The 144,179-nt window shown below is 42.7% G+C and overlaps 3 protein-coding genes and 2 non-coding genes across 5 annotated transcripts in view; 3 read left to right on the top strand and 2 right to left on the bottom strand.

The window, feature by feature from the left end:
• Positions 1–41,990: 41,990 nt before the first annotated feature.
• On the top strand, positions 41,991–42,063 carry TRNAR-CCU (transfer RNA arginine (anticodon CCU)). Its single transcript has one exon. It is a non-coding gene; the product is annotated as a tRNA-Arg (tRNA).
• A 3,100-nt stretch (positions 42,064–45,163) lies between these two features.
• Positions 45,164–53,845, top strand: PIN4 (peptidylprolyl cis/trans isomerase, NIMA-interacting 4). Its single transcript, XM_059050496.2, has 4 exons — positions 45,164–45,260; positions 47,826–47,899; positions 53,164–53,283; positions 53,670–53,845. The coding sequence occupies exons 1-4, from the start codon at positions 45,218–45,220 to the stop codon at positions 53,826–53,828; spliced, it is 396 nt and encodes a 131-aa protein (XP_058906479.1). The 5' UTR covers positions 45,164–45,217; the 3' UTR covers positions 53,829–53,845.
• Positions 53,846–56,160: 2,315 nt separating this feature from the next.
• ERCC6L (ERCC excision repair 6 like, spindle assembly checkpoint helicase) lies at positions 56,161–107,955 on the bottom strand. The gene is made up of 2 exons (XM_059050371.2): positions 107,872–107,955; positions 56,161–60,228 (listed from the first exon to the last, which is right to left on the bottom strand). Exons 1-2 carry the CDS (start codon positions 107,937–107,939, stop codon positions 56,550–56,552), a joined length of 3,747 nt encoding a protein of 1,248 aa, XP_058906354.1. The 5' UTR covers positions 107,940–107,955; the 3' UTR covers positions 56,161–56,549.
• LOC131749042 (U6 spliceosomal RNA) lies at positions 105,778–105,887 on the top strand. The gene has a single exon (XR_009333162.1). It is a non-coding gene; the product is annotated as a U6 spliceosomal RNA (small nuclear RNA).
• A 33,147-nt stretch (positions 107,956–141,102) lies between the features above and the next one.
• Positions 141,103–144,179, bottom strand: part of RPS4X (ribosomal protein S4 X-linked) — a 5,157-nt gene continuing 2,080 nt past the window's right edge. Inside the window, exons 5-7 of the mRNA XM_059050477.2 lie at positions 142,884–143,055; positions 141,809–141,966; positions 141,103–141,281 (exon numbers count right to left, since the gene is read on the bottom strand). Coding sequence (XP_058906460.1) covers positions 141,180–141,281; positions 141,809–141,966; positions 142,884–143,055 — 432 coding nt within the window. The 3' untranslated portion in view covers positions 141,103–141,179. The remainder of the gene's footprint in view (positions 141,282–141,808; positions 141,967–142,883; positions 143,056–144,179) is intronic.

The raw sequence follows: 144,179 nt of genomic DNA, 5'->3' as shown, positions 1-144,179 counted from the left end.
TGAGGCCCTTGCAGCCAGTATCCTTGTCTCCCCAGACCCCATGCTAGCTCACGTCCCCTGACACCACTGGGCTGATCTTTCAAAAAGATACCACAGAGCTTGAAACAACCTAGAAAGCTTACAAGGGAAGGGAGAGGGGCCAGGGCTACTCTCAGACAATACCAGGTGTCAAGACTTAAGACCAAGATCAGAGAAGGAGACTGGCTCGAGGTGGGCCTCACAGCAACCAGTACCTTGGTGAGACCCTGTGGTTCAGGGGCTGGTGTTGACCCCGGCAGGGTCTGGGGCTGCTTGTACTCCCCCACCATGAGCTGGGGGAGCTTCGAGGGATTGACCCACACTGACCAAACTCACAAAAGACATGTCAAAGCCAGGGGCCAGTATATTAACCAAAGAGAGAGTACACCTTTAAAGCACAGGTCCTAAACAGGAGGCCTGCAAACTGAATTGAGTTCTCATACATTGCCAGGAGTACACAATGTTGGTTTTTAATTTTTCAAAATGTAGATGGGGCACAAACTCTCCACTTTACCTAGTTCCCCACCACTCCCTCTTATATGAAGCCCAACCAGCTTCATTCATTTATATCAAGTGCCAGGCTCCTGAAGGCATTTGAGCCTTGTTGCGGGTTGGGTTCCCTGGGAAGCAGACTCAGGGATGGAGTTTGGTGCACGGGATGTTTATTAGGAAATGTCCAAGGGATTGACATCTGTGGCAGAGAAGGAAAGGAAATAAGCTTAGGCTGAAGAAGGAAAAGGCAGCAACACAGGTGCCACAAAGCCTCAGCTGACTCAACAGAGACCTCACGCACAAACGTGACTCATCAGTGTTGTCCCGCATGGGCCAAAGGCAGGCTTTCACACCCCTGCTTCAGTCAGTCCCTGGGTGAGGTGGCTCTCTGCAGCAGAGGCAATCTCCGAAGGAGTTGACAGCTAAAGACGGTTCTCGGCTGACAGCACTCCCAGCAGCTGGGGCAATATCTGCCCTTGAAGGGCGCTCTGGGCAACAGTTTTGTGTCCATTACAGGTGTCTTTCTCCCAAGCACAGCGCAGGTGAGACACTTACAAATTCTTATTTTCTGGTTCCTACTCCTTACCTCAGAAAGATTACAGTTTGTTTGATGACGTTCATACCTTCCTCAAATTGTAGTCACCATGTCGGGATATATACCAGTAGCCTTTATTGGCCTTTGGTGTTTCACAAGCCTCATTCATGCGCATTAACAGACCTTCTCCAAGGGCATGTCACAGATGCAAATGGATAAGTAGAGCCATCATAAGATACCAGGAATAAAATGGCGCCAGCATCTATCAAGCACCTGCAGTGGGCCAGGCATTTCGTGCTCCTCCAGCCCCTTCTTTTATTCATCCAGTGAGCAAAAATGTAACAAGTTCCTTCTACCTGCCTGGCAGGGTGCTAGATGCTGAGGGGAGAGTAGTGACGGACACAGACACCATGCCCATCCCTCATGGAGCTTACAGGTGAGTGGGGTCACTGCTGAGACTAGTTCAGTCTGCAGCCCTGGGGACCAGGACCAATGGGGCACATGTTCCTGTTATCTGGGAGTCAACAACCTGGATATGAACTCCCCTGATCATCCCTTTTCTTCCAATATTGATTTCACTGTGCTCTAAGCTTCCACTCTCCTACCCAACCTTCCACTGCCCCCCTCTCTCCCATCATTTTCAACTGTGCCCACTGGAACCTCAATTCTAGGGATTGATAATTACCCCTACAGCCCCAACATAAAGCATCCCTATGCATTCCTTAACTGAGCTCTCACTCTCCCCTGAGAACTCCACTTCTCCTATAGGCCTCTCCCCAGAGATTCTTTCCCTCCCCAAATACTTCTGCATATGGAGGTGGAGTGGGTCCCTTACTTACTCCCCACTGTACCTTCTAGACCATGACTGCTGAACCTCTCAGTCACTCCCCTTCATTCAGTCTTCCTCTCCACCCCTAGACTTGCCAAAATCTGGGGTCACTTCAACCTTCCCATGGAAGACCCATTGCAAATCCCTGGCTTCTTCTTCCTTTCCTGCTCTCCTCTTATGGCCTCCTCTCCTGCTCCAGTCACCCACTCTCAAGGTCACAAATGAACCTTGTCTTCCTCCAGAATTGCTATATCACTGAAATCTTAACTTTAGTCTTCCACAACCTCCTAGCTTTCCAACTCTCTCATTCAATTACTCCATGACACTGTTCAAGTTCATTGAGACCTCCAATAACTTAACACATTCATTCACCCAATATTTAGTAGGCATTTAACACACCAGACACTGTATTAAGTACTGCAGATACAGCTTTGAATATGACAATCATCATCCCTGCTCTCATGGAGCTCAGTGTACTTTTCCTTTATATTACAGCCTTTCCCTCTCTTTTAACTTCTTCTCCAGTTAGTTCAGGTCTATCATTTTGACCACCCTCTTGCAAACATCCTCGACTACCTTAGTTCCATTGTCCTTCCTCCCACCCACCAGGTACAACCCCCCCGGATCAATCCAACTGTCCACATTCTCTGTTCTCACACCCAGGCTGCTGGAGAAGACCACGCACAGTCATGCACACTGGTGTTCTCTTACTGAAAAGGGGCCTTTGGCTCTACTAAAAAAAAAAAATCTATCTCTCTCATTCCATAATCAGCTCTCGTATTCATCACAACTTCAAACATCCACTTTCCTTAGAGTCAAAACCCTCCACTAGTCTCCCCTCCTTGCTACCTCTCCAGGAGATGATGTTGCCACCTGCTTCTCAGAGGAATTAGAAGCCATCAGAGAGGAAGTCCTCTACCTTCCTAACATCAAGTCCACAATCCCACCTGTGTGCACTTACTTCCTTATCCCCACTCTATCCTGTATCTCCAACATCTCCTTTTCAATGAACATTTAGTCAACAAATATTAACTGAGCACCTACTATATGAGAGGCACTCGTCTAGGAGCTGGGACTATAATGGTAAGCAAAGCAGTCAAGGTTCCTGTCTTTAAGGAGCTTACATCCTAGTGTGAGGGAACAGACAACACATTGGTAAACAAACAAGAAAGATGATTTTAGATTAGTAAGGAAATACAATAGGATGTTATGATAGAAAATAATAGGGGAGAACTATTTTGGATAAGGTGGTCAGGGAAGGCATTTGTTAGGAGGTGATGTTTGAGCTGAAAGGAACAATTTGTGTTTTAAACACATGAAGTTTGAGATCCTTATTAGTTATACAAGTGGAAATACGAAGTAGAGAGTAGGTTATGTGAAGCTGGAGCTTCGGAGAGAAGTCATGGCAAGAGATATAAATTTGGAGCCATGAACATATAGGTGTATTTGGTGCCATGGTACTGAATGAGCTGACATAGGGAGAGAATGTAGATAGAGGAGAGAATCAAGACAGAGCTGTGGGAAGCCTCAAATACTTAGAAACTGAGTGGAAGAAGAAGATCAGCAAAGAAAATTGAGACAGAAAAGTAGAAGGAGAAAACCCAGAGAATGTGGTGTCATGAAAGCCAAAAAGGAAGGTTTTAAAAGAAGTAAGTAACGACCAACTGCGTCGAGTACTGCTGAGATATCAAGTAATATGATACAAAACAGAAATAGACTCATAGACATAGAAAACAAACTTATGGTTACCAAAGGGGAAAGGGGGGGATAAATTAAGAGTTTGGGATTAACAGATACATACTACTATATATAAAATAAATGTCAACAAGGACCTACTGTAGAGCACAGGGAACTATATTCAATATCTTGTAATAGGGAAAAACCAAGATGGCAGAGGAGTAGGAGGACGTGGAGTTCATCTCTCTCTACAAATGCATCAAGAATACATCTACAGGGACTTCCTTGGTGGTGCAGTGGTTGAGAGTCTGCCTGCCAATGCAGGGGACACGGGTTCAAGCCCTGGTACGGGAAGATCCCACATGCCACGGAGAAACTGAACCCACATGCCTAGAGCCCATGCTCCCCAATGAAAAGGCACCACAATGAGAAGCCTGTGCATTGCAAAGAGTAGCCCCTGCTTGCCGCAACTAGAGAAAGCCAACATGCAGTGACAAAAATCTAATGCAGCCAAAAATAAATAAATAAAATTAAATATATATATGTATATATATATGTATGTATATATGTATACATACATATATACATACATATATATACATCTACAGGAGGAACTTCAAGATGGTGGAAGAGTAACACGTGGAGATAACCTTCCTCCCCACAAATACATCAGAAATACATCTACATGTGGAACAACCCCTACAGAACACCTACTGAACGCTGACAGAAGACCTCAGACCTCCCAAAAGGCAAGAAACTCCTCACGTACCTGGGTAGGGCAAAAGAAAAAAGAAAACACAGAGACAAAAGAATAGGGACAGAACCCGCACCAGTGGGAGGGAGCTGTGAAGGAGGAAAAGTTTCCACACACTAGGAAGCCCCTTCGTGGGTGGAGACTGTGGGTGGCGGAGTGGGGAGCTTCGGAGCCACGGAGGAGAGCGCAGCAACAGGGTGCGGAGGGCAAAGCGGAGACATTCCCGCACAAGGGATCGGTGCTGACCAGCACTCACCAGCCTGAGAGGCTTGTCTACTCACACACCAGGACGGGCGGGCTCTGGGAGCTGAGGCTCGGGCTTCGGAGGTCAGATCCCAGGGAGAGGACTGGGGTTGGCTGTGTGAACACAGACTGAAAGGGGGTAGTGAAACACAGCTAGCAGGGAGGAAGTCTGGGAAAAAGTCTGGAGCTGCCGAAGAGGCAAGAGACTTTTTCTTCCCTCTTTGTTTCCTGGTGTGCAGGGAGAGGGGATTAAGAGCACCGCTTAAAGGAGCTCCAGAGACGGGCACAAACCGCAGCTATCAGCACAGACCCCAGAGACTGGCATGAGATGCTAAGGCTGCTGCTGCAGCCACCAAGAAGCCAGTGTGCAAGCACAGGTCACTCTCCACACCTCCCCTCCCAGGAGTCTGTGCAGCCTGCCACTGCCAGGGTCCCGTGATCCAGGGACAACTTCCCCAGGAGAACACACGGTGCACCTCAGGCTGGTGCAATTCACCCCAGCCTCTGCTGCCACTGGGTCACCCCACATCCGTACCCATCCCTCTCCCAGGCCTGAGTGAGCCAGAGCCCCCGAATCAGCTGCTCCTTTAACCACATCCTGTCAGAGCAACGAACAGATGCCCTCAGGCGACCTACACAAAGAGGCAGGGCCAAATCCAAAGGTGAACCCAAGGAGCTGGCGTACAAAGAAGAGAAAAGGAAATCTCTCCCAGCAGCCTCAGGAGCAGCGGATTAAATCTCCACAATCAACTTCATGTGCCCTGCATCTGTGGAATACCTGAATAGACAACGAATCATCCCAAATTGAGGAGGTGGACTTTGGGAGCAACAATATATATATATTTTTTCCCTTTTTCTTTTTTTGTGAGTGTGTATGTGTATGCTTCTGTGTGTGATTATGTCTGTATAGCTTTGTTTTACCATTTGTCCTAGGGTTCTGTCTGTCCGTTTTTGTTTGTTTGCTTGTTTTAGTATATGTTTTAGGTCTTCTTATCATTGGTGGATTTGTTTTTTGGTTTGGTTGCACTCTTCTTTCTTTCTTTCTTCTTTTATTACATAATTTTTTAATAATTATTTTTTATTTTGCATTTTAATAACTTTTAAATTTAATTTTATCTTCTTCTTTCTTTCTTTCTTTCTCTTTCTCCCTTTTTTCCTGAGCCGTGTGGATGACAGGCTCTTGGTGCTCCAGCCAGGCGTCAGGGCTGTGCCTCTTAGGTGAGAGAGCCAAGTTCAGGACATTGGTCCACAAGAGACTTACCAGCTCCACATAATATCAAATGGTGAATATCTCCCAGAGATCTCTATCTCAACGCCAAGACCAGCTCCACTCAACGACCAGCAAGATCCAGTGCTGGATACCTTATGCCAAACAACTAGCAAGACAGGATCACAACCCTATCCAAGAGCAGAGAAGCAGCCTAAAATCATAATAAGGCCACAGACACCCCAAAACACACCACCAGACGTGGACCTGCCCACCAGAAAGACAAGATCCAGCCTCATCCACCAGAACACAGGCACTAGTCCCCTCCATCAGGAAGCCTACACAACCCACTGAAGGAACCTTAGCCACTGGGGGCAGACACCAAAAACAACAGGAACTACAAACCTGCAGCGTGAGAAAAGGAGACCCCAAATACAGTAAGTTAAGCAAAATGAGAAGACAGAGAAACACACAGCAGATGAAGGAGCAAGGTAAAAACCCACCAGACCTAACAAATGAAGAGGAAATAGGCAGTCCACCTGAAAAAGAATTCAGAATAATGATAGTAAACATAATCCAAAATCTTGGAAATAGAATGGAGAAAATACAAGAAATGTTTAACAAGGACCTAGAAGAACTAAAGAGCAAACAAACAGGGATGAACAACACAATAAATGAAATTAAAAATTCTCTAGAAGGGATCAATAGCAGAATAACTGAGGCAGAAGAATGCATAAGTGACCTGGAAGATAAAATAGTGGAAATAACTACTGCAGAGCTGAATAAGAAAAAAAAAATGAAAAGAATTGAGGACAGTCTCAAAGACCTCTGGAACAACATTAAACACACCAATATTCAAAGTATAGGGGTCCCCGAAGAAGAAGAGAAAAAGAAAGGGACTGAGAAAATATTTGAAGAGATTATCGTTGAAAACTTCCCTAATATGGGAAAGGAAATAGTCAAACAAGTCCAGGAAGCACAGAGAGTCCCATACAGGATAAATGCAAGGAGAAACATGCGAAGACACATATTAATCAAACTATCAAAAATTAAATACAAAGAAAAAATATTAAAAGCAGCAAGTGAAAAACAACAAATAACATACAGGGGAATCCCCATAAGGTTAACAGCTGATCTTTCAGCAGAAACTCTCCAAGCCAGAAGGGAGTGGCAGGACATATTTAAAGTGATGAAGGAGAAAAAACTACAACCAAGATTACTCTACCCAGCAAGGATCTAATTCAGATTTGATGGAGAAATTAAAACCTTTACAGACAAGCAAAAGCTAAGAGAATTCAGCACCACCAAACCAGTTTTACAACGAATGCCAAAGGAACTTCTGTAGGCAGGAAACACAAAAGATGGAAAAGACCTACAATAACAAATCCAAAACAATTAAGAAAATGGTAATAGGAACATACATAACGATAATCACCTTAAATGTAACTGGATTAAATGCTCCAACCAAAAGACATAGACTGGCTGAATGGATACAAAACCAAGACTCGTATATATGCTGTCTACAAGAAACCCACTTCAGACCCAGGGACACATACAGACTAAAAGTGAGGGGATGGAAAAAGTTATTCCATGCAAATGGAAATCAAAAGAAAGCTGGAGTAGCAATTCTCCTATCAGACAAAATAGACTTTAAAATAAAGACTATTACAAGAGACAAAGAAGGACACTACATAATGATCAAGGGATCAATCCAAGAAGAAGATATAATAATTATAAATATTTATGCACCCAACATAGGAGCACCTCAACACATAAGGCAAATACTAACAGCCATAAAAGGGGAAATTCACAGTAACACAATCATAGTAGGGGACTTTAACACCCCACTTTAACCAATGGACAGATCATCCAAAATGAAAATAAATAAGGAAACAAAAGCTTTAAATGATACATTAAATAAGAAGGACTTAATTTATATTTATAGGACATTCCATCCAAAAACAACAGAATACACTTTCTTCTCAAGTGCTCATGGAACATTTTCCAGGATGGATCATATCTTGGGTCACAAATCAAGTCTTGGTAAATTTAAGAAAATGGAAATCATATCAAGAATCTTTTCTGACCACAACGCTATGAGACTACATATCAATTACAGGAAAAACTCTGTAAAAAATACAAACACATGGAGGCTAAACAATACACTACTTAATAACCAAGAGATCACTGAAGAAATCAAAGAGAAAATTTTAAAATACCTGGAAACAAATGACAATGAAAACACAATGACCCAAAACCTATGAGATGCAGCAAAAGCAGTTCTAAGAGGGAAGTTTATAGCAATACAATCCTACCTTAAGAAACAAGAAACAACTCAAATGAACAACCGAACCTTACACATAAAGCGATTAGATAAAGAAGAACAAAAAATCCCCCAAGTTAGCAGAAGGAAAGAAATCATAAAGATCAGGTCAGAAATAAAGGACAAAGAAATAAAGGAAACTATAGCAAAGATCAATAAAACTAAAAGCTGGTTCTTTGAGAAGATAAACACAATTGATAAACCATTAGCCAGACTCATCAAGAAAAAAAGGGATAAGACCCAAATCAATAGAATTAGAAATGAAAAAGGAGAAGTAACAACTGACACTTCAGAAATACAAAGGATCATGAGAGATTACTACAATCAACTCTATGTCAATAAAATGGACAACCTGGAAGAAATGGACAAATTCTTAGAAATGCACATTCCAAGACTGAACCAGGAAGGAATAGAAAATATGAACAGTCCAATCACAAGCACTGAAACTGAAACTGTGATTAAAAATCTTCCAACAGGGCTTCCTTGGTGGCATAATAGTTAAAAATCCGCCTGCCAATGCAGGGGTCACGGATTCAAGCCCTGGTCGGGGAGGATCCCACATGCTGCAAAACAACTAAGCCTGAGCACCACAACTACTGAGCCTGCGCTCTAGAGTCTGCAGCACAACTACTGAGCCCACGTGTCTAGAGCCGGTGCTCTGCAACAAGAGAAGCCACCACAATAAGTCTGCGCGCCACAATGAAGAGTAGCCCCCTGCTCACTGAAACTAGAGGCAAGCCCGTGCACAGCAACGAAGACCCAACGCAGCCAAAAATAAATAAATAATATATTTTTTTAAAAAAACAAACTTCCAACAAACAAAACCCCAGGACCAGATGGCTTCACAGGCTAATTCTAGCAAACATTTAGAGAACAGCTAACACCTATCCTTCTCAAACTCTTCCAAAAGATAGCAGAGGGAGGAACACTCCCAAACTCATTCTATGAGACCACCATCACCCTGATACCAAAACCAGACAAAGACGTCACAAAGAAAGAAAACTACAGGCCAATATCACTGATGAACATAGATGCAAAAATCCTCAACAAAATACTAGCAAACAGAATCCAACAGCACATTAAAAGGATCATACACCATGATCAAATGGTGTTTATCCCAGGGATGCAAGGATTCTTCAATATATGCAAATCAATCAATGTGATACACCATATTAACAAGTTGAAGGAGAAAAACCATATGATCTTCTCAATTGATGCAGAGAAAGCTTTTGAAAAAATTCAACACCCATTTATGATAAAAACCCTCCAGAACGTAGGAATAGAGGGAACTTACCTTAACATAATAAAGGCCATGTATGACAAACCCACAGCCAACATCGTCCTCAATGGTGAAAAACTGAAACCATGTCCACTAAGATCAGGAACAAGACAAAGTTACCCACTCTCACCACTATTATTCAACGTAGGTTTGGAAGTTTTAGCCATAGCAATCAGAGAAGAAAATGAAATAAAAGGAATCCAAATCGGAAAAGAAGAAGCAAAGCTGTCACTGTTTGCAGACAACATGATACTATACATAGAGAATCCTAAAGATGCTACCAGAAAACTATTAGAGCTAAACAATGAATTTGGTACAGTAGCAGGATACAAAATTAATGCACAGAAATCTCATGCATTCCTATACACTAATGATGAAAAATCTGAAAGTGAAATTAAGAAAACACTCCCATTTACCATTGCAACAAAAAGAATAAAATATCTAGGAATAAACCTACCTAAGGAGACAAAAGACCTGTATGCAGAAAAGTATAAGACACTGAGGAAATAAATTAAAGATGATACAAATAGATGGAGAGATATACCATCTTCTTGGATTGGAAGAATCAACATTGTGAAAATGACTCTACTACCCAAAGCAATCCACGGATTCAGTGCAATCCCTATCAGACTACCACTGGCATTTTTCACATAACTGGAACAAAAAAATCTCACAATTTGTATGGAAACACAAAAGACCACAAATAGCCAAAGCAATCTTGAGAAAGACAAATGGAGCTGGAGGAATCAGGCTCCCCGACTTCAGACTATACTACAAATCTACAGTAATCAAGACAGTATGGTACTGGCACAGAAACAGAAATATAGATCAATGGAACAGGATAGAAAGCCCAGAGATAAACCCACGCACATATGGTCACCTTATTTTGATAAAGGAGACAAGAATATACAGCAGAGAAAAGGTAGCCTCTTCAATAAGTGGTGCTGGGAAAACTGGACAGCTACATGGAAAAGAATGAAATTAGAACACTCCCTAACACCGTACACAAAAATAAACTCAAAATGGATTAAAAACCTAAATGTAAGGTCAGACACTATAAAACTCTTCGAGGAAAACATAGGCAGAACACTCCATGACATAAATCACAGAAAAAGCCTTTTTGACCCACATCCTAGAGAAATGGAAATAAAAACAAAATTAAACAAATGGAACCTAATGAAGCTTAAAAGCTTTTGTACAGCAAAGGAAACCATAAACAAGACGAAAAGACAACCCTCAGAATGGGAAAAAAAATATTTGAAAATGAAGCAACTGACAAAGGATTAATCTCCAAAATGTACAAGCAGCTCATGCAGCTCAATATCAAAAAAACAAATAACCTAATCCAAAAATGGGCAGAAAACCTAAATAGATATTTCTCCAAAGAAGATATACAGATTGCCAACAAACACATGAAAGGATGCTCAACATCACTAATCATTAGAGAAATGCAAATCAAAACTACAATGAGATATCATCTCACACCGGTCAGAATGGCCATCATCAAAAAATCTACAAACAACAAATGCTGGAGAGGGTGTGGAGAAAAGGGAACCCTCTTGCACTGTTGGTGGGAATATAAATTGATACAGCTACTATGGAGAACAGTATGGAGGTTCCTTAAAAAACTAAAAATAGAACTACCATATGACCCAGCAATCCCACTACTGGGCATATACCCTGAAAAAACCATAATTCAGAAAGGGTCATGTACCACAATGTTCATTGCCATTCTATTTACAATAGCCAGGACATGGAAGCAACCTAAGTGTCCATCAACAGATGAATGGATAAAGAAGATGTGGCACATATATACAATGGAATATTACTCAGCCATAAAAAGAAACGAAATTGAGTTATTTGTAGTGAGGTGGATGGACCTAGAGTCTGTCATGCAGAGTGAAGTAAGTCAGAAAGAGAAAAATAAATACCGTATGCTAACACATATATATGGAATCTAAGAAAAAAATGGTCATGAAGAACCTAGGGGCAAGACAGGAATAAAGATGCAGACCTACTAGAGAATGGACTCGAGGATATAGGGTGGGGAAAGGTAAGCTGGGACAAAGTGAGAGAGTGGCATGGACATATATACACTACCAAATGTAATATAGATAGCTAGTGGGAAGCAGCCACATAGCACAGGGAGATCAGCTCGGTGCCTTGTGACCACCTATTGGGGTGGGATAGGGAGGGTGGGAGGGAGGGAGACGCAAGAGGGAAGAGATATGGGGATATATGTATATGTATAACTGATTCACGTTGTTATAAAGCAGAAACGAACAGACCATTGTAAAGCAATTATACTCCAATAAAGATGTTTAAAAAAAGCATACATCTACAGATGGAACAATTCTCACAGAACACTGCCTGAACACTAGCAGAAGACCTTGGACACTGGAAAGGACAAGAATGATCCCTGCATAACCGGGTAGGCTGAAGGAAAGAAGGGAAAAAGGGGGGAGAAAAAGTGGGATGGGATCTGCACCCCTGGGGGAGAGCTGAAGCAAAGGAGAGGCTCCCACATCTGGGGTAGCCCCCTCACTGACAGGGAAATTCATTGGGACAGAAGGGGAGCATCTGAGGCTGTCAGAGGAGGGTGAAACGGCTAGTCTGTAGCAGACATGAGAGAGTGAGACCTACACAGACGGTCTGTGCCACAGCCCTGCGCACCCCAGACTGGGACATGTGTCCCCTGGTGCACATGGAGGCTGAGAGCTGGAACGTGGGGATTGGAGAGCAAACCCAGTGGAAGGACTGCTGTTGGCTGTGAGGAGACAGCCTGAGGGGATGGGAGGGAGGAAATCCGCATACAGGAATGCTGTGGAGGAACCCCAGACTGCCATAGAAGCAAGGCTCCACTGCTGAGTGACGTATGGGGGGAGAGGCAACATTGCAGCCTCTCTCTCCCCACACGCTGGCCCCCTCCCCTGCCAGGTGCTAGAAAAAGCCCTCACCAGGGCTGGCCTTTTCGCAACTGCCACCAGGTACTAGGAAAAGCTGCCACCAGGGCTGACCTTTGCACCTCAGTCGCCAAGTGCTAAGAAAGGCACCTACTAGGGCTGGACCTCTTGCACCAGTGGCCACCAGCTTTCCCGCACACCTGTCATCGCTGGGGCCCCCATGACCCAGGCAACTAAGGAAGAGGTAAAAAATCTTTCCATGCAGCTGCACAAACCACAGATTAAATCCCTGCGATCTGTTTGGTAAACCCTGCATCTATGGAGTATTTGAATGGATGAGTGTTCCCAAAACTGAAACCGGTCTAGCTCTAGGAGCTGTGGACTTTGGGGACTACTACACGTAGGAGTTGGGCCAGGTCAGAGTCTAAGCTTCTTGCACAGTGCCCACAGAGGGACCAGAGACCTACCTAGAGGTTTCAGAGGGCCTCCTGGGGAGGCGGAGGTTGGCTGTGATTCACAGTAGGGGCAAGGACACTGACAGCTGAGACCCCAGAAAATATAATTATTACTATTTTCTTAATGTTTTGTTTTGTTCTGTGATTTTTATTATGTTTTTATTTAGTTTTTTAATTTTTTAATGTATTTTTAATTTTTTTATATTTCTATTTCTGTTACTTTTTTCTTTTGTGTTTTTCCTTTTTTCTTTCCTTTGTTCTATTTTGTTTTTATCTTTTTTCCTCTATTTGTTCTTATCTTTTTTATCGTTTTTGTGTGTTTGTTTTGTTTGCTTTTTCCTTCAGTTTGAATTCTGCTTTTGTTTTGTTTTTTATTTTTGTTAGTTTTGTTTTTAATTCTTTGATTTCATTTTGGGATTCTTTTCTTTGTTTGGTTTTTCTCTTGTTTTTTTGTTTTCTCTGTTTTATGTTTTTGTTTCTTATTTTGTATGTGTGTGTTTCTTTGGGTTTTGTTTTGTTTTATTTTTGTTTGGTTGGTTTTACTTTTACCATTTGTCTGGGGTTTTGTTTGTCCATTTGTTTGCTTGTTTGTTTTTAATTGTTGCTGTTGCTGTTTGCTTGTTTTTACGTTTGCTATTTGTCTTGGATTTTGTATGTCTGTTTGTTTTCTTCGTGCCCTTTTTTCTTCTTTCTTTTCTTTTTTCCCCCTTTTTTACCAAGCAATGTGGCGTGTGGGGTCTTGGTTTCCAGGCTGGGAGTTGGGCCTGAGCCTCTGGGGTGGGAGCTCTGAGTCCAGGACGCTGGAAGGCCAGAGAATTCCTGAGCTCTCCTGGAGGTCTCCATCTCAACTCCAAGACCCGGCTACACCCAACTGCGTGCAGGCTCCAGTGCTGAACGTCCCATGCCAAATAACAAGCAAGACAGGAACACAAACCCACCCACAAACCCACCCATCAGTAGACAGGATGCCTAAAGTCATACTAAGCCCACAAACACTCCAAAACACACGACCTGATGCAGCCCTGCCCATCAGAGGGAAAAGATCCAGCTCAACCCACCAGAATGCAGGCACCAGTCCCTCCCACCAGGAAGCCTACACAAGCCACTGAACCACCCTCACCCACTAGAGGCAGACACCAGAAGAAAGAGGAACTATGACCCTGCAGCCTGCAGAAAGGAGACCTCAAACACAGTAAGTCAGACAAAATGAAAATACAGAGAAACATGCTGCAGACCAAGGAGCAAGGTAAAAACCCACAAGACCAAATAAATAAAGAGGAAATAGGCAATCTATGTGAAAAAGAATTCAGAGTAAAGATGATCCCAAATATGAGAAATAGAATGGAGAAAATATAAGAAATGTTTAACAAGGACCTAGAAGAACAAAAGAACAAACAAACAATGATGAATACACAATAACTGAAATTAAAAATACACTAGAAGGGGGAATTCTCTGGTGGTCCAGTGGGTAACACTCTGAACTCCCAATGCAGGGGACCTGGGCTCAACCCCTGGTCAGGGAACTAGATCCCGCATGCATGCCACAACTAAGAGCCCACATGCCACAACCAAAAGATCCCACATGCTGCAATGAAGATCTTGTATGCAGCAACTAAGAATGAGCAGAGCCAAAATAAATAAATAAATAAATTTTAAAATTACACTAGAAGGAATCAATAGCAGAATAACTGAGGAAGAAGAACAAATAAATGAGCTGGAAGATAGAATGGTGGAAATAACTGCCAAGGAGGAGAATAAAGAAAATAGAATGAAAAGAAATGAGGATAGTCTCAGAGACCCTGGGACAACATTAAATGCCCCAGCATTTAAATTATAGGGGTCCCAGAAGAAGAAGAGAAAGAGAAAGGGCCTGAGAAAATATTTGAAGAGATTATAGTCAAAAACTTCCAAACATGGGAAAGGAAACAGTCAATCAAGTCCAGGAAGCACAGACTCCCATACAGGATAAACCCAAGGAGAAACATGCTGAGACACATATTAATCAAACCATAAAAAATTAAATACAAAGAAAAAATATTAAAAGTAGCAAGAGAAAACAACAAATAACATAAAAGGGAATCCCCATAAGGTTATCAGCTGATCTTTCAGCAAAAATTCTATAGGCCAGAAGGGAGTGGCAGGATATATTTAAAGTGAGAAAAGGGAAGAACCTACAACCAAGATTACTCTACCCAGCAAGGCTCTCATTCAGATTTGATGGAGAAATCAAAGGTCTTACAGACAAGCAAAAGCTAAGAGAATTCAGCACCACCAGACCAGCTTTGCAACAAATGCTAAAAGAACTTCTCTAGGCAGTAAACACAAGAGAAGAAAAAGACCCACAGGGGCTTCCCTGGTGGCGCAGTTGTTGACAAGCTGTCTGCTAATGCAGGGGACATGGGTTTGAGCCCTGGTCTGGGAGGATCCCACATGCCGCAGAGCAACTAGGCCTGTAAGCCACAACTACTGAGCCTGCGTGTCTGGATCCTGTGCTCCACAACAAGAGAGGCTGCAATAGTGAGAGGTCCGCGCACTGCGATGAAGAGTGGCCCCCGCTTGCCACAACTAGAGAAAGCCCTCACACAGAAACAAAGACACAACACAGCAAAAATAAATTAATTAATAAAACAAAGGACTAGTCTTTAAAAAAAGTGGTGATATCAATTTTTTAAAAAAGAAAAAGACCTACAAAAACAAACCCAAAACAATTAAGAAAATGGTAAAAGGAACATACATATCAATAATTACCTTAAATGTAAAAAGATTAAGTGCTCCAACCAAAAGACACAGACTGGCTGAATGGATACAAAAACAAGACCCATATATATGTTGTCTACAAGACACCCACTTCAGACCTAGGGGCACATACAGACTGAAAGTGAGGGGATGGAAAAAGATATTCCATGCAAATGGAAATCAAGAGAGTTGGAGTAGCAATACCCATATCAGACAAAACAGACTTTAAAATAAAGACTGTCATAAGAGACAAGGAAGGACACTACAAAATGATCAAGAGATCAAGCCAAGGGACTTCCCTGGTGGCACAGTGGTTAAGAATCTGCCTGCCAATGCAGGGAACACAGGTTTGAGCCCTGGTCCGGAAAGATCCCACATGCCATGGAGCAACTAAGCCCATGCGCCACAACTACTGAACCTGTACTCTAGAGCCTGTGCTCCGCAACAAGAGAAGCCACCTCAATGAGAAGCCCACACACTGTAACAAAGAGTAGCCCCCATTTGCCGGAACTAGAGAAAGTGCGCGCATAGCAACATAGCCATAAATAAATAAATAAATAAATTTATATATATATAAAAAGCCATCAAATGAAGATGATATAACAATTGTAAATATTTATGCACCCAACAAAGGAGCACCTCAATACATAAGGCAAATTCAAACAGCTATGAAAGGGGAAGATGACAGTAACACTATAACAGTGGGGGACTTTAAACACTCCACTTACACCAATGGACAGATCATCCAGAAAGAAAATTAATAAGGAAACAGAAGCCTTAAATGACACATCAGACCAGACAGACTTAATATTTATAGGACATTCCATTTGAAAGCAGCAGAATGTACTTTCTTCTCAAATGCACATGGAACATTCTCCAGGATAGATCACATCTTGGGTCACAATTCAAGCCTCAGTAAATTTAAGAAAATTAAAATCATATCAAGCATCTTTTCTGACCACAATGCTATGAGAATAGAAATCAATTACAGGAAAAAAAAAACTGTAAAAAACACAAACACATGGAGGTTAAACAATATGCTACCAAGAGATCACTGAAGAAATCAAAGAGGAAATCAAACAATACCTAGAAACAAATGACAATGAAAACACGACGACCCAAAACCTATGGGTTGCAGCAAAGGCAGTTCTGAGAGGGAATTTTATAGCAATACAATCCTACCTCAAGAAACAAGAAAAATCTCAGATAAACAACCTAACCTTACACCTAAAGCAACTAGAGAAAGAAGAACAAAGAAAACCCAAAATCAGTAGAAGGAAAGAAATCATAAAGATCAGAGCAGAAATAATGAAGTAGAAATTTAAAAACCAATAGCAAAGATCAATAAAACTAAAAGCTGCTTCTTTGAGAAGATAAACAAAATTGATAAACTTTTAGCCAGATTCATCAAGAAAAAAAGGGAGAGGAGTCAAATCAATAAAATTAGAAATGAAAAAGGAGAAGTTACAACTGATACTGCAGAAATACAAAGGATCATAAGAGATTACTACAAGCAACTATATGCCAATAAAATGGACAACCTGGAAGAAATGGACAAATTCTTAGAAAGGTACAACCTTCTCAGACTGAAACAGGAAGAAACAGGAAATATGAACAGACTAGTCACAAGTAATGAAATTTGAACTGTGATTAAAAACCTTCCAGCAAACAAAATTCCAGGACCAAATGGCTTCACAGCGAATTCTATCAAACATTTAGAGAAGAACTAACACCTATCCTTCTCAAACTCTTCAAAAAAATTGCAGGGGGAGGAATACCCCCAAACTCATTCTATGAGGCCACCATTACCCTGATACCAAAACCAGACCAAGATATCACAAGAAAAGAAAATTATAGGTCAATATCACTGATGAATATAGATGCAAAAATCCTCAACAAAATACTAGCAAACTGAATCCAACAACACATTAAAAGGATCATACACCATAATCAAGTGGGATTTATCCCAGGGATGCAAGGATACTTCAGTATATGCAAATCAGTCAATGTGATACACCACATTAACAAGCTGAAGAATAAAAACCATATGATCATCTCAATAGATGCAGAGAAAGCTTTTGACAAAATTCAACACCGATTCATGATAAAAACTCTCCAAAAAGTGGGCATAGAGGGAACCTACCTCAACATAATAAAGGCCATATGTGACAAACCCATAGCAAACATTATTCGCAATGGTGAAAAACGGAAAGTATTTCCTCTAAAATCAGGAATAAGACAAGGTTGCCTACTCTCACCACTATTATTCAACATAGTTTTGGAAGTCCTAGCCATGGCCATCAGAGAAGAAAAATAAATAAAAGAATCCAAATTGGCAAAGAAGAAGTAAAACTGTCACTGTTTGCAGATGACATACTATACATAGAAAATCCTAACGATGCCACCAGAAAGCTAATAGAGCTAATCAATGAATTTAGTAAAGTCGCAGGATGCAAAATTAATACACAGAAATATCTTGCATTCCTATACACTAACAACAAAAGACCAGAAAGAGATTTCTGATCTTTCAGTGGTAAATGGGAAACAATCTCATTTACCACTGCAACAAAAAGAATGAAATACCTAGGAATAAACCTACCTAAGAAGACAAAAGACCTGTACACAGAAAACTATAAGACACTGATGAAAGAAATAAAAGATGACACAAACAGATGGAGAGATGTACCATGTTCTTGGACTGGAAGAATCAACACTGTGAAAATGACTATACAACCCAAAGCAATATACAGATTCAATGCAATCCCTGTCAACTTACCAATGGCCTTTTTCACAAACTAGTACAAAAAATTTTACAATTTGTATGGAAACACAAAAGACCTCGAATAGTAAAAGCCATCTTGTGGGATAAAAAGGAGCTGGAGGAATCAGGCTCCCTGAATTCAGACTATACTACAGGAATACAGTAATCAAGACAGTATGTAAAAAGATAACCAACAAGAACCTACTGTATAGCACACGGAACACTGCTCAATGTTATATGGCAGCCTGGATGGGAGGGGAGTCTGGGGGAGAATGGATACATGTATATGTATGGCTGAATCACTTCGCTGTGCATCTGAAACTATTACAACATTGTTAATTGGCTATTCTCCAATATAAAATATAGATCAGTGAAACAGGATAGAAATCCCAGAGATAAACCCACACAGCTATGGTCACCTAATCTATGACAAAGGAGGCCAGAATATACAATGGTGCAAAGACAGCCTCTTCAATAAGTGGTGCTGGGAAAACTGGACAGCTACATATAAAAGAATGAAATTAGAACACTCCCTAACACCATACACAAAGATAAACTCAGAATGGATTAAAGACCTAAATGTAAGGCCAGACACTATAAAACTCTTAGAGGAAAACATAGGCTGAACACTCTGACATAAATCACAGCAAGATCTCTTTTGACCCACCTTCTAGTGTAATGAGAATAAAAACAAAAATAAACAAATGGGACCTAATTAAATTTAAAAGCTTTTGCATAGCAAAGGAAACCATAAACAAGACGAAAAGACAACACACAATGGGAGAAAATATTTGCAAACGAAGCAACAGACAAAGGATTAATCTCCAAAATACACAAATGGCTCATGCAGCTCAATATCAAAACAAACAGACAACTGAATGAAAAAATGGGCAGAAGACCTAAACAGACATTTCTCCAAAGAAGACATACAGATGGCCAACAAACACAGGAAAGAATGCTCAACATCACTAAGTATTAGAGAAATGCAGATGAAAACTACAATGAGATATCACCTCACACCTGTCAGAATAGCCATCATCAGAAAATCTGTAAACAATAAATGCTGGAGAAGGTGTGGAGAAAAGGGAACCTCTTACACTGTTGGCTGGAATGTAAATTGATACAGCCACTATGGAGAACTGTATGGAGCTTCCTTAAAAAACTAAAAATAGGGCTTCCCTGGTGGCGCAGTGGTTGAGAGTCCGCCTGCCGACGCAGGGGACGCGGGTTCGTGCCCCGGTCCGGGAGGATCCCACATGCTGCGGAGTGGCTGGGCCTGTGAGCCACGGCCACTGAGCCTGCGCGTCCAGAGCCTGTGCTCCACAACGGGAGAGGCTGCAGTGGTGAGAGGCCCGTGTACCGCAAAAACAAAAACAAAAAAAACTAAAAATAGAACTACCATGTGACCCAGCAATCCCACTACTGGGCATACACCCAGAGAAAACCATAATTCAAAAAGATACAACCATAATTCAAAAAGACAAATGTACACTGCAACACTATTTACAATAGAACATGGAAACAATCTATTCTTTTTTTTTTTTTTTTTTTTGTGGTACGCGGGCCTCTCACTGTTGTGGCCTCTCCTGTCGTGGAGCACAGGTTCCAGACGCGCAGGCTCAGCAGCCATGGCTCACGGGCCCAGCCGCTCCGCGGCATGTGGGATCTTCCCGGACAGGGGCACGAACCTGCGTCCACTGCATCGGCAGGCGGATTCTCAACCACTGCGCCACCAGAGAAGCCCCGGAAACAATCTAAATGTCCATCAACAGAGAAATGGATAACGAAGATGTGGGACATATATACAATGGAATATTACTCAGGCTTCATTTATTTATTTTTGGCTGCATTGGGTCCTCATTGCTGCACATGGGCTTTCTTTAGCTGTGGTGAGTAGGGGCTACTCTTCATTGCAGTGTGCAGGCTTCTCATTGCGGTGGCTTCTGTTGTTGCGGACTACAGGCTCTAGGTGCATAGGCTTGAGTAGTTGCGGCGCACGGGCTCAGTAGTTGTGGCGCACGGGCTTAGTTGCTCTGAGGCATGTGGGATCTTACTGGACCAAGGTTCAAACCCGTGTCCCCTACATTAGCAGGCGGATTTTTTTTTTAACATCTTTTTTGGAGTATAATTGCTTTACAATGGTGTGTTAGTTTCTGCTTTGTAACAAAGTGAATCAGTTATACATATACATATGTTCCCATATCTCTTCCCTCTTGCGTCTCCCTCCCTCTCACCCTCCCTATCCCACCCGTCTAGGTGGTCACAAACCACCGAGCTGATTTCCCTGTGCTATGCGGCTGCTTCCCACTAGCTATCTATTTTACGTTTGGTATATATGTCCATGCCACTCTCTCACTTTGTCACAGCTTACCCTTTCCCCTCCCCATATCCTCAAGTTCATTCTCTAGTAGGTCTGTGTCTTTATTCCCATCTTACCCCTAGGTTCTTCATGGATGGACCTAGAGTCTGTCATACAGAGTGAAGTAAGTCAGAAAGAGAAAAACAAATACCATATGCTAACACATATATATGGAATCTAAGAGAAAAAAAAGGTCATGAAGAACCTAGGGGCAGGCGGATTCTTAAGCACTGCGCCACCAGGGAAGCCCTACTCAGCCTTAAAACGGAACGAAATTGGGTCATTTGTAAAGACGTGGATGGACCTAGAGACTGTCATACAGAGTTGAAGTAAGTCAGAAAGAGAAAAACCAATATCGTATATTAATGCATATATGTGGAATGACTGGTATAGACGATCTTATTTACAAAGCAGAAATAGAGACACAGACGTAGAGAACAAACGTATGGATACCAAGGGAGAAAAGGTGGGGAGTGGGATGAATTGGGAGATTGGGATTGACATATATACACTATTGATACTATGTATAAAATAGATAACTAATGAGAACCTACTGTATAGCACAGGGGACTCTACTCAATGCTCTGTGGTGACCTAAAAGTGAAGGAAATCCAAAAAAGAGGGGATATATGTATACATATAGCTGATTCACTTTGCTGTGCTGTATAAACTAACACAATATTGAAAAGCAACCATACTCCAATAAATTTTTTTAATCTTGTAATAATCTATAATGGAAAAAAATCTAAAAAAGAACATATATATATATAAGTATAACTGAATCACTTTGCTGCACAGCTGAAACTAACACTACATTGTAAATCAACAATATGTCAATTAAATTTTAAAAAACGAAAGAAAAGTTGAGAGTGAATAATACCCTGAACACAGGAGGAAGGGTTGGTTGACTTTTTATAGGCGTAAGGACAGTTCTTCCATAGTAACAGGACAGAAGGTAGAGTATTTGGGCACAGCCACGGGTTGCAATGGACTGGTGTGGATATAGGATCCTGAGAAAGTTCATTTCTGCCTGCTTCAAATTTCTCAGTGAAATAGGAAGCAGAACCATCAGCTGAGATGGTGTGGCCTTTTGAGGGGAGGGGTCACTCTCTCTGGAAATAACAAGGCAATGTGGAGGTCATACAGTGACCTGGGATTCCTTTCTCTGAACTCCTGTTTGGAACAGAAACAGCCACATCTCTCTATCCTAAAAATAACTCTTCCTGGACATCACATCACTTTCCAGCTACCATCCTGTGCCTCATCTCTTTTCATTAAAATTAACATCATGATACAAATGAACTTATTTACAAAACAGAAACAGACTCAGACATACAAACTTATGGCTACCAAAGGGGAAAGGAGGAGAGGGGATAAATTAGGAGTTTGGGATTAGCAGATACACACTACTATATGTAAAATAGATAAAACAACAAGGTCCTACTGTATAGCACAGGGAACTGCATTCAATACCTTGTAATAACCTATAATGGAAACAAATCTGAAAAAGAATCTATATATGTATATATGCATAACTGAATCACTGTGCTGTACATCTGAAACTAACACAATACTGTAAATCAACTATACTTTGATTTTTTAAAAAATCAGTTAGGATACAAAAATCTTTAATATTAACTCCATTTATGACTAATTTATTTCTTTCAAGGGTTGATAATGAAAACAAATTTGGAGTTTTGATCTCTCATGAGCAAAAGTCTCAACTGTGCACTGCTGTGTAAAATAATATTTTGTGAATATTTGCAACTTATGAGAAGTCACTTTTTTTACATATTTTAAAATTATAATACCTCAGTCAAATTCTCCTAAGGAAAGTTATCTATTCTCTGGTTGTGCTCAATATCAAAATAACAAATATAAAACCAGTAGGTATTGAACAAGAAAAAAAAAATAACATCATGAAAGAATTGTCAGCACTGTCCAGCTCTGTCCTTCATGTACCACCCGCTCACAACTCTCTCTGATCTGAGTTCCCTCCACCATGTACACACGCCATCCTGAGGACCACTAAGGACCTCCATGTCAAAAAAAAAAATTGGGACTTCCCTGGTGGCACAGTGGTTGAGCGTCCACCTGCCAGTGCAGAAGACACAGGTTCAAGCCCTGGTCCGGGAAGATCCCACATGCTGCGGAGCAACTAAGCCCGTGCACCACAACTACTGAGGCTGTGCTCTAGAGCCTGCAAGCCACAACTGCTGAGCCCACGTGCCACAACTACTGAAGCCGGCGCACCTAGAGGCCATGCTCCGCAACAAGAGAAGTCACCGCGATGAGAAGCCCGTGCACCGCAACGAAGAGTAGCCCCCGCTTGCCGCGACTAGAGAAAAGCCCACATGCAGCAACGAAGACCCAATGTAGCCAAAAAAATTTTTTAAATCCAGCAATGCTTTCAGTCCTGTCTTATACCTCTGAAGCACTTGGTACTGTTGAGCTTTTTTTGTTCTCAAAAAGCTTCTTCTTTTGGCCCCCTTGACATTGCACTCTCCTGGTTTCCCCACTCACTTATCTGACTGCTCCTTAGCAATTTCCTTTGCTTCTCCCTCTGCTCTTTAAAAAAAAAAAATGTATTTATTTATTTGGCTGTGCCGGGTCTTCCTGTGGCACGTGGGATCTTTGTTGTGGCATGCAGGATCGTCTTTTTTTTTTTAGTTGCAATATGTGGGATCTAGTTCCCTGACCAGGGATCAAACCCAGGCCTCCTGCATTGGGAGCATGGAGTCTTAGCCACTGGACCACCAGGGAAGTCCCTCTCCCTCCACTCTTGTTTTAAGTTGGAGTCCTCAGGCCTGTATCCCAGGTTTTCTCCTCCTTCTCCTTTACAAGCTTTCCCTGGGCTGTCTCAGTCACACCTACTGCCCCTCTCCTTGTGGTTCTTCCCTCAGTGAATTGTGTCACCATCCACTCATTTGCATGAGCCAGGGGCCTGGGCACCTTCCTAGATGTCTCTTCTTATCTCCTACATCCAATAAGCTTTGCAGATTCTACCACCTAAATATCTCTCATATGTCTATATTCTTCATTTTATTTGTTGCCATAGGGGCTCAATAAATATTGAGAAGTCTATCATTCTATTTTATTTATTTCACATGGTAAAAAATAAGCCTCATACCATACTAAGAAATCGGTTCCAAGTAGACAAAAACCTAAATATGAACAGCAAGAATATAAAGCTTTTGGAAGATAATGAATGAAAATATCTTCATGACCTCAGAATCAAGAAAGATTTCTTAAATAAGATATAAAACCACTAACCATAAAGGAAAAATGATAAAATTCAACTACTTTAAAACTAGGAAACTATTTAAAGAGTGAAAAGGTGAGCCACAGTAGAAAAGATATATTTGCAACACATATAACCAACAAAAGGCTAGTATTCAGAATACACAAAGAACTACAAATTAGTAATAAAAACAAAACTCAGTAGAAAAATGGGCAAGGGACTTGTATGGGCTCATGATAAAATAAGAACTCCAAATATCCAATAAGCATGAAAAGGTGCTTAACCTCATCTATCAGAGAAATGAAGAACAAGGGAAGAGGGAGGATGAATTACCAAGGGGCAGGGGAACTTTTGGAGGTAATGGGTATGATTATTATATTGATTGTGGTTCTGTTCACAGATGTTTACTCATCAAATTGTCACTTTAAATACGTGCAGTTTGGTGTACATCAATTATACCTCAATATAGCTGTAAAATACACACACACACACACACACACACACACACATACACACACAATGACATACCATTTCATATCCACCAGACTGGAAAAATATTTTTTAAAATTTTATTGAAGTATAGTTGATTTACAATGTTGTGTTCATTTCTCCTGTACAGCAAAGTGACTCAGTTATACATATATATTCTTTTTCATTATGGTTTATCACAGGATATTGAATATAGTTTCCTGTGCTATACAGTAGGACCTTGTTGTTTACCCATTCTATATACAATAGTTTTTTTTTAATTTTATGGCAAAATATTTTTAAGTCTGACAATAACTAGTGTTGAGGAAGATGTGTAGGAATAGAAACTCTGATATACTGCTGGTGGGGATCTGAATTGGTTCAATCACTTCGGTTAAAACAGTTTATCTATTCAAGTTGAAGGTACACATCCCCCAAGACCCAGAAATTCCACTCCTAGCTACATATCCTAGAGAAATGTGTACCTATCTTTCCCAAAAGATATACAGAAGATACATAGCAGCATTGCACATAACAGACCAAACTGGAAACCACCCAACAGTCCATCAAGAGGAGCACGAAGGCTTCCCTGGTGGCGCAGTGGTTGAGAGTCCGCCTGCCGATGCAGGGGACGTGGGTTCGTGCCCCAGTCCGGGAAGATCCCACATGCCGCAAAGCGGCTGGGCCCGTGAGCCATGGCCGCTGAGCTTGTGCGTCCGGAGCCTGTGCTCCGCAACGGGAGAGGCCACAACAGTGACAGGCCCGCGTACTGCAAAAAAAAAGAGGAGAACGAATAAACTGTGGAATATTATACAGCAATGACAAACTACAGCCACATGCAACAACATGTATGGAGCATACAGATATAAAGTTGAGCAAAAGAAGCAAGGCACAAATGAACACATACAGTATGATTCCATTTATATAAAGTGCAAAAATAAACAAAACTACACTCTTGTTTAGGGATGCACAGATAGATGATAAAACTATTTGTGAAAAAGCAAGGAAATTGCTATCATAAAAGTTAAGAGAGTGGCTCCTTATAAGACGAAGAGTAAATTGTAATTGGTGAGGACACAGGGGAGGCTTCTAGGGTGCTGACAAAGTTCTAGTTTTGGACCTGGGTAGTGGTCATACTGGTGTTCACTTGTAACCATTTTTACAAGTGTACAAACTGTACATTTGTTTTACTTTTCTGCATGCATACTTTTCTGTATGCATGTCTGTGTATTATATTTTACAACAAGAACATTTTTTAAAGACCTGGGATACAATTCTGAGTTGCACAATATTTAAGGGAAGGGCTGCAGGAAAAGGAGTCTAGGAAAGAGATGGGGCAGGTGGCAACCCAGGAGAGAAGAAGCTGCCAAATTTCCAAAGGAAGTGGACCACAGCACCAACCCTTATTCACCCCTGCTCCACAGGATGCATCAGAGCAGGTCTGAGAGCCACCAGCCTGGGTCTTTGCAACCATGATAGGAATACGCTTGCATGAGAGGAAAATGAGTGAAGGCACAAACAGACGGGAATACTATTAGGAGGCAAACATATGGGGAAATGTCTACTCTTCCTTAATGAGAGAAGACATACAAAATTTTGAAAACTGAATGGCAATTTTTTTGCCTATTATAGTAGCAGAAATTGAGGGGAGGCGGAAGAAATCACAATATGTCAGGCTGGAAAGAGTACCAAATTGATGCCTGGAGTCACTGGCTGCTGACGCTATGAATAAACATGATCCCTTTAAAATAAAATCTGGCAATTGCATCAGGAAATTGTAAATGTTCATACCTTCTTATTCAGTAATCCTACTTCTGGGAATCTATGCTAGGAAAATTATGCAAAGGAAGGAAAATGTTATATGAATGAGTCTGGAAGTGACTCAAGTATCCCTCAACAGGGAAACTATTGAATAAACTTTGTTAAGCACCACTAAGTAAAAATCATAATTATGATAATGGGAAGGAAGGAAACTAACATTTATTTAGTGATACTTCTTAACATGTATACTATACTAAGTGCATTACTTTACCTAGTTTAATGCGGCCACCTCCAGAGTCTTTTATTGTTACTTTCATTTAAATATAGAGAAACTGGGACTTCCCTGGTGGTCCAGCGGTTAGGACTCCACGCTCCCAACGCAGGGGGCCCGGGTTTGATCCCTGTTCAGGGAACTAGATCCCGCATGCCACAACTAAATATCCTGCTGCCACAACTAAGACCCAGCACAGGCAAATAAATAAATAAATATATTTTTAAAAAATAAATAAATATGGAGAAACTGAAGCTCAGAGAAGCAAATTAACTTGCCAAAGATTACACAGCTAGTGAGGGGTAGAACCAAGATCTGAGTACTACGTCTGAATATGAAACCTCTGTTATTTTCACTCCATTACACTGCAACATGAAAACAAATACTTCTGCTAGCATTTCTTGAAGTATTCTTTTCCCAAAACACATAAGACATTACTAATAGATCTTTTTAATACAGATTTTAAAGGTTTCTTTAGTAGTAACTGGACTTCTCAGAGCCTTTATTATACATTTATTCATTTGACAAATATTTATTGGGTACAACAGACACTTAGGTGTTGGGGATACAGCAGTGAACAGAGACACAAGATCCCTGACCTCATGAAGCTTATATTCCAATCAGAAGAGGCAAAATACAAATCAATATGCCAACTTACTTCAGACTGCAGCAAGTGCTGTGCAGGGAATTGATAGGGTGATACGGGAGATGGGAATTGAGAGGGAAGGGCTATTCTAGATGGGTTGATCACAGAAGGTTCCTCTGGGATGACATCAAGGAGCCTGAAGGGAGAGTCTTCTGGGCAGGGGAACAGCAAACGCAAAGACCCGGATGAGGGAGAGAGTTTGTTGTTTAACAGGAATAGAAAGAAGCTGACATGACTGGGAGAGAGTGAGTGAAGCAGAGTGACCAAGCTAAGGAGTTGGGATTCTATTCCAAGAACAAAGGAAAGTCCTTGGAGGGTTTTAGGAGGGTTGCTGACATGATTTTTTTTTTTCAAACTATTCTGGCTTCTCTGTGGAGAACAGAGTGGAGTGAAGCAAAAATGAAGGCAGAAGACCAGTAAGGAGACTGCTGCTTTAAGCCAGGCAGAGAGGACAGCGGCTTGGGCCAGGGCGGCAACCACGGAGATGGGGAGAAGTGGAAGGATTTGGGTTATGTTTTGAATATTGGACCAACCAGACTGTCTGGTGACTTGGACGTGGATGACAAGTGAAAGGGAGAAATCAAGAATGACTCCTAGTTTGGAATTAACATATACACACTACTATGTATAAAATAAACAACAAGGTCCTACTGTAGCTCAGGGAACTATATTCAATGTGTTGTAACAACCTATAATGGAAAAGAATCTGGAAGAGAATATATATATACAGTATATTATATAAATTATATATATATAAAATATATAATTCATATATATATATATAACTGAATCACTTTACTGTACACCCGAAGCTAATACAACATTATAAATTAACTATACTTCAATTTTTAAAAAAATGATTATTAGAAAAAAGAATGACTCCTAGGTTTGGGGTTTCAGCAGCTGCATGGATGGTGGTGCCATTTATTAGGATGGTGAAGATTTGAGAAAGAGCAGATTTGGGAAGGTCAAAGGAATGAATGGTTATGTTTTATATATACTGAATCTGAGTTGCCTATTAGACATTCAAAGGGTGATGCCAGTGGACAGCTGGATAGACAGATGAGCAGTTCAGGGCAGTGGTCAGGGCTGGAGAGAAATTTGGGAGTCCTTAGAACATAGATGGTTTAAAGCCTTGAGACTGGATGAGTTCACCTAGGGAGCAAAAGTAAATAAAGAAGAGGACCCAGGATGAGCCCTGGGGCTGTCCAGTGTTTAGGTACCTGGTAGAGCAGCAACAATCAAGAAAGGAAACTGAGCTGTGAACTGTCAAGAGAAGAGCTCTAGATTGTAGTGTGCCCAAGCCTTCTTGATCATGGAAGCTTTTTGTCATGGGGCGGCTTGTGCTCAGCAAAACACATGAGGGAAATGCTGGCTTATGCTACTGTAAGTGGAGAGGCGGGCTACAAAATGATGTGCAAATTGTGATCACACCCATGTACAACCATGTACAGAACACGCCTGCACGTTGTGCTCAGTAAACATTTGTTGACTGAATTAAGAATGAAAAGTAATATACATATGGTATCACAACCACTACAAGGGTATAAACAAAAATGACAGTAGTTGTTAGTAGTGAGATATGATTAGAAATAGTTTTTTCAAATTTTCTGCAATGTTTTATTGTCTATTTTTTTCTAACGGTGTTTTGCCAATTCCATGCATCCATCTGTCTCTGCTGCATTCAGGGCCACTGTTCCCAGACACTCTAGGAATCTGCCTGTTCTCTCCTGCTCACTTTGGAATCCTTGACACCTGTTTAATTTTAATTCCATTCAGTGCCATCAATAAATATTTACTGAATCATCTTCAGCCTAGAGAGATGATTAATACATGGGGCCCCTGCCCTCACCTTGCTCACAGTCTAAAGGGAGATAGATGTGTAAACCTTACTCAAAATCTACTTCCCCTCTAGCCCCTCTTGTTCAGTCTATCCCTGAATTTTGACCCCTGTTTATTTACACTTTCCTGCTTCAAGTCAATTCCCTCCAGCTTCCAGCTGTGGCCCTAGCCCTGCCCCTTCAAATAGCCTATTCATGTATCTAATGAGGGTAAATAAACTCCACTGGCAAATATCTCAAATAAAAGGTTACAGTGGAGTTTCTACCACAGAGGTGACTTTCTGAGTCCCTGCATGAAATGTCTTTTACGGACAATTGTTCATTGCTGTTAAACGTGTCTCTGTATGTGTGACTTGCTTCTCTTTGTTTTTGGAATAGCTCCTAAGGGTATTGATTGGTTTTGCTAGGAGAAGGCACCTTACACTGTAAAACACCCTACCATCTACCAGGACATCATCTCACAGAGCTTTGATTATGTTAATTAATACATTTTGCCAAAAAAGAAAAAATGCTGGCTCATGCAAACATAGTAATTGTTTATGTTTGTTGAGAGTGTACCATGTATTAAGCATCATTCTAAATGCTTTATTCAAATTAATTCTTATAATCCTCCTAATGTCCTATGAGGAAGATACTAGTATTACTCTGCTTTGCAGACGAGGTCAGAAATATTAAGTAACTTACCTGTGATGTTATAGCTGGTAGGTGACGAAATTAGGATTCATACCCAGACAGGTGCCACCCTCACTATACTCACTGTAAACCTACTCCCATATACAGATACGTCCTACAACACTTTTTGTATTGTTTTAAGTCAATTAACATTGACTACCATCTGATTCATACTAAGCTCTTACAGCAGACCTAGCATACTTTCATATCATGGAGTTAAAAGTGGCAAAACTTTGAGACACCAAAATATCCCATTAGAACATGTGAACTTCATATTCTTTTTAGACAAAAGCATTTTGTTGAGGTTACAAAAGAGTAACATGCCTAACTTTGCTAAAAAACAATAACTATCTTGAAATGTTTTAGATGTAATCCTAGTCCCAAAGGAGCTAAACCCCTCAAAGGCCTGTAATTAATTTACTTTGCTTAAGAAATGTTTCAGCAGAGCAAAGACTAGCACGTTGGAACCTTGCCATGGCACTGTTCCCTATAAAACCAATTTAGTATTAGGCCAGAGGCCTTGGATGAGATCCAAAGGGGGTTTATTTCTGAAGTAATCGGAGACCCTTGCTAGATGGTGACTTCCCTTCCTGAGGCAGTACTATGGCCTGAATACAGAGGAAAACGTTTTCTAGGATGATCTTGTTAAACTATTAGCTAATTAAGTAATCAAGGGAGCTCTTTTAAGAATAAAAGGTTAGTAGAGAAATAGGCGCCCTTACACATGGTCAGTGGGAATGTTGGCTGGTCTTCTCTCTTTGGAGGGAAATTTGACAATTACTACCTAAGTTCAAAACGCACACATCCTTTACCCCGTGTGCGGGAATCTATCCTAAAGACATCTCACATCTGTGCAAAATCTACATTCAAGATGTTCACTGCAAATAATGCCATTTGCAGCAACATGGATGGACCTAGAGATTATCATACGAAGCGAAGTAAGTCAGAAAGAGAAAGACAAATACCATATGATATCACTTATATGTGGAATCTAAAATATGACACAAATGAACATATCTACAAAACAGAAACAGACTCACAGATACAGACAACAGTCTTGTGGTTGCCAAGCGGGGGGGGGGGGGGGGTGGAGGAGGGAAGGATTGGGAGTTTGGGATTAGCAGATGCAAACTATTATATATAGGATGGATACAACAAGGTCCTAATGCATAGCACAGGGAACTAAATTCAATATCCTATGATAAACCATAATGGAAAAGAATATGAAAAGGAATGTATATACATATATATATGTATAAATGAATCACTTTGATACAACACTGTAAATTAACTATACTTCAATAAAGTGTTTTTAAAAAGATGTTCATTGCAGCACTGTTTCTCATAGCAAGAGACCAGAAATAATCTCTAAATGCAAATCAATAGGAAACCAGTTAGATAAATTATGATACATCCATACAATGGAACTCTATGCAGCCATTAAAAAAAGAGAAAATATCCATACAATGGAATATTACCAGTAATTTTAAAAAGAACACAATCAGGGCTTCCCTGGTGGCGCAGTGGTTGAGAATCCACCTGCTGATGCAGGGGACACGGGTTCGTGCCCCAGTCTGGGAAGATCCCACATGCCGCGGAGCGGCTGGGCCCATGAGCCATGGCCGCTGAGCCTGCACGTCCGGAGCCTGTGCTCCGCAATGGGAGAGGCCCGCGTAACACAAAAAAAAAACAAAAAAAAAGAACACAATCCAAAAAATGGGCAGAAGATCTAAATAGACATTTCTCCAAAGAAGACATACAGTTGGCCAAAAGCACACGAAAAGATGCTCAACATCACTAATTATTAGACAAATGCAAATCAAAACTACAATGAGGTATCATTTCACACCAATCAGAATGTCCATCATTGAAAAAAATCTACAAACAGTAAATGCTGGAGAGGGTGTGGAGAAAAGGGAACCCTCGTACACTGTTGGTGGGAATGTAAATTGGTACAGCCACTAGGGAGAACAGTATTGAGGTTCCTTAAAAAACTAAAAATAGAGCTACTATATGATCCAGCAATCCCACTACTGGGCATATATCTGGAGAAAACCATAATTCGAAAAGATACATGCAGCCTAATGTTCATTTCAGCACTATTTACAAGAGCCAAGACACAGAAGCAACCTAAATATCCATTGACAGAGGAATGGATAAAGAAGACATGGTACATATATACAATGGAATATTACTCAGCCATAAAAAAGAATGAAATAATGCCACTTGCAGCACCATGGATAGACTGATTATCATACTAAGTGAAGTAAGTCAGACAGAGAAAGACAAATATGATATATCACTTCTATGTGGAATCTAAAAAATGATACAAATGAACTTCTTTACAAAACAGAAACAGACTCAACAAACTTAGAAAACAAACTTATGGTTACCAAAGGGGAAAGGTTGGGTGGGGACAAATTATGAGGTTGGTATTAACATAAACACACTACATATAAAATAGATAATAAAAACGGACCTACTGTATAGCACAGGGAATTCTACTCAGTACTCTTTATTTTATTTTATTTTTTTACTCAGTACTCTTTAATAACCTATATGGGAAAAGAATCTGAAAAAGAATAGATATATGTATAACTAAATCACTTTGCTGTACATCTGAAACTAACACAACATTGTAAATCAACTAGACTCCAATATAAAATAAATTTTAAAATAAATAAATAAAAAGAATGAACTGCTGCTACTCACCAAAAGAAGCCAGATACAGAGGAATACCTACTATACGGTTCCATTTACGTGAAGTTCAGAACTTCCCTTTCTGGACAAGATGGAGTAACAGGGACCAGATTTATCCTCCTGTCCAAAATTAAAATAATAGACAGAATATATGAAACTATTGATTGTGGTTTTTAAGACACTGAACATCAGAAAATGAAGGACAGTGATCCCTGAGAGACAGAGAACAAAGTAGGTAAGCCCTACAGTTGCCCCAGCTACTACTTTGTGAGAGTTTCCAGGCTCTGGTGCAGGGAGAGGGAACCCAGTTAGAATCCAGTGGACTTTCTGAGTTGGGTAAATGGAGCTGAGAGTCCAAGAAGGCCAAGGCAGCTGGAGTTCACAGGACAGTAGTCCAAAGAGGAGGACACCACATAGAAAGAAAGAATCTCAGAGATCTGCAGAGGGTATTCCTCAAGTATTCAGATGAGTACTGATCAGTTTGGAGGAAACTGCCTGAAAGGAGTAGGAGCAGAAATTGCTGGAGCTCACATAGGACTATAAATAGTTCATGTTCCCACCAAGAAGAGCTGCAAAACTCCTGACTCATGGGGAATTGATTAGAGGCCTCAGTAGTGGGGTCAAATTAGATCTAGACTGAAGCCTATTCTGGGCCCCGTTTAACAAAACTTAAAAATAAGCCTCAAAGGAATCAAACTGTTTCCAAGTAACTTAACTGCATCCCAGAACCTAGCTCAAGAATCTTTAAAGCAATACAGAAATCTAGCATACACAACATAAAATTCAATGTCTGGCATCCAATCAAATATTAACATCGTGTAAAGCAGAATTCCAAAATGGCTCCCCAAGACTTCCTTCCCTAATCCCAAGAACTATAAATATGATAATACACCCATGATTATGCTAAGCTTCATGGAAAAAGTGATTTGGGGGATGTAATTAAGGTCCCTAATCAGCTGACATTGAGTTAATCAAAAGGGAGATTATACTGGTTGGCCCAGTCTAATCACATTGAGATCTTAAAAGCAGAGTGTTTTCTCTGGCTGGTAGTAGAGGAGGACCTGAGAGAGATTCTACATGTGAGAAGGATTCAACACACCATCATTAACTTGAAGATGGAGAGGGCCAAGTGTCAGGGAATACAAGTAGCTCAAGAAACAGAGAGTGGCCCAAGGCTGTCAGCCAGCAAGAAAACAGGGACCATAGCCCTACAGGTGCAAGGAAATGACCTTCAGTCACCTGAATAAGTTTGCAAGCAGATTCTTAGCCAGAGGCTCCAGATAAGAGCCCAGATCAGCTGACATCTTGATTTTCAGTTTGTGAAACCCTAACTAGAGAATCCAGCCAAGCCCACCCAACTTCTGACCTACATAACTGTCAGATAATAAATAGGCATTGTTGTTTTAAAGCACTAAGTTTGGGATTCCCCTGGTGGTCCAGTGGGTAAGACTCTGTGCTTCACTGCAGGGGGCACAAGTTCGATCCCTGGTCAGGGAACTAAGATTCTGCATGCTGCGTGGCACAGTCAAAGAATAAAAATTAAAAAAAAAAAATTAAAGCACTAGGTTTGTAGTAACTTGTGATTTTTTTAAAAAGACTAATATACGGACTTTCCTGGTGGTGCGGTAGTTAAGAATCCGCCTGCCAATGCAGGGGACACGGGTTCAATCCCCGGTGTGGGAAGATCCCACGTGCCACGGAGCAACCAAGCCTGTGCACTATAACTACTGAGCCCACATGCCACAACTACTGAAGCCTGTGCACCCTAGAGTCCGTGTGCCACACCTACTGAGCCCATGTGCTGCAACTACTGAAGCCCATGTGCTCTAGGGTCCATGTGCCGCAACTACTGAGGGCTGTGTGCCTAGAGCCCGTGCTCTGCAACAAGAGAAGCCCACTGCAATGAGAAGACCACGCACCGCAACAAAGAGTACCCCCCACTCACCACAACTAGAGAAAGCCCACATGCAGCAACGAAGACACAACACAGCCAAAAAAGAAAAAGACTACTATAAACAATATGTAAAGATGCAAGAAAATACAACCCATAAAAAAAGAAAAATCAGGGCTTCCCTTGTGGCACAGTGGTTGAGAGTCTGCCTGCCAATGCTGGGGACACGGGTTCGAGCCCTGGTCTGGGAAGATCCCACATTCCACGGAGCAACTGGGCCCATGAGCCACAACCACTGAGCCTGCGCATCCAGAGCCTGTGCTCCGCAACGGGAGAGGCCACAACAGTGAGAGGCCTGTGCACCACGATGAAGAGTGGTCCCCGCTTGCCACAGCTAGAGAAAGCCCTCTCACAGAAACGAAGACCCAACACAGCCATAAATAAATAAATAATTTTTTTAAAAAAAGAAAAATCAATCAACAGAAACAGAATCAGATGATCTATTTAGTAGACAAGGATGTTAAAACTGTGATTATAACTATCTTCCATATATTCAAGACAGAGAAAAGAATAAGCACAATAAGAAGAGAAAGAAATGATATTTTATTATTTATTTATTTATTTATTTATTTATTTATTTTTGCAGTATGCGGGCCTCTCACTGTTGTGGCCTCTCCCGTTGCGGATCACAGGCTCTGGACGCACAGGCTCAGCAGCCATGGCTCACGGGCCCAGCCGCTCTGCGGCATGTGGGATCTTCCCAGACTGGGACACGAACCCGTGTGCCCTGCATCGGCAGGCGGACTCTCAACCACTGCGCCACCAGGGAAGCCCAGAAATGATATTTTAAAAGGCCCAGATTAAAATTCTTATAAATAACTGAGAGGAAAAATATTCTAGATGAAATTAATAGAAAATTAAATACTGCAGAAGAAAAGATTAATGAACTTGAGAGCAGATAAGTAAACTTTAGAGCAAAGAAAATTACCAAGACAAAGAGGGAAATTACATAATGATAAAAGGGTTGGAGGAGTGATGGGATCAAAATGGCAGAGTAGGCAAATCCAAATGCCTATCCCTCCACAGAAACCTTGAAAAACAAGCAGAAACGATCAGAACCAACTTTGTCAGAACCCTGGAAAATAGTCAAAGGTTTATAGCAACCAAACAAATGCTGAATCAAGAAAAAGGTAACTTTAAAATGGTAAGTAGGAAAGCTTCATGGCTTTGCCCTCACCTCACTTCTTCCCTGACTGGGTAGTGATCTTGAAGATGACAACCTATGTTCCCACTGTGCAGACTTCATCCCTGGTTCCAGAGGGAACAGAGAAGACCTTGCTTGCAAATTATTTTGTTTGTCTCTTCTAAACTCTGTGGGGGCTACCTGAAGGACTGAACTTGGAACTTGCTCAGAGTGAAAAGGTAGCAGGCATTGCTTGAAAACCTGCATCTTTCCAGGGCAAAAGATTATGGTTGAGACATACAATAGACCACCTAAGGCCTAGGATAGAGTTTCTTTGGGAAATTAGGGCATTTGAAAGCACCTGTGTATACTGGAGAGCTTAGAAAGCCAGATGCATGCCCAGGACAGAATGCATGCTTAGAAAAGATCTGAAAAGACCCTAAGCTTTCACCTCTGGCTGATCTCTAAGCTCACAGTAAGCAGTAAGTGAAGGCTAAGGCAGAGCTGTAAATGATCAGGCTAAGTGTTGAAAGGGTGACCCAGCACAGAGCCAAACCACAAATACTGGGAGAGAAGCTGTTTGTTTGCTTGCTTTAGTTTCTGATGTTCAAGGAAACTTATGTTCAATAATAGCTGAACACAAGCTAAAGGAACAAAGACCTCAGGGACCCCACAAAAAGGTAAGCAAGCAGGCTAACAGACATATTATGCGAGTCCCAGAAGGAGAGCAAACAAAAAGAAGGAAATAACAAAAATCAGTGAAATTGAAAACAGAAAGACAATAGAGAAAATCAATGAAACAAAAATCTTGTTCTTTGAAAAGATGAATAAAATTGGCACACTTCTAACAAGACTAGAAACAAGAGAGAAGATACAAATTATCAATAACAGAAAAGAAACAGGGACAAACCCTATGGATACCTCTACACAGATAAATTTCGACATTTTGATGAAATGGACCAATTCCTCTGAAGAAAACTGCATATGTAATTAAAATCTTGTCCAAAAGAAATATTCAGGTCTGTGGACTTCCCTGGTGGTCCAGTAGTTAAGAATCTGCCTTCCAATGCAGGGGACATGAGTTCAATCCCTGGTCGGGGAACTAAGATCCCACATGCCATGGGGCAACTAAGCCCGTGTGCACCAACTACTGAACCTGTGTGCCACAACTAGAGAGCACACTGCAACAAAGAGCCCACTCACCGCAATGAAAGATCCTGCATGCTGCAACAAAGATCCCGCATGCCACAACTAAGACCCCACGCAGCCAAATAAATAAATATTTTTAAAAAGAGAAATATTCAGGTCTGGTGGTTTCACTGGACAGATCTACCAAATATCTAAAGAAGAATTAATACCAATCCTATATAATCTCTTCCAGAAAATAGGAGGGAACACTTCCCAACTCATTTTGTCAGGCCAGACCCTGATACGATAACCAAAGACAGTACAAAAATTAAACTACAGATCAATATTCTCCATGAATATAGATATAAAAATCCACAACAAAATATTAGCAAATAGAATTCAGCAATATATAAAAAGAATTATACAGCATAATTGAGTAGGGTTTATTCCAAGGATGCAAGGCTGGTTCAATATTTGAAAATCAATATTTGAAATTCAATCAGTGTAATCCACCATGTTAACAGGCTAAAGAAGAAAAAAATCACATGATTATATCAACTTATGCAAAAAAGGCATTTGACAAAATTAAACACACATTCATTTTTTTTAACACACATTCATTTTAAAAACCCTTAGAAAACTAGGAAGAGAGGGGAACTTCCTCAAGTTGGTAAAGAACATCTATAAAAACCCTACAACTGGGGACTTTCCTGGTGGTCCAGTGGTTAAGACTCAGCACTCCCAGTGCAGGGGGACTGGGTTCGATCCCTGGTCAGGGAACTAAGATCCCACATACCACAACTAAGCCTGTGCACCGCAACTACTGAACCTGTGTGCTCTAGAGCCTGTGTGCTCTAGAGCCTGTGTGCCGCAACTAAAGAAGCACGTGCACCGCGACAAAGACCCCACATGCCATGATGAAGACCCAGCGCAGCCAAAATAAATTAAAAATAAGTAAATAAATAAAGCCCCTGCAACTAACATTATACATATTTAACGGTGAAATATCAAATTTTTCTCCCCTAAGATTGGAAGCAAGGCAAGGACGTCTACTCTTACCACTCTTATTCAACATAGTACTGGAAGTCCTAGCCAGAAAAGAAAATGAAACAAAAGGCATACAGACTGGAAAGGAAGAAAACAACTATCCCTATTTGGAGATGACATGATGGTCTCTATAGAAAATCACAAGAAATCTACAAAAACAAACATAATACCCAACCTTCTAGAATGAATAAATGAGTTTAGCAAGTTCACAGGATACAAGATCAACATACAAAACTCAATTGTACTTCTAAATATCAGCAATGAACACGTGAAAGCCAAAATTAAAATTACAATATCATGCACAAATCACTCAAAGAAAATGCAAAGGTATAAATCTAAGAAAACATGTACAGAACTTGTGTGCTGAAACTACAAAACATTGATGAAAGAACTCAAAGAAGATCTAACTACATGGAGAGTTATACTGTGTTCATGAATTAGAGGACTCAACAGAGTAAGGATGTCAGTTCTCCCCAAAATGTTTTACAGATTTAACACCATTCTTATCAAAATCTCAGCAACATTTTTTGTAGATACAGACAAGATTATTCTAAAATGTACATGGAAAGGTAAAAAGAACTAGAATAGCTAAAACAACTTAGAAAATGAAGAATAAAGTGGGAGAAATTGCTCTACCCAATGTTAAGACTTAGTACGTAGCAACAGTAATGAAGGCTGCATGACATTGTGTGATACTGATGGAGGGATAGACACATAGGTCAATGGAACAGAATAGAGAATCCAGAACAGATTCACACAAGTACAGTCAACTGATTTTTAACAAAAATACAAAAGCAATTTAATGAAGAACAGCTTTTTCAACAAATGTTGCTGGAGTAATTGGACATCTATATGCCAAAATTAAAAAAGGACTTCAATCTAAACCTCACACCTTCCACAAAAATTAACTCAAGGGGCTTCCCTGGTGGCGCAGTGGTTGGGAGTCCGCCTGCCGATGCAGGGGATACGGGTTCGTGCCCCGGTCCGGGAGGATCCCACGTGCCGCGGAGCGGCTGGGCCCGTGAGCCGTGGCCGCTGGGCCTGCGCGTCCGGAGCCTGTGCCCCGCGGCGGGAGAGGCCGCGACAGTGAGAGGCCCGCATACCACAAAAAAAAAAAAAAAAAAAAAAAAAAAAAAAAAAAAAAAAAATTAACTCAAATGTATCACAGATTTAAGTGTAAAACATAAAGCTATAAAACTTTTAGAAGAAAATATAGGAGAAGATCTTTGAGACCTACAGCTTGATAAACAGTTCTTAGACATGACACTATAAAAGCAAAATCTGGGGTTCCCCTGGTGGCGCAATGGTTGAGAATCTGCCTGCCAATGCAGGGGACACGGGTTCAAGCCCTGGTCTGGGAAGATCCCACATGCCACGGAGCAACTGGGCCCGTGAGCCACAATTACTGAGCCTGCGCGTCTGGAGCCTGTGCTCCACAACAAGAGAGGCTGCGACAGTGAGAGGCCCGTGCACCGCGATGAAGAGTGGCCCCTGCTCATCGCAACTAGAGAAAGCCCTCGCACAGAAACGAAGACCCAACACAGCCAAAAATAAATAAATAAATTTATTTTTTTAAAAAAGCAAAATCCACGGGCTTCCCTGGTGGCGCAGTGGTTGAGAATCCGCCTGCCGATGCAGGAGACACGGGTTCGTGCCCTGGTCCGGGAAGATCCCACATGCCGCGGAGCAACTAAGCCCGTGAGCCATGGCCGCTGAGCCTGTGCGTCCGGAGCCTGTGCTCCGCAACGGGAGAGGCCACAACAGTGAGAGGCCCGCATAACGAAAAAAAAAAAAAAAAAAAAGCAAAATCCATAAAAGAAAAAAAAAATTAAGGACTTTTGCCCTGAAAAAAACCCTCTTAAGAGGATGAAAAGACAAGCTTAGAGACTGGGAGAAAATATTTGCAAACCACATATCTGACAAAGTACTCATATTTAGAATATATAAAGAGCTCTTGACACTCAATAACAAAAAAAAATCCAATCAGAAACTGGGCAAAAGACATGACATTTATTTCACTGAAGAGGAATTCCAGACATCAAATTAACACATGAAAAGATGTTCAACATCATTAGCCATTAGAGAAATGCACATTAAAACCACAATGAGGGATTTCCCTGGTGGCACAGTGGTTGGGAGTCTGCCTGCTGATGCAGGGGACACGGGTTCAAGCCCTCGTCCGGGAGGATCCCACATGCCAGAGCAACTAAGCCCATGCACCACAACTACTGAGCCTGTGCTCTAGAGCCCATAAGCCACAACTACTGAGCCCGTGTGCTACAACTACTGAAGCCCACGCACCTAGAGCCTGTGCTCCACAAGAGAGACCACCACAGTGAGAGGCCCACACACCGCAGCAAAGAGTGGCCCCTGCTTGCCATGGCTGGAGGGATCCCGTGCGCAGTGGTGAGGACCCAACACAGCCAAAAATTTTAAAAAATAAAAAAAATAACCACAATGAGATATCAGTATACATCTATCCAAATGACTAAAATAAAAAATTGTAATGATACAAAATGCTGGCAAGTAGGTAGAGAAGCTGGATCATCCATTCATGGCTGGTAGGAATGTGAAATGGTACAGACACTCTGGCAGTTTCTTACAAAACTAAAATGCAATTACCATACAACTCAGTAATTATACTCTTGGAAATCATCCTAGAGAAATGAAAACTTGTATTCACACAAAAACTTGTGCACAAATGTTTATAGCCACTTGATTTGTAATAGCCTCAAACTGAAAACAACCCAGATGTTTTTCAATGAGTGAATAAATGAACTATGGTCCATCTATGTCACGGACTGCTACTACAAATCATACAAATGGCAGACATAAGCACGGGGTGCTTTGGAAGCACAGAGGAGTGCCTAGCCCAGCCTGGAAGAAGGTGGAGAAGAGGGTCAGGGAAGGCTTCCAGGAAGAGGTAACATCTGATCTTGCTCTTAAAAGGTAAATAAGGGTTAGCTAGATCAAAAATGGGGAAGGAGTATTCCAGGTAGAGAGAACAGTATGTGCAAAGGCATGGAGTCTTAAGAGAGCACTGTATACTTGAGGGCCTGTAGATGGTAACTCGACATGGTTGGAGCCCAATGGGGACCAGCACGAGATGAGACTGCAGATGTCAGCAGAAAGGCCCTTGGCCCTCCAGGCTAAGGAGCCTCTCAAATAGTGGGGAGCCACTGAAGGGTCTTCATTGGGGGAGGGTCAGATCTGTGTTTCTGAGAGATCTCTGTCAGTTGCTGGGGAGGGTAGTTTGGAGGGGGTGGTGAGACTGGTGGCTGAGACACCAATGTGGAGGCTGTTCCAATGGTCTAGAGAACATGCAAAAGGCTTCAGCAGCAGGGAAGAGGGCAGGAGCCAGTACAAGAGATGACTGCTGAATCCTAGCGAAGTGTTCATTGTTCACTATAAAATGATGAAGGGTGTGGAGAAAGAGCTGTTTAGGAGGCAGAATCCACTGGACATGGAGACCACTTCCCAAGGACACAGAAGACCTCTTCCTAACCATCCCATCTCTGCCTCGGCTACCTCGCTCTGCCCACTGGCCCCCACCCACACCGTGTTCCTTCTCCTCGCCTCTGTGCTTCTGGGCTTGGGAGGTACAGCACTATAGGCAGAGGCAATCACCTTCTAGATTACTCCGAACCAATACACTGACACATAAACCAGAGGTGAATTTATTTCTGTCTCATGGTGGGGCCATAACTTGGCCCTGGCACCTCTTGGGCAGAGAGGTCCCTGGGAAGCTGACTTGGAGAACAGGCACTCAGAACAAAGTGAACAGGATGTTCCTGAATTTCATTTACAGGATGGCAAAGCCTGGAGCAGTGTCATCATGCAGAGGGTACCAGCTTGGAAGTCACACAGCCCTAAGTTCTGAGCCCAACATTGCCACAGTCCTTAGCTGTGAAAACTTGAACACATTACTTAACTTCTCTGAGCCTGTGTCTTCAGCTCTGAAATGGCAGTGATGATTCTCGGCCAAAAAGACTGTTGTGAAAACTAAGAGAGATCATGAAGATCTCTCATGCCACATATGCCATTTGTGTCACCATTGCCTCAAATGAACACTGCCTCCAAAAAAAATCCTCCTCACTAGACACTGGAATATTAATGTTCTCCAGAAACTGCAGCTCTTTTGCTTAGACAATGCTGGACACACCTAGATGGAATCTTCTTCTCTGACACCCTTTTTAAAAAAACAGTTGGGCTTCCCTGGTGGCGCAGTGGTTGGAAATCTGCCTGCCAGTGCAGGGGACATGGGTTCAAGCCCTGGTCCAGGAAGATTCCACATGGCCCGGAGCAACTAAGCCCAGGTGCCACAACTACTGAGCCTGTGCTCTAGAGCCCATGAGCCACAACTACTGAGCCCATGTGCCACAACTACTGAAGCCCACGCGCCTAGAGCCCGTGCTCTGCAACGAGAAGCCACTGCAATGAGAAGCCCGTGCACTGCAATGAAGAGTAGGCCCTGCTCGCCGCAACCAGAGAAAGCCTGCGCCCAGCAACGAAGACCCAACGCAGCCAAAAATAAATAAATTTAAACAAAAAAATAACAGTTGCTGGGACTTCCCTGGTGGCACAGTGGTTAAGGCTCTGCACTCCTAATGCAGAGGGCCCAGGTTCAATCCCTGGTCAGGGAACTAGATCCCACATGCATGCTGTAACTAAGAGTTCGCATACCACAACTAAGAAGCCCTCGAGCTGCAACTAAGGAGCCTGTGAGCCTCATCTAAGGAGCCCACAACTAAGACATGGTGCAACCAAATAAATAATAAAATAAGTAAAAATTTTTTAAAAACAGTTGTTCAAAGCTTATCTCACGTCAGACATGTTACAACAGCATGAAGTGGGACAGAAAGTCTTCCACCCACTGACTGTGATCAGGAGACACATCCATCCCATTAGCAATATCCCTCCATCCATTTACCTTGATGGGTGGCTACTTTTGCAGATGGCTATTCTCCTCTACCATGTACTGAATTTTCCTGGTTTCAGTTTCCAATGGTGACCTTTTTCTACCTTTGTCCCTAGAGTCTGGGGCCCAGAGCTCCCCATAAACTGACCTCCTCTGAATGGGATCAACTAGAGCTCTGTGTTTTGTTGCATCAAGGCCCCCTTTCAGAATAAGCTCTGCTGGCATCTCAAACGGGAAAGAACCTGCAGCCCTTTGGTTGTGGAGCAGGTGGGGCGGGACTGAGTTTGGGTCAAGGTTTGTGAAACTGTGTACTGGGAAGAGGGCTGCCAGCTTCCCTTCCTGATTTTCCTCATTTAAGAAATGTGTGGAAGAATCAGTCTGAGGAGATAATTAATAGAAAATACGACTGGCAACCATCCCTGGCTCTGACTCACTGTGCACACTCCTGCAGTCGTTACCATGGTTTCAAGGCTGCCCCCCACCCCCTCCCCACCCTGCTGTTCATTCGTCACTCTGCTCCCACAGACTCCTCCACAGCTGGCCTCCGCAGACTGGTGCAGACTTAACCCTGTATAGAGGCTAGCTTTTTTGTTGTTTGTTTTACAAATAGCATTATCTTTTTTCTTGAATAAAAAAAATATATATGCCAATTCATATAAACAGAATATAATTTAAACAGAAAATAAATGAAAGTTAGCCATAAACTCACATCCCAAAGCTAACACTTAAGATGTTTGTGATGCATACTGCATAGTTGAGATCGTACATGATTTTATCGGTCTTAAAGTGCTTCTGACCTCGAAACCCCTGGACCTATGCACATCGTTTTCTCCTTTGAACTACTGGCCTTTAGGCACTGCTTTGGGCACATTCAGCCACTTACATAGGCTTGTTTATTACTGTTGTTGTTATCTGCTGGAATTCACAGAACTCTCACAATGTTCCAGGCACCAAGCATTTGTCAGGTACGTCAGCCACTTAATGCTGGCTCTTCATTGGGGTCTGAACTTTGCTTCATTCCCACTCCAAGACTGCCATAGCCAGTGGTTGCAGGAAAGGCTGTCCCCTAAGAAAAACCAGAAGTAAAGGTGCCCCCTCGGCCTCCTGGCTGTGGATGAACTGATAAACATGAGGCCATACTGTCACTGTCAACCCGCCCCATCTCCCAGCTGAACTTTGAAAGTCAATACACAGGTGGGATCCACCTCAGAAGTGGGGGAGCAATGATCTCAGCACTGGATGTGTTCCCCACAGTTGATCACTCTCAATCCAAAACAAGGAGTGCCTAAGCTGTAACGTGTTCAGAAATGACAGCAGTACAACATGAGAGGGCTGCTTGTAATGTATGAATTGGAGGTGGCACAGTCTCAGAAATACTTGATCCCCCAGTCTCGGCATGAAGCATCCCAAGTCCCACAAGACTATCCAAAAACTAAACTCTGAGCTGGAGGACCTATACATTCTGGCTGGCAGGGGCAAGCTAGGACAGCTATCTCATGGAGTAGAGGAAAAGCCCTGACCTTACATTGGGAGGAGAGGGGTTGTGGATAAGGGTAAAAAGTTTGAGGGCACAAATTCAAAACTGATTCACCTTAAGCTAACACTCCACAAGCTAGTCGTTGTTTTATGTGCTTTACAAATATGAACTTGTTTAATTCTCTTCACACCCTATTAGAAGGTATTATTATCATCAATTCCATTTTACAGATGATGAAACTGAGGCATAGAGAGATGAGGTAACTTCCTCAAGGTCACAGAGCTAGTAACCAAATGGTGGAGCAGCAATTTGAAGCCAGGCGGTCCAGAATCCATGCTTTTAACTATTTTACGCTGCACCATTACAGAAATTCTGGAAACTGTGCAGAAACATACACTGCACTGGCACCACTGGTCACGTTTTGCTAGATAGTCTTCCCGTCCTCTATAAGCAAATATTATATAGTACACGAGATGCCTTTTTTTAAAAAAATAATCATATTCTATAGCTTTGTCTGTAACCTTCCTTAAAGCCATATCTCGTGTCTCTACCGAGAGCTTTACACTAGTTATTTTAAGTGGAGCATATCCTATTGTGTGGTTGAAACATCATTTATTTAAACAATACCCTATTAAGGGGAATTTAGACTGCTTCCAATTTTTCTCCATGACAGAGTTCTGCAAGAGGCAGACGGGTGATAGTCTTCTTTTAAAAGAGGGAGGGTGGGAGGGAGATGCAAGAGGGAGGGGATTTGGGGATATATGTATACGTATAGCTGATTCACTTTGTTATACACCAGAAACTAACACACCATTGTAAAGCAATTATACGCCAATAAAGATGTTTTTTAAAAAGTACCTTTTGAACCCAGTCAACTACAGGCTGCAAAATAAACTTTAAAAACGAAAACCCGCAAGGGAGTGTAGGCCCGTGGGTAGGAGAGCGCAGGAGGGACAGGCGGCCGCCACTGTTCTTCCGGCTTTGCCTTTGTCTGGCGGCCCCGCGGGATTAGCTAGAGCCAGCGCGAAGAGACTGCAGAGGTCCGCGGCTTTCGCTACGCACGCATGGAGGAGGTGGGTAGGGAAGCGGAAGATCTGGGGGCAAGTAAGAGCATGTGAAAGAAGTTCAAAAAGCGCAGAGGCTGGATTTCCCGCCCCGGCCCAACCTTTGGCTCCGCCCCTCTACCCAGCCCAAGCTCCTTATTGGTCAGACTTTTCAGCCCCCATCGGCCCTAGAGCCAAAGGACCGGGCCTGCCCCAAGATATGCCTGCTTCCGGAGCCACAGTAAGGATGGCCAATTGCGATATCACTTTCAGGTATATGTTTAGGACATACCGGTGGGGCCTGAAGGGGCTTTGTGCGGTAACCGAAGCAGTTGAGAGTTTGACGGCGAATTTCGGAGATGCCGCCGAAAGGAAAAAGCGGATCTGGGAAAGGGGGGAAAGGTAGAGCAGCCAGAGCAACCAAGGAGAATGGGGTTGGGTGAGGAGCAGGCGGGGAGGGAGCAGACCGGCGGTCCCCGGGGTCCGGGGCAGAAGCAGCGGGTGGCCAGTTCCTAGAAGACTGATCAGGAAGTGATAAGTTGGAGACCGTCAGTGTGGACTTCTCTGGAAAGTTTTGATTAAAAAGCATGGGGATGAGACGGTGGATAGACGAGGCCAAAGGATTATGAGAAAGCTTGATTTTGTTAGTTTTTTCCAAATGAGCAAAACTTGGGAGTGAGGCTGAAATGAAGGATCCAGTAGAGCTAGAGAGGTGAAGGTACAGAGGAGTGAGATTTGGGAGAAAAGAGGTGGAGCAGTTGACCTTTGAATAGGAGAAGGGACACCTTGTTTGACGTCACAAAGAGACGAGGATGGATGTGGTGGTAAAAATTGGGGCCAGAGGGGGGGAGTTTTGAGGAGATCTGGCTTAGTGGCCTGAATACAGTGGAAGGCAAGCGTAGTTTTTTAAGACTGCGGGGTAGGGACTGGGTAGGGGTCTTGAGAGTGGTAAAGGTTTGGAATAGTCGTTGGGGTGATTGGAAAGGGGATGAAACACTTTTCCCTCAGGGCTGAGAGCCTAAGATTGAAGGCCATGAATTTGTAGAGGACATGATCTGCTTAGTCATGATTTACCTAGTACCAAATAAGTGGCACAGTACAGAACTGAAAAGAGCTAGGTGTAACCTTGAGCCAAGGTTGAGGTTTTGTTGGACAATGATAATAGAAGGAAAGCAACACCAAGGGAATTAAGGGTGCCAGTGGGGACGCAGTTCAGATGATCAAGCATGGGATCCAGTTGGGAAGGGAATGAGAAGTCTGATAGTCCAGGGGGACATAGCAGGATAAAGGGACTGAATGGGGGGCGCGGTTCTGTGAAATTAAAGAGCCCGTGTTGTGGGAATGAGGCATGAGAAAGCTGGAAGAACAGAGTTGTGGCCAGAGACTGAACTACTAGTTCTGAGTGGCACAGTTCCATCGTGTGCCCCTGGCAACAGGTGGCCTGGAGTAAAAGGCATGGGCATTTGGGAAAGAGGTCCAGAAGTGTGAGATTAGACTGTTGGATGATTCCTCTGCATAGATGGTGAGGTCATCCAAGATGATGGCAGTGGTGAGGATGGAAAGGAAGCCTGAAGTTGCTGCCAGAGTCATCAGTCAACCAGGGAGTGAGGTAGCAGTCAGAAGATGACAGTATCCAGTGGGGGAGAGGATGGAATATTTGGAAGGTATCATTGTTCTAGAGTGAATATACAGCAAACCTCTTGAAGAGTTTGGTGTAATAAAACTCCTTTGGCAGCAACATTTTCTTAGGCATTTGGTGGTCAGCATTTTGGATTTTCAGTTTGGTTGAGCATTTATTGAACAGCTGTTGTGTGCTAGGCTTTGGAGATCCTAAGACAAGTAAGATGGAGTCCCCTGACTAAAATTTTTCAATGGCTCCCTATTACTTCTAGGATAAATTCCAAGTTCCTTAATGGGGCCCACAGGCCCTCATGCCCTAATCCTCAACCACCTCCCCTGGGCTCATCTCACAGCACTCCCACCTCAGATTTGGCTTCACCCATAGTTTCCTGCACATAACTACACTGTCCCCTCACCCTGGACTGTCTCCTCACCTATGTCCTTTCTTCGCCTGGTCAGCTCCTAGTCATCCAGGAAAGCTTCCCTGACTGGCTAAAATGTCCCTTTGTGCTTCCACAGCCCCCTGTCTGTAGAGCATAGCTCATTCTCCTGAAAAGATCTATTTTACATAACTTTACATAACCATCTTCCCCAGTAGTATATGAGCTCCCTGAAGGAAGGTACTATGGCTTGTTCATCTTTGTATCCCCAGTGCCTGGAACTTAGTTATTTAGGAAATGTTTATTGAACTGAACACTTAATCCAACAATAGTTCTTAGGAATATCAGACTCTAACAGTAAGTATGCTGCTGTCAACACAGAAGTTGGCATAGTAGCAAAATGACACAGTAGTAAAATGTAGAATGCTGCCAGTGGTTCTTAATCTGAATATCGATAACTTTTCTTAGGAAGGTATCAATAGGCAATGTAGTCGACTCCAAGAGTTTGGACATCAGTGTGTTCTTTAGCCAAATATGGGTGGTGGGAAATTTGATCTTTATTTAAAATATATTCTTGGAGATTTTACTTACTGGAATGGTGAGTATTCAGATACATAGTTGCAGTGCTTATTAGAAATCTCACAAGAGCTCAGGGGTTTGCCCTTAGAAGTCAGGATTTCAAATTGGGTCCAGAGAATCTGGGCCAGGCTTTTGGCGCTCCCATTGAACTATTAGCACACTCACTTGTGTATCCATTTTCCTTGAAGGGTTTATGTAGGGCACAAATTTCCTGTTGTAAGAGGTGAGTCACAGGTTAATTTAGGTTAATGTAGTAAAGTGTCTACAGAGTTCCGTTTTGAAGCTTGGTGCTTTGATGGAAGTATCAACTCCTATTGTGTTGAACTTTTCTGTAAATAACAAGGTAAAGGTGTAGTTTAAATGAGTACCTGTCATCTCTTCTCTAAAGGAAAAGCAGCCTCTGGGAGTGATAGTTCTGACAAGAAGGCTCAGGGTCCCAAAGGTGGTGGCAATGCAGTAAAGGTGAGTTACTTGTTCCTTTTTTTCATGTTAAATATAAATAACATACATCTGTTATTTTGGTTCACATAAAAGGAAAAGGCAGTATGCTTAACTCATTCTAAGGCTAGCCTAATACTGATGTACGATAGCACAAAAGTGGAAAATAATAGATCACTCTCACTTATGAAAAGTAATTCCTTTTAAATATTTTCTCAAATGTTTTCTCAGACATCCAGAATTTCTTCATACTCTAGTATTTTTCCTTAAAATGTATTAAGTTAGGTCTTCCCAAGTAAGTGAATGAATTATTTCTCAGGACGAAATAATATTTGACAAAACAAAGAACTGAGATGAACTGGCAAAGGCACAGGTCTCATTAGATAGCTCCCCCACTGGTGAGCTATAAGCCAGAGCCCTGACCATGAAAATGAGGGGAGACAGTTGCAAATAATTACTTGAAGTACTTGACCTAGTGCCAGAGGAGTGTCTGCCCTGGGAAAATATAATCTGCAAACAGAATTATACTGCTTAGTGCTACGTAACAAGGCAGTTACCACGTTTCAGTCAGGATGGGGTTCCATACTTTGATTCATTCATTCATTCAAGATTTAGTGACATCTGCCCTGTGCTAAGCAGTGTATTTCTGGGTATTTAAAAAAACAAAAAAACAGATAAGAGATGGTCCCTGTTATCACAGTCTAGTTGGGAGCAGTTAGGTAAAGAAAGAAATTTCATTGCTATATGAGAAGAGCTGTAGTGGAGTTTTATCATATAAATGCATCCATACACATGCAGCCAAAAAAAAGGAGAGCGAATGTAAATAGTGTGGGCCATTCTGCCCACTTTTCTACTCAGTGAACCCAGAGAGAGAGAGAGAGATGGGAGACATGAATTTGCTTTTCCATAGTCGACTTCCATTCGTGTATGAACATCCAACCATGTAAAATGGGATTCTGGTATCCAAAGATAATTTTCATAAAACATGGTGCCTGAATGCAAGCCAGCTACTTCATCCTGGGGTCCAGCTGAAGAAGCGGTCATTGTTACAACACAGGTTGGGGAGACAGGCTGTGATGGGCTTACTGAGGGCTGACTTGTTGGTTTCAAGTACACCATCTTCATAAGGGTTGTTGTAGGGTAATTTTGACTGTTATGTGCTGACTTTCACAAGCACCTAACCTAAGAGACTGCTCCACTGCATATGGCTTTAAAGAGGCATCTTGTCCTTTCTGGAAAAAAATAAGTCCAGTGTGGCTATACCTGAGGTATATGGAAAGGAGTGGCATGTAATTGGCTAGGAAAGTCAATTAGGATTAAACTCTTTTGTTAAGCTTTTCCTTTTGAGATAATTTTAGACTCACATTCAGTTGTAAGGTAGATGTACCTTTTATACATGTACATGTACTTTTTACCCTGTTTCCCCAATGGTAACATCTTACAAAACCCTAGTACATTAGCACAACCAGGAGATTGTCATTCCTACAGTCAAGATCCAGAACATTTCCATCACCCCAGGGATTCCTCCTGTTGCCCTTTTATAGTGATGCCCACTTCCCTCCCACCCCTACCCCTGCCCCCTCCTTGACCCCATAGCAGCGACTAATCTCTTCTCCATTTCTGTAATTTTATGATTTTTATATGAGTGAAATGATACAGTGTGTAACCTTTCGGGACTGGCTTTTTTTCTGCTCAGCGTAATTCTCTGGAGATTTCATTCCAGTTGTGTGTATCCATAGGCTGTTCCTTTGCATTACTGAGTAGTGTTCTGTGGAATGGAAGTGCCGTAGTGTGTTGAACTCTTCACCTGCTAGAGTACAGCTGGGTTGTCAGTGTTTGTGAAGGCCCCAGCAGGGGAGGGACCCCAAACCCTCCAGCCTTTTAGGATCTAGGCTCCTTCCACACCCTGCTATTCTGCTTCAGACCCCACTCCTGAACCCACCCCTGCCCTGTGTCACTACAGCTGCCCAGATTTTGAAACCCGCCTGCCGACTACAAATTCCTTCCTTCCCCTCACTTCCCACCTCCCCCAATCCTGTTCTGTTCCTCTCCACGCACAGACTTCCAGGCAGGCCCTCGACCCTGCCCTGTTTGCCTTACCTTCTCTAAGGCCTCATATCTGTTCTCCAAGTCCTATATGTCTTGTAAGCTGGAAATTAGATGGATGGGTTTGACCACTGGATCAAGGAGCCCCACCTCCTTCTCCTTTTGCTCATCCACTGCATCCATCTGCCAGACTACAACTCAGGATCAATCCAGTTATCTACTTTCTTTACACTCAGACCCAGAACTGCTGGGCCCCACTGGAGAGTCACACAGCCTCAGGGGTTGGGGCCACTGATTCCTGGTCTCTAACCTGAGCTGAGCCCTCAGTACTGCACAGCGATCCTTTGCCACTTGCCTCAAGCCATCCACCACCCTCCTCCAGTCAGCAGACAACTTCATCCAGGGTTCTCAACCCCTGTATACATCAGATTCACCTGAAGAGCTTCTAAAAGTCTCAGTGCCTAGGGGCCCACCCCAGACCAGCTGCCTCAGAATCTCTGGCGGGTGGGGACTGGACCTTGATATATTTTTTAGAAGCTCTTGGTGTGATTCTGACATTTGCCAGAGTTGAGAAACACTGATCCAGTCTCATGGGGTTGGTGTGAGGATTTCATGAGATCACACATGTAAAGCACTTAGCACAGTGCCTAGCGAGTGTTAAGTACTCGATAACTGAAATATTGTTGTAATTGTCACAAGAAAATGGAAACTAGAACTTTAGTCATGAACTCATGGCTTCCCAGCCCACTACCAACAAAGTTATCTTCACCCACACCTCCCTCATCTCTCTTCTCACCTCTCTTCCTTTAAGGCTAACTCATTTTTCCAGCAGTGCTCTGAATGCCCAGCCTTGCTCCTTCATTTATCTCCACCCTGTTTCTTTGCTCTGTCTTCAACCTTTCCCTCTTTACTGCATCTTTCCCTTCATTCTGAAAATATAGCCAGGGATCTTTAGAATATATCCATGACTGTAACCCTTTCCCTTTGACTAGAGCCCTTTCTCCTTCTTTTCTAACTCAGTTAGTTGGGGAAACCCCATCCGCATTACTGGCCTGCTTCCTGTTACTTCCTCAGTCAGTTGCTGCAGCCTGGCTTCTGCACTTAACTACTCTTCTGAAACAGCTTTTGCTAAGGTCCTCAGTCAATCATTGCTAAATTGATTGTACTTTTAACCTGATCACTCTGCAGCATTTAACCCTGTTGACCATTTCCTCCTTGAAACTTTATCTTGCCTTGGTTTCTTTTAACACACCTTTCTCTCTACCTGTCTGGCCCTTCATTTTTATCATGCTTGTTGAGCTTCTTTCTTTGCTTATTGCTTACACATTGATATTCTCCACGGATGTCTTGAGTCTGCTTTCCTCCTCTTCTCATTCTGTGTAGCCTCCCAGGGTGATCCGTCACCTCCCATAGCGTCAGCTACTACCTCCATGCTCATAACTCCCACATTCTCTGGAGCTTGGTCTCTCCTAAGACACCAGTCTCATACAGTTGCCAGTTGGTCACACTTGCAAACTGCACAGGTACTACAGACTCATTATGTCTAAACCCATCAAACTGTCTAAAGCAGAATACTTGTTTATTCATTTATAAAGTGGTGGATGGCATCCCCTTTCTGTGATCATGAATGCTGCGTGCACTTTACCAATCATTGAACCAGAAGGTTGCTTTGTGAGTGTGGAAGCGGAAAGACGGAGGCAGTCGAGAAGGTGTTTTAGCCAGGCCAAGATGAGGTCTGAGAAACCATCCTCGTCCCCCAACATGTACCTCTCTAGTGTCCAGATTGTTTGTCCCTGTCTCCCATGGACAGTGCTGGACACATTCTATAGAAGTTTGCCTCCCTGAGCCCTACTTTTTGATACATTCTTTCCTTTGCTGTGTCTGAATCTCCTGTGTCGCTCCTCCAGTCAGGGATCCTCTCAACCCCAGTTTCAGTAATTGAATCCTAAGGACAGCCATGGTTTGTCTGTCTCTATAGGGAGACACCTTTAGCCCCCACCCTAGTACACGACAGTAAGAAATGAATATCGGATTCTATTTGAACGAGAAATGGGAAATCCTACAAAACAGATATCTTAACAAAATCATTTTTAATGATATAGTGATTTTTTTAAAACATGGCTTTATGTAAACATAGGTTACATTTGAATACTTATCTACGGTTGAGTATTCTTTCTTTTTTTAAATATTTATTATTTATTTGTTTTATTTTTGGCTGTGTGGGGGCTTAGTTGTGACACACGGGATCTTTTGTTGCGGCTCATGGGCTTCTCTCTAGTTGTGGCATGCAGGTTCTCTTTTGTAGCTGTGGCGAGCAAGCTCCAGGGTGCGTGGGCTCTGTAGTTGTGGCGCATGGGTTCCAGAGTGCTTGTGCTCTGTAGTTTTTGCAGCACACTGGCTCTACTTGAGACAGGCAATCTCGGTAGTTGTGGCACGCAGGCTTAGTGACCCTGCGGCATGTGGGATCTTAGTTCCCTGACCAGGGATCAAACCAGTGTCCCCTGCATTGGCAGGCGGATTCTTAACCATTGCACCACCAGGGAAGTCCCCGGGTTGAGTATTCTTAATCTTCAACATATGATTCGTTTTCAAAGTGTTAAATTGTGGGGAGGCTTTATACATTGGGACTCTTTTGGTGAAAAGTATTTCCTGGTGGGGTTTTTTCATATCATCCCCACTCTGATGAAATAATAGCTAACCTTTATTGAGTGCTAGCTGCATCATCTCAATCTTCACAACCCTATGAGAACATATAGGTACTGTTATCTCAGTGCACAAATGGGGAAACATTTAGAGGTTTAAAAAGATGCCTAAGGGACTTCCCTGGTGGTTCAGTGGTTAATCCCTGGCTGGGGAACTAAGATCCTGCATGCTGCGAGGTACAGCCTAAAAAACAAAATGCCTAAGATCATACAGGAGAGTGGGGATTTGACTCGACCTAAGCTCTCAACCATTATCATGTTTCCTCCTCCTGTTACCATTGAGGTACATGGTAAAGGCTGGGAGCTTCCCACAGCCAGGTGCCCATTTTCCATCTAAATCTGGGTTCTGAGATATTGTCTTGATATGGAAATGGGTTTGTTGCCATCGCCCAACTGGGCAGACTTCCAGGATTTTCCATTGCCATGAGCGAATGTGTTTTTTTCACTAGTTGGGGGGTAGTCCTGACATGACTGCTGTACTGTGAGGAAAGGAATCATTTGAGTCTCCATGTATTACGTGAACATACTTTTTCCTTGTAGGTCAGACACATTCTGTGTGAAAAACATGGAAAAATCTTGGAAGCCATGGAAAAGTTAAAGTCTGGAATGAAATTCAATGAAGTGGCCACACAATATAGTGAAGATAAAGCCAGGCAAGGGGTATGGTGCACTCATAATTTAAAACATCCCCCATGGAGGACACACAGCAGTAGGGTTTATTTCTGTTTCGCCATTAATTTTAGCCGTATCTTAAAGATCTTAAAAAAGCATAAATGTCCAACTTGTGAACAGTTGAATACGGGTCACCTTTGTCTAAACCTAGGCATAACCAAACTTGCGCAACTAACAGACACCCAGCAACATTGTGAGTGTTTGTATGTTCAGCCCAGGGTTCAGCCCTGTTTGTCCTTGTCGAGCCTACTTCTCTCCAGCCCAGATGAATAAACCTAGGAACCTTAGCATTCGTGTTGGAAAATTCTCAAGCTACAGCAGAACTGTGCCCTCTTCAGGGCCACCTGACATCACAAATCTTTTGGGTTTTTCAGGGCGACTTGGGTTGGATGACCAGAGGGTCCATGGTGGGACCATTTCAAGAAGCAGCATTCGCCTTGCCTATAAGTGTGCTGGATAAGCCTGTGTTTACAGACCCTCCAGTTAAGACAAAATTCGGGTATCATATTATAATGGTTGAAGGGAGAAAATAAAATTGTATGAAAGACTACATGTGTTTTATACATTGTTTATTTATTTAAAAGGTGTTGAATAATCCTTGTATTTATGAACTCTGTCATCATGGGTTTGTGGGTACAGAATCAGGTGGGTAAATGTTGGTGTGCACAGCAGTAGGTATTCAGTCAGTGGTTCTTTAAGATAAATCAAGCAGACTCCTTTTAACCTGTTAGTCCCTTCCCTCTGAGAACTGCTTTATCTGATTCTCAGTATATCCCATAAGTTAATTTAGAAACCATCTCTAGGGGCTTCCGTGGTGGTGCAGTGGTTAAGAATCCACCTGCCAATGCAGGGGACACGGGTTCGAGCCCTGGTCTGGGAAGATCCCACATGCCGCGGAGCAAGTAAGCCCGTGCGCCACAGCCATTCAGTTCATGTAGGGAAACGGTGAGCTGGAGTTAGATGCAGACTATGAATTGCTGAATCACACAGTGTTATCACCGGGATTTTTTTCAATAATGACATATATTCAGTAGTATCACCCACCCTAAAATATTAGTCAGTCGTCTGTATCCACGGTTCTGCATTCACAGATTCAACCAACTGCAGATCAAAACTATTATTTTTAAATTCCAGGGCTGGACTTCCCTGGTGGCACAGTGGTTAAGGAACCGCCTGCCAATGCAGGGGACACGGGTTCCAGCCCTGGCCCAGGAGGATCCCACATGCCGCGGAGCAGCCAAGCTCGTGCGCCACAAATACTGAGCCTGTGCTCTACAGCCCATGAGCCATAACTACTGAAGCCCATGCGCCTAGAGCCCGTGCTCCGCAGCAAGAGAAGCCACCACAATGAGAAGCCCATGCACTGTAACGAAAAGTAGCCCCCACTTGCTGCAACTAGAGAAAGCCCACGGGCAGCAATGAAGACCCAACACAGCCAAAAATTAATTAATTAATTTAGGGCTTCCCTGGTGGCGCAGTGGTTGAGAATCCGCCTGCCGATGCAGGAGACACGGGTTCGTGCCCTGGTCCGGGAAGATCCCACATGCCGCGGAGCAACTAAGCCCGTGAGCCATGGCCGCTGAGCCTGTGCGTCCGGAGCCTGTGCTCCGCAACGGGAGAGGCCACAACAGTGAGAGGCCCGCATACCGCAAAAAGAAAAAAAAAAAAAAAAAAAAAAAAAAAAAAAAAAATTAATTAATTTAAAAATTCCAGAAACTTCCAAAAAGCAAAACTTGAGTTTGCCATGGACAGGCCTAACTATTCACATAACACTTATATTGTATCTACAAACTATTCTCAATTTATATTTATGTTGTATTAGGTATTATAAGTAATCTAGAGATGATTTTAAAGTACATGTGAGAATGTGTGTAGGTTATATGTAAATACTACACCATTTTATATGAGGGACTTGAGCATCTGCAGAGTTTGTTATCCGCAGGGAGCCCTGGAAGCAATCCCCCTTGGATACTGAGGGGCAACTGTAATAATTTCTTTCGGTAAGAGCAAACTTTTGTACTATCAATAAATAACCTAGGGGCTTCCCTGGTGACGCAGTGGTTAAGAATCTGCCAATGCAGGGGAGACGGGTCCCAGCCTTGGTCCGGGAAGATGCCACATGCTTCGGAGCAACTAAGCCCCTGCACACAACTACTGAAGCCCGCATGACTAGAGCTCGTGCTCCGCAACAAGAGAAGCCACCGCTTGCCGCAACTAGAGAAAGCCTGCGCACAGCAACAAAGATCCAGTGCGGCCAAAATAAATAAATAAATAAATAATGAAAAACTAAAGCGCTAAGAAAAAAAGCAGGTCAATTATTATAGTGGCTTTTCACTAACCGTGTTAACACACGGTTAACAATCCATTTCACCCCTTACTGTGTGATCTTGGGCAGGTCACAGCCTCACTGAGCCATTTCCTCAACTAAAAAATAGAAATGCTACCCTCAACCTCAAAGGATTAAACAAGAAACCTATGTAGAGTACCTAATACATAGTCAGTACTTGATAAATTCTCCAGTGACAGAGCACAGAGTGCTGTGCTGCACTTTATGTTTCTAGGAGGGAACCAAACTCCTTTTCAGTCTACAACCCAAAGATACAATGTGCTAGCATGTGTCAGAATGCAGCTGGTGGTGAGTGAAGGATGGCCAAATGGTAGGCCAAGGGACTCCAGGGTAGGGTACTGGTGATAAAGAAGCCCAGCACCAGGTAGCTTATCCCAGTCTTCAGCTATAGTGAACCAAGAGCCTACAATAGCATGTTAAGTGGGTCTTAGATCTGGAATACTAATGACAAACTTCTGCCTAAATGAATTTTTATATGCATTTGCCAATATCAATCATCTCAGTGAAAGAAAGTAAATGAAAAGTAACTTTAATATTATCTGAACTGTGATATACAAAATTGATCATTTTCAGAATAAAATTTAAAATGGCCAGAGTATTGTTACAAAAATTTCTCTAGAAATAACACAGTTCTATTACATTTATAGAGTATGCCTAAAAGAAAAATGTAAGAATATTTGAGTAAAGAAATATTAACCTAGTGCTCAGAATACCAGAATATATGTAAAGGAGAAAGCAGGAGCAGGTGGTAAAGGCAAAATTTACAAAAAAAAGTGGGAAACAAAAACTCCCTTTTTGACTTCTTTCACCTTAAGCCTGAATGCTTCATGCCCCCAAAGAATCCAATTATGGGAACAAATTACCTATACTCAGTTTCACTTTAAAATACAAAAAACAGGTTATATTCTCAAGTTTTAAGTTGCTTGTACAAACTTAAAGTCATGAGCATGACTTCAGAATCTGAGCTTTTTATGTCAAGTGCTTTAACTAAGCAGTCTAAGGCTTCCTGTATTTTTCCACACTCTTTCAGTTCTTTTCCACGCAAGACAAGAGTCTCATAGTCGTCTGCAGCCTCCAGTGCCTCATCCTGGGGAGAGTCAACCAACTGTCCACCAGACAAAGGCTCAGGGTCACCAGGAAAGGTCTCCTGAGCCAGAGCACCAGACTTAGGTGTACTTAACCGGCTAGACTTATTTTCTGAAGACAGTGTTTCTCTGGAAGGATCTTCTTCTGTATGCTCTGGGGCTTCACCACTGCTTTCCTCTGCTCCTTCCTCCAGGTAATCTTCAGCAACCTTTGCTTCACTGCTATTGTCAAGTCTTTCCTCCATATCCTCCACATGGTCTAAAACCACATTAATAAGAGACCTCCTAGAAGCCAGGGATCTTCTAGAGTTTATAGACTTATTTAAACTATCAGATATTTTAGGTGAAAAGAACCTTCCAGGTGGACTGATGTCATTTTTGGGAGTTGAGGCATCAAATTGTTTTACAGATAAAAACGGGAAGGGAGATGTGCTGAATGGGTTTGTGCCTGAAGTATCTGTAATAAAAGTATCATGTTCAATTTCATCGTCTGAATCGATACGTCTAGCTTTTCTTCTGACTTTCACATTAACTACTACTTCTTCTGGCTCATCATCTTTCTCAGAAAGATCCACACTGAGACATGCTTTGCTGTGCACGGACTCTGCTCTGGAATTAGCTGCAGAGCCACACAAGCTATTTTCTTTCTCCACATGCTCCAAAGACTGACTGGGAAAATTTTGTCCATTGTCTGCAGAGTCTTCCAAGAAAAGATTGAAGTCACATGCATACTGTGCTGAAGATGCTAAAGGTTCCTCTTCCAACTTGGCCTCATTCACTTGAGCATCCTGTAGTGCACTGTGGGCTGCTGCTAAGTCATCATCAGCTATCTTAATAACAGATACATTCGATTCTGGCTTTTGATATTCCTTTGTTTCAGGATTAGCAGGCCAGGGATTGCAGTGATGTAAAATCTCGTCCTCTTCTAGTTGATCTAGATTTGGCCCAAGATCAGCTCTGACTGACTTGCTAGGTAAAAAATTGAAACTTCCCTGAGGGCTCTCTTGCTGTGCCTCCCACATAGGCCCCTCTTGCGATGCCTCTTTTTGGAGAGCCATTCCTGATAAAGAGTCAGTCCAAATTTCTTCTACATCTTCACACCCCTTGGGTAAAGTAGCTACAAAATCAGCATCAAATGTACTTGCACACAGGTGCCTACCATCTTGTGGGATGGGAACGTTCATCTTTCTCCTGGCAAGATCTTGTTTTTCACCCTCTTCAGGCAGATCCTCAATGACTACACTTGCCATTTGGGGACTGATTTCTTCTTCCTGGGTGTGGTGAGTTGGTAGAAGAGGTGAAAGCCGAGGCTGTGGTTTATTTAATTCATGGCATTTCTTCTTTGTTTGATAAGGAAATACAGTTTCTCTCAGCCATATCCCCTCATTTCCAGCTTTTTGTCTTTCCATTAAGAACTCTGTATTTTGAGACTCAAATTCAACAAGGAATTGAGCTTTCTGAACCCTTTGTTGAATATAGTGAGAGTCTTCAATCACATCAAGCTCTTCTTTAACAGATAGGTCATGCGTGTACATCAAATCATGGTCTGAAATTCCAGCTATCCTCAAAGAGTGCAGGAAGGCAATATGTTCATCTAGTTTCTTATCAGATCTCCTCTGAGCAGCATGCAAAGACTGAAGCTGCATCTGGGTTGCAGAGTTCTGAAAATCCTCAATTGTAAAGAGCTCTCTCAATTCTTGTTTACTAAAATATCGGAAAGGGTTCTTCTTATCACCAGTAGTTTGTCTTACTAATGAGTCCTTGAAAACCTGTCTTCTGTATATTTTTTCCTCTACAGTTCCACAAGTGATTAGCCTATAAACTACAACATTTTCTTTTTGTCCAATTCGGTAAACTCTATCCACAGCTTGAGCATCAGTTGCAGGATTCCAGCTAGGGTCAAAGATGACCACTCTACTTGCTGCGGTTAGTGTTAAGCCAACACCACCTACTTGAGTGGTAAGCAGAAAAACAGAGTAATCTTTATTTTGCTGGAATAAGCTAATTCTTTTTTCTCGTTCCACAAGATGAGAAACTGTTCCATCAATTCTCAATATCTTAAAGTGCCTATTCTTTAACAGGCGTTCAATGATGTTTAGAATTCGTCTTGACTGGCAAAACACCAGAGTTTGATGCCCTTCATCTCGCAGTCTCTTAAGCAGGTCCATTAGAAATATCATTTTTCCAGATTCTTCCATCAGTGCATCATCACTTATTTGATCAATATGGTCCACATCTGAGGAATCTTCCCCTTCAATTTCATCTTGAACAGAGAATTTGACAGCTCCTAGATTCAGCAAACCACAAGCCCGTGCAGATAGCAGCCTAGGATGATCACAGAGCTTCTTTAAGACACCTAGCTCAGCCAAAGGTGAGCGTGTCTCCATTAACAACTCCTTGATATGATCTAGAGACACGAATTTCCTATATATTTCTTCCTGTAAAGGTACAAGACGTATCCAAATAATTAAATCATTTTTTCTGGAAAGGGAAGGCATTTCACATATGGCACCAACATCTGGACTCTTTTCACTAAGCTGGACCTCTGGGTTGCTTGACTTTTTCTTCTGTACCTCTTCTTTAGTCCTCCTAAGAAAATAGGGCTTTATGATTGCCATTAAGTTTTCAGATATTTTATATCCCAAGGCTTTTTCCCCTGGGGTAGCATCCTTCTCTCTTGCTCTAGTAATAGGATTTTCATACTCCATTTTAAAAGTTTTTAATGTTCCTAGCAGGGACCCTTGACAAGCAAAATCAAACAGGGACCACAGTTCTTGTAAATTATTCTGGATCGGGGTTCCTGTGAGGAGGATGCGATTACTGGCGGGGATTGCACGAGCACATATTGCTGACTTGGTAGATGAGGTTTTTATTTTATGTGCTTCATCAAGGATGACATAGTCCCACACAAACTCTTGGCCATTCAAGCTGGAAAGTTGCTGCCAATTATTGATTAACATTTGGTATGTGGTGATAATGACACCATTCCTTTGCTGAATCCGACTGAGGTTTCTGGTACGTTCATCCTTGCTAGGACCGTGAAAGGTTTTGACTCTCATTCCTGGGGTCCACTTGACAAATTCTTTTAGCCACGTGCTGATGAGACTGGTTGGCATGATCAGTAGCGCATGGTTCACAAGTGAAGCATCAAACATACCAGAAAGGAAAGCGATGATTTGAACAGTCTTTCCTAATCCCATATCATCTGCCAGAATACCACCTCTCCTTCCATCCCTATACAGGCTATAGAGGAAAGCTACACCTTCCTTCTGATACTCAAATAGTTGGTTGTGCAGTTCTCGATAGAGCAGCAGGCCAGAGTTGCACACATCCGTGAATTCATCATCTCCATGTTCTGCCAACTCCTCCAAGGCTTCCTGTATTTTTTGGATTCTGCTCATCACCTTTTCATTGGGAAAAATGTCCTTTGCCAAATTGAAAAGTTTAAGTGCTTCTTCCAGATCTCCATTCTTAGTTGCTGCTTTGGCCTCTTTCACGTATCTGTAAAAAAAAAAAAAGTTTAAAAAAAAAAAAAATATATATATATATATATATATATAGAGAGAGAGAGAGAGAGAGATTGATAGGTAGAAGATTAGAAAGGAAACAGATTGAACATTCAGTCTAAGAACACTTTAGAGTCCATTTTGGAATCCAAACCACAGTTGAGCTTTCAATATCCTCAATTCAGGATGGGAAAGATAAGCACATAGGTTGCCAATGAAAGCTGGCACCACTTAAGAAGACACAAATATCCACCAGACACTGCCAGCAACAACTTCAGGCACTAGTTGTAGAAAATGTATGTGCAAAGGTTACTGCACATACAGTAACAAACCAACCAACCTATTTTGTGGGAGCATGGAAACAGGAAGATACATGGGCACTTCTTGGACCTTATTTTTCTGGACCTCTGTTCACACTATTGATTACTCCTTACAATTCCCTCCTTCCACCGGATTCCTATAGATTCCTCCTGGTTTCCTCCCCCATCACTGGCCCTTTCTTCTCTGTGTCCTTCTTAGGCTCCTATTCTTCCTCCGCAAGGGCTCAGTTCTGGGCCCTCTTCTCACTCCGTTTACTCTTTCCTTGTCGTCTCCCAGAGCTTCCACTCCCACCTATGTGCTCATAACTCCCAAAGCACTTTCTCCAACCCAGGGCTTGCCCTCAAGCTCTAGTCTAGACCCATATACCAACTACCTTCTGGACATCTCCACTTGAAAGTTTCACATGCACCTCCAATTCAATTAATCCTAAATTAAACTTATTATTTCCCCTCTTAAAACATGCTTCTCGGGACTTCCCTGGTGGTCCAGTGGCTAAGGATCTGTGCTCCCAATGCAGGGGGTCCAGGTTCGATCCCTGGTCGGGGAGCTAGATCCCACATGCATGCCACAACTAAGAGTCCACAGGCTGCAACCAAGAAGCCCGCATGCCACAACTAAGATCCCGTGTGCCACAACTGGGACCTGGTGCAGCATGCATGAATGCATAAATAAATAAACGTGCTTCCCCATTTGTGTGGTAATAAATGACACTACCATCCACTTAGCCATACAAGCTAGAAATCTAAAGATCATCCTTGATCTCCAAACCAAATATAAGTCATCCTTGACTTCTCCCTCTTCTTAACCACCTCACCCCTTAGCCAACAGTCCCCCAAGCCCTACTAACTTTATTTTCCAAATATAACCTGTGTCAAAACAGAAATATAGATTAGTGGAACAGGATAGAAAGCCCAGAGATAAACCCACGCACATATGGTCACCTTATCGTTGATAAAGGAGGGAAGGATATACAGTGGAGAAAAGACAGCCTCTTCAATAAGTGGTGCTGGGAAAACTGGACAACTACATGTTAAATGAAATTAGAACACTCCCTAACACCGTACACAAAAATAAACTCAAAATGGATTAAAGACCTAAATGTAAGGCCAGACACCATCAAACTCTTAGAGGAAAACATAGGCAGAACACTCCATGACATAAATCACAGCAAGATCATTTTTGACCCACCTCCTAGAGAAATGGAAATAAAAACAAAAATAAATGGGACCTAATGAAACTTAAAAGCTTTTGCACAGCAAAGGAAACCATAAACAAGACGAAAAGACAACCCTCAGAATGGGAGAAAATATTTGCAAACGAAGCAACTGACAAAGGATTAATCTCCAAAATATACAAGCAGCTCATGCAGCTCAATATCAAAAGAACAAGCAACCCAATCCAAAAATGGGCAGAAGACCTAAATAGACATTTCTCCAAGGAAGATATACAGACTGCCAACAAACACATGAAAGGATTCTCAACATCACTAATCATTAGAGAAATGCAAATCAAAACTACAGTGAGGTATTACCTCACACCAGTCAGAATGGCCATCATCAAAAAATCTACAAACAACAAATGCTGGAGAGGGTGTGGAGAAAAGGGAACCCTCTTGCACTGTTGGTGGGAATGTAAATTGATACAGCTACTATGGAGAACAGTATGGTGGTTCCTTAAAAAACCAAAAATAGAATTACCATATGACCCAGCAATCCCACTACTGGGCATATACCCTGAGAAAAGCATAATTCAAAAAGAGTCATGTACCACAATGTTCACTGCAGCTCTATTTACAGTAGCCAGGACATGGAAGCAACCTAATTGTCCATCGACAGATGAATGGATAAAGAAGATGTGGCACATGTATACAATGGAATATTACTCAGCCATAAAAAGAAACGAAATTGAGTTATTTGTAGCAAGGTGGATGGACCTAGAGACTGTCATACAGAGTGAAGTAAATCAGAAAGAGAAAAATAAATACCGTATGCTAACACATATATATGGAATCTAAAAAAGAAAAAAAAAATGGTTCTGGAGAACCTAGGGGCAGGACAGGAAAAAAGACACAGACATAGAGAATGGACTTGAGGACATGGGGAGGGGGAAGGGGAAGCTGGAACGAAGTGAGAGAGTGGCATGGACATATATACACTACCAAATGTAAAATAGATAGCTAGTGGGAAGCAGCTGCATTGCAAAGGGAGATCAGCTCGGTGCTTTGCGTCCACCTAGAGGGGTGGGATAGGGAGGGTAGAAGGGAGATGCAAGAGGGAGGAGATATGGGGATGTATGTATATGTATAGCTGATTCACTTTGTTATACAGCAGAAACTAACACACCAGTGTAAAGCAATTATACTCCAATAAAGATGTTAAAAAACAAACAAACAAAAACAAATATAACCTGTGTCTTTCTCTCCCATCTCTACTACTACTGTGGTCCAAGTCACCATCATCTCTGGATTGGGTAACTGCAACTTCCTACTCACTGGTCTCCCTACATCCACTCTTGGCCCCTCCAATACATTCTCTACATAGCAGCCAGTGATACTGTCTTAAAACATAAAAGAAATTGTCACTCTTCTGCTTAAAATTCTTCAGTTGTTTACAGTTGATAAGATTTTGAAAGGATGCCATAACAGTTCACTGAGGAAAGGATAGTCTTTTCAACTAAATATCCATGTGCAAAAGAATGAAAGTGGCCCCAGCCTCACACCATACAGAAAATTAATTCAAAATGAATCAAAGACCTAAATATAAGCACTAAAATTATAAAACTCTTAGAAGAAAATGTAAGTATAAATCTCCATGACCTTGGATTTGGCAATGGTTTCTTAGATATGATGCCAAACACGCAAGCAAAGGGAAAAATAAATTGGGCTTCATAAAAGCTAAAAACTTGGGGACTTCCCTGGTGGTCCAGTGGATAGGACTCCACGCTCCCAATGCAGGGGACCTGGGTTGATCCCTGGTCGGGGAACTATATCCCACATGCATACTGCAACTGAAGAGTGTGCATGCCACAACTAAGACCTGGTACAGCCAAATAAATAAATAAATAAAATATTTTTTAAAAAACAGCTAAAAGCTTTTGTGCTTCAAACGATACCATGAAGAAAGTGAAAAGACAACCCAAGGAATGAGAGAAAATACTTGCAAATCTCGTACCTGGATAAAGGATTTGTACCTAGAATACATAACTCTAAGAACTCAATAATTAAAAGACAAATAGGGACTTCCCTGGTGGTCCAGTGGTCAGGACTCAGCGCTTTCAGTGCTGTGGCCCTGTGTTCAATCCCTGGTCAGGGAACCAGGATCCCGCAAGCCGCGCAGCACGGCCAAAAAAAAAAAAAAAAAAAGACAAATAACCCAATTAAGGTGGTCAAAGGATCTGACTAGACATTTCTCCAAAGAAGATATACAAATAGCCGATAACCACATGAAAAGATGCTCGACATCATTAGTCATCAGGGGAAATGCAAACCAAAACCACAATGATACCACTTCATGCCCATTAGGATGGCTAGAACCAAAAAGAGAGAAAATACCAAGTGTTGGCAGCAATGTGGAAAAATTGGAACTCTATAACACTGTTGGTAGGAATGTAAAATGGCGCAGCTACTTTGGAAATTAGTCTTTCAGTTCCTCAAAAAGTTACACATAGAGTTACCATGTGACTTAGCAATTCTACTCCCAGGTACATACTCAAGAGAAATGAAAACATTTGATCACAGAAAATCTTGTACATGAATGTTCATAGCAGTATTATATTATTCACAAAGCCAAAAGGGGAAATGACACAAATGTCCATCAGCTGATGAATAGATTAAAATGTGGGGCTTCCCTGGTGGCGCAGTGGTTGAGAGTCCGCCTGCCGATGCAAGGGACGTGGGTTCGTGCCCTGGTCTGGGAGGATCCCACATGCCACGGAGCGGCTGGGCCCATGAGACATGGCCACTGAGCCTGCGAGAGTCCAGAACCTGTGCTCCGCATGGGAGAGGCCACAACAATGAGAGGCCCGCATACCACCAAAAAAAAAAGTGGTATATCCACACATGGAATATTATGCAGCCATAAAAAGGAATGAAATACTGATTCATGCTACAACATGAATGAGTAGTGGAAACATTTTGCTGCATGAAATAATAAGCCAGTCACTCACAGATGCAGAGAACAAACTAGTGGTTATCAGTGGGGAGAGGGATGGGGGAGGGACAATATAGGGGTAGGGGATTAAGAGGTATAAACTATTAGGCATAAAATAAGCTATAATGATATATTGTACAACACAGGGAATATAGCCAATATTTTATAATAACTATAAATGGAGTATAACCTTTGAAAATTGTGAATCACTATATCATACATCTGTAATTTACATAATATTGTATATCAACTATACATCCAAAGAAAAGCCAGTCACAAAAGGCCACACATTTTATGACTCCATTTATATGAAATTTCCAGAACAGGCAAATTCACAGAAAAAGTAGATTAGTGGTTGCCAGGGGCTGGGGGGCTGAGGGTTCATGGATTTAGGGGTGGTATGTATGATGGCTAAAGGGTAAGGAATTTCTTTCGGGGTGATGAAAATGTTCTAAAACTAATTGTGGTGATGGGTGCACAACTCTGTGGATATACTAAAAATTATTAAATTGTACATTTTAAATCAGTGAAGTGAGTGATATGAGAATGATACCTCAACAAAGCTGTTAACAACAACAACAAAAAAATCTTGGGACTTCCCTGGTGGTGCAGTGGTTACGAATCTGCCTGCCAATGCAGGGGACACGGGTTCGATCCCTGGTCCAGGAACATCCCACATGCTGCGGAGCAACTAACCCCGTGTGCCACAACTACTGAGCCTGCATTCTACAACCCACAAGCCACAACTACTGAGCCTATGCACCGCAACTGCTGAAGCCTGTGTGCTCTAGGGCCTGTGCTCCACAACAAGAGAAGCCACTGCTATGAGAAGCCCATGCACCGCAAAGAAAAGTAGCCACTGCTTGCCGCAACTAGAGAAAGCCCATGCACAGCAAGACCCAAGGCAGCCAAAAAAAGAAAATCTTCAGTGACTTCCTATGGCCTACAGAATGAAGTTTAAGCTCCTTAGCTTGGCATTCCAAGCCTTGACTGATACAGCCAGGAACTGCTGACCTCTCTGCCTTAACTTCTGCCACCTCCTGCCTCAAACATTTTATTTTAACCCCTTATGCCTGTGATTCTGCGTTATGGCCTCTAAAGCTTAAGCTCACCCCACCTTCCTTTTCTGGAGTACACTCCTCTCCTTTCACCAAGCTTACCTCAATGAACTCATTCTTTTTTTTTTAATAAAGTTATATATTTACTTATTTACTTATGTACTTATTTATGGCTGCATTGGTTCTTCATTGCTGAGTGCGGGCTTTCTCCAGTTGCGGTGAGCCAGGGGTTCCTCTTCATTGCAGTGCGTGGGCTCAGTAGTTGTGGCTCACAGGTTCTAGAGCACAGGCTCAGTAGTTGTGGTACACGGGCTTAGTTTCTCTGCGGCATGTGGTATCTTCCCGGAACAGGGCTCAAACCCGTGTCTCCTGCATTGGCAGGCAGATTCTTAACCACTGCGCCACCAGGGAAGTCCTGAACTCATTCTTTAAGACAGTGATTCTCAGTGTTCTGTAGAATCTCCTGGAGGGCTTGTTAAAATACAGATTGCTGGACCCCAACACCAGATTTTCTGATTCTGTAGTGAGGCCCAAGAATTTGTAGTTCTATAGAGTTCCCATGTAATGCTAATGCTTCTGGTCCAGAGACCACACTTTAAGAGCTGCTTTAAGATCAGGCCTCACCTGCAGTTCCTCTAGGATGCCTTTCATCGCTACCCTATCCCCCATCTGGATCAGTTGTTCCACCTCAATACTCCTCTACGTGTTCATCTCTATCAGTACATTTAACATATTGTATTAAAATCATTACAAAACAACCTAGCTGTATTACAAATGTATGAAAAAAACCTCATTGAATGGGGTGGAGGGAAAAGGTGCTGACCTAAGTAACCTAGGAAATGAATGAAGTCTGTAAGACTAAAACCAAAAGAAACAACATAAGCATGTACTCTAGTGGATAAAGTTGTTTCCCATGGGGGTTACAATATATAAGCTAACAATTCTGATACTGCAATGCATGTATACTAGAGTTGAAGAATTAAGTAAATGGATGGCAGATAGTGGGAGCCAGGTTTCTGACTGTTGGAGTGGGATTTTACAGATTGGCAAGAAGAGGTTAGAATGATACATGTGGTAATGGATCAGAGTTGGAGACATCAGTACAAACCCACGTTCAACATAAATACAGATAGTTACACCTAGAAATATTTACAGACCTATGTATACACATGGGTTAGTATATACACATATTTCCTTGCTCTGTCAGCTAAGAGGGCCTAGAAGCAAAGAAACCCCAGCAGCAACAAGTATACTTAGCACCCATATCTTTTTTTAACATATTTATTGGAGTATAATTGATTTACAATGGTTTCTGCTGTATAACAAAGTGAGTCAGCTATACGTATACATATATCCCCATGTCCCCTCCCTCTTGCATCTCCCTCCCACCCTCCCTATCCCACCCCTCTAGGTAGCACCCATATCTTGGTTTCTAATACCATTTGCCAATAAAAAGAACCGGGACTCCTTGGAAAAATGGCTGATTCTAGGGCTGTGGCAAGAAATCTATAAGATGCACAGAAATATCTCACATTCCTATACACTAACAATGAACGATCAGAAGGAGAAATTAAGGAAACAATCCCATTCACCATTGCAACAAAAAGAATAAAATACCTAGGAATAAACCTACCTAAGGAGGTAAAAGACCTGTACTCAGAAAACTATAAGACACTGATGAAAGAAATCAAAAATGACACAGATGGAGAGATATACCATGTTCTTGGATTGGAAGAATCAATATTGTGAAAAAGACTATACTACCCAAAGCAATCTACAGATTCAATGCAATCCCTATGAAAATACCAGTGGCATTTTTTACAGAACTAGAACAAAAAAATCTTAAAATTTGTATGGAGACACAAAAGACCTCAAATACCCAAAGCAGTCTTGAGGGGAAAAAAATGGAGCTGGAGGAATCAGACTCCCTGACTTCAGACTATACTACAAAGCTACAGTAATCAAGACAATATGGTACTGGCACAAAAACCAGAAATATAGATCAATGGAACAGGATAGAAAACCCAGAGGTAAACCCACACACATATGGTCACCTTATATTTGATAAAGGAGGCAAAAACATACAGTGGAGAAAAGGCAGCCTCTTCAATAAGTGGTGCTGGGAAAACTGGACAGCTACATGTAAAAGAACGAAATTAGAACACTCCTTAACACCGTACACAAAAATAAACTCAAAATGGATTAAAGACCTAAATGTAAGGCCAGACACTATCAAACTCTTAGAGGAAAACATAGGCAGAACACTCCATGACATAAATCACAGCAAGATCATTTTTGACCCACCTCCTAGAGAAATGGAAATAAAAACAAAAATAAATGGGACCTAATGAAACTTAAAAGCTTTTGCACAGCAAAGGAAACCATAAACAAGACGAAAAGACAACCCTCAGAATGGGAGAAAATATTTGCAAACGAAGCAACTGACAAAGGATTAATCTCCAAAATATACAAGCAGCTCATGCAGCTCAATATCAAAAGAACAAGCAACCCAATCCAAAAATGGGCAGAAGACCTAAATAGACATTTCTCCAAAGAAGACATACAGATGGCCAAGAAGCACATGAAAAGCTGCTCAACATCACTAATTATTAGAGAAATGCAAATCAAAACTACAATGAGGTATCACCTCACACCAGTTAGAATAGGCATAATCAGAAAATCTACAAACAACAAATGCTGGAGAGGGCGTGGAGAAAAGGGAACCCTCTTGCACTGTTGGTGGGAATGTAAATTGATACAGTCACTATGGAGAACAGTATGGCGGTTCCTTAAAAAACTAAAAATAGAATTACCATATGACCCAGCAATCCCACTACTGGGCATATACCCAGAGAAAACCATAATTCAAAAAGACACATGCACCCCAACGCTCACTGAAGCACTATTTACAATAGCCAGGTCATGGAAGCAACCTAAATGCCCATTGACAGATGAATGGATAAAGAAGATGTGGTACATACATACAATAGAATATTACTCAGCCATAAAAAAGAATGAAACTGGATCATTTGTAGAGACATGGATGGATCTAGAGACTGTCATACAGAGTTAAGTAAGTCAAAAAGAGAAAAACAAATATTGTATATTAACGCATATATGTAGAACCTAGAAAAATGGTACAGATGAACCGGTTTGCAGGGCAGAAAGAGAGACACAGGTGTAGAGAACAAACGTATGGACACCAAAGTGGGGGGAAGTGGCGGGGGCAGGGTGCGGTGGTGGTAGGATGAATTGGGAGATTAGGATTGACATATATACACTAATATGTATAAAATAGATAGCTAATAAGAAACTGCTGTATAAAAAGTAAAATAAAATTTTTTAAAAATCTATAAAATGAGCCTGGAGCATCTTGTACTGTCAGAAAGTAAGGAAGTGCTCAAAACAAACAAACAAAAAACAAACAACACACCACAATGATGGGAGTATGTCAAAGAGACACAGGAGCCAAATGAAAGAGCTCCCAATGCTCATAGTGGAAGAATTTGAGCAACAAAATAAAGTAGTACTGGATTATAACCCAAAGTATAAAATAAATATCTGAGTCCATACGAATATAAATGAGTGAATAAATACATATAGGAGATAAGACAAACCTCCCATACAGAAGAATTTCAAATAATTTATGTAGATACTCCGCTCTCACGAAGATGGAGCATAATTCCAGCTCCCTAGCTGTGGAGTGCATGTAGTAACATCCTTCCAAAGAGTACACTATGGAAAGGTGCAGTGGGGCAAGGAGTAACTTTAAAGTGAAGAAACTGGGAATTCCCCGGTGGTCCAATGGTTAGGATTCCAGCTTCCACTGCAGGGGGCACGGTTGGATCCCACAAGCCGTGCAGTGCAGCCAAAAAAAAACACTACCAAAACCCAAAACAAAACAAACAAAATAAAGTGAAGAAACCTGGCAAACAGTACCTCAGCCAGGTAATTACAGTCAACATCAACAGTGATAAGTCATATGGGTAGTACATACCCTTGATACGATTTAATGAGAAGGGTACTTTACCTCTGTAGTCTCCCCCCTCACCCCGCCCCAAACCAAAAACCCCAGTCTAATCATGAGAAAATACACTGACAAATCCCAGCTGGGGGAACAGTCTACAAACTGCCTGATCAGTACTCTTCAAAACAGTCAAGGTCATCAAAAGCACGGCAAGTCTAAGAAACTGTCACAGGCAAGAAGAACCTAAAGAGACAGATGACTAAACGTAATGTGGTGTCTTAGATAGGATGCTGGAACAGAAAAAGGACATTAGGTAAAAACTAAGGAAATCCAAATAAAGTATGGATTTAGTTAATAATAATGTATCAGTATTGGTTTATTAACTGTAATTAATGTGCCAAACGAATGTAAGATGTTAACAATAGGGGAAACTAGGTGTGGGGTATATGGGAACTCTCTGTACTATTTTTGTGATATTCCTGTAAATCTAAAACTCCTCTAAAATTAAAAGTTTGTTTAAAAAAAGTATCCATTTGTGTATCTGCCTGCTTGTGTATCTGCCTGTGAACTCCTTGATAACAGGTATAGGGATCAGGTCTTAGAGCAGACACTCATTAAAGTCAGGTGAATGAAAAGATGAAGAAACGAAGAAAAGAGCCTACTGGCTACAACTCTGCCATTCCTACCCTGGCAGGTTAGCTGCCCACCGCCCCTACTCTGGTGGGCTTCAGAACTAAGTTACATTCCCTGTTACTCTGATCTCGAACATGATGCTGTAGTGGTGACCACTAGGCTCGTCTACCTGAGAGCCAGACCCTGAACCCATTCAGTGTTCTCCCTTTCGTCCTGGCCCTTCCCACCCCCAGGGTGTCTTCACCTGGATAACTGGTCTTCTGCCTTGGTCTATGTCATTTTTTATTACTATTAGATTGTCTCCAAGTTCCCAAACCGGTCATCTACCCAGTATCCTGAACCCCTATGAAGCCCGGGCTTCTATCTCCAGCCAGGTCTCCTCCCCAGAGAGAAAAGTGCTGCCCCTGAACCCTAGCTTTTGGCCAGAGTCGCCATAATCATGCACCAACCTCTAAAATGGCAACTGCCTGCCTAGACTTCTTACCACCAGCCCAAGACTCATACTGCTGGGTTCTTTCTACCCATCCTCTGGAACTCCCACATTTGTCAACCTTCTGCCTGAACCACAACTGGAATTTTCAGTATTCGTTGGACACCACCACTTTCTGGCTGGGTCAAACCCCACTGCTTTCAGCCAAACTACCTTCCCAGTCCCTGGAACACTCTAGTTAGCAGATCTAATACTGCATCTCAGCTCTTCCCCTCCACCCTGTCTGCTCCAACAACAAAGTTGAACCTAGGATGGTATTCTTTCCCTATAATGGAATCAGAGGAAAAAAATGAAATCTGCTTTTTATAGCACTGCTCTGGATATCTTGTTATTTACAAAACTACGATGCTTTCTGTAATACAGTTTGATTTAGCCACTTAACCTTCAATTCTGGGCTTGGAAGGAAAACATGTCATTTTTACTACCACTGCAATCCTGTGTCCATCTATAATGCATAGGATCCCTAATGATCTGGAGAACTCAGCTAATACTTCATAGGCTCAAATAGTTTTTCCAAAATTTAATAGTTTTTAAAAGATGCTTACACGTTAAAGAACTATTCAGATGCAAAACTGTCAACCCCAAAGAGTTTTAATTCATAGCAAGGGACAACAAAACAAAAATCTTTACATTTTAATGACTGTACCCTAAATTACATGCCTAGAATATGGTTCCCTTTAAGGAACGCTTTAAAGGACATATGGAAAGACTGTATACAAACAACTCCTGGAGGAAAAAGACACAACCATTAAACATGGGCTACAAGTCCTGTACCTGCAAAGCTACCCTTTCATTGGCAGAACTGCCCAGCTGCTAATTCCCTGGGTCCTAACCCATCCTAAAGATCTTTGCCTTAAGAAATCCTGCCCAAGTGGCCATTTAAAACCATCTCTGCCCAAAAGCACTTTCTGTTTCCCCGGATGCAAAAATCTTCCTCAACCACAGCCAACTAACATCTCAACAATCCCATCCCATCTTCCACCTTTCCATTCCTTGCCTGATACCTTGCGAAGCATTTCCTCTCCACAGAGGGAATGCCAGGCTTAGATGCTGCAAAATTTTCCTACCAGGAGAAACCAATTAGCCATGCTATACCTATATGCCAAAAAGCTAAGCCGTGCTAAACAGTAGTGTTTTCAAATCAGCAGCTGAAAAGACACAAGCTTAAACGGCAGAGCCAAGCACTAGGTTTTCCTTAATCTGGAGGGCCCTTTGGAACATTCCCTATGATATTCTTCTGGAATGTGACAAGACAGGGAACTAAATGCAAAGACCCCAACCCAATAAAACTTTATCAGCTTCATGTTCAAAGCAACCAGAAGTTGCTCTTTTCTAACCTGACCACCAGCCACAGGGCCTCTGGTAGTGGTATAGGAGCCTGGACCTGCTAATCTCAGTCCATGTGAGTAGAGTTATCGCTGTCCTTCCCACAAGAACTCAGTTTCCCATAACCTATAATGGAAAAGAATCTAAAAGAATCTAATTCAGATATATATATCTGAATCATTTTGCTGTACACCTGAAACTAACACAACATTGTAAATCAACTATATTTCAATAATTTTTTTTAAAAAAGAACTCAGTTCCCCTATCCTGATCCAGCACCCTCATAAGGAGCTCCCTGACACATCTCTATGTATCCAGTCCCCTTCTCAAGATGCATGTGGATACATCATACACAATTGGTTAAGTCTTTTGATTCTCAATCAGAATCAATAAAACGTGTGGCTGACATAAAAACTGCAGATGGGGACTTCCCTGGTGGAGCAGTGGTTAAGACTCTGCACTTCAAATGCAGGGGGCTCAGGTTCGTTCCCTGGTCAGGGAACTACATCCCACATGCATGCTGCAACTAAGAGTTCACATGCCACAACTAAGGAGCCTGCATGCCGTGACAAAGGAGCCAGTGAGTCGCAGCTAAGGAGCCTGCGAGCCACAACTAAGGAGCCCACCTACCTCAACTAAGGAGCCCACATGCTGCAACTAAGGAGCTGGCGAGCCGCAACTAAGGAGCCTGCGAGCCACAACTAAGGAGCCCGCCTGACACAACTAAGACCTGGCACAAATAAATAAATAAATAAATATTTTTTTTAAAAAAACTGCAGATGACCTGAATGCCAGTATTGGAAACTGGTCCATCAAAACCTGGATCACTGGGACTTCCCTGGTGGTAGAGTGGTTAAGAATCTGCCTGCCAATGCAGGGGACACGGGTTCGAGCCCTGGTCCAGGAAGATGCCACATGCCACAGAGCAACTAAACCTGTGCACTACAACTACTGAGCCTGCGCTCTAGAGCCTGCATGCCACAACTACTGAGCCTGCATGCTGCAACTACTGAAACCCACACGCCTAGAGGCCATGCTCCACAACAAGAGAAGCCACTGCAATGAGAAGCCCATGCACCACAACGAAGAGTAGCCCCTGCTCGCCACAACTAGAGAAAGCCCGTGTGCAGCAATGAAGACCCAACGCAACCAAAACACACACACACACACACACACACACACACACACAAAAAAAAAAAAAAAAAAAAAAAAAAAAAAAAAAACACACACCTGGATCATAGAACTAGCCTGGGAAGATGGCCGCCTTTTGGCCTTACTTCCAGGGGTGATCATTTTAACCAAAGTGGAAAATAATTTATAATAATAACTTATAAATACAAAATTATTAAATAGCAACCTCTGGGATAAATTAGAAGAGAATATGGTCCACATTTCAGTCAAATAGCAAGTATTACTAATTATTTAATAGCTAGCTTTCCCTGCTTAGCCTCATTTGTGAGATGCACATCTGAGAATAAAAAACAAACAAACAAAAACCCCCTACATTGCTTTATTCTTTTTTTAAAAAGAACTTTTCAAAATTTATTTATTTATTTTTGGCTGCATTGGGTCTTCGTTGCCGCCAACTCTTTGTTGCGGTGCATGGGCTTCTCATTGCGGTGGCTTCTCTTCTTGCAGCATATGGGCTCTAGGACCATGGGCTTCAGTAGTTGTGGCATGTGGGCCCAGTAGTTGTGGCTCATGGGCTCTAGAGCACAGGCTCAGTAGTTGTGGCACACGGGCTTAGTTGCTCCACAGCACGTGGGATCTTCCCAGACCAGGGATCGAACCCATATCCTCTGCATTGGCAGGCAGATTCTTAACCACTGCACCACCAGGGAAGCCCTCTTTTTTTTTTTTTGAATTATTTTTGATGTGGACCATTTTTAAAGTCTTTATTGAATCTGTTAAAATATTGCTTCTGCTTCATGTTTTGGTTTTTTTGGCCCCAAGGCATGTAGGATCTTAGCTCCCTGACCAGGGACTGAACCCACACCCCCTACATTGGAAGGTGAAGTCTTAACCACTGTACTACCAGGGAAGTCCCCTTGCTTTACTCTTATAGCCAAAAAATGGAAACAGCCCAACTGTCCATCAGCTTGAATTATCGATCTGTGGTATATTTAAATAATAGAATACTACTCGATAACAGAAAAGAATGAACTACCATATGTATGAAAGCATGCATGAATTCATACATGTATGAATCTCAAAAACATTATGCTGAGCCAAAGAAGCCAGGTATAAAAGTAGAAGTAGTGTGATTTTTTTACTTAAGTGAAGTTCTGTAATAGGCAAAACTAATCTGTGGTAGAAAACATCAGAGCAGTGGTTGCCTCTGGAGGTAGAAGGTGGGAGTGGGGATTGCCTGGAAAGGGGCATAAGGGAACTTTCTGGGGTGATGATAATGTTCTATACCTTGACAGGGGTTTGGATTACACAGGTGTATGCATTTGTCAAAACTCAATAAATGTACACTTAAGGTGTGTCCATTTCTTGGTATGTAAATTTTACTTCAAAAGAAAAAAAAACCTAAAATATTGAAATCTAGTTAATGGTAAGTATGCTGAAGCAGGAGGGAATATCCTGATGTCTGCAACTTACTTTGAAATGCATCCAAAAAATAAGATGGATTGGTACAGTAGATATGTGATAAAAACAAATATAGTGAAATGTTAATAATAGAATCTGGGTTGTGGGTCAAAGAAAAATGGGGCCTGCTTTGCCCATAGACTGCTGCCTCTTAGTTCAAAGGCACACATAACTGGGAGTCATAACTCAACACACTGCAATTTGGCTTCTTACCCAAGCACCCTAATGCAACTGTTTTCACCGGCACCAATGACCTCCATATTGCCAAACTCAATGGCCACTTCTTGGTCTTTCCTGACCTTTCTGCTGCATTTAAAAGCACTGAGGGACTTCCCTGGTGGTCCAGTGGCTAAGGCTCCGTGCTCCGAATACAGGGGGCCTGGGTTCAATCCGTGGTTAGGGAACTAGATCCCACATGCCACAACTAAAGATCCCACACACCGCAACGAAGATCCCGTGTGCCGCAACTAAGACCTGGCACAGCCAAATAAATAAATATTTTTTAATAAAAAATAAATAAATAAAACCACTGACCACCATGGGACTTCCCTGGTGGTCCAGTGGTTAAGACTCTGTGCTTCCACTGCAGGGGGCACGGGTTTGATCCCTGGTCAGGGAAGTAACATCCTGCATGCCAGTAATGCGTGGCCAAAAAAACCCACTAACCATCATCCCCCTCGTTAACTTTTTCCTCCTCCTTGGGTACAGTGGCACACAACACTCTCTCCTGGATTTCTTCCTACCTCTCTAACCATTCCTTCTCGGTCTGCCTCTTGAATTCCTCCCCCTCTGCCTGTCCCCATATAAACATTGATATTTCTAAGGATCTTTTTGTTGTCATTGCCCTTCTGCCCTTCTAACTTATATATGTACTTCCCCCCAGAAGATTTTATCCACAGCAGTGGCTTCCTACTGGGTTGAATAGTAACCCCCAAATTTCATGTTGACCTGGTACATGTGAATGTGACCTTATTTGGGAAAATAGAGTATTTTGCAGATGTAATCAAGTTAAGATGAAGTCATACTGGATGAGGGTGGGCCCTAATCCAACATGGTGTCCTTATAAGAGGTATATTTGCACACAGAGAGACAGACAGAGTGGAGAATGAATGCCATGGGAAGACAGAGGCAGAGACTGGAGTGATGCATCTACATGCCAAGGAACTCCAAGGATCGTCAGTACCACCAGAAGCTAAGAGAGGCATGGAACAGATTCTCTCCCACAGCCTCCAAAAAGAAACTAACCCTGCTGACACCTTGATTTCAGACTTCTGGACTCCAGAACTATGAGAGAATAAATTTCTGGGGAATTTTTTTATTGTGGTAAAATCTATGTAAGAGAAAATTTTCCATTTTAACCATTTTAATTGTACTTCAGTGGCATTAATTACATTCATAATGTTGTAAAACCATCACCACTATCTATTTCTAAAACTTTTACATCACCCCAAACATAAACTCTGTACCCATTAAGCAATAACTCTCCATCCCTCCCTGCCCCCAGCCCCTGGTAACCTCTATACTTTCTGTCTCTATGTTGCTTATTCTAGGTATCTTATACAAGTGGAATCATACAATATTTGTCCTTTTGTGTCTGGCTTATTTCACCTAGCATAATTTTTTAAGGGTTCATCCATATTGTAGCATGTATCACAATTTTACTCCTTTTTAAGTCTGAATACTCCATTGCATGGAAAAACATTTTGTTTATCCATTCATCTGTTGGTGGACACTTGGGCTGTTTCCACCTTTTGGCTCTTATAAATACTGCTGCAACGAACACTGGTGTACAAGTATCTGTTTGGGTCCCTGTTTTCAATTCTATTGGGTATACACCTAAGAGTGGATTTGCTGGCTCATATGGAAATTCTGTGTTTAACTTTTTGAGAAACTGCCATTTGTTTAAGGGGATGGATGTGGGTAGGTGGGAAGTAAAGCAATCTGGAGGAGATATAATAATTTGGCTAAGAGAAGGAACAGAAAACTGACCCAGGCCCAGATATCCCCATTTTATAATATGAGGAAACTGAGACTCAGCATGGCATGGTCAAATGAATTGTCTGAAATTACCCAGCTAGCAAAGCAAGTGGCAGAGCTAGAATTTTAACTGAAGCCTGAAAAATCCAAAGCTACTGCTTTATCCACCATTCCACCTTGCCTCCATATTATAGTTTTCACTGGCCTACCGTCAAGATCCAAAGATCTGCTTTCACTCCCCCAACCTCCACTGTGTTCCAGCAATACTAAACTCCTACATTGCTCTGAAGGGGCCAGCCATGCTTCCTCTTGCTTCTGAACCTTTACACATAAAACTATCCAGTATGCCATGTACATCAGCTTCTTCCCCACTGCTTAGTTAATTCCCACTCATCCTTTAATAATATACTTTTTAAAATAAATTTATTTATTTTTGGCTGTGTTGGGTCTTCGTTGCTGTGCACAGGCTTTCTCTAGTTGCGGCAAGCGGGGGCTACTCTTCATTGCAGTGCACGGGCTTCTCATTGCCGTGGCTTCTCTTGTTGCAGAGCACGGGCTCTAGGCGCACGGGCTTCAGTAGTTGTGGCATGCGGGCTCTAGAGTGCAGGCTCAGTAGTTGTGGCACACGGGCTTAGTTGCTCCATGGCATGTGGGATCTTCCTGGACCAGGGCTCAAACCTGTCTCCCCTGCATTGGCAGGTGGATTCTTAACCACTGTGCCACCAGGGAAGTGACAACTCTCCCCTTCTCTCTGTCTCTCTGTCTCTCTCTGTCTCTCCCCCCCCACACACACACACACACGAAGCCTGGATTAGGGACACATCCTCTGTATTTATATCTATCATATGAAATTTTCCATTTGCTTTCTTCCACACTAGACTATAAGGACATGTGTCTTCTTCATCATTGCATCCTCAGCAACCAGCAGTGTGGGCTGGTCCACAGGAGGCATTTGGTAAATGTTCATTGAAGGCATGGAATGGTGAGCTCAGGATAGATACTCAGGAAGTTAAGAGAAAGCATCTTTCAGATACAATGGGCAGTCTTTTGTCTTTCTAAGAGTTTGCAACTCTCCGAAACCTTCCACTAACCATACATTAGCAGACTATAATCTGCCTGACCATCTAAGACCTGGAGTGTGGTTTGAAAATCACTGCCTTCGAAACAACATATAAAGCAGAATTCAGAGAAAGTCACTTCAACATTAATATAATTTAAGTGATTTTATAAGCAGCCTTATTTAAAAACAGCCTTGTTCTGGTAGCCGAAACCTCAGGCTGCTAGAGATCTTAATGGAGGAACTTGAGTTTAGCCATAAGGCCCAGCAGAAGCTTAGATCCTGAGACATAATTGCTCCTGAATTAGCTCTAATCACAGGTAGCATGAAGGCACCAATCCCCAGTAATGCCCCAGTAAGCTCTCACTCAGAATATTCTCCTGTGATAATCACCCAGTGTTTATAGGTTCTCCACTGGTGAAATTGTAACCACTGTGGTTGGAGGACATTTGACCAACCAAAATAAGCTAAGAAGCATTCAGTTGTTCATCAAATATGTATTAAGCATTTACCACATGTCAAGCATTGTGCTAAATGCTGGAGATATACCTAAGAGCAAAACAGGTCTCTGCCTTTGTGCAGCTCATAGTACAGGAGACTGACATTTACCAAAGAATCACATAAATAACTAGCTACAAACTGTAGTAATGGCTATTAAGGAAAAGTATAGAGGGCTATTAGAGCATACAAGAGGAGAACTCAGGGATGAAAAGCAGTGGGCAAGCAGTGGGCCTCAAATCTTACAGAATTCTATTTTAACTCTTCAGGTTTGGTCCTTGCCAAATACACCCAAAGTATAGAGGTCATAAAGCAAAGACTTACAGGGACAAGGCAAGTAACAGAAACAAGTGAAGCTGATGTATGAAAAGCAACATGGGCACACTGCTATTCATCTCCAGATGGTAATTGAAGCACGGAAATAAGAACCCAGAGTTGCCAATATCTTCTGATGGTTGAAAAGCAGTTGGAAATTCTGATTTTTACGTGAATTCTCCTGATTTTGAAATGGTAACTAGTGCATACATTTTTAAAACACTGGGCAGGACAAATAAAACTTATCTATGAACATGGCTCATGGGCTGCCAGTTCATGACTTCTAGTTTATCTCAGAAAGAAAAAGTACCATCAACTTTGGTTGTATCCCTTCTCCAAATGCTTTCGCCTGCCCCCACCCCAAAAATGGTAAGCCTAGGGCTCTCAGGATAGAACCCTACCACAAGGTTTGATTTGGGTCTTAACACTGTCCATATATGTATTCTGTTTCCTCTATCACTTAAAACAGTGTAAGGCTTTCTGTAGCATTTATTATCTGTGTCACTGGCTTGGGATTCCAGACAAGAACTATCTGGACCAAATCATATGGCCCAAAAGAGATCCAAGGTTCCCAGTGCTCTTTCAGGTCCTTTGTACCCTGTCACAAAGAGAATATAAACAGGAAGGAAGAGCAAGCCCTATTTTAAAGTGAGTAAAGGCAGACAGGGATCTAGTCCACCTCCTTTGTAATTTAAGACCTGAAAATTTTGGTTGAATTGGGCAAATACTCTCCTACCAGAATAAATAGGAAGTTAGCATCATCTTATATGTTAACATGCCCTTAGAAAGCAGCTGAACCTGCTCCTAATTACTCCAGAAAAAGCAGTTAATTAATAATTATGCCAAAACCAAAATTATCTTTTATTCTGGCACAGAGGATGTGCTTTGGCATCCAGATGGATCACACCAGCTAATGCTCCTCATCAGGAAAAACAGTTTCATTATTTGGGGGAGCATTTGGTGGCTAACATCTTGACTGGCCCTTTGAGATAAAGTCTAACTAAAAATGAAAAATTCTCCAGGAACAATATTACGTTCTTTTATGGGGACTTCCCTGGTGGCTCAGTGGATAAGACTCCACACTCCCAATGCAGGGGGCCCGGGTTTGATCCCTGGTCAGGGAACTAGATCCTACATGCAGGCTACAACTAAGAGTTTGCATGCCACAACTAAGGACCCTGTCTGCCGCAACTAAGGAGACCACGTGCTGTAACTATGGAGCCGGCAAGCCACAACTAAGACCTGGTGCAGCCAAATAAATAAATAGATTGATTTTTTAAAAATTCATTTATGGTAGAAAAGAACTTTGGTGCCTCCAGCCCCCAATCCTCCAGCCCAAGGTTATCTGGTTAACCACTGCACTGGAGTGCAAAACTCTGGGGCTTCAAGTAAGCAATTAATCCAGAATCTGAATAAACCTAGGGTTGTTTGGAAAAAAGTCCTAAACCCTCAAGTCTGCCTTCAGGCCACCTCAGTAGGGAAGTAGATAAGACTTTCCATTAAGACAAGAATATAAATCTAAAAACAAACCATGACCTAGGTAGTGGTTACAATAATAATTCATTAAATTGAATATTTACATTTTATACATTTTCCTATATATGTCTTACTTTCAGAACAAAATGTTAAAGAATGTTACTTGTCCACCCTAGTGTCCAAAGGATAAGCTCTACCACCAGAAGAAGGTGGATGTGAAAGCTTGCTGAGCAGACAAAAAACAAGACAACAAAACACAATAGCAACCATAATCACCTACACCTAACAAATGCGTGAAGTATGGGTGCTTTATGTTGTTACAGGAAAGAAGAATCTGGACTCTCAGTTCAATTCCATTGATCTCTATGCCTATACTTATATACTTATATAAGAAGTACCACAGTGTCCTGACTACTATAGTTTTGTAGTAAGCTTTGATGTCAGGTACAGTGAGTCCCCCAACTTGTTATTTTTCAAGATTGTTTTGGATATTCTGGGTCCTCTGCATTTACACAAGGCTTTTATAATAGCTTGTCAGCTTCTGGGGGAAAAAACAGCTAGCATTTTGCTTGATATTGCATTCGAATTTGTCTATCACTTTGGGGAGTGCTGCCATCTTAACAATATTAACTCTTCCAACCCATGAACACTGGCTATCGTTCCATTTAATTAGGCTTTCTTGAACCTCTTGCAACAATGTAGTTTTCAGTATACAACTCTTGCACTTCCTTGATTAAATTTATTCCTAAACATTTTATTCTTTGTGGTGCTACTATAAATGGAATTGTTTTCTTAATTTCTTTCACTGCTGTGTAGATAAATGAAACTGAATTTTGAATATTAATCTTTGCATCCTAAAACTTTACTGAACTCATTTATTAGTTCTACAGGGGTTTTTTTTGTATATTGATTTGGGTTTCATATATAAAAGATCATGTCATCTGCAAATACAGATTGTTTGACTTCATTCTTTCCAATCTGCATGCCTTTTATTTCTTCTTCTTGCCTAATTGCCCTGGCTTGAACCTCTATTATAGCGTTGAATCATGACAAATTATAATCTTGAATAGAAGTGGAGAGAGCACCCAATCAAAAAATGGGCAGAAGACCTGAATAGATATTTGTCCAAAGAAGACAAAGAGATGGCTAACAGGCATATGAAAAGATGCTCAACATCGTTAATTATTAGAGAAATGCAAAACCACAATGAGGTATCACATCACACCTGTTAGAATGGCTATCTTCAAAAAGTCTACAAATAACAAATGTTGTAGAGAATGTGGAGAAAAGAGAACCCTTGTACACTGTTGGTGGGGATGTAAATTGGCGCAGCCACTGTGATAAACAGTATGGAGGCTCTTTACGAAACTAAAAATAGAAATACAATATGATGCAGCAATTCCACTCCTCGGTATCTGTAAAATACGAAAACACTAATTCAAAAAGATACACGCGACGGCCCTGAACCAAGATGGCAGAGTAGAAGGACGTGCTCTCACTCCCTCTTGTGAGAACACCAGAATCACAACTAGCTGCTGGACAATCATCGCCAGGAAGACACTGGAATTCACCAAAAAAGATACCCCACATCCAAAGAAAAGGAGAAGCCACAATGAGATGGTAGGAGGGGCACAATCACAGTAAAATCAAATCCCATAACTGCTGGGTGGGTGACTCACAGACTGGAGAACACTTATACCACAGAAGTCCACCCACTGGGGTGAAGGTTCTGAGTCTCACATCAGGCTTCCCAACTTGGGAGTCTGGCGACGGGAGGAGGAATTCCTAGAGAATCAGACTTTGAAGGCTAGTGGGATTTGACTGCAGGACTTTGACAGGACTGGGGGAAACAGAGACTCCACTCTTGGAGGGCACACACAAAGTAGTGTGTGCATCTGGACCCAGGGAAAGGAGCAGTGACCCCAGGGGAGACTGAACCAGACCTACCTGCTAGTGTTGGAGGGTCTCCTGCAGAGGCAGGGGGTGGCTGAGACTGACCAAGGGGACAAGGACACTGGCAGCAAAAGTTCTGGGAAGTACTCCTTGGCGTGAGTCTTCCCAGAGTCTGCCATTAGCCCCACCAAAGAGCCCAGGTAGGCTCCAGTGTTGGGTTGCCTCAGGCCAACCAACCAACAGGGAGGAAACCCAGCCGCACCCATCAGCAGTCAAGCAGATTAGTTTTACTGAGCTCTGCCCACCAGAGCAAAAGTCAGCTCTACCCACCACCAGTCCCTCCCATCAGGAAACTTGCAAAAGCCTCTTAGATAGCCTCATCCACAAGAGGGCAGACAGTAGAAGCAAGAAAAACTACAATCCTGCAGCCTGTGGAACGAAAACCACGTTCACAGAAAGATAGACAAAATGAAAAGGAGAGGACTTTGTACCAGATGAAGGAACAAGATAAAACCCCAGAAACACAAATAGTGAAGTGGAGATAGGCAACCTTCCAGAAAAAGAATTCAGAATAATGATAGTGAAGATGATCCAGGACCTCGGAAAAAGAGTGGAGGCAAAGATTGAGAAGATGCAAGAAATGTTTAACAAAGACATAGAAAAATTAAAGAACAAACAGAGAAGAACAATACAATAACTGAAATGAAAACTACACTAGAAGGAATCAATAGCAGAATAACTGAGACAGAAGAACGGATAAGTGACCAGGAAGACAAAATGGTGGAATTCACTGCTGTGGAACAGAATAAAGAAAAAAGAATGAAAAGAAATAAAAATAGCCTAAGAGACCTCTGGGACAACATTAAACACAACAACATTCACATTATAGGGGTTCCAGAAGGAGAAGAGAAAGAGAAAGGACCAGAGAAAATATCTGAAGAGATTATAGTAGAAAACATCCCTAACATGGGAAAGGAAATAGCCACCGAAGTCCAGGAAGCACAGCAAGTCCCATACAGGATAAACCCAAGGAGAAACACGCCAAGACACATAGTAATCAAATTGGCAAAAATTAAAGACAAAGAAAAATTATTGAAAGCAACAAGGGAAAAACAACAAATAACATACAAGGGAACTCCCATAAGGTTAACAGCTGATTTCTCAGCAGAACTCTACAAGCCAGAAGGGAGTGTCATGATATACTTGAAGTGATGAAAGGGAACCTACAACCAAGATTACTCTACCCGGCTAGGATCTCATTCAGATTCCATGGAGAAATCAAAAGCTTTACAGACAAGCAAAAGGTAAGAGAATTCAGCATCACCAGCAAACCAGCTCTACAACAAATGATAAAGAAACTTTTCTAAGTGGGAAACAAGAGAAGAAAATTACCTACAAAAACAAACCCCAAACAATTAAGAAAATGGTCATAGGAACATACATATAGATAATTACCTTAAACGTGAATGGATTAAATGCTTCAACCAAAAGACACAGGCTTGCTGAATGGATACAACCAATACCCATATATATGCTGTCTACAAGAGACCCACTTCAGACCTAGGGACACATACAGACTGAATGGGAAGGGATGCAAAAAGATATTCCATGCAAATGGAAATCAAAAGAAAACTGGAGTAGCAATACTCATATCAGATAAAATAGACTTTAAAATAAAGAATGTTACAAGAGACAAGGAAGGACACTACATAATGATCAAGGGATCAATCCAAGAAGAAGATACAACAATTATATATGCACCCAACATAGGAGCATCTCAATACATAAGGCAACTGCTAACAGCTATAAAAGAGGAAATCGACACTAACACAATAGTAGTGGGGAACTTTAACACCTCAATTACACCAATGGACAGATGATCCAAAATGAATAAGGAAACAGAAGCTTTAAATGACACAAAAAAAACAGATAAATTTAATTGATATTTACAGGACATTCCATCCAAAAACAGATTACACTTTCTTCTCAAGTGTGGATGGAACATTCTCCAGGATAGATCACATCTTGGGTCACAAATCAAGCCTCAGTAAATTTAAGAAAATTGAAATCATATCAAGCATCTTTTCTGACCACAACGCTATGAGATTAGAAATGAATTACAGGGAAAAAAACCTTAAAAATCAAACACATGGAGGCTTAACAATACGTTACTAAATAACCAAGAGATCACTGAAGAAATCAAAGAGGAAATCAAAAAAATACCTAGAGACAAATGACAATGAAAACACGACAATCCAAAACCTATGGGATGCAGCCAAAGCAGTTATAAGAGGGAAGTTTACAGCTATACAAGCCTACCTCAAGAAACAACAAAAATCTGAAATAAAAAATCTAAACTTACACCTAAAGGAACTAGAGAAAGAAGAACAAACAAAACCCAAAGTTAGCAGAAGGAAGGAAATCATAAACATCAGAGCAGAAATAAATGAAATAAAAACAAAGAAAACAATAGCAAAGATCAATAAAACTAAAAGCTGGTTCTTTAAGAAGATAAACAACATTGATAAACCATTAGCTAGACTCATCAAGAAAAAGAGGGACAGGACTCAAATCAATAAAATTAGAAATGAAAAAGGAGAAGTTACAACAGACACCACAGAAATACAAAGCATCCTAAGAGACTACTACATGCAACTCTATGCCAAAAAAATGGACAACCTGGAAGAAATGGACAAATTCTTAGAAAGGTAAAACCTTTCAAGACTGAACCAGGGGGCTTCCCTGGTGGCGCAGTGGTTGAGGGCCTGCCTGCCGATGCAGGGGACACGGGTTCATGCCCCGGACCGGGAAGATCCCACATGCTGTGGAGCCTGTGCTCCACAACGGGAGAGGCCACAACAGTGAGAGGCCTGCGTAACGCAAAAAAAAAAAAAAAGAAAAAAAAAAAAGACTGAACCAGGAAGAAATAGAAAATATGAACAGACCAATCACAAGTAAAGAGACTGAAACTGTGATTAAAAATCTTCCAACAAACAAAAGTCCAGGACAAGATGGCTTCACAGGTGAATTCTATCAAACATTTAGAGAAGAGTTAACACCCATCCTTCTCAAACTCTTCCAAACAATTGCAGAGTAAGGAACACTCCCAAACTCATTCTACAAGGCCACCATCGCCCTGATACCAAAACCAGACGAAGATACTACAAAAAAAGAAAATTACAGACCAAAATCACTCATGAATATAGATGCAAAAATTCTCAACAAAATACTAGCAAACAGAATCCAACAACACATTAAAAGGATCATGCACCATGATCAAGTGGGATTTATCCCAGGGATGCAAGGATTCTTCAATATATGCAAATCAATCAATGTGATACACCATATTAACAAATTGAAGAATAAAAACCATATGATCATCTCAATAGATGCAGAAAAAGCTTTTGACAAAATTCAACACCTATTTATGATAAAAACTCTCCAGAAAGTGGGCATAGAAGGAACCTACCTCAACATAATAAAGGCCATATACGACAAACCCACAGCAAACATCATTTTCAATGGTGAAAAACTGAAAGCATTTCCTCTAAGATCAGGAACAAGACAAGGATGTGCACTCTCACCACTATTATTCAACATAGTTTTGGAAGTCCAAGCCACGGCAGTCAGAGAAGAAAAAGAAATAAAAGGAATACAAATTGGAAAAGAAAAAGTAAAACTGTCACTGTTTGCAGACGACATGATAGTATACATAGAGAATCTTAAAGATGCCACCAGAAAACTACTAGAGCTAATCAATGAATTTGGTAAAGCTGCAGGATACAAAATGAATGCACACATTCATTTTGTATAGGAATGCAAGCATTCCTATACACTAATGATGAAAAATCTGAAAGAGAAATTAAGGAAACACTCCCATTTACCACTGCAACAAAAAGAAAAAAATACCTAGGAATAAACCTACCTAGTGAGACAAAAGACCTGTATGCAGAAAACTATAAGACACTGATGAAAGAAATTAAAGATGATACCAACAGATGGAGAGATATACCATGTTCTTGGATTGGAAGAATCAATATTGTGAAAATGACTATACTACCCAAAGCAATCTACAGATTCAGTGCAATCCCTATCAAACTCCCAATGGCATTTTTTACAGAACTAAAACAAAAAATCTTAAAATTTGTATGGAGACACAAAAGACCCCGAATACCCAAAGCAATCTTGAGAAAGAATAACGGAGCTGGAGGAATCAGACTCCCTGACTTCAGACTATACTACAAAGCTACAGCAATCAAGACAATATGGTAGTGGCACAAAAACAGAAACATAGATCAATGGAACAAGATAGAAAGCCCAGAGATAAACCCATGCACCTATGGTCAACTAATCTATGACAAAGGAGGCAAGGATATACAATGGAGAAAAGACAGTCTCTTCAATAAGTGGTGCTGGGAACACTGGACAGCTACACGTAAAAGAATGAAATTAGAACACTCCCTAACACCATACACAAAAATAAACTCAAAATGTATTAGAGACCTAAATGTACAACTGGACACTATAAAACTCTTAGAGGAAAACATAGGAAGAACACTCTTTGACATAAATCACAGCAAGATCTTTTTTGATCCACCTCCTAGAGTAATGGAAATAAAAACAAAAATAAACAAATGGGACCTAATGAAACTTAAAAGCTCTTGCACAGCAAAGGAAACCATAAACAAGATGAAAAGACAACCCTCAGAATGGGAGAAAATATTTGCAAATGAATCAACGGACAAACGATTAATCTCCAAAATATATCAACAGCTCATGCAGCTCAATATTTAAAAAACAAACAACCTGATCAGTAAATGGGCAGAAGACCTAAATAGACATTTCTCCAAAGAAGACATACAGATGGCCAAGAAGCACATGAAAAGCTGCTCAGCATCACTAAGTATTAGAGAAATGCAAATCAAACCTACAATGAGGTATCACCTCACACCAGTTAGAATGGGCATCATCAGAAAATCTACAAACAACAAATGCTGAAGAGGGTGTAGAGAAAAGGGAATCCTCTTGCACTGTTGATGGGAATGTAAATTGTTACAGCCACTATGGAGAAGAGTATGGAGGTTCCTTAAAAAACTAAAAATAGAATTACCATATGACCCAGCAATCCCACTACTGGGCATATACCCAGAGAAGACCATAATTCAAAAAGACACATGCACCCCAACGTTCATTGCAGCCCTATTTACAATAGCCAGGTCATGGAAGCAACCTAAATACCCATTGACAGACGAATGGATAAAGAAGATGTGGTACATACATACAATGGAATATTACTCGGCCATAAAAAGGAACGAAATTGGGTTATTTATTGAGATGTGGATGGATCTAGAGACTGCCATACAGAGTTATTAAGTAAGTCAGAAAGAGAAAAACAAATATCGTATATTAATGCATATATGTGGAACCTATAAAATGGTACGGATGAACCGGTTTGCAGGGCAGAAATTGAGACACAGATGAAGAGAACAAACATACGGACACCAAGGGGTGAAAGCTGCAGGGGGATGGGGGTGGGGGGGTGATGAATTGGGCGATTGGGATGGACATGTACACCGTGATGTGTATAAAACTGATGACTAATAAGAACCTGCTGTATAAAAATAAATAAAATAAAATTAAAAAAAAAAAATGATACACACAACCCAATGCTCATAGCAGCACTATTTACAATAGCCAAGACACGGAAGTAACCCAACTGCCCATCAACAGACTATTGGATTAAGAAGATATGGTATGGGGCTTCCCTGGTGGAGCAGTGATTAAGAATCCACCTGCCAATGCAGGGGACATGGGTTCGAGCCCTGGTCCGGGAAGATCCCACATGCCGCGGAGCAACTAAGCCCATTCACCACAACTACTGAGCCTGTGCTCTAGAGCCCGTGAGCCACAACTACTGAGCCCACGTGCCACAGCTACTGAAGTCCATGCGCCTAGGGCCTGTGCTCTGCAACAAGAGAAGCCACCGCAATGAGAAGCCCATGCACTGCGATGAAGAGTAGCCCCTGCTCGCTGCAACTAGAGAAAAGCCCTCACACAGCAATGAAGACCCAACACAGCCAAAAATAAATAAATAAATAAATAATTTTTTAAAAAGATATGGTATGTGTGTATGTATGTGTGTGTGTGTGTGTGTGTGTATATACACACACATATATCTGTGTGTGTGTATACACACACACACACACACATACACACTGGACTATTAACCATGAAAAAGCATGAAATACTGCCATTTGCAGCAACGTGGATGGACATAGAGAATATTATGCATAGTGAAATAAGACAGAGAAAGACAAACACTGTATGATATCACTTATATGTGGAATCTAAAAAAATAATACAAATCAATATATATGCAAAACAGAAAAAGACTCAGATACAGAAAACAAATTTGTGTTTACCAAAGGGGAGAGGCAACTGGGGAGGGACAAATTAGGGGTATGGGATTAACAGATATAAACTACTATATATAAAATAGATAAGCAACAAGGATATAAACTGTATAGCAAAGGGAATTACACCCATTATCTTGTGATAACCTATAATGGAGTATAATCTGCAAAAATATTGAATCACTATGCTATACACCTGAAACTAACACAATATTGTAATTTAACTATACTTCAATTAAAAAAAAGAACTGGCAAGAGCAGACATGCTTATCTTGTTCCTGATATAAGGGGGGAAAGCTTTCAGTCTTTCACCATTAAGTATAATGTTAGCTGTAGGTTTTTGTAGATACCCTTGATCAGGTTGCGGAAGTTATGTTGTATTCCTAGCTTGTTGAATGTTTTTATTATTACAGGATGCTAGACTTAGTCATATGCTTTTTTCTGTACCTATTGAGAACACATGGTTTTTGACCTCTGCTTTTGGATGAGTTAAGTTTGATATGTCTATTATCAAGTAGAGATGTCAAGTAAGCAGCTAGATACAGGAGTCTGGAGTTCAGAAGAAGTCAGGACAAAAGACAAAAATGTGAAAATTCTCAACATAAAGATGGATTTAAAACCAAGAACCTGAATAAGATCACCAAAGGAAGGAGTATAATTAAAAAAAAAAAAAAAAAAAAAGACATGGCATTCCAACACTCCAACATTAACAGATGAATTCCAGCTAATGAATACAGAAAGAATGGTGAAATTAGAAAACCATCACTTGTAATCCCTAATGAAATAACTGATTTGGGCAATGATTATCAATGGATGAAAGGTTGCTGGGGAACTGGGTATCCACAGGATGCTAAAGTATCCCCGACATATTATTTATTCATCACAAAGGGGAAAATGCAATGTTGCAAAGGAGTGATCAGCCTATGACTACCTGAACCTATTGATCAATCATAAAATTACTAAAAGCAGGAAAATCAGACATTATATGCTTCCTGATATGATGCAATAGGAAGTACATGACCTCACCTATGAAGTATTTATGTCAAAAATATTGAAACTTGGGCTTCCCTGGTGGCGCAGTGGTTGAGAGTCCGCCTGCTGGTGCAGGGGACATGGGTTCGTGCCCCGGTCTGGGAGGATGCCGCGTGCCACAGAGCGGCTGGGCCCGTGAGCCATGGCCGCTGAGCCTGCGCGTCCGGAGCCCGTGCTCCGCAATGGGAGAGGCCACAACAGTGAGAGGCCCATGTACCAAAAAAAAAAAAAAAAAAAAAATTGAAACTTAAATCTTTTTGTTTTGGCTCTAGAATAGTTTTTTTTAAAAAAATTTTATTGAGGTATAATCTACATACAGCATTATATTAGTTTCAGGTGTACAACATAATGACTTGATATTTGTATATATTGTGAAATGATCACCAGAATAAGTATAGTTACCATCTGTCACCATACATAATTACAGATTTTTTTCTTGTGGTGAGAATTTTTAAGATTTACTCTCTTAGCAACTTTCAAATATGCAATATAGTATTATTAACTATAGTCACCACACTGTATATTACATCCCAGGATTTATTTATTTTATAACTGGAAGTTTGTACCTTTTGACCTCCTGCATCCATTTTGCCCACCTCTCAACTCCAGGAACCACCAATCTGTTCTCTGTTATCTATGAACTTGGTATTGTTTTTGTTTTAGATCCCACATATAAGTGAGATCATACAGTATTTGTCTTTCTCTGTCTGACTTATTTCACTTAGTATAATGCCCCCAAGGTCCATCTATGTTGTTGTAAATGGCAAGAATTCACTCTTTTTTATGGCTGAATAATATTCCTGTGTGTGTGTCTGTGTGTGTGTGTCACATATTCTTTATCCATTCATTTATCAGGCCTTTAAATTTAAATTACAGGAGATAGAAGAACAAACTAATGACACTACAGACTAATCCAAATTATTGGCATAGAAATAAAAGTGGGGAAGGATTTTTCTAGATTAAAAGATTGCAGCTCTATTTACAATAGCCAGGAGATGGAAGCAACCTAAGTGTCCATCAACAGATGAATGGATAAAGAAGATGTGGCACATATATACAATGGACTATTACTCAGCCATAAAAAGAAATGAAATTGAGTTATTTGTAGTGAGGTGGGTGGACCTAGAGTCTGTCATACAGAGTGAAGTAAGTCAGAAAGAGAAAAACAATTACCATATGCTAACACATATATATGGAATCTAAGAACAAAAAAAAAGGTCATGAAGAGCCTAGGGGTAGGACAGGAATAAAACACAGACCTACTAGAGAATGGACTTGAGGATATGGGGAGGGGGAAGGGTAAGCTGTGACAAAGTGAGAGAGTGGCATGGACATATATACACTACCAAACGTAGGGTGGATAGCTAGTGGGAAGCAACCACATGGCACAGGGAGATCTGGTAGGTGGTTTGTGACCACCTAGAGGGGTGGGATAGGGAGGGTGGGAGGGAGGGAAACGCAAGAGGGAAAAGATATGGGAACATATGTATATGTATAACTGATTCACTTTGTTATAAAGCAGAAACTAACACACCACTGTAAAGCAATTATACTCCAATAAAGATGTTAAAAAAAAAGAAAAGAGAAACTGAACTAGAAGGTAGGAACACAATCAAGTCACTCCATTCAGACCACGTAAAGCTACACACAGCGACAGGTGATTACATCTGTTTCTCCTTCTTTCTGCCAAGCCTCCTGGGAGAGGAATTGTCGTGAGCTAGCAGGGAGGGAACTAAAATCTTGCCATGAAAAGTGTAATATATAAACAGATTTAGTTTAACTAAACTTGCAGTTTTACTTCAAGACCAAGGGGGTGGCGTAATATATCCTGTGAAGGGAGGGAAATAGGGTTCAAAGGCCAAGTAACCTGGTGAGATGAAGGCTCCAGAGGGAATTCCCTGGTCGCCCAGTGGTTAGGACTCTGAGCCTTCACTGCCAAGGGCCCAGGTTCAATCCCTGGTCAGGGAACTAAGATCTCACAAGCCGCACAGCACAGCCAAAAAAAAAAAAGAAGGCTCCAGAAAAAAAAAACCCGATTCATAACTGTTAAAGAGCATAGGTCTACTACTGTATAGCACAGGGAACTCTGCTCAATATTATGTAACAACCTGAATGGGAAAAGCATTTGAAAAAGAATAGATACATGTATATGTATAACTGAGTCACTGTGCTGTACCCCTGAAACTATCACAACATTGTTAACCGACTCTACTCCAATATAAAATAAAAAGTTTAAAAAGATATTCTTAATGCAAAAGAATTGTCAAAAAAAAGGAGCATACATCTAAAGAAAGATCTATTGCTCAGGGTGAATTGATAATGATAATGCTAAAGAAAGAGTTCTGTTTGGGTAGAACAAGGACAGTTGGGTGAGAAAGAGGAAAAGCATAGTTGGGTGAAGCTATACACCCTGGGGCAAAGCCAGAGGAGGCTGGTGCCAATCTCAGCTGAACAATTTACAAGCTGTGGGGCCATTGTGGATTGACTTGCCTGCGTCCATGTTGGAGTCCTAACCCCCAGCACCTGTGAATGTGACCTTATTTGCAAATAAATGTAATCAAGGTCATACTCCACTAGGGTGGCCCCAGATCCAATGACTGGCATCCTGATAAAAAGAAGAAACAGAGACACAGGGAGAGCACCATGTTGGAGTGATGCTTCTACAAGCCAAGGAACCCCAAGGATTGTCAGCCATTACCAGAAGCTGAGAGAAAGGGAGGGAACAGATTCTCCCCTGGAGCCTTCAGCAAGAGTATGGCCCTGCCAACACCTTGATTTTGGACTTCTAGCCTCCAGAACTGTGCAACAATAAATTTCTGATTGGCATTAATACCATCTGGGGGAGATAACTACAAGGGCTTTCTAGAGAAATGTTTGAGGATTGATCTTTTTCATGGCCTAGATGTTAGTAATGTGTAGTAAATGTTTAATGGATGCTTGGATGGATCAATGAATAAATGAATAAAAGGTGATAATTCTCAAAAAAAAGACTTAAGACCATTTGAAAAATGCAAATATGAACTGTGTATTAGCTGATATCAAAGAATTAATTTATTTTGTTAAGCATGATATGGTACAGTGGTTTTGTAAGAATATGTTCTTTTTTAGAGATGCATACTGAAATATTTAAGGATAAAATACTACGATGCCTGAGAATTTACTTTAAGGTACAGTAGGGACTTCCCTGCTGGTTGAGTGATTAAGAATCCACCTTCCAATGCAGGGGACACGGGTTTGATCCCTGGTCAGGGAACTAAGATCCCACATGCCACGGGGCAACTAAGCCCGCACACCACAACTACTGAGCCCGCACACCACAGAGAGCCCACGTGCTGCAACTAAGACACAATGCAGCTAAAACTAAATAAGTATTTTTTTAAAAATTAAAATAGGGGCTTCCCTGGTGGTGCAGTGGTTGAGAATCTGCCTGCCAATGCAGCGGACATGGGTTCGAATGGGTTCAAGCCCTGGTCTGGGAAGATCCCATATGCCACAGAGCAACTAGGCCCATGAGCTACAATACTGAGCCTGCACACCTGGAGCTGGTGCTCCGCAACAAGAGAGGCCGCGAGAGTGAGAGGCCCACGCACCGTGATGAAGAGTGGCCCCCGCTCACTGCAACTAGAGAAAGCCCTTGCACGGAAACGAAGACCCAACACAGCCAAAACTAAATTAATTAATTAAAAATTAAAATAGAGGACTTCCCTGGTGGTCCAGTGGTTAAGACTCTGAGCTCCCAACACAGGGGGGCCGGGTTCGATCTCTGGTCAGGGAACTAGATCCCACATGCTGCAACTAAAGATCCCACACGCCTCAACAAAGTTCCCTCAATCCCACACACTGCAACTAAGACCTGGCACAGACAAATAAATAAATAAAATATTTTTAAAAAAATAAAAAGGGACTTCCCTTGTGGCGCAGTGGTTAAAAATCAGCCTGGGGCTTCCCTGGTGGCACCATGGTTAAGAATCCACCTGCCAATGCAGGGGACACAGGTTCAAGCCCTGGTCCAGGAAGATCCCACATGCCACAGAGCAACTAAGCCCGTGCACCACAACTACTGAACCTGAGCTCTAGAGCCCAAAAGCCACAACTACTGAGCCCATGAGCCACAACTACTGAAGCCTGCCCACCTAAAGCCTGTGCTCCACAACAAGAGAAGCCACTGCAATGAGAAACCCACGCACCACAACAAAAAGTAACCCCCGCTCGCCTCAACTAAAGAAAGCCCACACACAGCAACGAAGACCCAACGCAGCCAAAAATAAATAAATAAATAAATTTAAAAATAAATTAATCAAACTTTCAAAAAAATTTTAATAAAGTACATTAGAAGAAAAAGCAAAAGCAATTGGGGATATGAGAAGAAATCAGCAGAATCTAAGAAGCAGCAATCAGCGAGGTAGGAAGAAAGTCAGGAGAGTGAGGGGTCCTGGTGGCCAAATGAATCTAGCATTTTGTGGAGAAGTGATCAATTCTGTCAAGTACTACTGGTGGGTCAAGGAAGAGGAAGATTATGAACTGACCATTAGATTTATGAAAGTCGACCTTGACAAAAGCAGTTGGAGTAGAATGATAGAAGAAAGTGGGTGACATAGAGAATAGAAAGCAGATGGGTGACAGCAAGAGAGAGTTGACAACATAGAGTACAAGCAAGTGAGTAACAGAGAGGGTGACACAGACAGTAAGTGACACGGAAGAGAGGTTGGATGACAGATAAGTAGAGGTCAGATAACTCTGCCAATCATCATTTATTGCCTCTCAGTTCCAAATTCACCCCTCAATACCTGCTCTGTGATAATGACAGAACTCCTTTAAGCATCTCTCCTCTACAGCCAGCATGATGTTAAGCTTTCTCAGTAGAGGATGCCTGAGGGACACTACAGGAGGAAGGGGCTCTCCTGAAGTTGCCAGCTACTGCTGCACAAGGGGGCAACCAAGTGACACACAGCCACCCACCCAGAACACGCAGTCTTTCAACGACCTTGAAGTCGCCACCTGGCCTGGCGATAACCTTCCTGCAGCCTCTCTACATGAGAACCAGCCACCCCGGCAGCTGCCTGTGCCCCAGGTCTCACCCCTTCTACACTCCTACACCATGGGTTGCTGCTAGCCTGCTCCCCACCTGCACTCCAGAAGGTTGCTTCCTATGAGCCCAGGGAGTGCAGACCAGCTCCAGCCTGGGCAAGCCAGCACACTTCTCTGCTATCTAGTGGGCTGAACTATACCTTCTCCAAGGAGGTCTGAACCTCAGCCTTGAGGAGAGGGCCTCCTTCCAAGTTTGTCCTTCCTTGGGTACTCTCCCTTAGCCCTAGGGCACCATATGGAGTTTCCTTATTTCTTATAGTTATTCATTTATCAGTTTAATAACTCTTACTTTAAAATTCCTGTTTTAATATACTGTATGGTTTCTTCCTCCTGATTGGACCCAGAATGATACAGTGACAGAGAAAAAAAGAGGATGGGTGACTGAATAAGGGAATGGGTAACAGAGAAAGAAAGTGGATAACAGGGAAAGAGTGGGTAACAGAAGGAGAATGGGTAATAGAGGTAGAGATTAGGTGACAGAGATGGTGGGTGACAGAGAAAGGGGGTACAGAGGTACAGAGTGGGGAGGCTGACAGAGAGACAAAGAGTAAGTGGGTGAGAATGAATGGACGACAGTGTGAGCAGGTAGTTGAGAGTGTGAACAGGTGGGTGACAGAGAGATAATGGGAGAGAGGGAGAGAATGAGAGAGAGAGAGAGAATTATGAGTGCTAGAGAGGGAGAGCAGGTGACAGAGGTGGGTGACACAGAGAAAGACATAATGGACAACAGAAAGAGACAGAGGCAGGGGAGGGAGAGAGAGAGGGAGGGAGGGAATGCCAGAAGAAGAGAAAGAGGGGGCAACAGGGGGAGAGGGACAACACAGAGTGGAAGCAAGCAGTGGGTACACAGAGAGCACAAGGGGGCAGTAGGCAAGAGAGGAGCTGGTGGGCGGGCATCACCAAGGGAGAGCATGACTGACACAGAGTGTGTGACAGAGTCATTGTATGAGACAGAAGATGAAGGTATGGCAAAAGGAAAACATGCAGAGAGTGTATGACAGCAAGTCTCAGTTCACTTTCATCTCTTGGACAGGAAAGGCAAAGAAAAAGGTAAGGAGAGGGACAAAAAAGTGAGAGGAGAGAGGGAGGAAGAAAGAGAGACAGAGAAACTGTGAGAGCAGGATTGTGCCAAGGAGTAGAATTATGAGCAAGAGAGAAGGGAGAGAATGTAGAGAAGGCGATGCTTTGTGCGAGGCGGTGTTGGTTTGGGGGGATTTGGAAGAGGATGAGAGAGATTGAGACAGATTAGGAGAAATAAAAGAGGGATTGGGGGAGTTGAGGGCTCATGAGAGATGGAATGTCAGGAGAGACAGAAATGTGAGAAAGGTGGGGATTGTGAGAGTAGAAGATGATTGCGAGAGAAGGGGGTGCTTGTTGAGGGGGGTGGGAAAGAGACCATTTGAGCATGCTCACAAGAGACCATGTGGAGTGAGTGAGACAGGTGCCAGCGTGAGAGGCAGTGTTGGTGAAACCAAGCGGGGCCCTGTGGGGCTCCTGGACATGGAGGCCTTTTTGTCCCCTGTTTCTTGTAGGCAAGACTCCATCCGCCATGACCTTCCCTGAGTTCCAAAGGGCAGATTCAAACAGTTGCTAATCAATGGGGGGAAACAGCCAAGAAACCACCTGAGGCAGGATTAAAAGGACCAGAGAAGCTCATCAAGATTAGGATGGGGGGGCGCTTCCCTGGTGCCGCAGTGGTTGAGAATCTGCCTGCTAATACAGGGGACATGAGTTCAAGCCCTGGTCTGGGAAGATCTCACATGCCACAGAACAACTAGGTCCGTGAGCCACAACTACTGAGCCTGCGCGTCTGGAGCCTGTGCTCCACAACAAGAGAGGCCACGATAGTGAGAGGCCCACGCACCACGATGAAGAGTGGCCCCTGCTTGCCACAACTAGAGAAAGCCTTCACACAGAAACGAAGACCCAACACAGCAAAAATATATAATTAATTAATTTTTTAAAAATCAACAAGCTTGATTTTTTTAAAAAGATTAGGAGATGAACCACCTGAGACCCTACACACACCCTAATCTTCTCAGCAACTCCACCTTGGGAAGTATTGTTATAAAACTCCTCATCAGGGCTTCCCTGGTGGCACAGTGGTTAGGAATCCACCTGCCAATGCAGGGGACATGGGTTCGAACCCTGGGCCAGGAAGATCCCACATGCCATGGAGCAACTAAGCCTGTGCGCCACAACTACCAAGCCTATGCTCTAGAGCCCGTGAGCCACAACTACTGAGCCTGTATGCCACAACTACTGAAGCCCACATGCCTAGAGTCCATGTTCCTCAACTAGAGAGGCCACTGCAATGAGAAGCCTGTGTACAGCAATGAAGAGTAGCCCCCACTCGCTGCAACCAAAGTCCACATGCAGCAACAAAGACCCAACGTAGCCAAAAATAAAATAAATTAAAATTTAAACATTAATTAATTAAAAAAAAACTCCTCATCAAATCCTCGGGGTGGGGGGGGTGTGGTGAGCACATAGTTTTTTGAGGCAGGAGCCCACTGCCCGCTGTGTCCCCCTTTGCCTGGCAAGGTAATAAAGCTACTCCCTTTCTACTCCTCCAAAGCTCTGTCTCCACATTTCCATTCGGCACTGGAACAGAGGCCGGGTTTTCGGCAACAAAATTTGGGGGGCTCGCCTGGTATCTGACTCGTGGGCCGGCAGCCCCTTAGGGCCCCTCAGGTTGATCAGACACTCAGAGGTTTCTCTGCACGCCAGCCTCCTTCGGGAGAGCAGAGGTTTGGCAGACTTCTCTGAGGCCAGATCACTAGGGATCCCCTGCCATAGGGCTGTGCCCCGATAATACCCAGACTGCCATCTCAGTAGTTGGAACTCCGAGATGGAGAACGGGAGAGAGGTTGCCCTAGCAACTGCCAAGGCCCCCTTTGCCTTGAGGACACCCCCTCTTCTATCCACATCAGCCCAGACTTCCTGCTCTGAAAAAGCATTTTGGAGAAGGAGAAAAGGAGGATTAGGTATGTCACAACACCTCTGCCAGCATTTTTGGTAAGTCCCCCGGCATGCACACTGAGGCCGCTCGACCTGGTCCGTTTAGGGGAACTCTGGTTCCCGTTTGGGGATTTTCCATTAGGAAGATCCCATTTGTAAGGCGCAACTTGGACCAAGGCCACCAGCTTAGTGGGACTTAGAACCCAGTTTGAACCTTGGGCTGTTTGTTTTGTTTGTGTGTGTCTTCCTTTTGGCTGGCGAGAATTCTGGTTTTGCTTTCAGTTTTGTGCACATAGCTGTTTAATTCAACTCAATATGGGAAAAGCGCTTCCTCTTCCTCTCCATCTGACAGTCCCCTAGGGAAGATTTTGGCAGATTGGTCGACCTATAACTATGAATCTATTTTAATTGTTTAGCCAATGAATATTCTTAAAAGTGAGGAGAGGTGGCCTTTGTATGGTGGCCTAAATTATACTATTCTTCAGCTAGAATTGTTTTGTCACAGGAATGGAAAGGCTGGGAATTCTCTCCACTCCATCTGGGCTAGCCACTTTGGCCTCACTCCCTTGCAGCAATTGAGCCACTCTGGGCCCCCTGAGAGCCAACTCTGGGTTTGTTATCTTTCAAGAACTGAGCCAATCTGTTTGGAAGACTTCGTCCTGGAATGGAAGTGGAATTTTTAAACTATACCTCCTCTGAGTTTCTGTCTGTGTGGCCATAGCCTATCTGTCGTTTGTGTTTCTGTGTGTATTGTTTTGGGGTGAGCCACTGTTGCTTGTGTAGGGTGGGAAAATTCTACCGGATCATTGCGAGCCATTTTGAGTCCTCTGTCTGGGAGTGGAAATAGGCTACATCTAGTCTGATCTTTTGTTTGTGGGACCATGTTTGTTGTCTGTATGTATGTGTCTCAGTACTTGCATTGACTGGTTGAGAATAACAGGGCTCACATGTGACAACACCAGGGTACCCTATCGCGTCGGGCTTTGCCTGTGGCAGAATTGTTGGTTGGGATTTTCCCTTTTGGACTAGCCTTGTTGAAACCGTGCACCTCAGATTGGGACTTGAACCCACGTGCCGGGACTCAAACCCAGCCAAAACCCAGACTGGGACTTGAAACCACGTGGCTGGGACTCAAACCCGGCCAAAACCCAGATTGGGACTCGAACCCACTGGGCCGGGACTCGAACCTGGCCAAAACCCAAGGTCCTCCAACTGAGATCACATACCTGGCTTCAGGACTTAATGAAGCTCAGGTTCTCTTTTTTTTTTTTTTTTTTTTTTTTTTTTTTTTTAAGAAGTAATGGATTTACTTTATTTTTTAACATCTTTATTGGAGTATAATTGCTTTACAATGGTGTGTTAGTTTCTGCTTTATAACAAAGTGAATCAACTATACATATACATATATCCCCATATCTCCTCCCTCTTGTGTCTCCCTCCCACCCCTCTAGGTGGTCACAAAGCACCGAGCTGATCAGAAGCTCAGGTTCTTGATGTCCCATCACAGAAAGAATTCAGTGAGAGACAAAATGATAGGTAAGAAGTGGATTTATTTAGAGAGAAACACACTCCACAGAGTGAGGGCCATCTCAGAAGGTAAGAAAGGCACCAGGGTATGGGGTTGCCAGTTTTTATAGGGGTGGGTAATTTCATAGGCTAATGAGTGGGAGGAGTATTCCAGCTTTTTGGGGAAAGGGTGTGGATTTCCAGGAATTGGGCCACAGCCCACTTTTTGATCCTTATGTTTGGCCTTGGAACTGTCAGGGCACCTGTGGGTGTGTCATTTAGCTTGCTGATGTGTTACAATGAGCGTATACTGAGGCTTAAGGTCTAGTGGAAGTCTACTTGTCCTGCCATCTTGGACCCATTTGGTTCTAATCAGTTTATGTCATGTCCTTGGACTATGTCATTCTTTCAAAGGTTGTTCCCTGCCCCCTTCCCTCCTGTTTCATTGTTATGGATGACCAGAGTTCTATTCCATCTTGTAACAGCCCCCCCAGGGTATTTTTACAGAACTAGCAGATCTTCAGCTATGCCCCCATGAAAAGGAATTGTTATTTCTCTCCCCCTGTGCCTGGGACCTCCAGAACACTTATCTAGACCATCTCTAGTTCCTGAGACTGAAGAAAAAGGCAGGGAAAGAAGGCCTTTTTTGTGGAAGGGGGAAAACTGAGGTCTCTGGTTCGGTCTTTATGTAAAAGTTAACTTGTAAATGAGCTCTGTTTAATTGACTTGAAAGTAAGCTCTTACAAACTAAATCTAAATGTCTAGAAAATTGGCCAAGATAAATTTTAGGACCACATGATCTGGGAAATATTCAGTACTGAATTGATATCTGCTATTGAAGGTGGCTTAAGCTTGTTGGTTTGATTAATATAGACAGGTCTTTAGAGTCATCAATGTTAAATAATGCAAGTGAGATAAGAGCTTTTGGGTAAACTCTTTAGAAATAATTGTTTTAGGAATGTGTACTTAAGAATAATCTCTTCAGGGGCTTCCCTGGTGGCGCAGTGGTTGAGAATCCGCCTGCCGATGCAGGGGACGTGGGTTCGTGCCCCAGTCCGGGAAGATCCCACATGCCGCGGAGCGGCTGGGCCCGTGAGCCATGGCCGCTGAGCCTGCACGTCCGGAGCCTGTGCTCCGCAACGGGAGAGGCCACAACAGTGAGAGGCAGGCGTACCGCAAAAAAAAAAAAAAAAAAAAAAAAAGAATAATCTCTTCAGCTACTTTGTAGCTTAAAAATTTAGAGTTAAGTTAAATGATTGAAGTTTATTGAATAAGTAGGCCATTTACAAATAAAATAAGATACTGAAACATTAGTTAGTGAATATTGGCTTACCTTGGCAGAGAGAGAAACGAAAGGTATTTGGTGCCACCCTGAGATACTCTCCATAAGAAAGCACATGTTTTTAGAGTTGTGCATGATCAGGATTTTCTAAGATTGGATTAAATCTAATTGGATAAATGGATTTTGTTGGGAGTGGGCTAAGGCAAGACCAGATTTGGTTTCTCCCTTCAACGTTTTCTTGGAATACTGCTTTTGATAACAGCTTGTGAGTTCCTTTGCCTTTAAGTGATCTGTATTTGCGTTGAAATCTTTTCACTTTGGTTAAGTAAATAAGTATTGTTTGGCAGTTTCTAAAAGTTTTTTGACCTCCAGCTAACTTTGAGATGCTTCAGAGGGCCCCTGAGTCATCTCAGAGAGAAGGATTTAACTAGGATTATTTGGTATGTTAAATCAAATGTAATCAGTTAAATTAAATATAATCCCGATTATTGTAACCAAGTTTCTTTAACAAGTTTCTTTACCCATTACATTGCAATCATATATTTAACTATGCCCTTTTTTAAAATTAAAAGTCCTTCTGTCATTTATAGACAGTTATTATTGTACTCTGCTTTTGCAAAGTGCTTCATCTTCAAGAAGATTTATGTGAAGGACCCCTTTTGACAAATACAGGTCTCTGATAAATTTCACATCATACTGCTGAGCTGGATAAGAAAAAAAATTCTTAATGGAGAATCTGATGGCTTCATAAAAATTTAACAAAAGGATTGGTTACTGAGTGAACTAGTGAATATGGTTATAATGTTTTTTGTTTTTTCTTTTTTTTGGTCTGGAATATCACTGGTTACTTAATATTACAGACTTACTTTGAAAGCAAATGTCTTGTTTGGCTGTGTTCAATGAAGATGAGGGTAATTTTAGGGAAAAAGATTATGTTTCAATACATATAAAATTCTAGATCTGTTAATTAAAGTCTGTATTTATGGAAGTTATTGTGTTAATCACACTTTTGTCCTGATGTTTAGGAGACAAGGAAAATTACCTAGTAAAGTTATCAGACTGTAATTATTCATGATGTATCACTGTTTGCTTTAGGTCTACTGCTAAAAGCACATATACAATGCTTATGTGACAATTGGTCATAAATGATAAAATGTATAGCCTATAAAGCATTTCCTCCTTAACATACCTCTGAGCTTGTTCAGTTTTGCTCTGATCAGCTTTCCCCCAATGAGGATTAACTAGGAAAATATAAAGGAGGCCTAGCACCTAGGGACATGATCTATACCTGGGGCGAAGAGCTGAATCACCCTGGCACCGAGTGATAGATATTTTGATCATCAATGTCTTCTATTGAAAGACCTGCAATCAAAAGGGGAAATGAAAGAAAAAAATCTGCACTTATTGAAGTATGAGGAAGTCACTCTGGCCTATACATGGTTTAACTTTAAAAAGCAGCCTGTTTTGTGGCTTTTCAGACATGCATTGTACATATCCTTTAACATTGAGGAGGGGAATGCATTTGAAAGTCAAAATGGAATAACTATGGTAAAACTAGGTGACCACTGTGGATGTGATTCCAAATGCATTTATTCCTGTATTTTTGTGAACTTGAATTTTCTGAGCTATATCAGATTAGGGATGCCACAAGGATTTAAAAATTCCCCCACCCTCTTCAACTGAGATTTTGGTTAAAGATTTAAAAGGATTACACCTGGTTCAAAGTGGAGTAGAGGCCTTTCCAGCCAGAAGAGGAAACGCATCTGGTAGTGACAGAAACACTTCTGAAGGACATTATTCCTAGGTACTGCCTTTCCTCTACTATTCAGAGTAGCAATGGATCTGCTTTTCTCGCAGGAATAACACAAACAGCAAATAAAGCTTTAGGTATAAAATGGAAACTTCACTCAGCATGGAGACCCCAATCTACAGGAAAAGCTAAGAAGATGAATCACAGGAAAACATCTAAAATGGGACAAGGTCTTGCCAATTGCTCTCCTCTGTACACTGGTGGCCCCTAGAAGCTGGCTAGGATTGAGCCCTTATGAAATTATATACAGGAGACCACTCTTAGCTCCTAAGAGTAAAAAAAGAGAGAGAGAGAGACATTTCTAATGTAGGAAGAAAAAAATTAAACAGTATGTACAACAGGTTGGTCAATTGTTAACTGCTTTGCATAAGTTTATGTTCCATAGGTCTCCCTCTTGCCTGGAAGTTCCCTTACATCCCTTCAAAGCAGGAGACCAGGTGCTGCTGAAGGTTTGGAAAAAACAAGGACCCGAGTGACAGCTGGAGGAAAATGGAAGGGACCATACAAGATGTCCTCCTTACTATTCACACCTCCTTAAAACTGGATGGAGTTAAACCATGAATACATCACACTAGAGTAAAGATTATCTGAAACCGATGAAACCAGCCTGCCCCCAGCCTGCCCACGGCAGAGGAACAGACCTGCGGGAAGTGGATGTCTCACCCTTTGGGAAATCTTAAGTATTTGTTCCAACAACCAGAATGAAAGTTCTGTTTTCTTACCCTTTCTCATACCTTTTACCTACAAAACTATAGATTCATATGCTGACTCTTTCGATAATTCTAACTGCCAGATATGTGGTCAGTTTCCTACTTCCAGGTCTTCGGGATTGCCTTGGTGGGTTTCCTCCCTTACAGGGAATGGTTTGGAAACAACTGGCTTCAGACATATTCTCCTGAATTCCTAAGGAAATGAGATCTATTCTGTCTACTAAAGTTCTAGTTGTCACTCCTCTTACCTCTAACCTGGTCTGTTGTATCAAAATAGCAGAACAAGGGATTGAGATCTTAATCATATAAGACTCAGATCCAGGACTTGGAACTCAAATATTTCTAATTTGGTATCTATTCCCCAAAATTTAGGCAGGACTATGCCCCATTTCAGCAGAAGTAGTCAGAGCGGTTGTTGACCCATTCACTAAAAGATCTGGGGAAACATAAAACCAAAGTGGGGATTAAAACTGAGTCCCCTGCTGAGTTTATGATTAACATCTTTATCCAAAACGATTGTTCCCTTTTCTCATCCAACATGTTCTCCTCAAGATTGAGGAGTATCAAAGAAAAGGGGGACGTGAAACCAAGCAGGGCCGGTGGGGCTCCTGGACACGGAGGCCATTTTGTCCCCTGTTTCTTGTAGGCAAGACTTCAGCCGCCATGACCTCCCCTGAGTTCCAAAGGGCAGATTCAAACATTTGCTAATCAATGGGGGGAAACAGCCAAGAAACCACCTGAGGCAAGATTAAAAGGACCAGAGAAGCTCATCAAGATTAGGAGATGACCACCTGAGACCCTACACACACCCTAATCTTGTCAGCAACCCCACCTTGGGAAGTATTGTTATAAAATTCATCAAATCCTCCTGGGGGGGGGCGATGGGGACACATAGTTTTTCGAGGCAGGAGGCTGCTGTGTCCCCCTTTGCCTGGCAAAGTAATAAAGCTACTCCTCCAAAGCTCTGTCTCCCGCGTTTCTATTAGGCACCTGTGAACAGAGGCCAGGTTTTCGGCAACACTGGGGAATCAGCACAAGCTGCTTGCTCAGGGAAAGGACAGGGTGGGGGACTAAAGGTCTTAAGCCTTATCCCCATTTTCCAGATGAGAAAATTGAGGCTCATAAGTCAGGGGACTTACCTGAGGCCTCCCAGCTAACAAGTGCCAGAGTCATAATTTGAACCCCAAATGGCCCAACTCTGAAGCCAGCACTCTACCCCACACACACTTCCTCTCTCTGTTTTCCCCAAGTCTTCTTTAAGGAAGTCATGTAACTCAGTCCAAAGATGTGTTTCACTCCTCTGTAAGGAGACCTTTTGTCTTCTAACAGCCTTAAAACATTCTTTTTTTGGAAAGGGAGATGGAACTATTCCACTGCTCCAATTGATTTCTTTGTACTACAACAAAATTTAAAACTTCTGTGCATCAAAGGACACAATCAACAGAGTGAAAAGGCAACTTACAGAATGGGAGAAAATATTTGCAAATCATACATCTGGTAAGAAGTTAATATCCAGAGTATATAAGGAATTACAACTCAACAACAACGAAACAAACAACCCAATTAAAAAATGAGCAAAGGACTTGAATAGATATTTCTCCAAAGAAAATATACAAATGGTCAATAAGCACTTGAAAAGATGCTCAACATCACTAACCATTAGAGAAGTGCAAATCAAAACCGCAATGAAATACCACTTCAATATCGTTAGGATGGCTAGTAACAACAACAAAAAATAAGTGTTGGAGAGAATGTGAAGACATTGGAACCCTTGGGCACTGTTGGTGGGAATGTAAAATGGTGCTGCTGCTATAGAAGACAGTATGGAAGTTCCTCAAAAAATTAAAAGTAGAATTACCATATGATCCAGCAATCCCACTTCTGGATATATACCCAAAAGAATTGAAAGCAGGATCTCAAAGAGATATCTGTACACCCACATTCACAGCAGCACTATTCACAATAGTCAAGAGATGGAAGCAACCCAAATATCCATCAACGGATAAATGAATAGACAAAATGTGACGTTATGCATACAATGGAACATTTTTCAGTCTTAAAAAGTAAGGAAATCCTGTCACATGACAACATGAATGAATCTTGAGGACATTATGCTACATAAAATAAACCAGTCATGGGCTTCCCTGGTGGCGCAGTGGTTAAGAATCCGCCTACCAATGCAGGGGACATGGGTTCAATCCCTGGCCCGGGAAGATCCCACATGCCTTGGAGAAACTCAGCCCAGTGCACCACAACTACCGAGCCTGCGCTCTAGAGCCCATGAGCCACAACTACTGGACCCACATGCCACAACTACTGAAGCCCACGCACCTAGAGCTAGTGCTCCGCAACAAGAGAAGGCACAACAATGAGAAACCTGATCACCGCAACAAAGGGTAGCCCCTGCTTGCCACAACTAGAGAAAGCCTGTGCACAGCAACGAAGACCTAACACAGCCAAAAATAAAAATAAATTTCTTTTAAAAATTAAAAAAATAAACCAGTCACAAAAAGACAAATACTGTATGATTGTACTTATATATAAGGTTCCTAGAGAAGTCAAATTTACAGAGAAAGTAGAATGGTGGTTGCCAGGGGCTGGGGGAGAGAGGAATGAGGAATTGTTGTCTAATAGGTATAGAGTTTTAGTTTTTCAAGATGAAAAGAGGGGCTTCCCTGGTGGCTCAGTGGTTGAGAATCCGCCTGCCAATGCAGGAGACACGGGTTCGTGCCCTGGTCCGGGAAGATCCCACATGCCGCGGAGCAACTAAGCCTGTGAGCCATGGCCTCTAGGCCTGCGTGTCCGGAGCCTGTGCTCCGCAACGGGAGAGGCCACAACAGTGAGAGGCCCGCATACCGCAAAAAAAAAAAAAAAAAAAAAAAAAGATGAAAAGAGTTCTGGAGAGAGATGATGGTAATGGTTGAACAACAATGTTAATGTATTTAATACCACTGAACTGTACACTTAAGAATAGTTAAAATGGGTGCTCACTTTGGCAGCACATATACTAAAACTAAACTAAACTAAAAACAATACAGAGAACATTAGCATGGGCTCTGTGCAAGAATGACACGCAAATTCGTGAAGCACTCCATATTTTTGGAGTTTGGGATTAGCAGATGTGAACTATTATATATAGAATGGATAAACAACAAGGTCCTACTGTATAGCACAGGGAACTATATTCAATATCCTGTAATAAACCACAATGAAAAAGAATATGAAAAAGTATACTTGAAACTAACATGATACTGTAAATCAACTATACTTCAATTTTTAAAGATTTTTTTAATTTTAAAGAATATATATAAGTATAAATGAATCACTTTCCTATATACCAGAAACTAACACAATATTGTAAATAAAAACACTTCAATAAAAAATAAATTTTAAAAAAATAATGGTTAAGATGGTAAATTTTATGTTGTATTTTATAATAATTTAAAGAAAATTTTAAATGCTCATTCCTACATCACCATGTCCTCCACCCTTAGCCATCTGGTGAATGATTAGTTTCTCAACACCAATGTCTCCTCTTGTGAGCCCTTCCCTTAGCTCACTGATCCCTGTAGTTGGCCATTCCCTCCTGTAGTATGCCTTGCATATTGTACCTCTTACAGCACTTATCAAACAATATAGCAATTAGGTCTACCTATCCCTTTCCACCACTAGATTATAAGCAGTTTGGGGGCAGGGACAGTGTTTTACTCCTCTCTGTATCCCCTAGGCCTGGGGCTTGGAAGACTGGAAAAACCCAAGAAAGGCTTTTGTAGGGGAGTATCTTAAAATTAATGTGTATTTTTGTATATTAAAGCACAGCATACACAAAAATCATTGAAAAACTACAAAAGGAAAATATTTTACCATATATAACAAGAATTTTAAATCTTTAATATATTAATATATATTTAATTTTAAAAAGATAGTTCCAAACAGAAAGATGAATGTTGAACCTTGACTGAAAATGTATACATTAAATTATAAACATAAAATAGAATAACAGAAAATATTTAAATTTAGTAAGAATAATATAAGGCATTACCAATCTTTATTAAAAGAAAATGGATTTCAAAATGGTAATTTTGTGATACAGCCACTATGGAGAACAGTATGGAGGTTCCTTAAAAAACTAAAAATAGAACTACCATACGACCCAGCAATCCCACTACTGGGCATATACCCTGAAAAAAACCATAATTCATATAGTCATGTACCACAATGTTCAGCTCTATTTACAATAGCCAGGACATGGAAGCAACCTAAGTGTCCATCAACAGATGAATGGATAAAGAAGATGTGGCACATATAAACAATGGAATATTACTCAGCCATAAAAAGAAACGAAACTGAATTATTTGTAGTGAGGTGGATGGTCCTAGAGTCTGTCATACAGAGTGAAGTAAATCAGAAAAAGAAAAACAAATTCCGTATGCTAACACATACATATGGAATCTTAAAAAAAAAAAGATTCTGAAGAACCTAGGGGCAGGGCTGGAATAAAGACCCAGATGTAGAGAATGGACTTGAGGACACGGGGAGGGGGAAGGGTAAGCTGGGATGAAGTGAGAGAGTGGCATGGACATATATATACTACCAAATGTAAAACAGATAGCTAGTGGGCAGCAGCCGCATAGCACACAGGGAGATAAGCTCGGTGCTTCGTGTCCACCTAGAGGGGTGGGATAAGGAGGGTGGGAGGAAATATGGGGATATATGTATATGTATAGCTGATTCACTTTGTTATAAAGCAGAAACTAACAATCCATTGTAAAGCAATTATACTCCAATAAGGATGTTTTTAAAATGGTGATTTTGAAAGCTGTAGACCCAAGAAAGCCTGGATCGATTGAAGTTCTGGCTCTTAAGGAGTTCATACCGGAGAGTTATTTGACCCGGGGCATCGGGGGCTCCACAGGCTTTAGCAATCTGGGGAGATTCCTACGCCTCCTCCGAGAACACGGGCGCGCGTCTCATAAGGCTCCACCTCAGCAGTTTGGGCTCCTGGAAGGGTCCAAGGGACCTCACACCCACACCCACTCCCGGCCAGGGCCTGTGAACTAGACCCGCCCAGCGACCCAAATGTACCTCAGGTAACGGGCAGCCTGCTCTGGGCTTAAGGCCCCAGCTTCCACAAACCCTCGGGACGCCTCCATGACCCTCAGATTGGGCTCCGTGTATCTCGGCCGCTGATTGAACTTCCCTCGCTCCTGCCCTGCGCATGAGCCTTGCGCGTGGAGGCGGGGCAGGGCCAACGGACAGTGTAGCAGCCGGCCAATCCACTGCACCGCGCTCTGGCGCCGCCGCCTGAGCCCCGCCCACGAAGGTCGCGCGCATGCGCATGCGCGCGCTGGGGGCGGGGGGGGGTGTAGAGGCGGTAGCTGACCCCGTGGCGGGGGCTGGGTGGTGTCCTCTTGTCGTCTCTTGCATTTTCAGTCTAGTCCAAACCACGCTGCGGCGAATGCTTGTGTGCGTGTGATATTCTTGTGAGTGGAGTAGACCGCCTGATATGATCTCAGTCGTTTTAATGGCCCTTAGAAACCTCCTCCACAGCCTGGATCCCCAAATAATCCTCCCTTCCCTGTTCGCCAACGTCTGGTACTGAGCGTGCTTTGAATTCATACGCCCTAGGAGGCAAAGTCCTCGTGATTTAAACTCACAGTAAAGAAGAGTCTTAAAGAACCAAGCCAAAAGTCTCATTTGAGAAATAAGTAGTGCTGTTGTGTATGGTCACCACCATTTCTTAAGAACCTCCAACTGAGATGCAGTCATATTTTCGAAGGCAGAGCTCAGGGCTTCAGGTAACGTGGTGATTGAGTTTAAGTGGCTTCCTTGGGCAATGCTAAATAGGTTTGTGAGCCAACAAAAATTGTCCTTTCTCACATACTGTCAAGAACATGGACATTATGATTCCTCGAGGCACTAACATTCAGTATTTGAAAACTCACCTATTGACCCAGTCATATGCCTACCACATATCCAGAAGATTTTTAACTTTTTGTAAATTTCATAGAACGTCAGTGTTAAGGAAAACACCGACTGAAACCCCCCTGCCCTGGCCAGGCACCATAGTAACCACTTGCGTGAGTTGTCTTAAAACAGGAGGTCCTGGTAAGGAATACGGAACTAACAAGCTACCAGCAACCAGAGTTAAAAAGGGAACTTAAAGAAGGTGGTCTACTTTCCTGATTTATATGACTTTAAGTCATATGTTCATGTGACTTCAGGCCCTCTGTTAAGAGGGCTTTTAGTATACCACTACTATCCCCATTTTTCAGATGTGAAAATTGAGGCTCAGAAAAATAAAGTGACTTGGCCTAAGGTTCCAAAGCTGGGAAATGATAGGGCCAGAATTCCATACCAAGTCTATGTGAACACAAATCTGTGCTCATTCACAGTGTCACACTGCCTATTGCTACAAAGAAGAGGGGAGTGATGGGAAATGAGGTTTCAGGGGTAGTTGGAAGCCAGTTTGTGAAGGAGCTTGTTTACCCTGCTGAAGTGTTTGAATCACTTCTTCTCCTGGAGGCAAGTTTGAACTGGGGATGAGGGGTGGGGAGTCAAGTGTATAGGTGCCCTGGGTACCCAAATGATGAGTGTCGTGAGAAGAAGAGCTGGTGGAGAGAATTCCATTGAAAAGAAAACAGAGATAGGAGCACAAATATCTTTATCTTGAGTCTGAGGAAGGCCATCTCTAGTTGTGCTTTGGCTCAGTGTCTGCCATCATCACTCATACCCTTGGAATTGTTGAGAACCCAGGATAAAACAAAGCAGAACCCTGATTGCTGCCTTAGGCAGCTGCCACTGTCTTGGCTTTGGAGAAAAGCTAAAAGGAAGGCCTTCAGGAGCCATGCTACTCTCTGTCTGTTTCCCTGGGACTGTGATCTCCAAAGGCCCTGATCATTAAATAAAAGGACCAACCCTCCTGCTTATCTGCCCTTAGGCTACTGGATTTTTCTCAGTGCCATTTTCACGTAGCCACAGGACTCCCCCTCTTTAAACACAAAGTCCTCCAGCTCTCCTTCCCTCCCCCTCAGTCCTTCAGTAGCTGCTTCCTTTGGGCCCTTCTCAGTGCCTTCTGGAGTGCCAGCTCCCACCACAGGGTGCCAGTGACCTAGGAAACTTGCCACCCATGACTCCTAGTCCTCCTCTGTAAATGGTCACACACATTCACAGGCTGAAAATAAGAGAAATGTTAGGGAGGATTTAGAGTGGATAAATGGAGAGAATGAAAAGAAGATCAAAATAAGAGTTACCACTCATACTGAAGAATAAAAACCATAGGATCATCTCAATAGATGGAGAAAAAGCTTTTGATAAAATTCAACACCCATTTGTGATAAAAACTCTCTGGAAAGTGGGCATATAGGGAACCTACCTCAACATAATAAAGGCCATATATGACAAACCCACAGCAAACATCATTTTCGATGGTGAAAAACTGAAAGCAATTCCTCTAAGATCAGGAACAAGACAAGATGTCCACTCTTGCCACTGTTACTCAACATAGTTTTGGAAGTCCTAGCCATGGCAATCAGAGAAGAAAAAAATAAAAGGAATACAGATTGGAAAAGAAGAAGTAAAACTGTCACTGTTTGCAGATGACACGATACTATACATAGAGAACCCTAAAGATGCCACCAGAAAACTACTAGAGCTAAACAATGAATTTGGTAAAGTTGCATGATACAAAATTAATGCACAGAAATCTCTGGCATTCCTATACACTAACAACGAAAGATCAGAAAGAGAAATTAAGGAAACAATCCCATTCACGATTGCAACAAAAATAATAAAATACCTAGGAATACCTACCTAAAGAGGTAAAAGACCTGTACTCAGAAAACTATAAGACACTGATGAAAGAAATAAAAGATAACACAAACAGGTGGAGAGATATACCACATTTTTGCATTGGAAGAATCAATACTGTGAAAATGACTATACTACCCAAAGCAATCTACAGATTCAGTGCAATCCCTATCAAATTACCAGTGGCATTTTTTACAGAACTAGAACAAAAAAATCTTAAAATTTATATGGAGACACAAAAGACCCCGAATAGCCAAAGCAGCCTTGAGGGAACAAAACAGAGCTGGAGGAATCAGACTCCCTGACTTCAGATTATACTACAAAGCTACAGTAATCAAGACAATATGGTAGGGCTTCCCTGGTGGCGCAGTGGTTAAGAATCTGCCTGCCAATGCAGAGGACATGGGTTTGAGCCCTGGTCTGGGAAGATCCCGCATGCTGTGGAGCAACTAAACGCATGCGCTGCAACTACTGACCTGTGCTCTAGAGCCTGCGAGCCACAACTACTGAGCCCATGAGCCACAACTGTGGAAGCCCATGCGCCTAGAGCCCATGCTCTGCAACAAGAGAAGCCACCACAATGAGAAGTCTACACACCACAACGAAGAGTAGCCCCCACTCGCCGCAACTAGAGAAAGCCCACGCGCAGCAACAGAGAAGACCCAACACAGCCAAAAATAAATAAATAAAATAAATTAATTAATTAAAGAAAAAGAAAGACAATATGGTACTGGCACAAAAACAGAGATATAGATCAATGGAACAGGATAGAAAGCCCAGAGATAAACCCACACACCTATGATCAGCTAATCTATGACAAACAAGGCAAGGATATACAGTGGAGAAAAAACAGTCTCTTCAATAAGTGGTGCCGGGAACACTGGACAGGTACATGTAAAAGAATAAAATTAGAACACTCCCTAACACCATACACAAAAATAAACTCAAAATGGATTAGAGATCTAAATGTAAGACCGGACACTACAAAACTCTTAGAGGAAAACATAGGAAGAACACTCTTTGACATAAATCACAGCAAGATCTTTTTTGATCCACCTCCTAGAGTAATGGAAATAAAAACAAAAATAAACAAATGCGACCTAATGAAACTTAACCCTCAGAATGGAAGAAAATTTTTGCAAATGAATCAACAGACAAAGGATTGATCTCCAAAATATATAAACAGTTCATGCAGCTCAATATTAAAAAAACAGACAACTCAATCCAAAAATGGGCAGAAGACCTAAATAGACATTTCTCCAAAGAAGACATACAGATGGCCAAGAAGCACATGAAAAGCTGCTCAACATCACTAATTATTAGAGAAATGCAAATCAAAACTACAATGAGGTATCACCTCACACCAGTTAGAATGGGCATCATCAGAAAATCTACAAACAACAAATGCTGGAGAGGGCGTGGAGAAAAGGGAACCCTCTTGCACTGTTGGTGGGAATGTAAATTAATACAGTCACTAGGAGAACAGTATGGAAGTTCCTTTAAAAACTAAAAATAGAATTACCATATGACCCAGCAATCCCACTACTGGGCATATACCCAAAGAAACCCATAACTCAAAAAGACACATGCACCCCAATGTTCACTGCAGCACTGTTTACAATAGCCAGGTCATGGAAGCAACCTAAATGCCCATCAACAGACGAATGGATAAAGAAGATGTGGTAAGGACTTCCCTGGTGGCGCAGTGGTTAAGAATCGGCCTGCCAATGAAGGGAACATGGGTTTGAACCTTGGTCCAGGAAGATCCCACATGCCACGGAGCAACTAAGCCCGTGTGCCACAACTACTGAGCTAGCGCTCTAGAGCCCATGAGCCATAACTACTGAGCATGTGTGCCACAACTACTGAAGCCCGTGTGCCTAGAGCCCGTGCTCCACAACAAGAGAAGCCACCGGAATGAGAAGCCGTCACACCACAACGAAGAGTAGCCCCTGCTTGCCACCACTACAGAAAGCCCATGTGCAGCAATGAAGACCCAACACACAACCAAAAATAATAAATAAATAAATAAAATTAATTCTTAAAAAAAAAGGTGTGGTACATATATACAATGGAATATTACTCAGCCATAAAAAGAAACAAAATTGGATGATTTGTAGAGATGTGGATGGATCTAGAGACTGTCATACAGAGTGAAGTCAGAAACAAACAAATATCGTATATTAACGCATATATGTGGAACCTAGAAATATGGTACAGATGAACCACTTTGCTGGGCAGAAATAGAGACACAGATGTAGAGAAGAAACATATGGACACCAAGGGGGGAAAGTGGCGGGGGGGCTGGTGGTGGGATGAACTGGGAGATTGGGATTGACATATATCCAGTAATATGTATAAAATAGATAACTAATAAGAACCTGCTGTATAAGAAAATAAATTAAATAAAATTTAAAAATTAAAAAAAAAACACAAACCCAGTGCCAAGGGCCCCATCTCTAATCTCCTGGAGCTAACCGCCATCCTCCTATGATTCATCAGGGAAGTGATTAAATAAATTAAGTGTACTGAATTGCTTTAGACACCAGGGAATGAAAAATATATGCTTGTTTCTGTTCTTTCTTTTGTATTCCTTTTCAAACAAATAAGTACTCCATAAACATTAATTTTTAAAAAATGAGTTACTACTATATTCCATTTATGTGTCAGGCCCTGTTCAAAGCACTTTACTTTTATTAACTGTCTTGGCTGTTCCTCATTTCACATCTACCCACAAAGCAAGGGCTTGAATTCTCACTGCTTCTCTCAAGGCAATGGAGTTTTTTAAACCCTCCCTAATTATTGTTAATTTTTAAAGTGTGATGGTGGTATTGTTGTATGTTTTAAAGCCCTTATCTTCTAGAAATACATAATGGCGTATTCTCAGATAAAATGATATGACACCTGGGATTTACATTAAAATACTCCAGTAGAGAGAAAAATGAGAGATAGATGAACATAGATTGGCAAAATGTTGATAATTGTTGAAGCTTGTTACAGAGGTTCATTATCCTCTTCTCTCTACTTCTCTGCATGTTTGAAATTTTCCATAATAAATTTTTTTTTAAAACCCCTTTGCTTTCGAATCTGCAAATTACACTGAGTCACCCGCACTCACAGACCGGAAATAAGATAATGAGGCCTTGTGGGAGAGTTCAGAATAGGTAAATGGAGAGATGGATGAGGCAGAATATGAACAATAGCTACTACTGGGACTTCCTTGGTGGCACAGTGGTTAAGAATCCGCCTGCCAATGCAGGGGACACGGGTTTGAGCCCTTGTCTGTGAAGATCCCACATGCTGCAGAGCAACTAAGCCCGTGCACCACAACTACTGGACCCATGTGCGACAACTACTGAAGCCTGTGCTCTGCAACGAGAAGCCACCACAATGAGAAGCCCATGCACCGCAATGAAGATTAGCCCCCACTTGCCGCAACTAGAGAAAGCCTGCACACAGCAACAAAGACCCAACGCAGCCAAAATATAAATAAATTAAATAAATAAATTTTTTAAAATAAAAAAGAACAATAGCTATTACTAATAGAGCACTTGAGTGCCAGGCCTTGTTGTATGTGCTTTACATATATTAACTTTTAATCCTCACAACAACCTTGTTAGGTAGTGTATACCATTATTTAAATCCCTTTATAGATAAGGAAACTGAGGCACAAGAAAGACTGAATAAGTTACACAAGTTTACACAGCTTGTGAGTGGTAAAGCTGAGTTCCAAACACAAGCAGCCTGGCTTTTGACTTTTTGCTCTTAAATACAATGCTAGTTAGATATAGAAAGCAGCTGATAGGTGAAAAGAAGGATTCATTCTTCTATTATTCATTTATTTAATAAGTATGTGTTAAGCCTTTACAAGATGGCCAGGCAAGGACATGGATGCTAGGGAACAGTGGTGAGCAAAACAGACAGATTCTTTTTTTTTGTGGTATGTGGGCCTCTCACAGTTGTGGCCTCTCCTGTTGCAGAGCACAGGCTCCGGATGCGCAGGCTCAGTGACCATGGCTCACAGGCCCAGCCACTCCACGGCATGTGGGACCTTCCCAGACCGGGGCACGAACCCATGTCCCCTGCATTGGCAGGCGTATTCTCAACCACTGCACCACCAGGGAAGCCCCAGGCAGACAGATTCATGCTGTCAAGGAGTTTAAATTTTCATTGGGGGCTGGGGGGTGGGTACACTTGAAACAATGATCACGTAAGCATGTGGAAAATTACAAACCATGATGAGGTTTGTAGGCAGGAAAACTCCAGGGAGTTGTGAGAGCATCTGATGAGGTACCTGACCCAGTCTGGAAGGGCTGGGAAAGGTTTCTCTGAGAAAGTAGTATTTGAGCTGAGAGCTGAAGGATAAAGAGGAGTTAATTAAACAAAAATAAATAAATAAAAAGGGAAGGGAAGAGCATTTCAGGAAGATGGAAGAGAATTACTAAAAACCCTGTGACAGGAGAAAGCCTGATGCATGAGAAGAATTGAAAAGGATAGGGTGATTGGAGCAAAGCCTAGAACACTAAAGTTGGAACAGTTTTCTGGAGTCCAGTGCAATGTCACAGGTGAGGGAACTGCCACTGGGAAAGAAGGAAGTGGCTTGTCTGAGGTTACACCCTGAATCAGTAGCAGAAATGGGATTCAAATCTAAGTTCCTTGACTCCCAGCCAAGTGCTCTTTCCAGCACAGACTTTGGCTTCCCTGCATATGAGAAGGAGGGAAGCCAACTTGGTGTCAGCAAAATTCTGCTCTTGGGGACTGAGAGTGGGAGAGGGTATTTTTAGAGATAGGTAAAAATAACCAAATGAAGTCTTCATGGGCAAGGAGATCAAGAGTGGGTTGGGGGCATAAAAAATAAGAAAGTGATTTGGAAACAGAAAGAATTTAATTTGTGATTCCCAGATACCTAATTAGGCTTTCCTCCCCTATTTCTAGCTAGGGTTCTAAAGTGGGTGGAGGTTTTGTTGGAGGGTGGAGAAGGGGACTGAGACTGAGGTCTTAATTCCCTCTTTTGGGGGTGAGAGGCCTCTGTTCCAGGGGAAGCAGGAGGGAAGGTGCTTGGAGGAGGTGAGTCATCTCCAGCTCCGCCAGCAGGGGGAGCCGGAAACCAAATTTCCTAAGAATGGCAGCTGGCCTGGCCCCAGGGCTGGATAAATTCTTTTCTTTTTTAAAATTACATTTATATATTTTATTTTTGGCTGCACTGGGTCTTCGTTGCTGCATGCGGGCATTCTCTAGCTGCAGCGAGCGGGGTCTACTCTTCATTGCGGTGCGCGGGCTTCTCCTTGCAGTGGAGCATGGGCTCTAGGCACGCGGGCTTCAGTAGTTGTGGCACACAGGCTTAGTTGCTCCGCGGCATGTGGGATCTTCCCGGAACAGGGCTTGAACCCGTGCCTCCTGCATTGGCAGGTGGATTCTTAACCACTGTGCCACCAGGGAAGCCCCGGGGCTGGATAAATTATTATTGGAAACTAGTCAAGTCAGCCTGAGATGCTGTGGAAATGACAGGAACTGAGAGGAAAGAGTCAGGAGTTATGATTATCCACAGGGAATTTGCACTAAATTGCAAAGTCTGATGAGTGCTTTCTAAACTGTCTCCTAGGGTTTGGGCTGAAGCAGGCACCAAAGGGGAGGGAATCCTTTGACAGGAAGGACAATGCTGCTGCAGAAAACATGGCATCCTCCACTCTCCTTGGGCTACCTCATCCACTCCCAACACATCACAACTCTGTCTGTAACCTCATCCTCTCTCCTGAGTTTCAGACCTATATGGCAAGATGGCTACAGGACATGTCTTCCTGGAAGCTCAAACTCATTTCCTACCTTCCCCTACACCTGTTCCCTCAATATTCCCTGTCTCCATGAACAGCACTACCAATCCCCCAACTGTTCAAGTCAGAAACTGGGAGGCATCTTTCCAATCTACCAATAAGTCCTGTTGCCTCTACCTCCAAAATATATCTCAAATCCAACTGCCACTGCCAATCTCCACTGCCACCATTCTGGTCTATGCCACCATTGTCTCTAGCCTGGCTCACTGCAATAGCCTCCTTTCTTCCAGCTTTTATATTTGTGCCTGTTCCTCATTGTCTCCGCACCCAGAAACCAGAGTGATCTTGAAAAAACACCAATCTGATCATGTCATGGGCCAGTCTAAACCCTTCAAAGCCACCTCTTTGCCCTCAGAATCAAATCCTGCCTTCTCACCATGGCTTACAAAGCCTCCCTGATCTGGCGCCTGACTGCTTCTCCCGCCTTATGTCTCACTTCTTCACGGCCCCTACACACACACACACACACACACACACACACACACACACACACACACACACACACACACACACACACACACACACACACCATGATCTTCCCAAACTGAACCACCTCCACTTACTCAAATCTTGCCTCTAGGCCCTCTCACTTGCTGTTTCCTCTGTCTGGACTTTCCTTTTTGTCTCACTATCCCCTAATCCACTCCCTGGCTCTCAGGTCTTCCTCCTTCCAGAGACCTTCCATGATCCTTCTCAACAGTGGTCCTCTGTGATGCAATGTGACACACCTTGTCTTTATCTTTAGATTTAGTCCATGGAATGTGGCTGCCTGATTACCTCTCTGGCTCCTCATGTTCATGTGAGCTGTGTGAAGGACAGATCTGTCTCTTGAACAGTTACAGCTTCACAGAGCTTAGCAAGTACCTACACATAGTAGCTGATAAGTAAATATTTGTTGGAGGGATGGATGGATGAATTGTCAATTCACTAATCCTAGAGGAGAGCAATGGGCACCATGTTAGTGAGCTCAAATGAGGCTGTGGATGGGATTGATATATCCAAAACAATAATAGGGACCAGGAACCAGGGAAGAGGGGAGGTCCAAGCATGCCCATCCCAACCACTCCTCTTGCCAGCATTGCCCTGTTTCCCTCTTGAACCTGCTTCAAGAGGGGCCTGGAAATAGCGTAAAGGAATCTGAGTTACACCCAGGAACAAGATTTTCCTTTCCCAAATCTTGGGCAGGGACAAAGTCATGCATGCTTGGCTGTGAGATGGATGGGCTCTAGCCAGGTCCAAGAGTTGGTAGATTCTCTGGATGTCCTGTACCCACTTGTTCCCCAGGTCAAGGGCATTTCTGGGAGCTCCCTGTGAGTTCCTTTTCAGTTTCCTCACCCCCCTGAAGCAGCAGAGAAACCCTCCCTACATGGATGGGCGCCTCTCCCAAAAGCTGGAATCAAGGCTCCACCCTGGAAGCCCAAGAAGGGATTCCTGGAGGTGTCGGGTGGGGGGGGACCTAATATTAACCTCTGTGGTCCTTTTTCTTGCCTCTTTGGCACTAAAAGAGACAGACAGTAAAAACTACAAGCTCTCGTGTGGGGGATGAGGGTTACGTTTTTCTCCAGCCCTTCGAAGGCCTTGGCCCCCTGCCCAGATCTGAGTCAGGAACTGTATGTCCCAAAGAACTGGCTCCCCAGCCATCTGCTCTGAGCTTAAAGAGCCTAGGGGCCCTCGTGGGATGCTTTGTTCAAATTAGCCAAGAAGGGCAGGGTGAGGACAACACAGCAGGAGGGACCTTGGCCAGTCTAGGCCTCTGAAGGTGTGGAGGGAAGGGGCAGATACATGACACCAGGGCATGTTGAGGGCATGGCAAATCCCCAAGCAGAGAGCTCCTCTCACAGCACAGCTGCACTGCTCCTACAGCCAAGCTTTCCCAGCTCCTCTTCTGAGGGAACTAATGGCTTTGTGAGCACCTACTTTATGCCAGCCATTTCCCCTACAATAAGCAAGAAATGACAGTTCTCCTTCACCAGCCACGGGTATCAAAACTCAGGGAGGTTAATTGCATTATGCAAGGTCATGAAGCAAGTACACAGCAGATTCAAAGAGACCAGGACCAGGCTATCAACTCTCAGCCCCTTGGTGAATGGTTGCCGAGGCTACAAGAAAGTGAGTCTCCCTATCAGTGAGCAGGTAGGCAGACTGAGGATGATGGATGAGAGGAGATACAGAAGTTCACACTTCTTCTGTGCCTGGGATATAGCTTGCTCCATTCAGGAGAAAACTTATCTTTGTCCCTTTGACACACCATCTCAAGGTGGTAAGAATGGGTCAAGCAATAAGGTCAAGTTTCACATGAGGAAAATTTTAGGGTGGAGACAAGAAAACACTTACCCAAGGTCTCATATCAGAGGATAAGAGAACAATTCAGATGAATAGACCTGTCCAAGAAGCCAGAAAGATCCACAGAAGGAAGACTGACAAGGCACCCCTCACTCCTAAAATCCTCACAGACCTGGACGTTCACATACATTGAAGAACCAGTCCTCAGGCATAGTTGCCAGGGGGAAGATTTGGAGACCCATAAAAGTAGGGAGCCTCTGGGGCTGATCTTTAGTGTACCAGGAGTTCTCAACCCTAGATTCATGTTAGAATCACTGGGGATCTCTTAAACAGTGATTATATTTGCAATACATGTATCTGACAAAGGACTAGTATCCAGAATATATACAGAGTTCCTACAAATCAACAATAAAATGATTGGGGACTTCCCTGGTGGTGCAGTGGTTAAGAATCCACCTGCCAATGAAGGGGACATGGGTTCGATCCCTGGTCCAGGAAGATCCCACATGCCACAGAGCAACTAAGCCCATGCACCACAACTACTGAGCCTGCACTCTAGAGCCTGCGAGCCACAACTACTGAGCCCACACGTCACAACTACTGAAGCCCACATGCCCTAGATCCCGTGTGCTGCAACTACTGAGCCTGCATGCTGCAACTACTGAAGCCCTTGCACCTAGAGCCCATGCTCCACATCAACAGAAGCCACCGCAATGAGAAGCTGGCACACCTCAACGAAGAGTAGCCCCCACTCGCCACAACTAGAGAAAGCCCGCATGCAGCAAAGAAGACCCAACACAGCCAAATATAAATTAATAAAAATAATTTTTTTAAAAAAGACCTATGCAGTTTACCATGTGTTAATTACACCTCAATTAAAAAAATCATGCCCAGGTCCCATCCCTAACTAATTAAATAAAAAATCTCTAGGGCTTCCCTGGTGGCGCAATGGTTGAGAGTCTGCCTGCCGATGCAGGGGATGCGGGTTCGTGCCCTGGTCTGGGAAGATCCCACATGCCGTGGAGCGGCTGGGCCCGTGAGCCATGGCCGCTGAGCCAGTGTGTCCAGAGCCTGTGCTCCGCAACGGGAGAGGCCACAACAGTGAGAGGCCTGTGTACCGAAAAAAAAAAAAAAAAATCTCTAGAGGTGGGGCGTGGGCAAGGGCATTTAAAAAATCTCCCCAGGTAACACTAATGTGCAGCAGTCTGAGAACCACTGATTAATATATTACTGCCACCTTTCCCTAGCAACAAACCCTCTCAGCGTCCTGGGTCATGGAGGCTTTTCAAAGATACCCATTGGAAAAAGTCCCTCTCACTATCACCAGCAGAGGTGGGAACCGAAGGTGAGTGAGGGTAGGCACTTACCAATATATCTTGGACAGTGTTTCACATAAAAACATAAAGACACCCTGAGAAAACCATAATTCAAAAAGAGGTGGGATAGGGAGAGTGGGAGGGAGGGAGATGCAAGGGGGAAGAGATATGGGAACATATGTATATGTATAACTGATTCACTTTGTTGTAAAGCAGAAACTAACACACCATTGTAAAACAGTTATACTCCAATAAAGATGTTAAAAAATAAAATAAAATAAATTTAAAACAAACAAACAAACAAAAACAAACAAACAAAAAAAGAGTCATGTACCACAATGTTCACTGCAGCACTATTTACAATAGCCAGGATATGGAAGCAACCTAAGTGTCCATCGACGAATGGATAAAGAAGATGTGGCACATATATACAATGGAATATTACTCAGCCATAAAAAGAAAGGAAATTGAGTTATTTGTAGTGAGGTGGATGGACCTAGAGTCTGTCATATGGAGTGAATAAGTCAGAAAGAGAAAAATACCATATGCTAACACGTATATATGGAATCTAAAAAAAAAAAAGGTTCTGATGAACCTAGGGGCAGGACAGGAATAAAGACACAGACATAGAGAATGGACTTGAGGACACGGGGAGGGGGAAGGGTAAGCTGGGACGAAGTGAGAGAGTAGCATGGACACATATACATTACCAAATGTAAAATAGATAGCTAGTGGAAAGCAGCTGCATCGCATGGGGAGATCAGCTCAGTGCTTTGTGACCACCTAGAGGGGTGGGATAGGGAGGGTGGGGGGGAGACACAAGAGGGAGGGGATATGGGGATATATGTATACTTATAGCTGATTTACTTTGTTATACAGCAGAAACTAACACAACATCGTAAAGCAATTATACTCCGATAAACATGTTAAAAAAAGGGCTTCCCTGGTGGTGCAGTGGTTGAGAATCTGCCTGCTAATGCAGAGGACACGGGTTCGAGCCCTGGTCTGGGAGGATCCCACATGCCACGGAGCAACTGGGCCCGTGAGCCGCAACTACTGAGCCTGCGCGTCTGGAGCCTGTGCTCCGCAACAAGAGAGGCCACAATAGTGAGAGGCCCACGCACCGTGATGAAGAGTGGCCCCCGCTTGCCACAACTGGAGAAAGCCCTTGCACAGAAACAAAGACCCAACACAGCAAAAATAAATAAATTATAAAATTAATTTGTTAAAAAAACCATAAAGACACTGGATTTTACACTTTAAAATGGTTAAAATAGTGAAGTTAATGTTATGTGAATTTCATCTCAATTAAAAAATAGTAAATAAAAACATCAAGAGCTTCCTTTGTTTTAATGGCTGCATATATGCCATTGTAAGAGTGCATTTTAATTTATTTGACCAGTCTCGTTGATGGATATTTTTTCCAATCTTTTGCTATCACACACTGCAGCAATAAATATCCTGGTACATGCATTTCTGTGAATATGTGTGAGTATATCTGTAGGATAATTTCCTAAAAGTGGAATTGTTGGGTCAAAGTGTATGTGTCTTTCTCATTTTGATAGAACCTGCTAAATTGCCCTCCATAAGGGATGGGCAAATTTACATTAGCATGAACAATATATGAGGGTGCTGTTTCCCCACATCTTTGCTAACAGTGTTTTCCAACCTTCACCTTTCTGACTATTAAAAAGGCATACCTGATAGTTTTATTTTTCATCTCCCCTGAGAGTAAGTCTTCACTGAGACAGGTCAAGGGCATTCAAGTGGAGGGCAAGGGTATTGTTTTGGAGGCAGGGAGGGAGGCATTTACCCCCACCCCCATCCCCCATTTCTGTTCTAGCCTATTGTTAGCTTTGAACAAGTCACCAAGAATTCCCAGAACTCTTAGCTAAATATTAAGGACTCCCACATGTCTTTCTTAGGTCCAAACCTCTCACTTGAGCCCCAGACTCCTATACCAAGGCGTCCCTGAGATCTCATACTGAAAATATCCAAAAGACAAGTATCGATTCCCAACCCTCAAACCTCATCTGCTCCAGTCTTCCCCATCTCTATATATGACACCACCATCCACTCACTTGCTCAATTCCCAAACCCAGAAACTAGAAGCGTTGTCTCTTCTCTGTCCCTCATCTAAACCATCACCAAGCCCAGTGGGCTCTGTCTTCAAAATACATCCCGAAGCTCTCCACCTCTCCCCACCCAACTGCAAGCACCCAAGCCTAAGCCACCTGGCATTTACCAATGGCTTCTTAACCAGCCCCTGTACTCCTATTCCTGTCTCCCAGTCCATTTTTCTTATTAGGAAAATCTAATCCGTTCTTCAAACAGCAGCCAATAATCTTTTTAAAAAATATAAACCAGATCACATCACGCCTTCGCTTAAGACCTTTCAGTGAGTTCACAATGCACTGAAAATACCATCCAAACTCCTTACTGTGGCCTGTAAATCCCTAGTGACCTGGCCTGTCCAAATCTCATCTTGTTTGTTCATTTCACTTCAACCACATTGGCTTTCTCGGAACTACCAAGCCCATTTCCACAGAGGGTCTTTACATTTGCTATTCCCTCTGCCAGGAACACCTTCCCCTAAAATCTTAGTATGGCTGGCTCCTTATCATGTAAATCTCAACCACCTCTCCCTCGAGACCTTCCTGTTTATATCCTTTAGAGCCTTTACTACTATTTAAACTTACCTCCTTTCTGTTTACTTCCATACTGTCTGTTCCTCCTCTAGAACATTACCTCCATATCTGGATGTCCAATACCCGCAATAGTTCTGGCACATAGTAGGTGCTTAAAAAATGTTTGAAATGAATGAAGAGTTCAACAGTGCTTTCTTGTTTTCAAAGCCTTCTCTTGGTCAGGATCTCAGATTTAGATACAGAAGAGGCGATTGGAGAAGGAAGGGTTGTTTTTCATCTCCTTGGAAGGAACAAAACTGATTTTAAGGACTTTAAGGTCTGCGTCTATCCAAATAATTACCAAAAGTCTTATCTATTCCCTAACTAAATCTCTCCTTGGAAACATTCAGGGAGCCTCCTTTGAATTATCGCGTGTCACTGCAGGCAATAAAACGTCCTTTCTTTGTCAATATTCTCTGCTTCAAATTTGTCACTAATTCCAGCTGGCCTCGTCCCAGCCCATCTGAATGACCGAAAGGCAGAGTGAATACAATTTAATCAGTGGCTTGGCCCCCGCGGGATGAGCTGACAGTGTCTCTGTGGGCCTCATCGCCAAAAGGTGTTCTGGGGCCGTGATTTTTGCACTGAACAAAGGCGGGCCAGCAGGGCCCTCGCTCCTGCGGCGGCGGGGGAATCTGGCAGGCGCTGGCTCCGGGCGGGGGCGAGGCGGCAGGGGAGCCGCAGAAAGGCGGGGAGAAATAAATGGCAAAGGAGACAATCCCACAGAGAAGAAAAATCATTGTTCTCATAACCGGCCCTCGATTTACAGTTGTACAAACTGTTCCAGCCATTATCTTGTTTCTGCCCCACGACAGCCCGCGTGCGGGTTAGTATAACATCCGGTGGTAGCAACGGGGAAACCGAGGCTCCGGGAGGCCAGTCTGGGAGTGCGGCTGTGCCCCGGGCCCTGCCGGTCGCCCGGAGCCCGGTGGCGCCGGGGCCGTTGCTATGGCATTTCTGGATTGTCACAAGTGCCCAGGAAGCATACAAATCGACCTGCGTGAGACACAGCCCTGGGCAAAACAACTTCCAATTTACTCGCAATAATTACCACCCCCAGATAATCGCCTGTACCCGGGCGGGCGCGGAGGGCTTGGCTGGGGGAAGGGAGGGAAGAGGCAAGGGAGGGAGGCCGGGCGGAGGTGGCCGAGCCGAGGTTGGGGTTTGGGGCGGGGTGGGGGAAACAGAGAGGGAGTCTTCCTGCACTCGGTACTGAGGAGGGTACTGAGGAGGGCTCTGTCCTGTGCCCATTGAAGAAAAACACACAACCTAACAGTTTCAAGTTACGTTTGGGGGGGTGGGGGGGGGGACCTTACTGAGGACTGTAGCCCGGGAGTCAGCCTCTCACATAGCTCTCAGGAGGTGCTCCTAAAGAGGTAGGGGAGGAGCCAGGATACACACGAATTTTTTTTTTTTTTTTGCCTGAGAAATACATAATGTCAAGCATATATCTTGGGAAAAGTTACTGCTAGTCATGAGGATCAGCTATCTCAGTTAATTATTTTAGTGCTTTTTCTACGTATGAGTAGATGCAAGAGTCTGGGGTCATTGAAATTCTTCCTTAGATATGCATCTTAACTATCTAAGGCCAGTCAGTATCCAAAGCAAAGGAATGTTTTCTGTTTTTCTCCATCTGAATACCCCTCAGGGTGCACCTTGAAGGGATGCAGGTGGGGGGAGGCTGCAGTGGCTGACGGCTTGATGGCGGCAACATTTGATGTTTACGGGAATGGCAGGCAACATTCTTTGTCCGCACCTGTTTGCTTCTGGAAGCTCAACATTCTGGATGGATTATATCAAGGCATTTCATTCAATATGTACTGGGCACTTTTGGTGGTGGGCACTTTGCCTGGCATTAGGGCTGCAAAGGCCATTCTGTGGTGGAGTATGTCACAGACTCCTGGGAGACACCCCCACACACACACCCACGCACATACACAAGACACACAAACAAGGTACAATTATAAGGGCCATTCATTCAACATATATTTATTAAGTACCAGGCATTGTGCTGAGGATACAACAGTGAACAAAACGGACATAAATCCCTGCCTTCATGAAGTTTACGTTGGCGTGGAGGGAGACCAACAATTTTTTTTCTTACATAATGAAAGTATACTGTTGGTTGGTGTATTTGTCTGGGTTCTCCAGAGAAACAGAACCAATAGGATGTGTATATATACATAAAGAGATTTACTATAAGGAATTGGCTCGTGCAATTTTGGAGGCTTGAGAAGTCCAAGACGTGCAGTGGGCAAGCTGGAGCCCCAGGAGAGCCAATGGTATAGATAGTTCCAGTCCAAGTCCAAAGGCCTGAGCCAGGAGAAGTTCCAGTCCAAGTCCAAGTCCAAAGGCAAGACGGGGGCTTCCCTGGTGGCGCAGTGGTTGAGAGTCCACCTGCCGATGCAGGGGACGCGGGTTCGTGCCCCGGTCCGGGAAAATCCCACATGCGGCAGAGCGGCTGGGCCCGTGAGCCGTGGCCGCTGCGCCTGCGCGTCCGGAGCACAGGCTCCGCAACGGGAGAGGCCACAACAGTGAGAGGCCCGCGTACCGCAAAAAAACAAAACAAAGGCAAGAGGGAACTGATATCCCTCACGCAGAGAGAAAGGATTTCTTTCTTCCTCAACCTTTTATCATATTCAGGCTTTCAATGGATTGGGTGAGGCCCATTCACATTGGTGAGGGCAATCTGCTTTTCTCAGGTCTACAGGTTTCAAATGTTAATCTCATACAGAAACACCCTCACAGACACACCCAGAGATAATGTTTAGCCAAATATCTGGGCACCCCATGGCCCAGTCAAGTTGACACATAAAATGAGCCATCACAGTTGGTGATAAGTGCAAACAAGGGAGAAAAATGAAACAGGCAAGTAGGAACAGGAAGTGTTGGTAGGGAAGGGGTGGAAAATTTTAAACAGGGTGATGGTGAAAGTCTCACTGAGAAGGTATCATTTGAATGAAGACTTGAAAGAAGTGAGGGAGCAAGCTGTGCAGATTTCCAAGAATGTTCCAGGCAGAAGAAACAGTATATACAAAGGCCCTGAAAAAAGAGCATGTCTGGTGTATCCGAAGGAGCAGGAGTGAGTCCAGAATAGCCAGAGCAGAGTGAGCAAGGGAGAGAGGGTTAGGAGAGAGGCAGAAACAGAACACACAGTCAATGTAGGCCAACATAAGGAAGGACACTGTAAGTGAAACAAGAGCCAGGGCAGGATTTTGAGTTGAAGACACATGATTTAACTTGTGTTTTAATGGGCTCCCTCTAGCTTCTATGTGATAAATAGACTGTGTGTGTGTTGAGGCAGAGGGTGGTGAGGGGCAAGGGTGAAGCATTTAGGAGCACTGTGGGAGAGGGGGCCAAAGGAGCAGTTAGGGTACCACTGTAGTAATCCAGGTGAAAGATGATGGGAGCTTAGACCAGGGTGGTACCTGTGGAGATGGTAAAGTGGTAAATTCTGGATATACTTTGAAGGTAGAGCCAATGGGATTTGCTGATGGATTGGACATGTGGTAGGATAAAAGGAAAGGAGTTGAAGGTGATCAAGGAGGAACGTGTCCTGGGACAGGCAGTGCGGTATAATCCGGAGAGAGTTCAAGTTCATAGGGACTTGAGAGTTAAATTGCGCTAGATCCCTGCCCTTCTCGGCTGTAGGACCTTGGGCAGGTTGCTTTCCATCACCGAACCCGGGTTCCTTTACCTGTAGAACCTCACAGGGCTGCTGTGAAGATTGAATGAGGTGAGGTATGTAAAACCCCCAGGGCTACAGCTGGCACAGAGTATGTGCTCACTGAGTACTTGCCCCTCTGCCCTCTTCCCTTTCTGGGGAAGCTGAAGAAGCTTCATAGGAGGGCCAACCAACATTGGAGGGGACTGTAAGGATGAGTGGGGCTTTGTTAGGAGGAAAAGAGGGGCAAAGGGGTTCATCCTTCACAACAGGCAGGGTGAAATGGAGCCAATGGCCAGGCAGGCCTTAGTAGATGTCCTACAGTGGGGAAAGCTGCAGGAGGACAGGGAGCATCTGGGCATAGAAAGAGTGTGAGGGAAAGAAAAAGTCATGTGCGAGGAAACGGGCCCCAACAGGGAGTTGTGAGAGGATGGGAGGCCAACCTTCTTCCTCCCTGGCTCTGCCATGGGCCAGCCTTGGCCCAGAGGATCTTTGAAACCTTCTGAATTAAGGGATGAAGCTGGTTGGAGCTATGGCACACAAATTCCCACATGGTGAGGAGTAGCGAGCTCTGCGCTGTGGGGAGTCACATGACAAACATCTGGCTTGGCCACTGACCAAGACAGCCCACCCCTCCCACCCCAGTGGTACATATACTGATTGTGAACATATGGCCCCCAAGGAGGGGGCTTTCCAAAAGAGCCATCTTTGCCTTCTGCCTGAATCACCCTGGCCTGGGGCCTACCACCAGGGCCTCCTTTACTCCCTTACTCCTTGCATGAAAACATGAATTCCCCTTACATGGAACCAATAGGCCCATGCCGAGGAACCCCCCTCCAGAACCACAATCACCAACCCTCCACTTCATGGGAGGCTCAGGCAATAGACTGCCTGAGTTTCCATCCAACCCCATCCCTATTCATTATGTGAACTTGGGCCAAGGTTCTTGACCTCTCTGAGCCTTATTTTCTACCTCTACAAAGAAACATATACATGACACCTCCCTAACAGGCTTGAGGAGAGGCTCAAATAGGATTATATGAGACTATGATCCAGAGGCTCTAACTACTGAAAAGATGTAGATTGTACCTGTAAACCAACCCCCCACCAAATCTACACTCAATACTACTGCTATCAGTAGGTGATTCAGAGTAGAACTTGTCACAGAATGTAAAAAGGGAAAGTCCAACCAAGTTCGGATTTTTCCTGTGATGACTCCTTTGATGGAGTCTCTTGAAATATCAGCTATCATATTCTCTCCTCAAACACTTTTGTTGTTGTTCCTGCTATACGAATGCCCTAAGCATTTTTTTAAACTTTTTTTTTTTTTTTTTTGCGGTACGTGGGCCCCTCACTGTTGTGGCCTCTCCCGTTGCGGAACACGGGCTCCGGTCGCGCAGGCTCAGCAGCCATGGCTCATGGGCCCAGCTGCTCCGCGACATGTGGGATCTTCCCGGACCGGGGCACGAACCCCTGTCCCCAGCATTGGCAGATGGACACTCAACCACTGCGCCACCAGGGAAGCCCTAAACATTTCTAAATATTAATTTATTTTTGGCTGTGTTGGGTCTTCGTTGCTGCGCGTGGGTTTTCTCTAGTTGCGAGGAGCGGGAGCTACCCTCTTCATTGCAGTGCACGGGCTTCTCATTGCAGTGGCTTCTCTTGTTGCAGAGCACGGGATCTAGGCACGTGGGCTTCAGTAGTTGTGGCTTGCGGGCTCTAGAGCGCAGGCTCAGTAGTTGTGGCGCACGGGCTTAGTTGCTCCACGGCATGTGGGATCTTCCTGGACCAGGGTTCGAACCCGTGTCGCTTGCATTGGCAGGCAGATTCTTAACCACTGCATCACCAGGGAAGTCCTGCCCTAAGCATTTTTATTGAGCAATTGGGCCCTGGAGAATTTGGATTTGGAAACTGGAATGGGTCAGATACATTCTTGTTGGCCAGGATCAGCTAACATTCAATAGAGTTTACTACCTGCCAGGGAATGTTCTAGTTCATTTTTTAAAAATAAATAAATTTATTTATTTATTTATTTTTGGCTGTGTTGGGTCTTCGTCACTGCTCATGGGCTTTCTCTAGTTGTGGTGAGTGGGTGCTACTCTTCGTTGTGGTGAGCAGGCTTCTCTTGTTGTGGAGCACAGGCTTTAGGCACATGGGCTTCAGTAGTTGTGGTGCACAGGCTCAGTAGTTGTGGCGCATGGGCTCAGTAGTTGTGGCTCATGGGCTTAGTTGTTCCACAGCATGTGAGATCTTCCTGGGCCAGGGCTCGAACCCATGTCCCCTGCATTGGCAGGCAGATTCTTAACCACTGTGCCACCAGGGAAGTCCCTGTTCTAGTTCATTTTATCCTCACAACAAACGCTATGAGGTTGGTACAGTTATTATTCCCTTTTACAGATGGGAAAGCTGAGAATCACGTTAGGGGGTAAGCTGACTTGCCCAGCGTCACACAGCTAGTGAATGTTGGTGGAGGTTTTGAACGCAGGCAGTCTTGCTGTAAAAGCCATACTATGCTTAACAACAAGGTCCTACTGTATAGCACAGGGAATTATATTCAATATCCTGTAATAAACCATAATGGAAAAGGATATGAAAAAATATGTATATATGTATAACTGAATCACTTTGCTATACACCAGAAACTAACACAACACTGTAAATCAACTATACTTGAATTAAATATTTAAAAAATAATAAAAATAAATTTCTAAAAAGAGAGACTGGGACTTCCCTGGTGGCACAGTGGTTAAGAATCTGCCTGCCTGTGCAGGTGACACGGGTTCAGGCTCTGGTCCAGGAAGATCCCACATGCCGTGGAGCAACTAAGCCTGTGTGCTGCAACTACTGAGCCTGTGCTCTAGATCCCGCAAGCCACACTACTGAGCCCGCGTGCCACAACTACTGAAGCCTGTGCACCTAGAGCCCGTCTTTTGCAACAAGAGAAGCCACCGCAACGAGAAGCCCGCACACCACAACAAAGAGTAGCCCCCGCTCGCCACAACTAGAAAAAAACTGCATGCAGCAACGAAGACCCAACACAGCCAAAAATAAATAAATAAATAAATAAATTTTAAAAACAAAAAAGAGAGAGACTGAGCTATTTTTTTTTAAAAAGGCCGTATGCTAAACCACTATACTATACTGTCTCTTCAAACAGTTGGATCAAACCCTTGTCACACAGGTGAGAGCCTTGTATCCCAAGGGGGACTGGGATGGGTTGAGGGAGTGGGATTGGTTCTGAGTAGCCCTCCCCATGGCTGAAGACCCAGCCCCCCAGCCCTCATCCTTGCTACAAAATACATGAGTGCTCAAATTGGCAATGGGGCTGCCAAGTGTCCCTCTTTGTGGAGGCACCTATAATTGAGAGAGAGGTTTGAACTTAATACCTTCCAAAGGTCCTTTCAGTTCAAGAAGTTGAAGTCTCTAATCTACCTCAGGTCTGCCCGCTGTCTCCTCCCAGAAGAGCAAGCCAACTCTTCGCTATTCCCTGCAGGTCCTTTACCCTTGGTTCTCCTACAAATGGGTGGGGTACATCTGCCCTTGCCTTGCTCACTGTGTGCACCTGGAAGACCTCATCCCTCCATGGCTGATGCCTTCTTTTTCCTGATTCCTGATTCACACCTCTTCTCTGGGCTCTAGAACCATCTCTCCAGCTACCTCTTGGACCACTTGGTGCTCTCCCTGCAGTGTGAATTGCATGGGTGTCTTCTTCCCTGAAACCTCTTCCTCCTCTCATGCTCCTCTTCTCGAGGAATGGCTCCTCCATTTATCCATTTGCTTAAGCCAGAGCCCCAGGAGGCATCCTCAAAGTTTTCCTTTCCCTCACTCCCCACATCCCATCAGGCACCAGGGCCTGTCAATGTTACCTCCTATGTATCTCATGAATCCACTGCCTTCTCTCCATCCCCACCACCACTTCCCCAGTCCAAGCCACCACCATTTGAGAGAGGAAGTAGAAAGCAAAGCCTTCCCCTGCCCTCTCTGCCTCTATTACCTCCCTTCCAGTCCATCTTCCACCCCGCAGTCAGGGTGAGCTTTTGAAAACAAAATCTGGGTGTCTCTTCTCTATCCAAAACTCTTCTATGACTTTCTCTTAAGATTAAGTCCAGGACTTCCCTGGTGGCGCAGTGGTTAAGAGTCTGCCTGCCGATGCAGGGGACACGGATTCGAGCCCTGGTCCAGGAAGATCCCACATACCACAGAGAAACTAAGCCTGCGTGCCACAACTACTGAGGCTGTGCTCTGGAGCCTGCAAGCCACAACTACTAAGCCCACGTGTCACAATTACTGAAACCCGCGCGTCTAGAACCCATGCTCCACAACAAAAGAAGCCACCACAATGAGAAGCCAGTGCACCTCAAGAAGAGTAGCCCCCGCTCTCTGCAACTAGAGAAAGCCCGCGCACAGCAACGAAGACCCGAGGCAGCCAAAAATAATAAATTAATTAATAAATTAAAAGATTAAGTCCAAATTCCTATACACGTGTGATGAGGCACTGTGCTATTAGGCGAGCCATTTTCCAGGATGGATTCTGGAGTCTGTATACTTTTTTTTTTTTTTTTTTTTCAGTACACGGGCCTCTCACTGCTGTGGCCTCTCCCATTGCGGAACACAGGCTCCGGACGCACAGGCCCAGCGTCCATGGCTCACGGGCCCAGCCGCTCCGCGCCATGTGGAATCTTCCCGGACCCGGGCACGAACCCATGTCCCCTGCATTGGCAGGTGGACTCCCAACCACTGCGCCACCAGGGAAGCCCTATATACATGTTTTTAACTGAAGTACAGTTGATTTACAATGTGTTAGTTTCAGGTAGACAGTACAGTGATATATATATATATATATATGTATATATATACACACATATAATTATATATTCTTTTTCAGATTCTTTTCCCTTATAGATTATTATAAAATATCGGGTATAGTTCTCTGTGCTATACAGTAGATCCTTGTTGTTTATCTATTTTATATATAGTAGTGTGTATATGTTAATCCAAAATTCATAATTTATGCCTTCTGGAGTCGATATTAAACCTCGATCCTGATGTCAGACCAGCCACCTAATAGCGAATGTGACTTTCAGTACACTTCTTAAACTCTCTGACCTGTAGTTTTCTCATTTGTAAAGTAGGACAATAGCAGCACCTACCTGGTAAGCTTGTGAGACTGACAGAAGGTAGTGTGTGGAATGCACTGAGCTCCGTGCCCTGAGAAGATGTGCTTTAATCATTCACTGCAAGTGAGACCTTATGATTAAAAACTTAGCAGTATCAGTCATATAAACTATTATTGATTATTATTAGTTGATTATTAGTTGATTCCAACTAATGATTAATAATTACGATTAATAACATTGTGGATCTTCTTATATTGTATTAGACATTATTATTATGAGGTTATTATTATATTACTTTGGATTTTATGATTCTCTCTCCAGGCTCACCTCTCACAACCCTCCCACCACATCTTTTCCTTTCTTTTCATTGCCACAAGCTCTCGCCACCCCCTCACCCCCCAGCTTTTTCACTCTTTCCCTGGAAAGTTATTTAAAAAAAAATTGTATTGAAGTATAGTTGATTTACAGTATCGTGTAAGTTTCAGGTGTACAGCACATCGATTCAGTTATATATAAAAATATATATTATATATATTCTTTTTCAGAATCTTTTCCATTATATGTTATTACGTAATATTGAGTTTAGTTCCCTGTGGTATACAGTAGATCCTTGTTGGTTATCTAACCTTGGAAAGTTCTTTTCTTCCCATCCTCTGGTTCCTCGAGCTCCTTTTTCTATTGCTAAGTCTCTTCCATTATCAGCTCAGGCGTGGATTCCCCTGGGAAGCCTTCCTAGACCCTCCCCCAGACCACTGTAGATGGCTTTTCTATGGGTCCCCAGAGGGCCCTGTGTTTCCCTTCTCAAAGCATCCATCACACCATATTTATAAACATTTACCTGTCAGGATCCTGGAATTAGGCCGTCAGTTTGGGGAGGAGTTCTGTGTCTCATTCACCACTATATTCCAATCTCTCAGCACTGTTGTTCACATAGTAGTTGTCCAGTAAATGTTTGCTGAATGAACAAAAGACTGGCCTGGCAGCAATCCTCCCCCACACCACTCCTACCCACCTTCCAAGGTCCTGAGCCAAACCTCTTCAAAGCCAACAGCTGTTAACTGAGCACAGAATCAGACTGAACCCAAGTGGGTGGGTTGACCACCTGGTCACAGCAAGAACTTTCTGTCTCTGCCCTAGAGGTATTTCTGTCCTTGGGTTCATAAACCTCTCACTCCCTGTGGGCTTAGTAAAGGTGTGGATGTTAGTGGTAGGGAGTGATTTAGGGCAAGTTGACTCACCTCCCTGAACTTCATTTTTGTCATCTGTAAAATGATGAATAAGGCCCACTTGGCAAGGTCATCATGGAGATTCACTGAGGTAACACACAGAGGTGCTTTGTAAACTGCAAAGGACTGCATGTAGCACTTGATGACGATCAAACAGAAAATGGGTCACTCTTTGGCTCAACTCTTTTCAAGACCTCATGTAGACAAGGGCCCTCCTGCTTATACAAAATTATCTCCAGCAATCAGGTTACAATTGATTGACATTATTGCTTTCTTTATATTTGGCAGATTCCCAGCCTGTGGCAACATGCTGGTCACCATAGAGACCTGAGAAGCACCCTTGTCTCATTGGTACCACATTTTAAAAACCAACCCTTAAAGTGGCTTATTTTGCAGATGGCTGATCTCATCTATTCATTGTTGATTGTATTAGTTCCAGTTTGAGAAGGTGACATTTTCTGACCTTGTCCCCTTAAGCACAAGCAAAAACTGTGGCTTTTTTTTTGAAAATGAAAAAGTACAAGGTGTGCAGTAAGGATACAAGACAGATGGAGGGAAGGGTTTGTAGGGGAACTGCAGGATATACCTCTCATTCATTCATTCATTCAGCACCCACAATGTGCCAGTTACTGGGCTAGATACTGGGGATACAGCGGTGAGCAAGATTAGCCTTTAGGACCTCGCAGTCTCCTGGAAAAGACAGACAATTAAAATACAGCGTGGTAAATTCCATGATGAGAAGAACAGGGAAATGGTGGGCCCTGGGCCCCTACTCTTCCCAGAGGAAGCAACATCTCAGCTGAGACTGGAAGGATGGGTGAGAGTCCGCCAGAAAAAAACAGATAGGGGAGGGGCATGCAGGAGAATAGAGTGAAAAAAAAATGTTCCTGGAAGAAAAAAGTGTCCAAATAATATGAAGAGAGACAAGAACGGGGTAAATTTGAGGGCCAAAAATAAAATCATTGACTATAGGAATAGAAGCGCTGTGGGGGCGGGAGGGAGAGGAAAAGGATGCGTTCTACTTGGGACATGCTGAGGAGACGTCCAAGAGGAGACTCCAAGTGGCAGGTGACTATGTGGGTCTGACTCCAAGAAAGAAGTTGTGAGAAATAGAAACCTGGGAATCGGGAGCTAGTGTGTTTTCCCCTATTGAGAAAATAGCTTAGGACCACATTGGGGAGGGCTTGCAAGGGTAGCCCAGGCATTTGGACTTGATTCTACAGGCAGTGTGTTTGAACAAGAAGCTTTGAAGAGGAAGTGACACAATTCAAAAAATCTACAAACAATAAATGCTGGAGAGGGTGTGGAGAAAAGGGAACCCTCTTGCCCTGCTGGTGGAAATGTAAATTGATACAGACACTGTGGAGAACAGTATGGAGGTTCCTTAAAAAATTAAAAATAGAATTACCACTTGACCCAGCAATCCCACTATTGGGCATATACCCTGAGAAAACCGTAATTCAAAAAGTCACATGTGGACTTCCCTGGTGGTGCAGTGGTTAAGAATCCACCTGCCAATGCAGGGGACACGGGTTTGAGTCCTGGTCCGGGAAGATCCCACATGCCACGGGGCAACTAAGCCCGTGCGCCACAACTACTGAGCCTATGCTCTAGAGCCCACAAGCCACAACTACTGAAGCCCGCACACCTAGAGCCTGTGCCCCACAACAAGAGAAGCCACGCAATGAGAAGCCCACACACCACAACGAAGAGTAGCCCCCGCTTGCCGCAACTAGGGAAAGCCCGCACACAGCAACAAGACCCAACGCAGCCAAAAATAAATAAATAAATAAATAAATTTTAAAAAAGTCACATGTACCCCAGTGTTCATTGCAGCACTATTTACAATAGCCAGGATGTGGAAGCAACCTAAATGTCCATCAACAGAGGAATGGATAAAGAAGATGTGGTACATATATATAATGGAATATTACTCAGCCATAAAAAGGAAGGAAATTGGGTCATTTGTAGAGATGTGGATGGATGGACCTAGAGTCTGTCATACAGAATGAAGTCAGAAAGAGAAGAATATCGCATATTAACGCATATATGTGGAATCTAGAAAAATGGTACAGATGAATCTATTTGCAGGGCAGGAATAGAGATGCAGACAGAAAATGGATGTGTGGACACAGGGGGCGAAGGGGAGGGTGGGATGAATCGGGAGATCAGGTTTGACAGAAGTATACATTACGATGTGTAAAATAGGTAGCTAGTGGGAACCTGCTGTATAGCACGGGGATCTCAGCTTGGTGCTCTGTGATGACCTAGATGGGTGGGATGGGGGCAGTGTAGGGAGGTCCAAGAGGGAGGGGGTATATGTATACATATAGCTGATTCACTTCATTGTACAGCAGAAACTAACACAACATTTTAAATCAATTATACTCCAATAAAAAATAATCAATTAGAAAAAAATTCTAAATGTTAATATATAAACTTACAATTAAGTAACTTATATTCAATAGAGGTAATAAATAAATACTAAAAACTCATCACTTCCTAATTATTTTACTATATTTTACTATTATCTATAATCTTGAGGTTATTTGTGCCTGCTGTATCCTCACGGTGGGAATGCTATATGATGGTGTGCTACTGCTAACTTCTTCCCAGCTGCCTGTTCATGGTGGTAGCTTGAAATCGGCTATGGAAATTGGTAAACACTACAAATCAGGACTTGATTACTGTTTTGTTGATTGTCTAGAGTTAAGGAACTGATGGAGAAAAATGTTAAAATGCTGATAAAACTTAGAAACGTGTTGTGTCTTGTAGCCATTACATTGTAAATTATACAAAAAAATATGGAAACATTCAGTATTTGAAAAGTATTATCTGATTCAGCAAATAAGTTGTTCATGTCATTGACAAATGAGTGAAGTTCTAACATATGTCTTGGTTGTTTCACTTTTGTCTTATTTGTTAATGCAAACAAAAATATCAACACTTGTCAGAACTACATTTCTTTGTCAATTGCAACCATGATGATAGGTTGATATGGATATAAGAGTTTGGCAAAAATCAATGAAAACATTCTGTGAGAATCAACTGGCTGTATGGAATTTACAGTAAACAGTCTTGCCTACTTTATTACTTGCAAATTGTGTTATACATCCTTTTATTTATTTATTTTTAATTTATTTTCGGTTGCATTGGGTCTTTGTTGCTGCACGTGGCATTTCTCTAGTTGTGGTGAGCAGGGGCTACTCTTCATTGCGGTGCACGGGCTTCTCATTGCAGTGGCTTCTCTTGTTGCTGAGCATGGGCTCTAGGCATGCAGGCTTCAGTAGTAGTGGCATGCAGGCTTAGTAGTTGTGGCTCGCGGGCTATAGAGCACAGGCTCGATATTTGTGGCGCGTGGGCTTAGTTGCTCTGCAGCATGTGGGATCTCCCCGGACCAGGGCTCGAACCCGTGTCCCCTGCATTGGCAGGTGGATTCTTAACCACTGTGCCACCAGGGAAGCCCTATACATCCTTTATATCTATCAGTAAAATGTACAATAAACCTATGTAGATACACACACACACACACACACACACACACACAATTTTTTCCAGAGAGCTAGATGTTTAAGATTTACCAGCACACCACTAATTATACATGTTTACCATTGCTAGAAAAGCTCAGAAAAATACATGAGCATATCCCTACCAAATTCCCTGGAATAAATTGAAAAGCTGTTGGCTCCTAAGAAGTTTCTTCTTTCTGTTGTTGTTGTTGTTGTTATTAATAAAGGCTATTTGTTGTCTCTTGGGAACATTCTTTATTATTATTATTTATTGTCCAAACAGTACCACATCCTCAGAAATCAAAATGGTAGAGAAAAAAAATTGGCCCACAAACTCCTGCCTGAGCAAATCAAACCTTTTCATTTTTCATTCTCTCTTTGGCCTTTAGGATTGATCTTTGGGTTTGGGGAATTTTCCAGGCCCAACAACCTGGGGCAGATGAGCGGACTTCCCTGATTTAGGACGGATAAGTCCTCCCTGAAAAGACAGCACCTCTCTGGGGTGTCCAGTTACCCAAGGTAACGTGGAAATTAACTCCTTGAGTGGAGCCCCCGAGAGCCAGCACTTGACATTTCTTGGCACCAGGAACTCAAGGTCATTATGTCTTCAACTGACTTTCAAAGGGTTCGAAAAATAGGTGTTTGTGTGTGTGTGTGTACATGTCTACACAGAGAAATAAAGCAAATGTGACAAAACGTTAACTATTATTGAATCTAGCTAGTGTCTATACAGGTGATCACTGTACTACTCTTTTGGCTTTTCCTATATATTTGAAAGTTCATAACATAAACTAGCTGTATAGAGTCCATGCAAGGTGCTAAGACAGAATACCTCTCTTGTTCAAGAAACAGCAGTAGGGGCTTCCCTGGTGGCGCAGTGGTTGGGAGTCCGCCTGCCGATGCAGGGGACACGGGTTTGTGCCCCGGTCTGGGAGGATCCCACGTGCCGCAGAGCGGCTGGGCCTGTGAGCCGTGGCTGCTGGGACTGTGCGTCCGGAGCCTGTGCTCCGCGACTGGAGAGGCCACAACAGTGAGAGGCCCGTGTACCGCAAAAAAAAAAAAAAAAACCCAAAACCAAAAAAACACACAAAGAAACAGAACACTAAAAAAACAAAACAAAAATGAAACAAACAAACAAAAATAAACAGCAGGAGGCCAGTGTGGCTGGCACAGATTGATCTGGGGAAGAGTAGTAGGAGATGAAGTCAGAGGCCAGATTGTAGGGGGCCTCATGGGGCCCTGTGATGCCGGTGGATTTTAGTCTGAGTGAGATGGGAGCCACTGGGGCCTCTGAGCAGAGGAGTGACCTAACTTACACTCTTTAAACAGGGTTCCTCTTGCTGCTGGGTTGAGACTGTAGGGAGGTAAGGATGGAAGCCAGGAAGCCAGGCAGGGGTTAATGCTATAATCTATAAGGTAGGCCAGAGTTGTTGGTGGCTCAGACCAGGGTAGTAGCAATGTAGGTGATGAGAAGTGGTCTGATATTGTTTGGGGGCAGGGAGAGGGAAGACACCTTACCATTTTTTTGTCCCTTTATAAGTTTATTGCGAAAAATGTCAAACATATACAGAGGGGACTGCCCTGGTGGCTCAGCGGTTAAGAATCCGCCTGCCAATGCAGGGGACGCGGGTTTGAGCCCTGGTCTGGGAAGATCCCACATGCTGCGGAGCAACTAAATGCGTGTGCTGCAACTACTGAGCCTGTGAGTCACAACTACTGAAGCCTGCATGCCTAGAGCCCGTGCTCTGCTACAAGAGAAGCCACCACAATGAGAAGCCCGTGCACCACAACGAAGAGTAGCCCCCACTCACTGCAACTAGAGAAAGCCCACACACAGCAACAAAGACCCAACACAACCAAAGATAAATCCATGGTCTGGGAAGATCCCACATGCTGCAGAATAACTAAGCCCACGCCCCACAACTACTGAGCCCACGTGCTGCAACTACTGAAGCCCGTGCTCTGCAACAAGAGAAGTCACCACAATGAGAAGCCCGTGCTACGCAATGAAGAGTAGCCCCTGCTTGCCACAACCAAAGAAAGTCTGTGCAGAGCAATGAAGATTCAATGCAGTCAAAAAAAAAAGAAAAAGAAAAAAGAAAAAAAGAAACATATACAGAAGTGTTGTGACTGGTGTAATGAACCCCATGTACTCGTCACCCAGCTTCAGCATTATCAGTACATGTTCAATCCTGTTTCATTGATATTCCTCACCCACTAGATTATTTTAAAGCAAATTCCAGATTGCTCTTCATTTCTTCTGCAAACCCTTCATTATGTGTCATGGAAAGATAAGGACTCTTTATGATTATCACGTAAAAAATGACCAGTAATTCCTAAATATCACCCAGTGTGGACTCTGGATATATTTTGAAGGTAGAACCAACAGAATTTTCTAATAAAATTATGTGTGGAACATAAGAAAAGGAGTAGAATCAAGGACAAGTCCAAAGTGTTTGACTTGAGTAACTGGTAAGACGGTATTTGCCGTGAAATAAGATGGCAAAGACTTTGTATAGAGCTGATTGGCATGGGTCAGGGGGCAGAGAGGTGGATATGGACCTTCTTTAACATCTGGTTTAGAAACAACACAGGATTTGGATCTCAAAGAATCAAGAGGGCTCTTGTAGAACTATAAGGTTCTACACAAGTACCAGCTGTTTGTATTCTCGTTCTCATTAAAATCTGTGCTGTGCTGCCCTGAGTGGAGCATGAAGCCCAGTCTGCTAAAGGCACAAGGGAAGTAAACCAAACCCAATAAAGTTCTGCTTGCTTCAGTCAGTTTTATCTTGGGACCATTTGTCTGCCTTTCTGCTGAGATGATCTCTAAGATTCCGTCTAGCTCTAAGATTTTATGAATCAAATTGGAAGCCTTAAGCTTACAAAGACTCAAGCCATATATTTGGAAACTGTAGCTCATTCTAATGATACAGGCTGCTTTCACTAAGTCTACCAATACAACTTGGTATGAGGATGGAAATCTTCCCCACATTGGGACTAGTTGCTTAAAAAAAAAAAATCCCCGTGCTAGTTTAACAAATAACCAAAATAAACTTAAAATGTTTAAAAAATTCTGGTGATGTGAAGAGAATGCAGCCAAATACACCAATTCTGCATTTGGAAAAGATGGTTGGCCAGTCAGCATCTAGGAAACCACTGCACTTGTGGAAAGAACCAACTTGGAGGCCTTTCATCCCCCATATTTGCTTTGCTTCCTTAGCTAAAATTCAAACATTTCCATCATCTGCTGAGACTCAAACCTAGAAAGAAAGTGCAAGAGAATCCACCAGCATTCAGTGACTCCTGCCCTCTAGCCTTTCAGTCTTCCCTGCCTGTTTCTCAAGGGGCACCATAAAGATTACTTCCGATCTGACCCCTCATTGTAACTACCTTTCTGGATAAGCTCCACTCCTGGCAAGAGAATTAGGCTGAAATAACGTGTCTGGCAAGCCCACTTCCACACCCCTCTCCCACTGGATTTGGCTGGACCCAGTTCTGCAGAAATTCCTTTTCTCCTGCTTAAGCAGCAGTCCTGTGGCCCCAGCTAATTGTGCTTTAGTCTGCAATATGGAAGGCAGAGATGCCCTGTGGGGTCAAACCTGGGCTTGGGAGACACCTTGGCATGCATCCTACTTTTGCTGACTAGTTTGTATGTTGCTCAGTTCTTTGGCAAGACCAGTATTCTACTGCTTGACTCCAAGCCCAGGACGCAGACAGGAGTGGAGACACTTTCCCAAGCCACAGCTCAACAGGCTTCCTCACCCACTGGACCACAGGCCTGGGCAACAGAGATGACCATTAGAAATTCCCAGTTAAATATGCAATGATTTCACAGGTTCATGCCTCAAATGGAGGAAGACGTCCAAAACAACTGGTTTTCACTCCAAATCCTGCCATGAGAGGCAAGGGAGATTAAGTGGTCTGCAGTAAGATGTTAAATGAAGGTGATGGTGAGATCTAGAGGGCAGTGGTTCTTAACAGAGGGAAATTTTGCTCCCATGGGGGATCTGGCTATGGCTCAAGTCAGTTTATGGTTATAACAGTGAAGAACAGAAGGGCATGCTGTTAACATCTGGTGGGTAGAGGCCAGAGATGCTGCTCAACATCCCACAGTACACAGGGCAGCCACCCTCAAGTTATCTGGCCCAATAGTATGAAGACTGAAAAGCCCTGCTATGAGGCCAAGGTGGTTTTGGTTCTCAGCTGGAAGACGCACATTGTAGGGTGACAGGAAAGAGAGCTGGTTGTTATCACACTGCAGGGTAATTGACACTCTTACAAGAGACCCAGGGCTTTAAATGAGGAACAGATCTAAACAGCTGGCCCCTCGCAGCAGGGGTACCTCTTCCTGAGACTGGCAAGCAAACATGGTTTTGCAGTCCTGAGGAATGGAACTGAGGATTGAATGCTGTGGCAGCTGGAGAATGATAGAGGACTAGGTCCAAGCAAGTGTATTGCTTTGCAACATCAAGAGCCCATAATTTTATAATGACCTGTACCCAAAGCTGGACACAGATGTGGGTAAAACAGATGAACCAGGCTTGTGTGTGGGTAGTGCAATGAAAACCAGAGGGCAATCATTTCTTTAAAAAAGGCTAAGAGAACAGGGTAAATGAGGTCCAGCCAAGTAAGGGAGCTTGGCCTTATGGGCTTCCCTGGCTCTCTCCATTCTTCGGTTATTTGCTGCTCCTTCTTTGCCAAGTTTGATGTGTTCTCCCTCCCACCACCACCCAGGTCCAGCCTATAGGCGACAAGATTCACATCCCAGAATGCCCAAGCCTGCCTGAAAATTCAATCTACTTTTCATGTTATAAAGTAGAAAGGAAAATGTAAATCAAAGCAAACGAACAAAGACAAACCCAAACCACAACAAATACTAAAGAGGCTTTTAATTATGTAGCATGATCTCTAAGTACAAAGACTTTCCCAATCACCTCACTTAGACATCATTTTATCCGCTGCTCTGTTTGGCTGCCAGTCTCTTGTCTCTCTCCTCAGCAATGGTAAGGCGGATACCCTTTCCACGAGGAAGAGAGATCCATGGTTTGTTGCCCTGGAGGAGAAAACAAGGAGAATCAAAACCTGCTACATACCGTCAACAGGTTGGCACATGCTACATTTGTCTTCTCATCTAGAGGAACAGAGAAGCCTGTCTGTGACAACACTCAGCAACAGTCAGGCAGTCTTAAGACACTTTGATGCTGGTTTATCAGAAATACCCACTTTAAACTTGTTGCCTGTATCTGTAGATGCAAACTACAATACCCTTCATAATTAGTCTCAGAAGTACTGAAATAATGCCCAAGGCCAAGCATTAGTTTCAAAAATGCACCCCCCCGCCCCAACACAGGCACAAATTAAAGAACCTAACTATAAGGCATATTCATCCCATTACTGGCACTTTCCACCAACCCAGGTGTGAACTGGTCCGCGGCTGATTCTGGCACTGAAAATGCACAGATCTGCCTCAGCCCTGTTGTGAGCCCTATCCCAGAGGAGGCAGGCACTGCAACCCCAGCCATTACCTGCATCGTACAGGTTTCTCCAGACTAGAGAGAAGACAGAGAGACCCAGACTTACTTTGCCAATAACAAAAATGTTGGAGAGCCGGGTGGCAAAGCTATTGCCGTTGGCATCTTTCACATGAACTACATCAAAAGAACCAGGATGTCTCTCTCGGTTAGTGATCACACCAATTCTTCCCAGGTTAGCACCCCCAGTCACCATGCACAGGTTACCTAGGCAGGAAGGAACAGACGATATGCTCAGAGCAAGGAACCATGCCCTGTGTAGTGACAGAGACAGGTCTGCAACGAAGTTAATCTTTTTTTCCCAGTTGAATTCACTTCTATGGATCTGTTACCCAAGCTAGAACTCTCGGGGCCCTCTTTTAAGATTTGCCCTATCCTTCCTGCACAGCTAATAAATGTAATAAACTCCACTGCACCCACCTCACTAGGTCCTTACCATGTCTTGCCTGGACTACTGCTGTTCCTCCAAGACACAATTCTCTGCTACTGTTGTGAACAGATTTGGGGGATGATGACAGCATTACAAAGGGCTGTTATCTCAAGTTTGTTTGCTTTTTTATTAGACTTCCCTGCCCAGCCCTCAAGCCACTTCCATGGATGGGGAGGCTTTTGAGATCTGGAGCAGGCCTGAGAATGTGTTATACAAGACCTCATCTCTGCCACACAGATTATTCTAAGCACTTGGATCCCTGAGGTAAAAATACCATACACTGGGCATTGGAGCAGTTACCCATTCACAGCTTCTCACAACTCCCCATTGAAAACATCCTTAGCTGACTTCCCTCCCCACAATTCAGAATATATTCCTCTAACCCTCATTGCCACCACAAAGCCATGCTGAAATGAGATACCATAAAGGTTTACAGATTCTCTGAACATTTCTTAAAACTAAGAGTTGCCTCCTTCCCAATCCGTTACTACATCAACAAAAGACATCTAGCTTTGGGTGCTAACTAGGTGCACATCAGAATCACCTCGAGCCCCCAAAACGCCAAACAAAAAACCCTGCACCCAGGCCCTGTGCAAGTCATAGGTCTTGATTAAATTAACTTAAAAATAAAAGTAAAGAACAACTCTTATGCCTGGCCTTTGAAGAGAATGCCTATGTAGCAGAGCCTGCTTACCCGTGTCAAATTTGATGAAATCAGTAATCTTGCCAGTCTCCAAATCAATCTGAATGGTGTCATTCACCTTGATGAGGGGATCAGGGTAGCGGATGGTGCGAGCATCATGGGTCACCAGATGAGGGATTCCTTTTGTCCCCACAAAGATCTTTCTCACTTTGCATAACTTATACTGAAACACATGGGTTAGCCACATTAATCTAGCTCACATGCACTATGCTCCAGAGTACAAGAAACAGTTTTTTCAAAGCTACAAATCACCAGCTTAAAGGTGCAACCAGCAGCTGAAGGTACCAACCCCCACACAGAACAGCCTGTTTCCTGAGCTGCAGCTGAATAATGGGATCCCTGACTTTTCTTCCCACTCCCCCATAAATTCATCTTGCACACTGCCCCCTTCTAGGCTAGCAATGTATTTCCTCTGTAGTAATGCATCACCCCCAAGGTTAAAAGTTCAAAGCACTGAAGTCCTCACAACCTCAAACTCCCAGGTGGAGGGATGATCACCACCATTTCCTCCCGGCTCCAATGCAAATCACCTCCCCTTACCCAGGTTGTTTAAGTCTCAAGGTGCGTGTGAATTCTTCCTTCCAACTCACCCAGACAGCTAACAAGTGCCTCTTAATGGTTCCCTCTACATCACAATTGAGTTTTGTCTCACAAACTGCAATTGTATTACCAGTTCATCTAATCAACAATTTCACAAAACATTTCACTCCCCAAGACATCCTTTAAGTAAATCAAATCACCTTGATGCCAATGGACGTGCCCTCCAGCCTGCTGCTAACAAGGTAGCTAAGGAAATTAGGAGCTGAATCATCCAATTGAATTAACCTTCACTTACAGCCAATAATTCAAGAAGCCATGAACTTTTGCATAAAACCATCACAACAAACTGGATTAAATAATCAATGTCTGTAACCTTTTTTGAGTTATCTCAAACTAGTGCCCCAAGGGTTATTGGTCCCCTCCACTAATACCTTTCCCCTCCCCAGAGTAAAGCTAGACAAAGGACCAGTAGGATTGAACTAGATATTGGTTTTCTGGCCCTTTATCCTTAAAGGACCCATACTTCAGATACTCAAACGTTCCTAGGAATCACTCTCCTTGCCTCAAAAAAAGGCAACCAGAAGTCACTGCTCAGCTAGAATTCATTTCTGCCATAAAAAGCACTCTGTTGAGGATGTTAACTTGACTGGCTGTTTCCAGGTATAAGATTATGAGTAATTCTAATCTACCTACCTCACCACAATGGATCAGCCCATGTGCTTAATTCAGGCTGTAACTTAGAATCAA

Source organism: Kogia breviceps, chromosome X (assembly GCF_026419965.1).
Source record: "Kogia breviceps isolate mKogBre1 chromosome X, mKogBre1 haplotype 1, whole genome shotgun sequence".
NCBI lineage: Eukaryota > Metazoa > Chordata > Mammalia > Artiodactyla > Physeteridae > Kogia > Kogia breviceps.
Note: the sequence above shows the minus strand (reverse complement) of the source record. Positions and strands in the feature narration are given on the sequence as shown.

Bases quoted from the DNA above. Each gene is read 5' to 3' on its own strand.
- PIN4 (XM_059050496.2), top strand. From the start codon at position 45,218: ATGCCGCCGAAAGGAAAAAGCGGATCTGGGAAAGGGGGGAAAG. The intron at 45,261-47,825 runs GTAGAGCAGCCA...TCTTCTCTAAAG, and splicing joins ATCTGGGAAAGGGGGGAAAG to GAAAAGCAGCCTCTGGGAGT. The intron at 53,284-53,669 runs GTATGGTGCACT...TGGGTTTTTCAG, and splicing joins AAGATAAAGCCAGGCAAGGG to GGCGACTTGGGTTGGATGAC.
- ERCC6L (XM_059050371.2), bottom strand. From the start codon at position 107,939: ATGGAGGCGTCCCGAGGGTTTGTGGAAGCTGGGGCCTTAAGCCCAGAG. The intron at 60,229-107,871 runs GTACATTTGGGT...TTTTTTTTACAG, and splicing joins CAGGCTGCCCGTTACCTGAG to ATACGTGAAAGAGGCCAAAG.